Source organism: Bubalus kerabau, chromosome X (genome assembly GCF_029407905.1).
Source record: "Bubalus kerabau isolate K-KA32 ecotype Philippines breed swamp buffalo chromosome X, PCC_UOA_SB_1v2, whole genome shotgun sequence".
Classification (NCBI taxonomy): domain Eukaryota; kingdom Metazoa; phylum Chordata; class Mammalia; order Artiodactyla; family Bovidae; genus Bubalus; species Bubalus kerabau.
In genome coordinates this window covers 45,712,172-45,854,854 of record NC_073647.1, presented here as the reverse complement: position 1 = coordinate 45,854,854, position 142,683 = coordinate 45,712,172, and the positions used below count along the sequence as shown (strand labels likewise).

General features: G+C 49.6%; 3 protein-coding genes and 1 pseudogene across 6 annotated transcripts; 1 reads left to right on the top strand and 3 right to left on the bottom strand.

The window, feature by feature from the left end:
- The first annotated feature begins 26,962 nt into the window (after window positions 1-26,962).
- Window positions 26,963-36,355, top strand: LOC129639174 (protein EOLA1-like). Of its 4 annotated transcripts, none has more exons than XM_055564126.1 (3): window positions 26,963-27,439; window positions 30,946-31,226; window positions 31,930-36,355. In XM_055564126.1, exons 2-3 carry the CDS (start codon window positions 30,974-30,976, stop codon window positions 32,175-32,177), a joined length of 501 nt encoding a protein of 166 aa, XP_055420101.1. In that variant the 5' UTR covers window positions 26,963-27,439; window positions 30,946-30,973; the 3' UTR covers window positions 32,178-36,355. The 4 variants fall into 4 exon arrangements, with proteins under 4 accessions (XP_055420101.1, XP_055420100.1, XP_055420098.1 ...); XM_055564125.1 differs by having other exon boundaries at window positions 26,963-27,443; XM_055564123.1 differs by having other exon boundaries at window positions 26,963-27,471.
- Window positions 34,565-36,054, bottom strand: LOC129639973 (heat shock transcription factor, X-linked member 3-like; annotated as a pseudogene).
- Window positions 36,356-47,108: 10,753 nt separating the features above from the next.
- PNMA5 (PNMA family member 5) lies at window positions 47,109-48,498 on the bottom strand (the record flags this gene model as incomplete). The annotated part of the gene is given in 2 exon segments (XM_055565264.1): window positions 47,109-47,859; window positions 47,861-48,498. Coding segments are annotated over 2 exon segments (1,389 nt in total), but the record flags the coding sequence as incomplete, so codon positions are not given.
- A 10,644-nt stretch (window positions 48,499-59,142) lies between these two features.
- On the bottom strand, window positions 59,143-130,888 carry ZNF185 (zinc finger protein 185 with LIM domain). Its single transcript, XM_055564470.1, has 24 exons — window positions 130,815-130,888; window positions 125,419-125,482; window positions 106,039-106,117; window positions 105,774-105,897; window positions 105,492-105,557; window positions 103,713-103,751; window positions 103,533-103,610; window positions 102,934-103,023; window positions 102,014-102,100; window positions 101,235-101,318; window positions 100,954-100,995; window positions 94,363-94,449; window positions 91,102-91,206; window positions 89,307-89,405; window positions 86,864-86,959; window positions 85,986-86,075; window positions 79,628-79,822; window positions 74,326-74,520; window positions 71,823-71,933; window positions 70,753-70,833; window positions 68,640-68,711; window positions 67,522-67,624; window positions 62,665-62,763; window positions 59,143-61,735 (listed from the first exon to the last, which is right to left on the bottom strand). Exons 3-23 carry the CDS (start codon window positions 106,079-106,081, stop codon window positions 62,665-62,667), a joined length of 1,986 nt encoding a protein of 661 aa, XP_055420445.1. The 5' UTR covers window positions 106,082-106,117; window positions 125,419-125,482; window positions 130,815-130,888; the 3' UTR covers window positions 59,143-61,735.
- Window positions 130,889-142,683: the final 11,795 nt, after the last annotated feature.

Below are 142,683 nucleotides of genomic sequence, written 5' to 3'. Positions count from 1 at the left end.
GGAGGAGGGAGGAGGGTTCAGGATGGGGAACACATGTATACCTGTGGCGGATTCATTTTGATATTTGGCAAAACTAATACAGTTATGTAAAGTTTAAAAATAAAATAAAATTAAAAAAAAAATAAAATAAACATCTGAATGCAGAGTTCCAAAGAAAAGCAAGAAGAGATAAGAAAGCCGTCTTCAGCGATCAATGCAAAAGAAATAGAGGAAAACAACAGAATGGGAAAGACTAGGGATCTCTTCAAGAAAATCAGAGATACCAAAGGAACATTTCATGCAAAGATGAGCTCGATAAAGGACAGAAATGGTATGGACCTAACAGAAGCAGAAGATATTAAGAGGTGGCAAGAATACACAGAAGAACTGTACAAAAAAGATCTTCACGACCCAGATAATCACGATGGTGTGATCACTGACCTAGAGCCAGACATCCTGGAATGTGAAGTCAACTGGGCCTTAGAAAGCATCACCACGAACAAAGCTAGTGGAGGTGATGGAATTCCAGTTGAGCTATTCCAAACCCTGAAAGATAATGCTCTGAAAGTGCTGCACTCAATATGCCAGCACATTTGGAAAACTCAGCAGTGGCCACAGGACTGGAAAAGGTCAGTTTTCATTCCAATCCCAAAGAAAGGCAATGCCAAAGAATGCTCAAACTACCGCACAATTGCACTCATCTCACACGCTAGTAAAGTAATGCTCAAAATTCTCCAAGCCAGGCTTCAGCAATATGTGAACCGTGAACTTCCTGAAGTTCAAGCTGGTTTTAGAAAAGGCAGAGGAACCAGAGATCAAATTGCCGACATCCACTGGATCATAGAAAAAGCAAGAGAGTTCCAGAAAAACATCTATTTCTGCTTTATTGACTATGCCAAAGCCTTTGACTGTGTGGATCACAAGAAACTGTGGGAAATTCTGAAAGAGATGGGAATACCAGACCACCTGATCTGCCTCTTGAGAAATTTGTATGCAGGTCAGGAAGCAACAGTTAGAACTGGACATGGAACAACAGACTGGTTCCAAATAGGAAAAGGAGTTCGTCAAGGCTGTATATATTCACCCTGTTTATTTAACTTATATGCAGAGTACATCATGAGAAACGCTGGACTGGAAGAAACACAAACTGGAATCAAGATTGCCGGGAGAAATATCCATAACCTCAGATATGCAGATGACACCACCCTTATGGCGGAAAGTGAAGAGGAACTAAAAAGCCTCTTGATGAAAGTGAAAGTGGAGAGTGAAAAAGTTGGCTTAAAGCTCAACATTCAGAAAATGAAGATCATGGCATCCAGTCCCACCACTTCATGGGAAATAGATGGGGAAACAGTGGAAACAGTGTCAGACTTTATTTTGTGGGGCTCCAAAATCAGTGCAGATGGTGACTGCAGCCATAAAATTAAAAGAGGCTTACTCCTTGGAAGAAAAGTTATGACCAACCTAGATAGCATATTGAAAAGCAGAGACATTACTTTGCCAACAAATGTCTGTCTAGTCAAGGCTACGATTTTCCAGTGGTCATGTATGGATGTGAGAGTTGGACTGTGAAGAAAGCTGAGCACCGAAGAATTGATGCTTTTGAACTGTGGTGTTGGAGAAGACTCTTGAGAGTCCCTTGGACTGCAAGGAGATCCAAGCAGTCCATTTTGAAGGAGATCAGCCCTGGGATTTCTTTGGAAAGAATAATGCTAAAGCTGAAAGTCCAGTACTTTGGCCACATCATGCGAAGAGTTGACTCATTAGAAAAGACTCTGATGCTGGGAGGGGTTGGGGGCAGCAGGAGAAGGGGACGACAGAGGATGAGATGGCTGGATGGCATCACTGACTGGATGGACGTGAGTCTGAGAAACTCTGGGAGATGGTGATGGACAGAGACGCCTGGCGTGCTGCGATTCATGGGGTCACAAAGAGTCGGACATGACTGAGCAACTGAACTGAACTGATTCTAAGTAATTGAAGCTGCCTTGCTTGAAATCAATTATATTGTCAGCGGTGAAAAATAATTCATCCTTTCTTGTATCTGGACAATGTGGACAACTTTCTGGAACAGGCCTTATTACTTGAAAATCACACACCTTTGGATCACATTACATATCTCTGAGCTCAGACTAAGAATGATGCTGATTTTCCCTAACAAGCATATCAACATGTGATGTTCTTCCTCCTTTCTGTCTTAATTATAGTTCATTCTTAGGAATCAAAGTGCCAATATTTATAGAACACCAATCCTGTGCTTAGCACTATGTGAGCTACAAATGTGAATGGGAGCCTTCATTCCCTCCAGGAACACAGAAAGTAGTTGGGAGAGTTAAAATAGTCACATTTGAAATGAGAAAACTATTCAATAGTCACTAAACCCTACTGTGTTCTGTTGTTGAGATGGAAGATAAGTTGGGGTACATGCCCTCAGGAATCAGTCTACAGTGCAGGAGATGCGGCAGCCATGGGTTCAATCCTTGGGTAAGGAAGATCTCCTAGAGAAGGAAATGGCAGCCCACTCCAGTATTTTTGCCTGGGAAATTCCATGGACAGAGGAGCCTCATGGGCTACAGTCCATGGAGTCACAAAAGAGCTGGACACAATTTAGAAACTAAATAACAAAAACAATGTGCCCTCCATAACAGAGGCGTTTTCTTATTGCAGGGTAAGGGGAGAGCTTCTAAGACTTGTAGAACTTCAAAGGAAGAGGAAGCTAATGAAACTTGGCACAACTAAGGAAGACATTGTGGCTAAGGGATGTTTTGAAGGATGAGAAGAATTCATACAGGCAAGCATTTGGAAAAAAGAAGACCATGGAGGTAGAAATGACCAGCTTTGCATGATGCCCAGGGCCATGGGCAGTACACAAGCTGGACACCCATACCCACTGGCCCTGGAAATGGTCCTGACTTGCTCATGGTAAAGAGCATTGAGTAATGGAGAATGAGAGCATGCTGGGCTGTGTGGGACAGGCTAGATTGTGGAGGGCCTCGAAAGTGCAGTAGAGAAAAATGGAAGGTGCGTGGTAATCCATAGAGAGCACAGTATGTTTCTTAGTTGGGGACGGACATGGTGGAAGCATGTTTGGGGATAATTAGCAGAGAAACAGGAGGCAGAGTTGCCTGGAATATGTAGAATTAAGATTACGGAGGCAGACTTGGAGGTAACCACAGGGACCCCCAGTTGAGTTGATGACACCTGCCTCAGGTGTGAAGAAGCAAAGAAGAGATGAGCATCTGGAAGGAAAACCCTACCAGATAGGAATGGAAGATGAGACAGGATTCAGGCAGAGATTAAACTCGATGGTGGTAGACCCCTGGCTGACTCATAAATCCTTTAAGCCATCAATACTTCTTAGGATTAATGTGCTAATAGCAAAAGATTCACAAAAGATGTGGCAGAGAAATAGCTTCTGTGACAAAACCTTTCCTCTTGGGGCAAAGACAAGTGATCCTGTCAGGAAACCAGCTGCAGAGGCTACATGCACAGTCAGGTGAGGCATGGCTAATGCATTCAACCACAGACTTGTCCCAGGGCTCCTCATTCCAGAAATGTGGGCCTGGCTGTAAACAGATTCAGGGGGTTAAGGGAGCCTGGAAGGTTGAAAGTTACTCAATTTAGAACATCCTTAGCGTTGTTCTGAGTAGTCACTGAGAGGACCTCAACCTCTGACATGCTCAACAGCAGGCTGAAAGTAACGAGAAAGGGCTTAGGGTCAGCGGGCTTAGCAGAAGCTTTACTGCACACCCACGGCAGCTTGCATTGTTCCTCAGAAAGTTGTCTCTCTCATAGTCGCTTGGACTCCTATTCAGAAGTAACCCCCAACTGCACCCCCATGGACCATGAAAACTTCACAGCAGGTATTAGAGCAGCCCCATAAGGAAACATGCAGCTCAGGCACAAGACAACTTATTAAAACCACTTCACCCTGATGCAAACACACCTACCCATCATGGAGATGTGATGCAAGAGTGCAGGCTAAGCAAAACCAATAATGACATGGTGGGAGGAGAGGAGGGAGAAGGTGAGATGCATGGAGAGAGTAACAAAGAAATTTACAATACCACATGTAAAACAGATAGCCAATGGGAACTTGCTGTATGACTGAGGGACCTCAAACAGGGGCTTTGCGGCAGACTGAAGGATAATATGAGGAAGGAGATGGGAGGGAGGTCTGGGAGTGAGGGGACATGGGTGTACCTATGGCTGATTCTTGTTGATGTATGACAGAAAACCACAAAATTCTATAAAGCAATTATCCTTCATTTTTAAGTTTTTTCCAAAAAGCCAATAAGTACTGAAAAGATTGGGCTTTGGTGTTTATAGAAGAAAAAATGGAGCATAGTTGATTTGATGCCAAGGCATTTCCACAAGGTAGGACTTTAGAATACCCTTTTCTGCAGTGAGAGGCTCCAGGGTTCACCAGTCGATGAACCATTTACCACCTTACCACAGAAAGAATTGGATGCAGTGTTGTTGTTTAGTCACTAAGTCATGTCTGACTCTTTTGCAACCCCATCAACTGTAGCCCGCCAGGCTCCTCTATCCATGGAATTCTCCAGGCAAGAATACTGGAGTGGGTTGCTATTACATTTTCCAGGTGATCTTCCTGACCTAGGGACTGAACCCGAGTCTCCTGCATTGGCAGTCAGATTCTTTACCATTGAGCCATAGAGAAAGCCCCAATGCAGTATATCATCTTGTTAAATTAGAAACCACAGCAGCATCTTGAAATATGGACATTTCACATCCACACAGAGGTGGCTAGAAGGCAGGTGGGCCTAGTTTTGTTTCCCCCAGAATCACACCCTAAAATAAGAATTCTATAGCAAGTAGTTTCCTTGGGAGATGTGCTTTGCAGAGGAAGGATGGAGACCTTCCATAGAGATAGGAAGGGAGCCAAGAAAAGGTACATTTCAAGAAAGATTAAGGGAGCTTAATCCTGCTGGAGAACTCTGCAAGCCTCTGGAGAGTTATCTGAGTTATCATGTTTGAGGATGAGGGAGCTGGGTATTTATACTCCAGTTCATATGGGTCATGAAGCATCAATTCACTGACATTTTCAATCTGCCTGAAGCACTGACAAGGTAGGTTTCAGGCACGAGGAAAAAACCTCCACAGCACTGACGAGATGCTGGCAGTTTAATGTCTGGCTGGTGTGTGCCACAGTCATGAGGCAGAGGGGACATGGGCAGGATCTGCCACACAGGTCTTCCTCAGAAAATCTCCCAAATATTAGGCCATGAGACAGAGGTTTTAGGCAAACATGCTGTTTCTCCCAAAGTTTATTTTTCTCCCATTTCCTTCAAGCAGATCCCCATTTCCCTTTTTCTATAGTTACATCACTAGAAAGAGACAAAGGTCCAAAAGAAGCAGGTATTAGATTGCTAGGGCTGCCAGAACAATGTGTCACAGACTGGGTACCATGCACAAGAGAAATTCATTTTCTTTTTTAAAAGTAATTTCATTTTTTTTTTTTTACTGTTCTGGGTCTTTGTTGCTGCACAGACTTTTCTGTAGTTGTGGCGAGCAGCGGTTACTCTCTAGCTGTGGTGCACAAGCTTCTCATTGTGGTGGCTTCTCTTGCTGCAGAGTATGGGTTCTAGGGCACACAGCTTACAACAGTTTTGCCTCCCAGGTTCTACAGCACAGGCTCAACAGTTGTGGTGCAGGGGGTAGTTGCTTCGTGGCATGTAGGATCTTCTTAGATCAGGGATCGAACCTTTGTCTTCTGCATTAGCAGGCAAGTTCTGTACTACTGAGCTACCAGGAAAGCCCCAGAAATTCATTTTCTGACAGTTCTGAAGCTGGAAGTCCAAGATTAAGGTGTCAGCTGGTCAGGTTTATCCTGAAGCCTCTCTCCTTGGCTTGTAGATGGTGGTCTCCATCCTGAATCTTCAGATGACACCTTCCCTGTGCATACCTAACCCTGTGTGACTTTATGTCTCCAAACTTCCTTTTCTTATAAGAACCACAGTCAGAATGAATTAGGGCCTACTCATATGACCTCATAACAAACACCCTCTTCCAACAACACAAGAGAAGACTATACATGGACATCACCAGATGGTCAACACCGAAATCAGATTGATTATATTCTTTGCAGCCAAAGATGGAGAAGCTCTATACAGTCAGCAAAACAAGACCAGGAGCTGACTGTGGCTCAGACCATGAACTCCTTATTGCCAAATTCAGACTTAAATTGAAGACAGTAGGGAAAACCACTAGACCATTCAGGTATGACCTAAATCAAATCCCTTATGATTATACAGTGGAAGTGAGAAATAGATTTAAGGGCCTAGATCTGATAGATAGAGTGCCTGATGAACTATATGGAATGAGGTTCATGACACTGTACAGGAGACAGGGATCAAGACCATTCCCATAGAAAAGAAAGGCAAAAAAGCAAAATGGCTGTCTGGGGAGGCCTTACAAATAGCTGTGAAAAGAAGAGAAGTGAAAAGCAAAGGAGAAAAGGAAAGATATATAGAACAGTCTTATGGACTCTGTGAGAGAGGGAGAGGGTGGGAAGATTTGGGAGAATGGCATTGAAACATGTAAAATATCATGTATGAAACGAGTTGCCAGTCCAGGTTCGATGCATGATACTGGATGCTTGGGGCTGGTGCACTGGGACGACCCAGAGGGATGGAATGGGGAAGGAGGAGGGAGGAGGGTTCAGGATGGGGAACACATGTATACCTGTGGCGGATTCATTTTGATATTTGGCAAAACTAATACAGTTATGTAAAGTTTAAAAATAAAATAAAATTAAAAAAAAAATAAAATAAACATCTGAATGCAGAGTTCCAAAGAAAAGCAAGAAGAGATAAGAAAGCCGTCTTCAGCGATCAATGCAAAAGAAATAGAGGAAAACAACAGAATGGGAAAGACTAGGGATCTCTTCAAGAAAATCAGAGATACCAAAGGAACATTTCATGCAAAGATGAGCTCGATAAAGGACAGAAATGGTATGGACCTAACAGAAGCAGAAGATATTAAGAGGTGGCAAGAATACACAGAAGAACTGTACAAAAAAGATCTTCACGACCCAGATAATCACGATGGTGTGATCACTGACCTAGAGCCAGACATCCTGGAATGTGAAGTCAACTGGGCCTTAGAAAGCATCACCACGAACAAAGCTAGTGGAGGTGATGGAATTCCAGTTGAGCTATTCCAAACCCTGAAAGATAATGCTCTGAAAGTGCTGCACTCAATATGCCAGCACATTTGGAAAACTCAGCAGTGGCCACAGGACTGGAAAAGGTCAGTTTTCATTCCAATCCCAAAGAAAGGCAATGCCAAAGAATGCTCAAACTACCGCACAATTGCACTCATCTCACACGCTAGTAAAGTAATGCTCAAAATTCTCCAAGCCAGGCTTCAGCAATATGTGAACCGTGAACTTCCTGAAGTTCAAGCTGGTTTTAGAAAAGGCAGAGGAACCAGAGATCAAATTGCCGACATCCACTGGATCATAGAAAAAGCAAGAGAGTTCCAGAAAAACATCTATTTCTGCTTTATTGACTATGCCAAAGCCTTTGACTGTGTGGATCACAAGAAACTGTGGGAAATTCTGAAAGAGATGGGAATACCAGACCACCTGATCTGCCTCTTGAGAAATTTGTATGCAGGTCAGGAAGCAACAGTTAGAACTGGACATGGAACAACAGACTGGTTCCAAATAGGAAAAGGAGTTCGTCAAGGCTGTATATATTCACCCTGTTTATTTAACTTATATGCAGAGTACATCATGAGAAACGCTGGACTGGAAGAAACACAAACTGGAATCAAGATTGCCGGGAGAAATATCCATAACCTCAGATATGCAGATGACACCACCCTTATGGCGGAAAGTGAAGAGGAACTAAAAAGCCTCTTGATGAAAGTGAAAGTGGAGAGTGAAAAAGTTGGCTTAAAGCTCAACATTCAGAAAATGAAGATCATGGCATCCAGTCCCACCACTTCATGGGAAATAGATGGGGAAACAGTGGAAACAGTGTCAGACTTTATTTTGTGGGGCTCCAAAATCAGTGCAGATGGTGACTGCAGCCATAAAATTAAAAGAGGCTTACTCCTTGGAAGAAAAGTTATGACCAACCTAGATAGCATATTGAAAAGCAGAGACATTACTTTGCCAACAAATGTCTGTCTAGTCAAGGCTACGATTTTCCAGTGGTCATGTATGGATGTGAGAGTTGGACTGTGAAGAAAGCTGAGCACCGAAGAATTGATGCTTTTGAACTGTGGTGTTGGAGAAGACTCTTGAGAGTCCCTTGGACTGCAAGGAGATCCATCCAGTCCATTCTGAAGGAGATCAGCCCTGGGATTTCTTTGGAAGGGATGATGCTAAAGCTGAAACTCCAGTACTTTGTCCACCTCATGTGAAGAGTTGACTCATTGGAAAAGACTCTGATGCTGGGAGGGATTGGGGGCAGGAGGAGAAGGGGATGACAGAGGATGAGATGGCTGGATGGCATCACTGGCTCAATGGACGTGAGTCTGGGTGAACTCCGGGAGTTGGTGATGGACAGGGAGGCCTGGCGTGCTTGGATTCATGGGGTTGCAAAGAGTCGGACACGACTTAGTGACTGATCTGATCTGATCTGATCCTTGATTACCTTTTAAAGACCGTATCTTCAAGCAGAAGCACATTCTGAAATGCTGCGGTTAAGGCCTCAGCAGGTGAATTTGGAGAGGTGCAGAAAATTCAGCCTATGACAGAGAGTAATGAGTATATTCATCACTTAGATTTGTAAAATTTCTGTTAAGAAGGAAAGCAGTGTTTTAACCACACTCAAGCAAACCATTACAGGCAAAAAATGAATAGGTCGAACGTTAACCGCTGTTTTAATTTGGAAGAGACATTTCATGAGTTCCTTGGGATCTCAGTTCAGGATGTGAGGATCACCTGCAATAAGATCAGCCTTGACTTTCAGTGTATCTTAGTTCTATTGTATTAAATCCTGAAATGCAGAAATGGCAAGGACCTAACAGAAGCAGAAGAGATTAAGAAGAGTTGGCAAGAATACACAGGAGAACTATACAAAAAGGGTCTTCACGACCCAGATAATCACAATGGTGTGATCACTCACCTAAAGTCAGACATCGTGGAATTTGAAGTGAAGTGGGCCTTAGGAAGCATCACTACAAACAAAGCTAGTGGAGGTGACAGAATTCCAGCGGAGTTATTTCATTCTTAAAAGATGATGCTGTGAAAGTGCTGCACTCAATATGCCAGCAGATGTGAAAAACTCAGCAGTGGCTACAGGACTGGAAAAGGTCAGTTTTCATTCCAATCCCAAAGAAGGGCAATGCCAAAGAATGTTCAAACTACTGCACAATTGCACTCATCTCACATGCTAGCAAAGTAATGCTCAAAATTCTCAGAATCCTTCAAGCTAGGCTTCAACAGTATGTGAACTGAGAACTTCCATATGTTCAAGCTGGATTCAGAAAAGTCAGAGGAATCAGAGATCAAATGGCCAACACTTGCTGGATCATAGAAAAAGCAAGAGAATTCCAGACAAAAACATTTACTTCTGCTTCACAGACCATGTTATAAAGCCTTTGACTGTGTGGATCACAACAACTGTGGAAAATTCTTAAAGAGATGGGACTACCTGACCACCTTTCTTGCCTCCTGAGAAACCTGGATGCAGGTCAAGAAGCAACAGTTAGAATTCAACATGGAACAACAGACTGGTTCAAAATTGGGAAAGGAGTATATCAAGGCTGTATATTGTCACCCTGCTTATTTAACTTCTGTGGAGTGTACATCATGTGAAATGCTGGGCTGGATGAAGCAAGAGCTTAAATCAAGATTGCCAGGGGAAATATCAATAACCTCAGATATGCAGATGATACCACCCTTGTGGCAGAATTCGGGGCAAGACCAATCGAGGGAGGGAGCAAAATGAAAGGGAGAGGGCTGGTGCTTGAGGAACCCACAGGCCATGGGAAGCTCTAAGTCTTTGCACTGCAGGCCACAGGGACAGAGCAGAGGGCCCCAGCAGGGAGCCTGTGGGCATTAGGTCTCCAAGTGATTCACCAAAAGTGAGGTGCTGCTGTGGGGCCTCACCCCTGGGACTCAGGGGACTTGCTCAGGCCCAGCTGCAGGCAGTGGGGATGGGGAACCCAGGTTGGATGCTTTCCTGCCTCTCATGGTCTCTGCCAGGCACACACACACACACGTACACACAGAGAGACAAGTGCCACGTGCAGGCCTGGACCCGCCTCTGCCTCTCAGAGCACAAATGGAGACTGAGGCCCAGAGTGATGGTCAGGCACCTTGGGCCACAATCTCCCAGCCCAGGGACCCTCACTGTCCCTCTGAAGAAACCTCAGCACCACCACCCCCAACTCCTGCAGCAACTGGTTCAACAGAAAACAAAGGAGCACAACCCAGCTAAATTTCAGGGCAGCACGAGGGGCCATGCAGGCAGCACGGGGCAGGACATCATTTGCACGAGATCACTCCGTGGCTGAAATTTTCCCCATCCTGCAGCCAAACTTGGATCTGGGTGGGGCTCATCTACAGCCTCTGCTCCAGCAGCTCCCATCAGGCCACCTCCTCCCAGTTCCAGTGCCTGATGTGGACAGCTAGGGTACAGTGCCAGGTCCGCATATCACTGGCAGCCACAGCATCTCCAGGGTCTTGACACCATTTAAGACGAAACCCGTGTAAGGCTGTGGGAAGGACAGCCTAACTTCATCTCCCAGGGCTCCTTGGGCCTCATGTGGCTGCAGAAACACAGAACCACAAAGATCAGGAGCCTGACACAGAGGCCTCCAAGCTCACAGTCCTGTGCCAGAGCTCAGCACAAAATGCCTGAGCATCTTCCAAGCCTGCTGACACAGAATGATGGGTGGTCACAGAGGCCTGGCTCTTACCATCCGTCTCCATGCAGTCCACTGACAGGGCGGTGGTGACCCAGAGGACCCGTCCATCACATGGAGTTTGTGGGGAGGTCAGCAAGGAGGGCAGGACAGCAGGAGGCAGGAGGTGAGATGCAAGACAGAGGGCACTGAAACCCGGGGTGCACTGAGGAGGGAGAGTGGGTCCCCTGGCTTCACAGTGCAGTGGCCAGGTTCTGGTCCTCTCCAAGCACACACAGACACAGTCCTGGGCTTGGCTTCCCCCACCCCTGGCCCCCACTCCACCCCTCAACTCCCGGGCGCCTTCCCTGCCCATGCTCTGCAGATCCCCAGTCTTAGCCCTGAGCTGCTGAGGGCAGATCCATGCTAACCAATCTGGCCTCAGCCCCGGGGCTGCCCTAGACCTCACACGGCCCTGCCAGGTGTCTTCTCCACGCCGTTGGGAGCCCCCTTCCTCCCAGCCCTTCCCACACCATGGCGTCCACTGTCAGCAGATGCCCCGCCTCTGCCCAGAGCCTAGAGAAAGAACAAAGGAGAGCAGGAAACTCTAGGATGGGCATGCTCCTGTCTTCACCAGGGCCTGGGACAGCACCATGCTGGGATGCCAGAATTCAAACCTCAAATAACCCGCTAAGTTATTGTCACCTCATTCAATTGCCAAGGAGGTGCCGAGGCATAGAGAGATAGCCCATGACTGCAGGGAACCTGACCACAACCACCCCATCCTCACTTCTTTCCTTGTACCTAGAGGGGGGTCCCTGTTCACTGGAGGGGGTTGGAGGTGGAGGAGCAGAACCATGGGCCTGAACCTCAGCAGGGTCTCAGCACCTCGCAGGGAGCCTCTGTTTCCACGTGGCTGTGAGGACAGGGACACAGTCCCAGAGGTACCCAGCACAGAGCCTCTCGGGCCTTCCCTTCCCCGAGCACAGCAAAGCCATGGTTCTCACAGGCGCACAAGGCCCCACGTTATCTCACTCCTACCCTGGAGGCCTGCTCTCCTTGCCCGTGGATTCACCCCCAGTAGCCATGACGGCCATCCTTCCATCCTTGGAACATTCCAGTCTGTTCCTACCTCAGAGCCTTTGTAGGGTGTGAGGAGGCACATCACATCCCCTCAGATTCAGGTGCTGGAGACTCAATCCCAAGTAACTTGGGGTGACCTTACAGTCAATGGAAGGGTCTTCACAGAGCTGATGGAGGTCAAGTGAGCTCATTAGGATGGACCCTCCTCTAACAGGATGGCTGTCCCCATACAAAGGACACAGTTAGAGACAGATAGGGACACAGGAGAACTCAGGTGAAGAGGAAGGCAGAGCTCTCCAAGCCCAGGCATGCTCACCATGGCCAGCAACGCCCTGAAAGTGAGGGGGAAGAGATAGTACAGACTCTCCCCACAGCCCTCATGAGAGGCAACGTCAGCTGACACCTTGACCTCAGCTACCGGGCTCCTGAACCAACATGGTTCGTAGGTTGAGCCACCCAGCCTGTGGGGCCCTGACACGACTGCTGGAAAATGAAGACAGAGGGTCAGCCCTGTCCGGACATCTCTCTGCAGGGGCAAGGGGGTGTGGGGGGATGACTTCTCCATTCCCAGCACCTCGGCACTCTCCTCCATGTCTTCACATCTTCATGCATCTGTTTATACCTTACTTGGTGTCTGTTTACACCTCCCAGTGTCGGGGGTCCCACAAGTTACTGATGCTTCCCTCCTGATGGAAAGGAAAGGAAAGGAAAACTCATTCTGCCAATACAGCCACTCAACGTGACCAGAACTCACTGACTGAAGAACCATGCAGGAGGAGGCCTGGGGCACAGGGCACACACTCAAAGTGCTGACACACACCAGCAAACAGCGTTCTGCAAAGGCTCCCCTGTGTCCACTCCCCCAACCACAGGCAAGGGCACCGTTTTCTCACACACTGGCTGCCCCCAAACATCATCATCTGACTGAACTTCTGTTCACCTGCTGGGTGACAAAGGGTCACCCTCTTCACTGGGTGAACACAGCACTATGTTCACTTCAGTCTCTCACCTCTTGTCTTGATACCACGCAGAGGCACGGTAAATTTGAGTATTCCTGGAAGCTATTGCAATACAGGATGGCTAGGAATAACTTGAATGTATATAGAATTGGTTGGGAGCCCCTAAAATATGTTTCTCCAAATCCAAACTACCTTATCCTGATATAATCTCCCCTTAGCCAGATTCCCAATATGCCCATGGTCACTGTATAGCCACCCAATACAAAAGCAAGAGAGATGGAGGCACCAGAATGGACACAGAGATGCCCTGAGCCAACTGTGGCTAAACCACCTTTTGATGATTTTACAAACCAGACGACTGGCATATACCATAATGCTAGGGCCGCTTCCAGACTTGGGAATGCCAATAACTCTGAAGCTTAAACTTAAACTTCATTAGCTTTGCTGTTCATCTCTGTCTTATCCAGAGACTTACAGAAGGGAAACAAAACACTGAGAAAACCCTTGGGACTCAGATAACAAGGCAGAAGGCAGGAAGGTACCTAACCAGAAGCAAGGATAAGGCAATCAGGACAAATTCCAGATAACCAGAATGCAAAAGTAAGTGGGAGTGTGGGTCTTCTCTGGTGGTCTAGTGGTTGACTCCTCGCTTCCACTGCAGTGGACATGGGTTCAATTTCTGGCCAGGGAACTAAGTTTCCACATGTCTCACAGAAGCGCCAAAAGAAATAAGTAAAAATTGAAAAGACATCTACATTTACTGAGGGCTCAAAATAAATAAATAAATAAATAAAAAGTACCTGGGAGTGAGTGACTAGCATGTGACCTAAGGAATGGAAAGACAGCCTGAGCTGGGACAACACACAAGGACACAATGTATGCAGCTGTTTTTCCTCCATGGCTGAGGTGAGAAACCTGGCATGACGTTGGATCAACACTGAGTGGTAGGAAGAGGAAGCAGTTCAGGGGAGGCGGGTTTTTTGAACCAGCATCAGAGAAGAACCATGCCAGGCCAGCACAGCATCGAGTCAAGTAAGGCAAAAACCAAAGACAACCCTCTGAGTCTGTCAACACTGAATTCCCAGATGGTACAGTCATAGAAACTAATGTGTGCTGAGCTTGAAAGGACCTCCTATGTCCCATGTTCCAGGCCCCACCCTCTATGGGGACAGGGAGCAGGTCACAAGTGCTAGAGTCAGGACTGGCCCCTTGGGGGTGGACTCCTGTCTCGCTACCATCCACACCCCACCAACTCTGCAGTGTGCCACTCAGAGCCCGCCTCCCTCTTCTCACAGAGAGAGGCATCCTAGAACTTCAGATGTTTCTACAGAGAGTGGTCCTGTGTCCAATGAGATTACTGACATACTTGCCTTGCTTACCTGTCTCACACACACTGATGCCTGGGCAGGGCCCATCTCATCACCTGCCGAATTCAGAGTGGTACAGCAGAGTTGATGAGTGTTAAGTGACTCAAAGCCAACAGCCAGCACCTAGTAAGTGCCTGCTCTGCAGAGGCAGCTCTGGAGAAAATACCATGGTAAACTAGATGGGGTCTTTATCCTCAGAGGGCTTGTGGTGTAGTCCATGGACACACGTGCGCGCATGCACACACACACACATACACACACAGAAACCACCCAAGGTAAACTTTCACAAAAAGAATACTATAGAGAGGGTTCTGGAAGGTTGTGGGGAGGAAGGAATGGTCCTGAAGTCAGCCTCGGAGGCTTCAGGAGGACACAGGAAGTGAGCAGGGAGGGATCTTCTGTGAGCAGCAGTGTGGAGTGCTGGGCACCTGGAGAGTCAGGCTGTGGGAGTGGAGGCACAGCCATGACCATTGAGGAGGCAGGGGGAAGTGCTGCTGCGAGAAAGGGAGGAAGGCCTGCAGTGGGGGTCAGAGCCCCAAGAAGCATGGAGAGCAAAGGCTGATCCTGGGCCCAGAACTGTTTTCATTGACCTCATTTGACAGACAGGCAAGATGATGCCAGAGAGATGCAGGCACTCAAACACCAAGTTGTGGGAGTCAGGAGTCGGTTCCGGGAAACCTGTGTTTTAGGATTTATGGTTATGCTACTAGGGTGGCCTGGGTGGCAGGGGCTGGAGAGGGATTAGAAATCTGCCTGTGTCATGCCACCAAGGGCTCTGGGTTTAAGAGAGCTCAAGAAGCACTGGGCAAGCAGGATATTCTTCCAGAAACTTCTTAAGGATTCTATCTGAGACTCCTCTACTCCTAACTGAAGATTTTATGCCAGGGGTAACTAAGTGGGAGAGGGGTGGCTGGGAAAAGAGACTCTCATGCTTCGTTGAAGGTGTACAAGGAAGGTTCAGGCACAGGCCCTCCACATGTACCTGCGGTGACCCAAACGCTCTGGGGATGTGATTGGAAGGCAAAGCACTCTGGATTGGTACCACAGACATACACTGAGCTCCATGGCCCCCACACCACCATCCCTGGCATCCCTCCTCAGAGATTTCAGATTCTAGGAGCTGAGCCTTTCTTAAGGCCCCTTGTGTGGTCTGCCTGTCTGGGGCTTGTCAAAAAGTTCCCCATATTCTCCACCCTTGTAGACCCAATGCCAGGCACCAAAGAGGTGCTCACACACCAGACAATGAGGGGATTAATGAAGGAAAGAAGGTGACCGGTGGCCACTGACAGAGCTATTGATGGACCAGTCACCATACTGTCAGTGTCTGGAGGAGGGGGCGGTTGGGCATACTCCGTCTGGGCTTCCCAGGTGCCTGATGCTAAAGAAGCCCATTGACATGTCCTGGGAACACACATCCCCTAGGCTGTTCTCTTCACTGACTGACCACCAAAAGAACACCTCTGTGTTTAGATCCAGCCTCCCTGGTGTTCAGTCTCACCTTGCTTCCTCAGATGGTGCACATGCCACCACCCCCATGGGAAAGTGGTCATCCTTCTTAATGAAGGGCTCGGGCAATGCCACCGAGCACACACTGTTCTCCTGCCATATTCCACAAAGGATACCTGACATTTCAACACACTGGCTACTCTAGCAACTGGGCTTTTGTCTCCTTGCTAAAGTGAGTTCTCCACCTTAGCCATGAAGTTACTGAATTGAAACAAAGATTGACAAGCTAAGCGTGATGGCCTGTCAAAGCAGCCTGTCTTCTGGACACACACCAGAGGAGTCCCAACAGAGTGCAGAAGACAGAACACTCTACCAACTCTGAACCTGGAGCACTCAACTAAGCAATGGACAGAAAGAATGAAGGCCACTTACATGAAGGTGTCTTTCTAGATGCCACATCATTAAGATTATCAAGAAAGCAGATGCCAGACACACCAACAGCTGTCCACAATTCTGAACCTTCACTTAGACATACAGTGTGGAGACAGGCCTCAGCCAGAGTCTGAAAGCAAGTCACTTGTTTCTGTCAGAAATTCCCTTAGAAGTGTCCATTAGCTTACCTTGTGGCTCAGATGGTAAAGAATCTGCCTGCAATGCAGAAGACCCAGGTTCTATCCCTGGGTCGGGAAGATCCCCTGGAGAAAGGAATGGCTACCCACTCCAGTATTCTTGCCTGGGAAATTCCATGGACAGAGAAGCCTGGCAGATTGCACTCCATGGGGTTGCAGAGAGTGGACACGACTCATCAACTAACACTTTTGCTATGATTCAGACTACAACCAAACCAAAGTGCAACTCTTCTTAACAAAGTGCAACAGCTTCTTAACCCAAATTGTGTTCTTCAGAAAATATTTTACAGATATTTCAGACACTCACAGATCAGATCAGATCAGATCAGTCGCTCAGCCATGTCCAACTCTTTGAGACCCCATGAATCGCAGCACGCCAGGCCTCCCTGTCCATCACCAACTCCCGGAGTTCACCCAGACTCACGTCCATCGAGTCAGAGATGCCATCCAGCCATCTCATCCTCTGTCGTCCCCTTCTCCTCCTGTCCCCAATCCCTCCCAGCATCAGAGTCTTTTCCAATGAGTCAACTCTTCACATGAGGTGGACAAAGTACTGGAGTTTCAGCTTTAGCATCATCCCTTCCAAAGAAATCCCAGGGCTGATCTCCTTCAGAATGGACTGGTTGGATCTCCTTGCAGTCCAAGGGACTCTCAAGAGTCTTCTCCAACACCACAGTTCAAAAGCATCAATTCTTCGGTGCTCAGCCTTCTTCACAGTCCAACTCTCACATCCATACATGACTACTGGAAAAACCATAGCCTTGACTAGACGGACCTTTGTTGGCAAAGTAATGTCTCTGTTTTTGAATATGCTGTCTAGGTTGGTCATAACTTTCCTTCCAAGGAGTAAGCGTCTTTCAATTTCATGGCTGCAGTCACCATCTGCAGTGATTTTGGAGCCCAGAAAAATAAAGTCTGACACTGTTTCCACTGTTTCCCCATCTATTTCCCATGAAGTGGTGGGACCGGATGCCATGATCTTCGTTTTCTGAATGTTGAGCTTTAAGCCAACTTTTTCACTCTCCTCTTTCACTTTCATCAAGAGGCTTTTGAGTTTCTCTTCACTTTCTGCCATAAGGGTGGTGTCATCTGCATATCTGAGGTTATGGATATTTCTCCCAGCAATCCTGATTCCAGTTTGTGTTTCTTCCAGTCCAGCGTTTCTCATGATGTACTCTGCATATAAGTTAAATAAACAGGGTGACAATATACAGACACTCACAGTTGAGAAACAAATACTTTCTGTCTCTTTCATATCCCAGGTCAATTTTCACATCTGTATAGTTGAGGATTTTGCCCTTAACAGAAACATTCCTGCAACAGATTTTTTTTTTTATGACACAATCAGAGTAACAGTAAGAACTCCGAATCAAAGGATGTGAAAGGTCAAAGGCAATCTGTGATCAGACCCTTGCTTTTCAAAATGCTATCCCCGGACCAGACACTTAGGCATCAATTGGGATCTGATCAGAAGCACAGAATCTCAGGTCCACCTCAGAACATGTGAATCAGAAGCCACATTTGACAAGATCAGTGAGGGATCTGAATGCACACTGAAATCTGAGATCTAGGTCACTGGTTTTCAAACTGTGTTCTGTGGAACACTTTGGGGGGGCCTCTATGAGGAGTGGGCCAGGAAGAGATTAGGAAGAAGGGGGATGGGGAGCAGGCCTCACTTTGGCTGAGCAGCCTGCCTGTGATCTGTTTGGGAGACTGAACCCCACCCCACCCCCTGGTCAGCTATCCCATAGACACAAAGGTTAGAGAATCACTGTTCTGGACCAATCATCTCATTTTCTACATGCACAACTGAGATCTTCCAAATAGCATAAGGGAATTTTACCAAGATCACATTATAGTCCTTTGAACACTGTTAGAAAATTCTGTAATTTACAAAGCCTGGGAATCAAGAAAAGTCTTCATAGGCAGTGTTGCTGGAATAACCTCCCAACTGCAGAGGTAGAAGCAAAGACAGACCCTGAGCCCCAGTGGTAGACATCATGACATCCAAGGTTGTGCCCTGGAAAAGCCCTGTGACATGAGTGGCATTTTGTGCTACCTGGTTTTCAAGAGAGGAGAGACACACCCAGAGATAGCAAGTGTCAAGGCTATGCAATAAAAGAAGAACTGACATCCAAACCCAGGTCCCTGGATCCCAAAGCCCAGGCTCTGGATCATGTCATTCGCATCATGAGCACAAACAGGCAGCCCCTCTGTGTGCCCTATGCATTGGCCCAGCCTATGAGCTACATGGACACACATCCACTCACAAAAGGAGCAATCCACCCTCACAGACCTGTGAGATACAAATAATTGGCTTCTGTGCCAGTGCCTGAGCTCCTCCTATAAGCTCAAGGCATGGAACTTGCAAATTCGGTTGCTATATCTTTATGGTAATGACACTTAAGAATTCATTTTAATATCCACTGCAATGTATTTGACATCTCCATGCCTTGGGAAAGTTAGAAAGATTAAGAAGGCAGAAATGGTCAGAGGAGGAACAGGAAAAGATATACTTTACAATATATTGACACATTAGGTTTGGCACCTCATTTTTATATTCATACCCTCCAAGCACTGCCTGGAGCTTTCTGCCATGGAAACTCTTATTACTAACGACCTTTAATTAAAACTGGAGCTGCAAAAAAAAAAAAAGAAAGAAAGAAAGAAAAGACAGTCCAATCAAAAAATGGTCAGAACACCTGAATAGACATTTCTTCAAAGAAGACACAGATGGCCAAAAGGTACATGAAAGATGCTCAACATTCTTAATTATTAGACAAATACAAATCAAAACTCCAATGAAGTATCACCTTACACTGGAAAGAATGGCCACCATCAAAAAATCTATGAAGAATAAATTCTGGAGATGATGCAGAGAAAAGGGAACCCTTGTACACTGTTGATGGAAAAGTAAATTGATACACTCAATATGAAGAACAGTATGGAGGGTCCTAAAACAACTACAAACAACTACCATATGATCCAGCAATCCCACTCCTGAATATATACCTGGAAAAGACAAAAACTCTAGTTTGAAAATATACATGCATCCCAATGTTCATTGCAGCACTATTTACAATAGCCAATATATGGAAGCAATGTAAATGTCCCTCAACAGATAAATGGATAAAGAAGATGTGGTATACACACACACACAAACACAAACACACACACAAGAATACTACTCAGCCACGAAATATAATGAAGTAATACCATTTGTGGAACATGGGTGAACCAAGAGATTATCATACTAAATGGAGTATGTCAGAAAGAGAAAGACAGATATTCTATGACATCACTTATTGATGGAATCTAAAAAGATGATACAAATGAAATTAGTTGCAAGGCAGTAACAGACTCATCAGAGAAGGCAATGGCACCCCACTCCAGTACTCTCGCCTGGAAAATACCATGGGTGGAGGAGCCTGGTAGGCTGCAGTCCATGGGGTCGCTAAGAGTCGGACATGACTGAGCGACTTCACTTTCACTTTTCACTTTCATGCATTGGAGAAGGAAATGGCAACCCACTCCAGTGCTCTTGCTTGGAGAATCCCAGGGATGGGGGAGCCTTGTGCTCTGCCATCTATGGGGTTGCACAGAGTCAGACACGACTGAAGCGACTTAGCAGTAGCAGCAGCAGCAGCAACAGACTCATAAAATAAACTTTTGGTTACCAGAGGGAAAAAGAAGGGGAAGGGATAAATTAGGAGTTTGGGATTAATAGATACACACTACTGTGTATAAAATAGTACTACTGTCATGCTGGAGAAGACTCTTGAGAGTCCCATGGACAGCAAGGAGACAAAGCCAGTCAATTCTACAGAAATCAAGCCTGAATATTCATTGGAAGGACTGATGCTAAAGCTGAAGCTCCAATATTTTGACCACCTGATGTGAAGAGCCAACTTACTGGAAAAGACCCTGATGCTGGGAAAGACTGAAGACAGAAGAGGGTGCTAGAGAATGAGAGGATTGGATGGCATCACCAACACAATGGACGTGAGTTTGAGCAAACTCTGGGGGAGAGTGAAAGGGAAACCTGGTGTGCTGCAGTCCATGGGGTCACAAAGTTGGACACGACTGAGCAACTGAACAACAATGTATAAAATGCATAAATAAGGTCCTACTGTATAGAACAGGGAACTATACTCAATATCTGCAATAATCTATAATGGAAAAGAACCCAGAAGTGTTATGTATATCAGAAACGGACACAACATTGTTAATCCACTATGTGAAAGTGAAGTCACTCAGTCATGTCCAATTCTTTGCGACCCCGTGAACTATGCAGTATACAGTTCATGGAATTCTCCAGGCCAGAATACTGGAGTGGGTAGCCCTTCCCTTCTCCAAGGGATCTTCCCCACCAAGGAAGTGAACTGGGGTCTCCTGCATTGCAGGCAGATTCTTAACTGAGCTATGATGAAAGCCCTAACTATACATCAATTAAAAAAAAAAAAAGTAAAGTTGGAAAGTGGGCCAGCAGATAGCACAACGAGCAAGCAGCACATTACTGTCAAGCCCTATTGTCATTTCAGACACAAAGCTGGCCCCTTTCCTAAAGCCTCCTCCAAGTGCCATTTGGGAACACTAGTTGGGTAATACAACAAACCAAGGCCAGCCTCCCATCTCATCTTGTCTTCACTGCCTGCACTACTTCTTCAAAGGCAGTAAGCGAGGGGCCCACATAGCTAAACTCCCCCCACCCCCGACGGTTGAAGCTGCCACAGCTCAGGACATTAGGGAGTTGGTCTGGGCAAACCTGCACCACGTCTTCCTTCTCTGAACAATGCATCAGCAGCAGCCACTCTGCTCAGCCTGGGGGACACTGTGTGTCACAGGGGTCAAATCAACCTTTTGCTGGGGGCCAGGAATATCTGGGCCCAACACCCTCACCTCTGTGTGTGTTCATTTGCTAAGTCGTGTCCGACTCTGTGTCCCCATGGACCGCAGCATGCTAGGCTTCCCTGTCCTTCACCATCTCCCAGAGTTTGCTCAAATTCACATTCATTGAGTTGGTGATGATATCTAACCATCTCATCCTGTATTCGAGCAATAACTCTCAGAACACAAAGACCTAATGTCATCTCTCTCAATCTCTTTCTGAAGTCAGGAACAAGATTTGGAAACCTCCACACAAGCCAGGAGGTCAGCCTGCAGAAGACGGTGCCTGTGTCCAGTTCAGAGAGGACAGGTAGCAGCTGCCAGAGCCACTCATCCTGGAAAGAGCCATGCTGGTCATTGCCTGACTCACCTGTATGTCCCTCTTGTCTACCTGCTGCCTGATCCTGTCTATGGGAGGCACACAAAGTTTTGTCCAATCACTGACTAACCAAATGACTGAATCAATGGATTCTTCTCAGGGAGAGAAGCGATGGCTTGCCTTTTAAACTACAAGTGAGGGCACTGATCAACTGTACGCAGGGTACAGGCCAGATGCCTTACAGTCGCCTCTGAGTTGGACCCAGTCCAGCATCCCAGCCCCTTTCCCATGACCTTGATCCAGCTACAGACCTGAGCTCAGTTCCCTCCATGGGTCTGACCCTTCTGGGGGCCCTTCCACCATTTCCCAGCCAAGGAGACCCTCTTCATTACAAGGCCCAGTCCAGATGGCCCTCCCAACTAAAAAGCCCTCCCTGGTCCCTTGCTGTGAGTCAGTGGTTGGATGGGAACACTTCACGCTCCCCAACCTCTGCCTCATTGCAGGTTCTGTTCTTTACAGGTCTGTCTAGAAGATGCACTCTAGCCTCCCCACCCCCAGCCCTGAGTGATGTAGGGGTGAGTGGACACCTGATTTCTTGCACAGTGGAGGAGTTTCTTGCAGAATGGGTATCCTTGGATTTGAATGCACTTTGCCTTGTGAGGTCAGGCACCCAGACCTGCCCTCTCCCATCAGGCTGTGCTAGCAGATGTCTGGGTGGCCAGCGCACTGGAAGCAGTTCTCCTCCCCAACCCAGCAGTTGTCTGATGCAAAAGACACCAAGAGCCCCTCCCACCAAGCTGTGTGCAGGACAGAGTATGCTGCCACCCAAGCAGAGTCATTTGGCGTCCTGTGTGTACAAACAGCCACCACTCAGGCACCAATTCCTGGTGTCAATTCTCCCATTTTGTCAACAGCAATCACGAGGCCTCAGGCACTGTGAGGGCCTGACAACTGGGGCCCACTGTGGACACCTCCAATGCCTGTCTGTGCTCTGCATCTCCCAATGGGCTGGCAGGAACTGTCAGATCAGCATCACATGTGAAGGGATGCCCTGCCCGACCCTGCCTGCCCCCTGTCCCCTTGGTGGCCCTGGAGATGTCTGAGGAGAGGTGGCGACATGGGGCCTTGGTACAGGGTTCACATCCCCTGCCCCACTGGTTATGAGGACCCATCCTAGGAGTAGTCTGTGCGCACTCAGCCCTGAGGTCAAGGCCACAGCCCAGCTCCTAGAACTTTTGCTGGGCTGGCAGGGGGAGAGGAATTCCCTGGCAAGTGAGAAGATCCAGGCATGTGGAACATGGGAGGAATAGAGTGAAGTAACTTCTTTGCTTTGCTCTCTACAGGCAGATGACCAGCTCAGGGTAAAGAACAGTGAGAGCCAAGGGGGGTGGCAGGGTCTCCCCAGTAGCTGACAAAGCTTTAGGCAGTGGACAAACATCAGCCCAGGATTCAACAGGAGTAGCTGAACCTCCAAGAGACTGAACGTTCCGCCAAGGCAGGCCTGAACCGCTGGCATTGGAGGTCCTCTTGGGAAAACCTGCATCCCTGACACGAGGGCCAGGGAGACCAGGAGGCAGGGTGCAGAAGACTGGGACATCCCAGATTTCTGAACTTCTGAGCCTGCAGCAGCAGCCCACCTCCTACACTCCATTAAGAGCTGGTGTCCCCCCCACCCCCAAGGGAACAAACAGGACCAGAGTCCTCCCCCACATGTGCCCTCCGTCCCAGGAAGCACAGGAGCTGGCCACTCCAATCTGCAGTAGGACCCAGAGTACTACCAGCATGAGAACCAAGGAACCATGAGAAGAGCTAGTCACCTACTGCCTGGCCACCAAGCAGAGCGAAGTCACTGTGCAACACAGACCAGGCTCAACGGGCCTCGTGGTGGAGGAGACGGACGACACCCTCCACCCCCCGTCACCACTATCCAGGGGCTGCAGCAGAGGTCATGCAGTCACTCTGAGCAGCCAGGACCCAGGGACCATGACAAGGTCTGCCACCACCCAGGAGGCCGGACCCACAGAGCAGGGCAGGTGGTCAGTAAAATATGGCCTCCCGGAGGCTCAAGAGGTGAGCAACTGGCCAAGGTACAGTCCAAAACTACACTGAGGCCAAGGGCAGCTGCCCCAGTAAACAGGTCAAGATCCCTCGTCCAGGTTCAGGCCCTGAGCCAGTTCTCAGGTCGCACTGAGGAACAGGGACGGGGTGGGCCCCTGGTGTATGGATGCTGCTGCACCATAGCAAACAGACACAGGGATGACCCCAGCCCCTTCCAAAGGGACATTGGGCTCTGTGTCGGTGACCCCATGTGGGGTGGTGGAACCACCAAAGGGGTGGAGGTTGCCAGACAGGGTCAACTTGACACTGACGTGACAGACACAGTGAACTCTGACTCTGCGACCACTTTGGAAGGACCCACTGTGCTGGGGTTTCTGGGCACAGGGGCTCAAGGGGTAAGGGACACAGGGCCAGTCCCGAGGATTTGTCAGTCAGTCTTGAGCTGGGAGAGCCTGGAATGTAGTATCCCCAGAGCCAGGTGCAGGGCTTAGTGAGACGTCTGTCGAGGACTCCTTCAGAACCTGGGGGAACATGTGATGTAAGGAAAAGATGGTAAGGCTGAACAGAACTCCATTGAGTGAACTCCATTAAGTAAAATAGAAACGCACAGAAAATGGGCGGGGGGGTGGGGTGGGTGGGATACATGCCCCACTCATGAACTGGAAAACCTTCTCACTTCTGGTGGCACCTCACAGGCGTTCTCTGCTCCTAACTCCTCACACCCTCTCTGTGCTTGGCCAAGTTGCCACGGTGGGCATATAAGTACTCAAAGGGTAGCCAGACGGGGCTCCCACCCAGAGCACAAGAGTCCACTCATGGAAGTCCTCTCACCATGGATATGGGATGGCAATGCACACTCCAGTCTTCCCTTCCTACTCCTTGATCTCACAAACTAAACAGCTGGATCCATTCAGTGCGCTGCAGCCTGCTGTCTGGAAGCCTCTTCCAGTGCTGGGCAGTCCAGAATTCGGGTTGTGGCCAACCTGCCCAGACAGAAGACAATGAAGAGCACATAGACCCCAGAACTCAGGAATGATGGACACGCATAAACCAGCATCTCCCACCCCTGTGTCAAACGTGATATAAAGGCCTGTGATGTGAATGTGAGTGGGGCAGTGCCAGAGGCTCACAGAAGGTCCCCCTGGGCAGTGCCCCAGCCCTTTGGCATACAGCACCCTGAGTAGCGGCAGCAGAGTGGCCACCCATGTCCACAGGTCCCATGTGTGCCATGTCCTCTCAAAGAACTGCAGCGGAACTGAGATGAAATCAGAAACACATCCAGTTCTCAGGTTGGCCCCTCCATCTGGGTGGTATAGAGAGGGGTGTGGACAACAGGACCTGCCCTGGGAACAGAGAGGAAATAGGTCTGGCTGACCTCCCAGAGCTACATGGCTGCCCCTGGGCTTGTCCCACGTGCAGGAGTCCAAGGCCCAGGACTAAAGCCAGGCAGGGACCAAGGGACCGACATGAACGTGAAGGAGCCCTCTCTCACGGGCAGAGTGCTGGATGCCAGGACAGCATCTCCTTGGGGACTGCTCGGCCCAGGTATGAGGGGGTGGATGGCGGCCCCCAGCGGGAGGGCCTGACAGACACGCACTGACCTGTGGGGCACTTACGGCTCCACGAGACCAGGTGAATACTGAGTTCGTTGCTAGCCTGAAAACAGAAGAGAACGAACCTACAATACAAACACCAGGGCGGGATGAGTGCCCAGACCCCGAAAAAAGTGCCCACAACTTGGCACAGAAAGGACACATGGCTCAGCAGAGAGATGAGCAACAGGCATTTCAGAGAAGAAAACACATCGGCCAAGGAGGACATGAGGAAAACCGAGAATCTGGGTCAAGCCTGTCCCAGGTCAGGGTCAGTGTTGCCTGTAAACGCACAGCAGGAGGAAAGTGGAACCCTCACCAAGCCTCAGAGACCCAGGTGGGGTGGGAGGCAGCACTCCCCATGGCCCAGTCCTCACATGTGGGCATGTGAGGAGAGCTGGGGCCAGCAGCAGGGAAGGGACAGGTGTGGAGAAACGCCACAGAGCAGGACCTCACAGCTGCCCCCATCAGCAGCCACACTTCATAGGTGTCCAATTCACTAGGCAAGGTCTAGTTCAAAACCAGGATTCGGGAGGATCAGCAGGATCCCACCCACCATTCACAGGACCCTCCCTCACGATCTGAAAGCACTACCAGGAGGTTCTGGGGTTTCTGGAGGCAGCTGGTAACCACTCTCAGGGCGAGGAGCAGGGCACCAGCATGAGGGAGGTGGATGTGGTGATCGCTCGGGTACCCGCAGTGCTGAGGCCTCAAATCCAGGAGGCAGCCTCTGCCCCTCAACTCGTGGCTGGCAGGCTTCTGCGAGGAGAGAGCAGGCTGCACACTGGAAGAGAAAGCACTGCTCCAACTCAACATTCCCATGGCAGCAGTTGTGTGGGTGCCCGGCTAATGGGAACCAGGTAGACACCGACCATACCTTCCTGGGACTTGGCGACGCTCAGGAGTCCAGACTCATGCCCAGCAGCCACAGCCTGGGAAGAAGAGGGGGGCAAAGGTGGGCAGCAGGAAGATGCAGGGCGCCCCAAAACTCCCAGACGAGAGCGGCTGACACTCGGGCAGACAGAGAAAGGAATGTTACAGTCATGCCTGGAAGGAGGACAATAGGTTGTCAGGACAAGAGGAGCCAGTAGTCAGTCCAGGGGCAGAACTGCATGAGAAAGTGTGGAGTCCCGGATGAGCTCTGCACAGAGTGCTGGGTGAGGAGGAAGAAGACCTCAGACCACCGGAAGCCCCCCAGGGCACCATGGACGGGTTGAGGCTTAAACAGGAAAGGGCTCAGCTGCACTTTCAACCCGGGACTGACAAGGATAGATGTGTGTGCTATGTGACACTGAACCGATAGTGTGTGCAACTCCAGCTGGAGGAGGAGAGACAGCAGGGGTCCAGGAGAGTGCGGGGGAGGGGATAGGGGGTGGGGGTTAGGCTGACAGAACTGTCCCCAGGCCATGAAGCCTGAACTCAGCTAGTAGCAGCGGGGACAGGAAGAGGATCCTTTACTCTGATCAGGGAGGCTGGGGCACAGCAGGGAGAGCAGCGGTCAGGAGCAGAGTCAGGGGGCTGCCCTGGGTGGGCTGAGCCCTCAGACAAGAGGAAGAGGACAGGAAACAGTTTTGAAAGTGAAGCTTCTTTTCTATGGGACATCTCAGGTCCCAGGGGCAGCAGGAAACTGAGGATTTTCCTTCGCATCTGCAAAAAGACAGACTGTTGCTCAGCACTGGGCCAGCAGCCCCAGGGTCGCTTGGAAGGGAGCCAGCCTGGGCTTTCAGCCCAGAGTTGGGGAATTCCGCCCAGAGGCTGCGCCTCTTCCCGCTTCCCTGGCCCCTGGGGTCCACCCTGAAGCTCGGATGCAGTCGCTGAGGACACTGGGTCGCGGTCACTTTGACTCTCGCCGAATCTCGCGGACTGGACGCCTATGGTACGGACTCAAAAGGGCACAGTCTGGGCTCCGCCATGGAGCTGGACAAGCCCAACCTCCGTGGGTTCCCCAGGCCCACAGCTCCATTCCTGTACGCCCTGCTCGGCTCGCCCGGTGGCTCCACCCCGCTCCGCTCCGCCTCGCCCCGCCCCGCCTCGTTCTCCAGAAGCGCCTCCTTCTCCAGAAGCGCCTCCTCACCCAGGTGAGGAGGAGCTTCAGCCCCAGACTCCCCTGCCTGCTCCTCCCATCTCCTCTCCTCTTTTCCGCCCGACCGCTCACTTCCTGCTCCTCCCTCCGGTCCCGCTCCAGGCCGCAAGTCTCGAGGCTCCTCTCGGCCTGACCTTCCAGGCACCTCAGAGCGTGGCGGCTCCTATTCTGTCTCCTAGCAGACAGGGCCAGCGAGGGAAAGCGCCTTTGTTCGTACGTGCGTGTCTATGTAACTGCGTGCTTACGTGAGTACGGAAGCCATACACACCGGAAATCAGGGGCTTCAGTGTTTGTGGGCGCGACGGGACTAAGGCCAACTGGCGCCGTCCCCCGACAGCGGTCCCGGTGGCGGACTACTGTCCTGCCTGGTGGCCACTGCCCGGCCATCCCAAAAAAGCGCCCGCGACTCGCTCTACTTGCAGGAAGGTGGGACCTGCCTCGTGTGCAGACGGTACCTCCGGGCGGGGGTTTCCAGGCTCTGGGACCAGGAGCCCCTGCCAGGGGGCCGAGCCGGACCTTCCGGTCCCCTCCACGGCCACAGTCCCCGCCTGCTTTCCTTCCACGTACGTGTCCTGGCGATGCCCCGGGACACATGCGAAGATGCCAGCAGACCTGCCCTCCAGCCTCCTGCTCCTCCCCCCGGACTGTGACCTCACACGAGCCCCCCCACCCCGCCCCATCTGAGCTCCCCACACCAGGCCCTGACCTGAAGAGCTCAGCTGCTTGTACGCGTTCCCCTCCTGGTGGGGCCAAACCAGAAGTCCATGTAGGGCGGCCGACTGACTGTGCCGGCCTCCGGATCCTTCCAGAGTGGCAGTGTTAGGGGAGGAATCATTTTCTCTTCGTAGTTGCCCCAGTCTCCTGAGCTGTAAATCACCATCACCATGGATTTCTGTGCTGACCCTTGAGGCACTGTGGGGTCCCTGTCCCAGTCACATGACAGGCCAGCTGCTGTGATGAGCAGAACCTACCCTGAGGGAACCTGCATGTGTGTTTCTCATCAGTTGGGCCCTCCTGGATCCCTGTGGTCTGAGGCCCCTGCCAAGGAGAAGAACATAGTGGCTTGTTGTCCAACATTGCTATCTTCTCACTGGTGATTTTCTCCCTGTTCCCCTGGTCCTTGCGCAGGTGAAGACACACAGACAAGCAGGCGGAAGAGTGTTTTCACCTCTGGCCACCAAGCAGGCACCCTTTGCTTCGAGTGGTGGGAAAGCTTGAGCCCCTTCTTGCTCAGGGATTCCACCCACACAGATGAGATTCAGAGGTGCCCAGGAGGAAGGGGTTGGGTTGGCTGAGACACTGAGTGGCGGAAACTGGGCAAGCCTGGGATCCAATCACATACCCCAGTAGAAGACATAGCAATGGCCATGCCCCAGGGGCCAGCCAGGCTCCCTGATAACCAAGCCAGACCCAGTGAAGAGGGTGACCCTTTGTCACCCAGCACGTCGACAGAAGTTCAGCGGGATGATGATACTCAGGGCTAGCCAGTGGATGAGGACATGGCACCCTTGCCTGTGGTTGGTGAAGTGGACACAGGGGAGCCTTTGTGAAAGACCATTTGCTAGTGTGTGTCAGCACCTCAGGTGTGTGCCCTGTTCCCTGGGCCACCTCCTGCATGACTCTTCAGTCAGTGTGTGGTCATGTTGAGTGGCTGTATTGGCAGAATGAGTTTTCCCTACCCTTCCATCAGGAGGGAAGCATCAGTAACTTGTGGGACCCCAAACACTGGGAGGTGTAAACAGACACCATATAAGGGTGAAAACAAACGCATGAAAATAGATGTGCAGACGTGGAGGAGTGTGCCCAAGGTGCTGGGAGTGGAGAAGCCATCCCCCTTGCCCCTGCGGAGAGATGTCCAGACAGAGCTGACCCTCTGGCTTAATTTGCTGGCAGTTATGTTAGGGTCACACAGGCCGGCTGGCTCAAATACGAACCGTGTTGGTTCAGGAGGCCAGCAGCCGAGGTCGAGGTGTCAGCGGAGGTTGGCTGTTGTGAGGGCTGTAGAAAGAGTCTGTCCCATCCACCCCCTCACTTCTGGGCATTGCTGGCCATGGTGGGTGTGTCTGGCCTTGAAGATCTCCGCCTTCCTCTTCACCCCAGTTCTCCTGTGTGCCTGTCTTGTCTCTAAATGTGTCCTTTGTATGGGGACAGCCGTCCTGTTAGAGGAGGGTCCATCCTAATGAGCTCACTTGACCTCCATCAGCTCTGTGAAGACCTTTCCTTTGTCTGTAAGGTCATGCCAAGGTACTTGGGATTGAGACTCCAGCACCTGAATTTGAGGGGACACAATGTGACACCTCACACCCTACAAAGGCTCTGAGGTAGGAACTGACTGGAGTGTTCCAAGGATGGAAGGATGGCCTTCATGGTTACCTGGGGTGAATCCAGGGGCAAGGAGAGCAGGCCATCAGGCTACGAACCAGATCACATGGTTCCTCATGGGCCTGGGAGAATTGTGGCTCTCCTATGCTAGGGGAAGGAAAGGCCCAGAATACTCTGGGCTGGGTGCCTCTAGGACCTTGTCCCCATCCTCATACTACTACTACTACCACTACTACTAAGTCGCTTCAGTCGTGTCCGACTCTGTGCAACCCCACAGATGGCAGCCCACCAGGCTCCACCGTCCCTGGGATTCTCCAGGCAAGAACACTGGAGTGGGTTGCCATTGCCTTCTCCAATGCATGAAAATGAAAAGTGAAAGGGAAGTCGCTCATAGCCATGTTTAAATGGAAGCTCCCTCGGAGGTGCTGAGACTACTGAGGTTCAGGCCCATGGCTCTGATCCTCCACCTCCACTCCCCTACAGTGAACAGGGACCCCCCTCCAGGTATAAGGAAAGAAGTGAGGTTGGAGGTACGTGTAGTCCGGTCCCCTGCAGTCATGGGCTGTGACTCTGTGCCTCGGCTCCTCCTCAGGTGTCGAACAAGGTGACAGTAACATAGCAGGTAATTTGGGGTTTGAATTCTGTGATCCCTACATGATGCCATCCCAGGCCCTGGCGAGGACAGGAAGCATGCCATTCCCAGTAGTTTCTGCTCTCCGTTCTTTCTCTAGGCTCTGGGCAAGGGCTGGGGCATCTGATGACAGTGGAGGCAGTGATGTGGGAAGGACTGGGAGGAATGTGGCTGCCAAAGGTGTGGGGAAGATACCTGGCAGGGCTTTCTGAGGTCCAGGGCGCCCTAGGGCCGAGGCCAGATTGGTTAGCATGGATCTGCCCTCAGCAGCCCTGGGCTAAGATGGAGATCTCCAGAGCATGGGCAGGGATGGGGCCGGGAGCTAAGGGGTGGGGTGGTGGCTGGGGGTAGGGGAAGCTAAGCCCAGGACAGTGCCTGTCCGTGCTTTGAGAAGACTAGACCCCAGCCACTGGGCTGAGAAACCAGGGGGCTTGCCCTCCCTCCTCGGTGCTCCCAGGGTTTCTAGTCCCTCTGTCTTGGAACTCACCACGTGCCTTTCACCATGTACCTCTCTTCCACTGCCCTGCCCTCCTTCCTGACCTCCCCGCAAACTCCATGTGATAGACGGGTCCTCTGGGTCACCACCCCCCTATCTGTGGACCATGTGGAGACGGATGGAAAGAGCCAGCCCTCTCTAACCCCCCAGATTCTGTGTCAGCAGGCTTGGAGGATGCTCGGGCACATGGGGCTGAGGTCCAGCCCAGGGCTGTGAGATTGCAGGCCACTGTGTCAGGCTCCTGACCTTGGTGGTTCTGTGTTTCCACAGCCACGTGAGGCCCTAGGAGCCCTGGGAGATGAAGTTCGGCTGTCTGTCCTTCAGACAGCCTTATGCAGGTTTCATCTTAAACGGTGTCAAGACCCTGGAGACGCGGTGGCGGCCCGTGCTACGTGGCCACCAGCACTGTACCCTGGCAGTCCACATCGCTCACCGGGACTGGGAAGATGCAGCCTGGCGGGAGCTGCTGGAGCAGAGGCTGGGGATGAGCCCCACCCAGATCCAGGCCTTGCTGCGGGATGGGGACAAGTTCGGCCGCGGAGTGATTGCGGGCAAGTGACACCCTGCCCCACGCTGTCTGCATGGCCCCAATGCTGCCCTACATTGTTTTCTGTTGAACCAGTTGGTAAGAGGGGAGGGGGGAGCTGAGGTTTCTTCAGAGGAGCAGCAAGGGTCCCTTGGCTGGGAGACGATGGCCCAAGGTCCCTGACCACCAGTCTGGGCCTCAATGCCCATTTGTGCTGTGAGGCAGAGGTGGGTCCAGGTCTGCGTGTGGCACTTGTCTGTGTGTGTGTGTGTCCCCACATGTGTGTCCCCAGCAGAGACCATGAGAGGCAGGAAAGCACCCAGCCTGGGTTCCCCACTGCCACTGCCTGCAGCCAGGCCTGAGCAAGTCCCCTGACTCCCCAGGGGTGAGGCCCCACAGCAATAACTCTCTGGTGGTGAATCGCTTCGGGACCTGATATCCACAGGTTCCTTGTCAGGGTCCTCCTGCTGTGTCCCTGTGGCCTGCAGTGGGCAGACTGAGAGCTGCCTGTGGCCTGGTGGGTTTGTGGAGCACCAGACCTCTCCCTTTCATTTCACTCCTTCCCTCACTTGCCCTTGCCCCAAATTCCCTTTGCCAAGGTGAGCCCATCTGAAATGCTCAGCCAGAGGATTCAGTTCACTGGTTCCCTGCCGTGATACGTTTTAGTCTCTAGCAGGCGAGACTTTGAATGACCTTGTTCTCATTCTGTGTCCTGTCTTTGCACACAGGTCTCGTGGACATTGGGGATACTTTGCTGTGCCCAGAAAACCTAGATCCCGAAGAGGTGGAGGAGCTGGAGAATCAAGCCCTGTTGCCTGACCTGCGACAGAAGTACCTGACTGTGCTCACCAACCCCCGCTGGCTGCTGCAGCCCATCCCTGGAAGAGGTGGGAAGGACATCTTCCTGGTGGACATCCCCCAGCACCTGATCCCCTTTGGGCAGGAGGCCTGTCCAAGCTGGGCTTTCAAAAGGTGACCAAGAGACCAGCACATGGTGACACTGTTCCGTCACCATTGCACCCTGGACGTGCCCGTCTGGTTCAGTCTGAATTGGCCCCACCCTGGGGTGTTCTGCCAACTTGGTGTGGGTCGGGGTGCCGGGACACCCCTCGTGCAGTGCTGCTCTGGACTCAGCGAGAGTCTGCAGGAATTTGACCTTTATGATAAGATGGCATTGCCACTCGTTTTGGCCCTGCTGTGTCTGGGTGGTTGAAAGAAACGTGTTGTTGGGAAAACGCTTAGTGTTTTTCCTCTCTGTTCTGGTTCAAACTCCCCGATGTTGGAACAGTGACCAGGGGCTGATAAGGGAAGGCTGGGGACTGGGCTGTGCGTCGGCAGGTAGAGAGGCATCCAGCACGTGGAGAGGCCCACAGGCCCAGAAACAGGCCCCTGGATAGGGAGCTAGAGATGCTCAGCTGCTGATCAGAAACTTGTGGAATCGTTGGGGGACCCTTGAGGAGCCCCTTCTGCTTCAGCGTGCAAGACTCAGGGAAGGTGACTCCCCCAAGGTCAGGAGCCTGGCTGGGCCATCTGCTGAGTGGCAGGCAAGGCCGAGGGACCAGCCCGTCCTGAGCTCGGCTTGGGGGTCAGACCCTTGGCCGAGCGTGTGAAATGATGCTGCTTCAGTTGAAAAGGAACCATGGGGACCGGACTGAAGCCTGCCTGGGGCGTGGGCTTCCAATCTCATCTGGCTCACCCTGTGCCATGTGTGAATAGCATGGACAGACAGAAAGAACACAGACTCGCAGTTGTCATTCAATTCTTTATTTACTCCCATGGAGTTTTGCTCTACTTTATTACAGCCAGAAATCTATTTGATTACAAGAGAGTACTTTTGAGTGTCCCTAAGAAAGGCAATGCCCAAGAATGCTCAAAAGTGAAAGTGAAGTCACTCAGTCGTGTCCGACTCTTTGTGACCCCATGGGCTGTGGCCTACCGGGCTTCTCTGTCCATGGGATTTTCCAGGCAATAGACCTGGAGTGGATTGCCATTTCCTTCTCCAGGGGATCTTCCCAACCCAGGGATCGAACTCGGGTCTCCCGCGTTGTAGACAGGCGCTTTACCATCTGAGCAAACTACTGCACAATTGCACTCATCTCACATGGTAGTAAAGTAATGCTCAAAATTCTCCAAGCCAGGCTTCAGCAATACGTGAACCATGAACTTCCAGATGTTCAAGCTGCTTTTAGAAAAGGCAGAGGAACCAGAGATCAAATTGCCAACATCTGCTGGATCATCAAAAAAGCAAGAGAGCTCCAGAAAAATATCTATTTCTGCTTTATTGACTATGCCAAAGCCTTTGACTGTGTGGATCACAAGAAACTGTGGAAAATTCTGAAAGAGATGGGAATACCAGACCACCTGACTGCCTCTTGAGAAACCTATATGCAGGTCAGGAAGCAACAGTTAGAACTGGACATGGAACAACAGACTGGTCCCAAATAGGAAAAGGAGTACATCAAGGCTGTATATTGTCATCCTGCTTATTTAACTTATATGCAGAGCACAGCATGAGAAATGCTTGGCTGGAAGAAGAACAAGCTGGAATCAAGATTGCTGGGAGAAATATCCATAACCTCAGATATGCAGATGACACCACCCTTATGGCAGAAAGTGAAGAGGAACTAAAAAGCCTCTTGATGATAATGAAAGAGGAGAGTGAAAAAGTTGGCTTAAAGCTCAACATTCAGAAAACTAAGATCATGGCATCTGGTCCCATCACTTCATGGGAAATAGATGGGGAAACAGTGTCAGACTTTATATTTTGGGGCTCCAAAATCACTGCAGATGGTGGTTGCAGCCATGAAATTAAAAGACACTTACTGCTTGGAAGGAAAATTATGACCAACCTAGATAGCATATTAAAAAGCAGAGATATTACTTTGCCAACAAAGGTCCATCTAGTCAAGGCTATGGTTTTTCCAGTGGTCATGTATGGATGTGAGAGACTGTGAAGAAAGCTGAGCACTGAAGAATTGATGTTTTTGAACTGTGGTATTGGAGAAGACTCTTGAGAGTCCCTTAGACTTCAAGGAGATCCAACCAGTCCATCCTAAAGGAGACCAGTCCTGGGTGTTCATTGGAAGGACTGATGCTGAGGCTGAAACTCCAATACTTTGGCCACCTCATGTGACGAGTTGACTCCCTGGAAAAGACCCTGATGCTCGGAGGGATTGGAGGCAGGAGGAGAAGGGGACAACAGAAGATGAGATGGCTGGATGGCATCACCGACTCGATGCACATGAGTTTGGGTGAACTCCGGGAGTTGGTGATGGACAGGGAGGCCTGACGTGCTGTGACTCATGGGATCACAAAGAGTCGGACACGACTGAGCAACTTCACTGAACTAAGGGACCTAGCAGTTCAGAGATTGGGCTTGTCCTTGAAGTGCACACAGAGGACACACTTGTAATCTGAGGACTCTCCCTGCTCCTCCTCTGCCTCAGGGTCTTCATTTGGGACCATAACTGAAAGGGCCACCATCAGGATGTAGTAGCAGATCTTGTGCAAAGCCATCACCATATCATAATCTGGGTACTCTGGGGGGCTCTCGGGCAGTTCCCCTGTTCAATCACTTCCAGAAGTAGCTGGGGGCACAGACGTGGCATTGCTGGATGTGCCCTCTCCACTGGGACCACCCTGCTCGCTGCGGAGATGGTTTCTCCAAGCCCGCCTGGCTACACTGCCCATAGACCAAAGGCCAGAGAACACAAATGAGCACCAGCTGGGCATTCTGCAAGCAGGTGGCATTCCCTTCTGGACTTTCTTGCCCGCGTCTTGGGTGCACTGGTTGTGGTGGAGTCGAGGAGACTGGTTGCCACCGCTCGCTTCTTTGTCTTTGTGGTCGCTGTTGCACTGGCAGTAGGCTGAGCAGTTGTTCTGGGGTTGCCTTTCCTCCATATGTTCTGCAGGAGGAGAGGTTTGTCTCTCTGAAAATTGCAGTTGGGAGAGATCTGAAAGAAATGAATCACTTTAACCATCGGGTGGGAGAAGAGCCCTTCCTTGCTGCCCTCCTCCCCACCACCATCCCAGCCTTGCCTAACTGTGGAGACAAGGTCTCTTCATTCCTGGCAGGTTATGAGGCCCTAGCATGTCACTCCGTAGAGCTCCCCCCTGGCCGTCTTCACTTGAGGTGTTACTGGCCCTGCCTGACATCAAGTGGCCCCTTAAGGTTTGGGGTTACCCCTGTCTAAGAGGGGTGGGTCATGTTTGGGTCCTGTCTAAGAGGGGTGGTGGAACACAACACATCCTGCTTTCTCCTCTTTCCTTAACCAGCCTCTCACGAGAAAAATTTTTCCTGGGAAATGAAACCCATCCAGCACTCAGCTCGTCTAGCCTAGTCTTCTCGGAAGGGCTTTCTACGTTACCATCATCATCTTCTTCCCTGCAGAGCAGCCTGAAGAGTGGATTTTCCTGAACTCATACAGGTTCAGTTCACTGATGAAACTCTTGATGCTGTCTGTCTTGAAGATCTGCTCCATGCCTCTGCGCTGGAGGATCTCCATCCGGAAGAGATCTACTTCAATGACCACCATGTTTTCCTCGTCGTTCCAGCACGCAGAAGTGAAGGCCGCATCCTCCACGATCCTCCAGAGCTTCCTGGGGAAGGACAGCCCGAGGATGGCATTGTTCTCTTCCTCCTTGGTCGTTTTTGGGTTCAGGCCCTGTGGGGGAAGATTGTCTTGGAGGCGTCGATCTTGGCTCTCAGGTTGCTCACCCTGCTTCTCCAAAACCTCCCCTCAATCCACGTTTCAATCTGGGGAGGAATCACGGGAGTCCCCTGCTGCGGGTTCCCCATCAGTTGATGGGGCCAGCTGGGCTGCCTGTGCCTCATGGGAACTCTGACTAGCCATGGAGCCAGTCTAGCTCAGGAGAATTCTGTACCCAAGCAGTGAATGCTCAGGGCAGAAGAGCCTCAGACCAGGGTCAGGGTGCCCAATAAATACTGTCTGGAGATTCTAGAATCTGGATCGTGGGACAGGCAGCCAATTAAGTGATCTGCTTCCTTAAACGATAACAGTATTTATTTTTGAGGATGAAAGTGAGGTTCAGGAAGGGGGTCAAATATGGACTTTTGCTTTTTACTCAATTGTATCATTTAATATTATAAATAGTAGATAAATGTTTGTCCAAGTAAATAAAAGGATAAATATATGTGACTTACCATTCAAGAGGGCAAACAAGACACAATACCTGTAGAATGATCCTATTTAAATAAACCATATTGTATATGCATATATTTATATGTATGAGTGTTAAAGGAATAGGCAGAGTTCTGAAAGGATGTTCACTGAGAGGTTGACAGTGTTCTTCTTTGTGAAGGGAAGGGGACAGAGGTGAGAGTGTGACACTATTTCTTCTCTATTCTTCCCATTTGTTTGAACTGTTGAAAATACAGTTAGGGAACATGGTAGCTGTTTTTATGTGTCAACTTGGCTAGGCTATACTGCCCAGTTGGCTTGGTTAAACATGTCTCTAAATGTTGCTGTGAAGTTGTTTTTACATGTGATCAACATTTAAATCAGTGGACTATAAATAGATTATTCTCCATAATCTAAGTTGGCTGCATCCATACAGTTGAAGGCTTTAAGAGAAAAAGACAGGTCCCTCAAAGAGGAAGAAATTCTGTCTCCAAACTGCCTTTGGATTCAAGTTGTAAAAGTAACTCTTCCCTGTATCTTCAGCCTACCTGCTTGCACTGAACAATTCAGAGATACAGATATAGATATAGATACAGATACGGATATAGATATGTGTGTCTGTGTGTTTCAAACACATTCATTGGAGCTGAAAAGGCCTGACTGGGAATTCCAGCTTCCTCACTTCTGTGTTCTCAACCAATTAAACTTTATAGATTTCTATTTACTTATTGGTATATACAAGCAAAATGATGGAAATAATTATTTGCATTACTCTGAAAAGTGACATAGTGTTTGCCTGGTTCATTGAGCATTATCACAACTCAGCAAATGCCATTTATTGTGATGAAAAATGTTTCTTCAGTTTTCAGGGTAGTTTTTGGCAGACAAATGCTCCTACAGAGAACAACAGGAAAACCCCATTAAAACATCATGTATTCCCACCACAAAAAAAAAAAAAGATAATTATGTGATGTGACAGATGTGTTAGCTAACCTTAAGGCAGTAACACATTGCAACATATAAATGTGTAAAGTCAATACATTGTATACCTCAAACTTACATGATGTTATATGTCAATTATATCTGAATTTAAAGGAATTTTTAAAAAAGAATAATATAGGATAATGGCATGAAGGGGGACTAGGATTAACTATAAATGAGGAGGGTACCTAAAGCTCACATGCATGGTGGATTTGTTACCAAGTCCAAGCTCATGGGGCTTCAGGTGGTGCTAGTGGAAAAGAACCTGCCTGCCCATGCAGGAGATGTAAGAGACTGTGTCGAGAAGATCCCCTGGAAAGGGGCATGGAAACCCACTCCAGTATTCTTGCCTGGAGAATCCCATGGACAGAGAAGTCTGGTGGGCTACAGGCCATAGCATTGTAAACAGAAGCACGTGACTGAAGCTACGTAGCATGCACACATGCACAACAAGGTCATACTGCTAAGCACATGACAGGCCAAATAAATAGACAAAGTGTTAGAGCAAGGAATAGTGACTTTATTCAGAAAGTCAGCAGATCAAGAAAATGGTTCATTTGTATCCAAAAGAACAATTTTACCTGAGTTAGAATTGGGGCTTCTTTTATAGTAAAAGGGGAGAGTGTGGCTGGTTGTTGCAGACTTCTTGGTGCCAGGAAGACCATGGAGGAAATGTGATAATCCCTTGTTCTTGTAGGTGTCCAGGTAGGTCAGGTCATGAAATTCCTGTAAACCTTCAATAAGACAAATGCTATTTTCTGTTCTGCAACTTTTTATCTCTGTATGAATGAAAAGTGTTATGGCTTTAAAGGTTAAGCCTGGGAGTCAGAGACTTGAGAAAAAGTCTATTATGTATTTTAGGTGATAGGCAATGTTCTTTTACTGATTGAAGAGATGAAGGTGCAGAGCCAGCATGACTAAGCACAGGTGACAGAGCACAAAGATTAGAGCTAAAGGAAGAGATCCAATACGGAGTCAGGCTTGTTCTTCTCAGATACAGATTTATGGGATTTTTCTACTGTTCCTTGGACTGTTAATGTACATGATACATTTTTTTCCTTTGTATATATGAAATATTTTACAACAATAACATTAATAAATAGCAAACAATTATTTAAAGTATGACAGAAAATAGTTTAAAGCCATTGGAGAACTACTGAAGTGATCAGGACTTAAGGAGCCAACACGCTGGAGAAAGGAGAACCAGGAAAAGATAAACTGACATTTTGCAACTTCTTTTCCTATGGAGACATTTCCCAATTCTAGGGCACAGTGAAGGAGGCTGAGAATCCAGGCTTCATCCAGGTAGATGGCTATATCTGAGGACCAAAAAAAACCAGTGCAGCTTTCAGTGGTCTCACAGGCCCAGAGAGACAAAATTAGAGACTTAAGGAGCCAAGGTTGCAATGAGAAAGAAGAGATGGAGGACTGAGTCTGTCACATTGTAGTCAGAAGCTAATGAACTAAGCAGAAAGCCTTTCTAAGACAGATAATAGTATTTGTTTCATGGTAAGAAAAAGAAATAAAAGGTATTCATTATTAGAAAAGAAGTCAAACTGCTATTACCTGTAGACAACAGTTTCTATATATAAAAATCTCATGAAGTGAAAGTCACACAGTCGTGTACAAATCCCCATGGACTATAGAGTCCATGGAATTCTCCAGGCCAGAATACTGGAGTGGGTAGCCTTTCCCTTTTCCAGGGGATCTTCCTGACCCGGGAATCAAACCTTGGTCTCCTGCATTGCATGTGGATTCTTTACCAACTGAGCTATCAGGGAAGCCCCCAAATCCCATAGAATCTACCAAGAAAAAACTAGAAGTAATAAGTGACTTTAGCAAGGTTGCAGGGTACATGTGTTAGTCGCTTAGTCATGTCCGACGCTGTGACCCCATGGACTGTAGCCTCCCAGGCTCCTCTGTCCATGGGTTTTTCCAGGCAAGAATACTGGAGTGGATTTCCATTTCCTTCTCCAGGAGGTCTTCCTGACCCAGGGATTGAACCTGGGTCTCCTGCATTTCAGGCAGATTCTTTACCATCTGAGCTATAGAGAAGTCCAGGACTTCAAAGGGATATGAGAAAGCTTTGGGAGGATGGAAATATTTATTATATTGATTGTCATGATGGTTACATGGGTGTATACAGATATCAACATTTATCAAACTGTACACTTTAAGAATGTGCATTTCAATTATACCTGAGTAAGTTCTTTTAAATAAAAAGATTAAGTGAAGAAGGAGATGGCTGACAGAGACAGAAAAAATAAATGCCTGAAGGCTCTGAAGAGGTTGGAAAATGACCACAGTGAGGAGTCTGTAATCAGAGAGTGGGACACTTGAATCACTGATGATCGAGGTGGGAGAGGGCAGTTATAGGAGATGACAATGCCTGGGAAGTGACCAGGGGAAGTGGATGGCTGAGGTAGAGGTCATTTTTCTGCCTATTGCATACTCTGTTCTTTTTGCCTGAGCACAACTTCCCTCACTCTTTGCCTGGCCAAGTCTTACTCATCCTTCATGTATCAGCATTCCTGTCCCTTCACCAACAGCACCTCAACTGGCATTCCTGTCCCCATCTAAGTTAGGTTCTTCTCTAATGAAATCTTGTAGTACTTGCTTTTCTTAAGAAAAGCACTTAGCACAATGGTTACATATGTATTTCTGCAATTCCTTCAGCAGTTCTAAGCTCCACGATGGCAGGAACCATGAGTAGTTCAATGTCCCTTGTATCTCTAGCATCTGTGGTGATGCACTGCTGTTGTTGTTCAGTCACTCAGTCGTGTTTGATTCTTTGCAACCCCATGGACTGCAGCATGCCGGGCTTCCCTGTCCTTCACTATCTCTTGGAGTTTGCTCTAACTCATGTCCATTGAGTCCATGATGCTATCCAACCATCTCATCCTCTGTCTCCCCCTTTTCCTCCTGCCCTCAGTCTCTCCCAGCATCAGGGTCTTTTCTAACGAGTTGGCTCTTTGCATCAGGTGACCAAAGGATTGGCGCTTCAGCCTCAGCATCAGCCCTTCCAATGAATATTCAGAGTCGATTTCCTTTAGAATTGACTGGTTGGATCTCCTTGCTCTCCAGGGGACCCTCAAGAGTCTTCTCCAACACCACAGTTCAAAAGCATCAATTCTTTGGTGCTCAGCCTTCTTTATGGTCCAACTCTCACATCCATACATGACTACTGGAAAAACCATAGCTTTGCCTAGCTGACCTTTGTCAGCAAAGTAATGTCTCTGCTTTTTAATAAGCTGCATCTCTGACATTTGGGGCAATGCATGGTGAAACATACATCTTTCACATTTTCCAACTCCAGCTTGACTTCCTGAAGGACCTGAACTGACACATTTCATTTGAGGGTAGAGTGTATCTCTCCTTCTCCTCTTTCATTGCAAAGGCAGGAGAAAAGCCAAAACACTTGGTGTCCCATAGTCAAGCATATGTCTCTACCAGGGCCCAGAAGCACACCAGAAGCTATTTCTAGAAAGACATATAATCTCTGATGCTGATGGCATGGCCTTCCTCCAGAACCCCAGGGACGTAGGTGGCAATTCTCTTACAGGGGCTGGCCTTGAACTTGACACTTCATCTCTGCCCATTACTGATACATCTGACACCATGAGGACTGTCATAAAAGATGGTCCACACAACTGCTTCCACTGCAGCCTGGACCTGCTGCAGGTTCCTCTCCTGCACCCCAGCTCTGAGCCTTCTGCATCATCATATGGACTGTAGCAATAACCCTGCTGTCTTCTTTGTGGTGGAGGATTCAAGATGCAATTATTTGTCTTGCACTTTGGAGGGGACATCCTGTCATGCCTCTGATTCAGTTCAGTTCAGTTCAGTCGCTCAGTCCTGTCCGACTCGTTGTAACCCCATGAATCACAGCATGCCAGGCCTCCCTGTCCATCACCAACTCCCAGAGTTTACCCAGACTCATGTCCATAGAGTCAGTGATGCCATCCAGCCATCTCATCCTCTGTCATCCCCTTCTCCTCCTGCCCCCAATCCCTCCCAGCATCAGAGTCTTTTCCAATGAGTCAACTCTTCACATGAGGTGGACAAAGTACTGGAGTTTCAGCTTTAGCATCATTCCTTCCAAAGAAATCCCAGGGCTGATCTTCAGGATGGACTGGTTGGACCTCCTTGCAGTCCAAGGGACTCTCAAGAGTCTTCTCCAACACCACAGTTCAAAAGCATCAATTCTTCAGCGCTCAGCCTTCTTCACAGTCCGACTCTCACATCCATACATGACCACAGGAAAAACCATAGCCTTGACTAGACGAACCTTTGTTGGCAAAGTAATGTCTCTGCTTTTGAATATGCTATCTAGGTTGGTCATAACTTTCCTTGCAAGGCCTCTGATTACTGAACTCCTAAAAACTTCACTGAATTGTCAGCTCCCTGGATTTTCATAGGGTTTACTTCCCACGCTCTTGAGCACGTGTCTTACAGACCCCTCTTACTCATCTTCTTCAATCGATATTATGTCAGTTTAACTGATCTGAGTGATGTTCTATGGGCTGTCTAGGTGATCCACATCTCTTTGTACTATGTTATGAGATTGCGTATGATGTAGGGCAGGAGAGTTAACATAGCAGTGGAGTAAACTTTTTTTTTTAATTTTATTTTATTTTTAAATTTTACATAATTGTATTAGTTTTGCCAAATATCAAAATGAATCCGCCACAGGTATACATGTGTTCCCCATCCTGAACCCTCCTCCCTCCTCCCTCCCCATACCATCCCTCTGGGTTGTCCCAGTGCACCAGCCCCAAGCATCCAGTATCGTGCATCGAACCTGGACTGGCAACTCATTTCATACATGATATTTTACATGTTTCAATGCCATTCTCCCAAATCTTCCCACCCTCTCCCTCTCCCACAGAGTCCATAAGACTGTTCTATACATCAGTGTCTCTTTTGCTGTCTCGTACACAGGGTTATTGTTACCATCAATAGAGATGTCTGTCCATATGATTGTGAACTACTTCTCATCCTCTTTCTCTGATTGGTTGGAATAGAAAGGAATGTACTCATCAAATCAATGGCCAAATAACATGGACCTAAGGGCTTATTAATCTGCTTGAGCAATTATACCACATCCAGCACACAGCATCCACAACTGGAATTACTACTTGGTGAAGCCTGGAGTATACAGTCATTTTACAGAATTCATCCAGTTTCTGCAATCAACAGACTAGCAATGCAAATGTAGATATGATGGGGACCACCACCCCTAAATCTTTAAAAGTGGTTCTAATCTCTGTCATGTCTTCAGTGATATTGTTTGTAATTGACTCTCTTGGTTGTATGTGTGTGCTGGGGCCGGGGGGGACGGGGTGTGAGTGGTGTGCAGTTCCATAGACTTGCACATAACTTCCACCAATGTAAAGACAATGAAAGACCACCTAAAATTTGGTTTGGATGTGGAGACCAATGAAACCCTCCCCCCCACACACACCCCACCCACATCAAGAAGTCAAGAAATGGTTCATTACTTTCAGAATCAAGGGTTCTGAAGAGAGCAGGACAAGCCTCTCAACCAGTTGTGAACTGACTTTTGAAATCAAGGAACAGAGAGTGGCCTGGGATTTTACCATGGAGGACAGGTGGGGCCAAAGTGAGAGTTCTCACATGTGGTTACCAGCATACATGGTTCTGATCTCCCTGTGGTGCTAAAGGAAGGAGCACCCAGGCTTTCTTCCCAGTTTACCCAGATATCACACATAAGGGGGAGAGGAAGGGCTAGCTGAAAAATGAAAGGCCAAATTCTACCAATGATAAGGGATAGGAGTGTTACTCTTCCCTGCACTGCTGGGGCTCTGGGAAATGGAGGCCCTTAGGGCTGGAAATATGGAAATATAAACCTCAAAATGGCCTGTGCTGTGCCTGGCCTTAATTCAGGGAGAGCTTTTGCTAGAAGAAATAAAAATCAATAAGGCATAAAAGCAGAACCTGACTGTAGAAAGGAAGACAACAGGAGACATAACCATGTTAGATGTCTAAATAGAAGAGTTGGTGCACTTGCATAAGCATCTGGGAGGCAGGAGGTTAGATAACAAATAGGACAGTTGAAGAGGCATCTCTCACTCATGGCTGAACCGACTGCCTGAGCACCATGCCCACCAGGCTCACCAAGGCCTTAGCAGTAGTAACTACCCACAAACTGGAAGCAGTATATATTGTGATGACAGTAACAGAGGTCGCAGACTTAAGCATAGTTCTACAACTCGGTAACCAGGGTAATCCTCTCAGTTCTCTTCTACTCACTTTCTACCACTGAAAAAGGAAAGGCGCCAGCCACTGCTCTGCAGATTGAACCACCCAACCGGTCCATCTCCCTCTTCCACCTCTTGATAATGACGTCCCCTCCCCACGGAGACCCAGCGCCACGAGTTGGCAGGTCCACTCAGGGTCCCTCAGGGCTGAAGGGTCGACTGCCTTCCCCGCGTGTCCATGGGTCCTGGCCGCGGCCAGCTCTGAAGACCAGCGTCTGGCGTCCAGAGACCACCAGGGCAACTAGCCAAACAGCCCCTTTGGATCTTTGTGGGCACCCTTCCTCTCTCCCGTCTCTGCCTGCACTGTGGTGATAGTGCACTCGGGTTCAGAGGGCCTGCATCAGCTCTAGGCAGGTGGGACCACCCAGAGCTTCCAGGCCATCGAGGGATGGGCAGCGAGAGCCCAGGGCGCCGGGATGGCCATCTCCAAGATGGGCGGCCAGGCAGAACTGTGATCCTCGCTCTCCATCTGGCGGCCGTCGTGGGAACCGCCGCCGAGGCTTCTCCGCCCAAGGCAGCCAGCCATTCGAAGGCGTGGATGGTCGCATTTCCCGATAAGCACCGCGATGCAAGGTCGCGGCTGCAGGAAATGGCGCGTGCAGGCGCACAGGCGCCGGACATAAACGCGCAACCTCATGGGGCACAGACACGCAGGCGCACGCAGGATGGCCTCACGCTCGAGAAAATGTCTCCCGAATCAGTAGTGCCTACCAGCCTGGCGACTGCACTGCTCACCGAGGGCTCTGGGGGAGCCACAGACCCCGAGTCAGCTTCTGGGCAGGAAGGGGCCATCGCTGGGCCCCTGTCTGCAGCCTCCTACTCACAGCCCTGCACCCTGCCTCCTGCCTGCTCCCAAAACACAGGACTAGTGCAGGGGAGTGGAACAGGGAGAGGGGTGCCCATGCCTCTCAGCATGCCACCCTGCCCTGGACTCAAGGTGGAGGACAGCGCTGCCAGCCTTTCCCGGCCTCTGAGGAAAGGGGGCTGTGGAACTCCTGCTGGCCCACCCTCCTTTCCTCGGACATCACACCACTACCCCCCGACCCCCGTTCCTGGGTGCCCAAAGCAGGGCTGGCCACCATTGGCCAGCAGGAGTAGGCCTATCTCAGGAAGGTGGGCAAACACCCGTGCCCTGGAATCCTGCACCACACTCCTGACAGTGGCCTTTGATCTCACACCAGGACCTTTCTGTGGCTGGCTGGTCCTTGGGATGGCACATGTGACCTCTCTGAACCATCTGGGTGCCTGGAGCCCCCACGGAGCTGCCAGGGATCCTAAAGCCTGGCGTCCTACCTGCTGACCCTGCCCTCCCCCCACATCTAACCCACTTATTCCTGGAGGCTCCCGGAGGTTCCTGAGGACTCAACCAGCCACAGTCCCTGCCCACAAATCCCTGTCGCCAAGCTCCGTCCGGCCCAGGGGGCCACACAGACCATCTCGGACCCTGCCGGGACCACACTGCAGTGCTGACTCGAGGTACCAGGCCACTGTACCCCCATCTCAGGCAGCGCCTCCCCTCCACTGTCCAGAGCAGAGACAAGACAGCTGAAACTTTCAGGAAACTTTATTGAAGAGCAGCACTGACTGAAACCATTGAAGACAGGGAATGACAACACAGAGAACTACTAACGGCCACAGATCATGGTCCTGGCCCCTCTTATCCTCCCAGGGTCCCTAACAAGGTGTCTGTACTGCTCTCACGCAGCGGTCCTCCCTCCCCCCACACTCTCCCTTCCTGAGGGCCTCGCAGGCAGTGTCTTGCCAGGAAGGTGGGCGCTGGCAATGCCCAATCCCCTGAGGGCAGCTCCTCCCGCTTGGGCCCACATGCTCTATGGTGGGCACAAGTCAGTCACACAGCAGGGCACACTGCACCAAGCCGAGGACACAGAATCCCGAGGAAGCACAGGGTGGCCCAGCAGAGCACAGGTCCTGGGGGCCTCCCAAAGCCCCACTGCGGCACCGATGCAGATCTTCCTTCCAGAAGTCCTGGGGTGGATGCTGGCCAAGCCCTCGTCCATCCCCTACTACCCACCAGTTCCTGAGAGTGGGCTAGGGTGTCTCTGCACCACAGTTGGGGGAACTGCTCGGAGAAGAACACACGCACATCTCCAGGAGAGCAAGCAGAACTGGGCCTGAGTATGCACTGGGAAAGCACACGCTGAGCTGAGGACTCGGGACCACAGCGGGTAGGGCCTTGGCTGGTGCTGAAGCTCAGGGCACGTGGCAGGGCCCAGGGGTGGCTGACTGGGTAGGTGGGGACAACCAGCGCAGGTTCATGGGCACCGCAGGGCTCTGTGGGGGGTGGGAGGGGGAAGTGGGCGACGGCTTGGGGGTGTGTGTTGTTGGGGAGGGGAGAGGGGACTGGGGCAGGGAGGGGTTCCTTGAGACCTGGGTCACTAGGGGGCCTACAGGGAAACATCTGGACTTCCCAGGACAGGGAGCAGCCTGCCCCAGGGGATGCTGAATAGGGGTCCCCTCTGGTGGGGTGCGAGGGAGGCCCAGGCACCATGACATGGTCCTTAACGTCTCTCAGGCCAGTGTGGGCAGCAGCTATTTGCAGGCACCCCTCACCTAGGCAGGTACTGCCCACTCAGGGCTGTTCCCAGTTGCAGGCTTTGGGGCTGACCTTGGCATTGGCAGCTGGTGAGTGGTACTTCTCCAGGCCAGTCCCAGGTCTCCAGTGACCAAGCATAAACCTAAGCAGAACAAAAGAACCCTCCCTCCTGCTAATGAATTCTCCTCCTCCTCTTCCTCCATCCCCCTCCTCTTCCTGCACCCCCCTCCTCCTCTTCCTCCTCTTTCCCCTTTTCCTCCTCCTTCTCCTTTTCCTCCTTTGGAACAAAAGTTTACATGCACACCCACTCACACCAAAGCCAGCTGTGGGGTACTGGCCCACCAGGTACCCAGGGCCCTATCATCTCCTCACAGTCTTTGCTGTTCTTGTCCCTACAGTCCTTCCAGGCTGCAGGGGCCAGGGTAGGGGAAGACTGCTTGTAGGATGGTGCTGGGTGCCATGGGCCTCTGGGTCCTCTGCCCTCAATTGTGGAAAGGCTCCAGGGTTCTGCCTTCTGGGGGACACCCTAGGGCAGATGTTCCTGAAGACAGGCTGGATCCTGTGGTCTCCCAGCCAGAGCATCTCCCGTCTGCCCCACAGCTCTTCCTTGCCAGTGCTGGCACATTGTGGCAGAGATGGCCTCCAGAGAGGCTCCTCTAGGTCCCACGTGGCCTGGGGGACCATCAGCATCGTTAGCTCAGAGCCCACTGGGTGGGCGTTTGCAGGTGGCCAAAAGCCAGGGCCAATGCCAGAGACCCTGACTACACCTTCAGCCTCTGCTATGTTGGGGTCTCTGTCTGAGGTGCGGGCACCCCTTTTGCTGCATGTTATGGCCCCATACTTGGACCTCCCAAACCTCCCTGAATTGATTTTGGCTTGGTTGGTGGAGCACCTTCCAGCTGGTAGAGGCTGAGGGGGCTGGGCCTGGCTTCCCTGCCCCTCTGCCCCATTCAAGGCTCCCACTGTTTGTGTGGACTGCCTCTTCCCCCGTTACACTTTTTCTGTTGCCTGCTAGCAGAGGGTGTGCCTGGATATGTTGAGTCTATGCTTCCTAAGCCTTGGGGTGGTTCAACGGCTCCAGCCCCTCTCTCGCTCCCCGACTCTTCTGCTGCCAGCTGAGGCCTGGGCTTTGCCGGAGGCTGGTTCTCGGCCCTAGGAAATAATGCCTGGCTGTGGCCTTCCTCCCCAGTGTCACAGCTGGAAGACAGCCACCTGCACTTCAGAAATGGGACGATCCCTTCCCGGATGGTCTGAGTGCTGCTCTCAGCAAATGACCCTGCCTGCACCATGACCTGAGGGATCAGGACATTGTCTTCTGATGCCCTGCAGACCCTTTCTGCTTGACTCTGGTTCTCCTCAGTCACTGCCATGGTGGCCTCATACTCCTCTTCATCTCGAATGAGCTTCATTAACTGCAGGAAAGTGGGCGCACACTCTCACTGATCCAGTAGCTTGAGCTTGCCCCGGAGGGCAGTGGTCATGGAGGCTCGGGCTAGGATGTGTTTCAGGTGAATCGTGTCTGTGCTTCTCACTGACAGGGGGCTGTGCTGCCCGGCTTTCTGAATCAGGGGCTCTAACCATACCAAAAAACCAGAGATGTTCTCTCCAGACTTCTGGAAGGTCTCAACTAACTGTGAGGTTCTATGGTCCTCTTTATCCCCAAAGATCTGCTTCAGGGCCTCCAGGCACTCCTCCACTGTCAGAGTCACTGCTGGCCCTCAGCACCCACATGATGGACTGGGCAGGGCCACATAAGCTCTCCAGCAAACCCTGCCTCTTTATCTCAGACACCTGCCATAGCTGCATCATCTTAGTCACCTGCTCTAGCCAGGTTTCAAAGCTCTCTTCACCTGGGCCTGGGAGAGTGTTTCCTGAAAACATCTTGAGTTTTTGGCACCACAGGCTTTCTTTCAGAAGCTGCAAGACTGGTTGCCTGACTTGAGCCAAGCCCTCCAGCTCTGCACCCTCAGAATGAGTGCTGTACCCCAGGGTTTTGGCCACATCTACCATTCTTCAGTCCTCATCTTTTAGGAAGTACTTCAGTCTGTTGATAAATTCCTCATCAGGGCTATGGGGTTTCACCACTTCCCAGGTACCTCCCTTTCCTAGGATCCAGCTGGGCACTGTAGCATAGTTGATGGTGTCAGTCAATTCAAGGAAAACTGCCTTAGCATGGTCTTCCCTTCTGAACATTGTGCTCCGCACCCTGTAGGTGCAGAGGGACTCTAAGCCCCTCCTCAGGGTCTCTTTAATTTCTGCCTCACTACACTCCATGGGGATCCCCATGATTAGCAAGTCCTTCCTAGGGTCCAGGTCCATTCCTCTGCACCAATCCTCCAACAGTCACAGCCATTGCTCCCAGTTTCTATGGACTGGTCTAATACTAAGGGCAGTAATCAGCTCACAAAGTGTGACAAGGAGTCAAGGAATTTTGGGTCAATGCCAAGTATGAAGGCAGAATCGTCTCTGTTTTCCACAGCTTATAAATGCAAATGGAGTGAGAACATCATTAATGCCCACCCTCCCAACCCCCACCAAACCCCCTCCACTACCCCCCTCTCTTTTCTGGTCACAGGGATTCAGCCCCTGTTTCCCAGGGCTTCCCCAATCATTTGATGGAGGGGTTTCTTTAGGCCCAGCTTCCAGCTCATCCTGTCCCTGCTGACCTCCGCTTGTTGTGGGCTCCTCCTCAAAGTCCCAGGACTCTGCTGTGTGTCCTGGAGGTGCCTGTGGTGAAAAGGCCAGAGATAGAGGTAGGAGGCGGGGCCTGACAAAGCCTGTGTGTGTGTGTGTGTGTGTGTGTGTGTGTGTGTGTGCCCACGCCCATGGCCTGGCTCAGGGCTGTGCAATCCCAGGGCACCTGGTACCCACTTCTCTGAGGCAAAGGTTAGAGGACAAAGAGGTACAGTTCCCTTCTTTCTCAGAAAATGCCTGACAGATGAGAAAGATGACTGGAGCTCTGCACAAGGCAATGAACTGATGGGTGAAGAGACTGTGTGACAAGCTGTCATATTGCCATGGATACTGAGGACAGCATGGGCTGTAGGTTTGCATCACTGAGGGGTGTCATGTGGTAGGTAAGGTTAAGGAGCAACAGGTGATGTCATTGGCCTCTAACCAAAGAAGTATCATTTGTTGTGGGGGAGGGAAGATGGGGGGTGGGCAGCAAGGATCAAGAGCTGAAAACAGGAACCTATGGTTTCTAGATGTTTGGAAGCTAGAATCAGAGGCAGAAAAGGGACCCAAAAAGGGTCTCCAGTGCCACACTGCAGGAACAGACAACTCTGACCCTAGGTGTGACCCTACCCTGCAGACCCTGTAAACCTTGGCAGGCAACCCCACCCCTCCTGCTTTTTGCCAGGGTTACAGAGGCCTCTTCTGCCTCACAGCTGTTCACCACGCTGGTTAGGGATCCAGTGGCAGTGCAGATGCTAGAATTCTACCCACGGGCAGCACCAGACCTGCCCTCCAGCACTGTGCACAGGCAGTTCCTGGTGTTGGGGTGGTGGACACCGCTTCACTGGATCTGTTCCAGGCAAGGCCGAGGTTCTGCCTCACAAGACCCTGCTCAGGCTATGTCAATTCTGAGTCTACAGAAGTGCTCACAAGCACTCTGGTACAGGGGTACAAGAAACTGCTCAACTGGTATTCAGCGCTAGTGCAGTTAAGATTATCACTGCAGTGTATGTGCTTAGTCGTGTCCAACTCTTGTGACCCCATGGACCATAGCCCATCAGGCTCCTCTGCCTATGGGAGTTTTCAAGCAAGGATACTGGAGTGGGTTGCTATTTCCTCCTCCAGGGAGTCTTCCCAACCAAGGGATTGAACCCACGTCTGCTTGCATCTCTGGTAGATTCTTTACTGGCTAAGCCATTGGGAAGCCCTCAATTATTATTACTCCTCCCTCAATTCCAGCCCTCTTTTAAACCTTAATCTGCCTGAAATGCAGGAGACCTGGGTTTGATCCCTGGGTTGGGAAGATCCTCTGGAGAAGAGAACGGATACCCACTCCAGTATTCTGGCCTGGAGAATTCCATGGACTGTATAGTCCATGGGGTCGCAAAGAGTCGGACACAACTGAGCAACTTGCAGTCCCTCTGCTGCTGCTACTGCTGCTAAGTCACTTCAGTTATGTCCGACTCTGTGCAACCCCATAGACGGCAGCCCACCAGGCTCCCCTGTCCCTGGGATTCTCCAGGCGAACACTGGAGTGGGTTGCCATTTCCTTTCAAATACACAAGTGAAAAGTGAAAGTGAAGTCACTCAGTCGTGTCTGACTCTTAGCAACCCCATGGACTACAGCCTACCAGGTTCCTCCATCCATGGGACTCTCCAGACAAGAGTACTACAGCCCCTCACTAGCTCTTAAACCTTGCCCCCACTGTCAAGTCCCACCTCCACCAAAGTGCAACTGGCCTTAAGGCCCACCCCTGATGCCAAGCCTCCCTGCACATTTGACCCAGGTAGCCACCAAGCCCCACCCTGTCCAAGTCCCACCTCCAATGAAGCCCTACCCCCAACTGAGCCCAGCCCCTGATGCCAATCCCCACCCCGATGGAAGTTCAATCTCTGCCCCCACAAAGCCCCACCCCTTCTCGTGACCCAACCCCCATTCAAGTCCCATCCCTAAGGAAGCCTTGCCACTACGTAAGCCTGATCCCTGCCCCCACTCAAGCCATGTCCCCACCTCTTCCCAAGCACAATGCCTGTCCTAAGCTCCGACCTCACTCAAATCCAACTACTGTCCCAAAGCCTCTGCCTTCATTTCCCTGTGGTCCCCACCCTCACCTAGGCCCACCTTCCTAAATCCCTCCACCCCTTTACACACTCTCTACCTCAAACACCCCTCATTCCAGAGCCAGAATACGTCTGATCAGTGGAAGTTGGTAGAGGCCAGGAGAGAAAGCGCTGAAGACACTTCCCCTCCAGGGTAAGGCCCAGAGCTACCAGTCCTGACCGCAATGGCTGTAAGCAGGGTTAGGCGTGCAAGAGGTTCCTCTGCAATTCCGAAACCGGTCACAATGTCTGGAAATGGCACGGTACTGGTGCATGCCAGGCCCGATCGCATAGTACTGGTGCATGCCAGGCCTGACAAACAGCATGGTCCTGGTGCATCAGGCCTGATACAGTGGGATCCCACTTCCAGGGGATCTTGATAAAAATGCAAGTTCTGATTCAGGAGGACTGGAGTGGGACTGAGATTCTGTGTTTCTCCTTTCTAGAAAGCTGGGTGGTTACTGAGCAAGATACTTGCAGAATCCCCTTTAAGTGCAGGTATTTCCTATGTCTGAGAAGGGGAACATAGACCTAAATATGCCTGACTTCACTAGGAAGTACTATTGAAAAGCCTGTTAAATCAATCTCCTTCCCATGCCAAGAAAAAGTGGTTACCTGCTGGTGTCAGAAAGTCACAGACCCCCAAGTGGGGCATTTTACCTGAGGGATCTCATAACACAAGTCCACTGTGGCTCTGTGAAGCCCCCACTCAGCCACATGGCATTACAGGTATGATAGGTGTCACAAAAGGTGATACCATGGGAAGAGGTGTTCTGATTGCCATCCTAGAAAACAGTGGAGGTTAAGAAACATGTCTGAAAACATATTACATTATATTGGTTTCAAGTTTATAACATAATGGTATTTGTATATGTTGCAAAATTATCACTATGATAAGTCTAGTTAACATTTATCAATACACATAGTTTTTTTTTTCTTTCAATGAGAATTTTTAAAAATCTACCCTCTCAGCAACTTTCAAAAATACACAGTACATTACAGTTTTATTGACTATAGTCTCCATGTTGTACATTACATCCCTAGGACTTATTTATCTTACATTTATGTTTATGTGTGTGTATGTGTATATAATATGTCCTACCCTGATGGTATTACCGAATTAGATTATGAAAGCCCTTCAAGGAGCTCCATTATGATTGGTTTAGAGATAAAGTGCTTTTTATGAATTGAACACTCTTAAAGTTCTCAGAAATTAATGAAAGTGAATTTACTCTCATACAACTTTATTTTAGCAGTAATTATGTTTTATATATATTATGTCAGCCTTAAAGATAGTTTACAAGATCTTTTGCTAACGTAAAACTTGACACTTAAACTAAAATAACTATACAAGATGTGCAAGATATGTTTTTGTTAAGGAAAAAGAATAATTTTTTCCTAAAGTAAAATGACTGGTTGTTCCAGAATGAAAAAGATGAAAGGGCAGGACAAAACCTGAATGGATATGGTTCTCAGAAAAGGGATTTTCTTTCTTGTGGCCAAAGCTGGCTAAAGATCAACAGATTTGTATATAATATTTTAAAAACTGAGCTATGATATCAAATAGTACACTGATGCAAAACTAGAATTTGATTTTCTCTGTTAAACTGGAAACATTTCCTTAGATTATTGGTAGTAAAATTACTAAAGTTGTAAAATGTTTTTCTTTACTTTTTGAGTCATCTGCCTAGAAAGCAAAGATTCTTTCTTATCAGAATAATTTTCTTTCCTTTATGTTGACTTTATCATGGCCTTCAATCAAGCCTTGTCAATTTTGAAAGCACTAAGGTTCTTTATAATTGCATTTCATTCAATATGTACTTTCAAAATATTTTGTCACTTTGGTTAAATAGACAAGTAGTGTTTGTTATGGACCTATGATCTTATTTAACCCAGTGTTCAAATTTCCTGACACCTCTTTTATTTTACTTTCCCCACACTCAAATCCTAAGTGATATATTCTTCTGTATTTTCCCCTACCATGCCAGGAGGCTTCTGGGATCTGATTTCCCTGGCTACAGATTGAACCGGGACACTTGGCAGTGAAAGCGCCGAGTCCTAACCACTGGACCACCAAGGAATTCCCCTGAGTGATATAGTCTTTATTCTGAAACCCTATTTGATTTTTCCCATAGAGATCCTGGAAAATCACAAAGGATCTTTCACCTTGTAAAAATTTTATTTGATATATTGAGTTTCATGGGAGGCTTTGTCAAATCACAAGAGATGCCTAACCTTCCTTAGGTTACATTTGTGTGGACAAAATGTTATTGAAATAATGTTTCAAAAGCAGTATGAATTTCCTGGAGGTTTGTCAATGCCCTTACTGTTTATGATATGTCCTGGTGCTGCTTTGCCTGATATTAAACTGTTTAAATTCTTGCAAAGATGGGCACGATAAAGGAACAGAAACAGCAAGGACCTAATAGAAGCAGAAGATATTAAGAAGAGGTGGCAAGAATACACAGAACTATACAAAAAAGTTCTTAATGACCGGCATAAGTCATAAGTCATGACCCACGATGGTGTGATCACTCACCAGGAGCCTGACATCCTGGAGTGTGAAGTAAGGTGGGCCTTAGGAAACATTACTACATAGAAAACTAGTGGAAGTGATGGAATTCCAGATGAGCTGTTTAAAATCCTAAAGGATTATGCTGTTAAAGTGCTACACTCAATTTGCCAGCAAATTTGGAAAATTCAGCAGTGGCCACACACTGGAAAAGGTCAGTTTTCATTCCAATCCCAAAGAAAGGTAATGCCAACAAATGTTAAACTTCCATGCAATTGTGCTTATTTCACTAGCAAGATAATGCTCAAAATCCTTCACACTAGGCTTCAGCAGTACATGAACCAAGAATTTTCAGATGTACAAGCTGGATTTAGAAAAGGCAGAGGAATCAGAGATCAAATTGCCAATATCCATTGGATCATAGAGAAAGCATGAAAAAAAAAACACATCTACTTCTGCTTCATTAAGTACACTAAAGCCTTTGACTGTATGCTGCTGCTGCTAAGTCACTTCAGTCGTGTCCGACTCTATGCGACCCCCATAGACGGCAGCCCACCAGGCTCCTCCATCCATGGGATTTTCCAGGCAAGAGTACTGGAGTGGGGTGTATGGATCACAACAAATTGTGGAAAGTTCTTCAGGTGATGGGAATGGCAAACCACCTTACCTGCCTCCTGAGAAACCTGTATGCAGGTCAAGAAGCAATAGTTAGAACTGGACATGGAATAACGGACTGGTTCCAAATTAGAAAAGAAATATGTCATGGCTGTATACTGTCACCCTGATTATTTAACTTATATGCAGAATACATCATGCAAAATGCCAGGATGGATGAATCACAAGTTGGAATCAAGATTACCAGGAGAAATATCAATAACCTTAGGTATGCAGATGACACCACTCAAATAGCAGAAAGTGAATAGAACTTAAAGGGCCTCTTGTTGAAGGTGAAAGAGGAGAGTGAAAAAGCTGGCTTAAAATTCAGCATTCAAAAAGCTAAGATCATGGCATCCAGTACCATCACTTCATGGCAAATAGAAGGGGAAAAATAGAAACCATGATTTTATTTTCTTGGGCTCCAAAATCATTGTGGATGGTGAGTGCAGCCATGAAATTAAAAGACGTTTGTTCTTTGGAAGGAAAGCTATGATAAACCTAGACAGCATATTAAAAAGCAGAGATATTGTTTTGCTGACAAAGGTCCATATAGTCAAATCTATGGTTTTTCTGATCTTCCCTGTAGCTCAAACAGTAAAGAATCTGCCGGCAACACAGGAAACCTGGGCTCAATTCCTGGATTGGAAAGATCCTCTGGAGAAGGGAATGACAATCCACTCCAGTATTCTTGCCTGGAGAATCCCATAGACAGAGGATCCTGGCAGGCTACAGCCTGTGGGATCACAAAGAGTCGGACGCAACTGAGTGACTAACACTGTTACTACTATGGGTTTTCCTGTAGTCATGTACGGATGTGAGAGCTGGACCATAAAGAAGGCTGAGCAGCAAATAATTGATTCTTTCAAACTGTGGTGCTGGAAGATAAAACCAGTCAATCCTAAAGGAAATCAACCCTGAATATTCATTGGAAGGACCGATGCTGAAGCTTCAATACTTTGGCCACCTGATGCAAAGGGCCAACTGATTGGAAAGGACCGTTATGCTGGGAAAGATTGAGGGCAGTAGAAGAAGGGGGAAACAGAGGATGAGATGGTTGGATGGCATCACCAACTCAATAGACATGAGTTTGAGCAAACTCTGGGAGATAGTGAAGGACAGGGCAGTCTGGCATGCTGCAGTTCATGGGGTTACAAAGAGTCAGACACAACTTAGGATTGAACAACAACAAACAGTGCAGTGTTATCAATCATAATTCTAGTTATCTTTTTAAATGTTGCAAGCCACAGAAACAACCAAATTTCCTTGTCAGTTGCATTATTTTTGTGTTGAACTCTCATCAGATCTTTAACTATGGCATTTTAAATCTTTTTTCTTGCACTTATGCTTCCCCAAAAGTGCTTGCAATCACCTACAGGCCATAATGCTTTATCTTCAAGAAAAAGGGACTGTCTCAGACCCTCAGGTAAAGGACTTTGCCAAATGTTCTGAGGCACAAGTTTCTGATGACATTACTTAAATAACTTTGAAATCCTATTACTGCGGTGAGCCAGAGTTTCCAGAACTCTAGGGTATAAGCTGATAGATTCATGAGACTGCTAACCAGAGACTGAGCAGAACAAGAATTAATTACATAGGACTTAACGAACTGATTAAGGAAGATTATGGGTTTTGTTTGGAACATTGCTGTTGCTTTCATGCTCTATATTCTGGATAAAAGAAATGCTTTCTAATTTATCTTAAGCTATCTGTAACTCTTAACAATATAGTAGGCACCCAGAGGAGCAGGTCAGCAGACAGGAGGAGTTCCTGGGCAGTGGGGGATGGGATGAGGAGGGAACACAGGGAGCACTCATGAGTGAAGCTGTGTTCAGAGGATGTTCAGAGAAAAAAGAATCCTGCAGATGTCATTAGATAATGGGCCTGGCACACAAGGTGCTTCTTGGGCTACAGCACTGTGCAGAAGGTGTTCAGTGTGTACAGTGAGGAAGGCCTGGCGTGGGGATTTTTCATGGGACAGATGGGATGGGGCAGAAGCCACTTACAGGCAGGGTATATGGTGCAGAGGAAGGCTGAGTGGAGATAGCATTAACAGGGTAGCCCATCAGAAAAGCAGTGCCACTCTTTCCTAAGCAGGAATTGTTGAGAACAGGAAATCAGTGGCTTTCACAACCAGTAGAAGGTTGGAGCAGTGAAGGGGAGGGAGGCTGCTGCTGATACACTAGGAAAAAGCCCCCAGTGATTTCAGCTGCAGGCAGGACTGTCATGGATGATTCTCAGGAGGTTTCCCAGAAGTCACTGGGAAAGAAACCAGGTATAACCTCTTTCTGAGACTCCTTAGTGCCCAGTGCTGCTGCTGGAGAATAAGGGCTTCTTCTCTCAAAGTACTCTAGTAGCTGGATAATCAAACCTGGAGGTGCTTTGATGAGGGATTATAGAACATGTAGTTCCTAGGACTATCCCATATATTGAGTAGAAAATGTACAAAGGGGCAGAGATGTGGCCTAGCTGCTAACAGCCAATCCAGCACAGTCCAACTCTTTGACCACTCATCATCCATAATACTCTTCTCTCCATGATTTTCTTCCAAATGATAACAGTAGCAATATCATGCTTCTGCTTAGCATGATGCAACCATTCCTCATACAGGTGAATGCACTTCTGTCTTCTCCAGGAAGGCGGGATGGCAAAAGTCCCATTAGATACACTCTCATTCTCTGGGGGAATGTCTGTTCCTTCTCTAGTTCTGCCATAATTACACTTTGATATACTGTACTCTATAGGCTAAATTATATTTAAGTATCACCCACACAATTCAAACACAGCATTTGGAAATGGGAGAAATAAAAAATAATGGGCATGAGATTCAACAATATAATAACAAAGCAAGACAAAGTATGTGTAGCTTCTATAGTTGTTATTTGGGCAACTGGCCATGAGGTCATACTCAGTATTTATAACTTCCTTCTTCCACTGGCACTTCAGTTCCCTATGACCTCATCTAGATGATTGTGGTTGTTTATGTGGTGGTAAAATACAAATCTTTATTCCTAACCAATCTGATCCCTTACTGGTCCTGCCTGCATGAGTCATTATAGTCATCCATTATATTATATTATTGGATATGGGAACACTACGAGAAACTTTCATATTTTTCTCCTAGGTTCCAAATATTGTCCTTCTTGCCTCCATGGTGTAGTAGTAACTCCATTCCCCCTCAATAATCAGGAGCAGTCAGCCAGGGGGTAAAATAACACCTGTCTTTTTGATTCAGTGCCAAGAGGGGCCCCAAATGACCGGGTGGCAATCTCAACTTTGAATTCAATATAACCACTGTTGGGTCCCCGGTGGAAGATTTCCTCCACTGGGAAATTCATGGGGAAAAGATATTGTGCAGGACAAGAGGAATGTGTTGTGTGGAAATTCACAGGTGGAATACCTTTATAAGTAGAGTCCCCCAGAGGACCCCATGTGGGATGTATCGGTTGGGGGCCCTCATAGGTGTGGATCTGTAAAGGGGAAGGAGGAATAGCAAAGGCTGAGTATGGGGATCAAGTGGCTTGCTAGGAACCTGCTCTGCTAAGTCATTTTTCAAAATAACACTACCCTATTTGGGCGGAGTTGGGGTGATTGTGTCACTTACTATCACCAATAGAGTCCTAGAAATATCTGGTTAGGAGCTATTGTTATAGTTCTTTTCCTTTGAATTGGTAAAGCATCTTCTTCATTTCCCAGTGGTACTCATGTAGCAAAGATGGTGGCTGAGGTTGTGGTGAGAATGTAGCTACAAGGATACTAGTTCAGTATCTACTGAATACTGGATCCCAATGTCCCTACTCAGTAGTGGAGGGATTTCTCTGTCATGTCTTCTATCTTTGAGCTGACTTCCTGATCAACCCTTTTTGGCCCCAGGTGGGATCAAGATATAGATGGCATGTAAATTATATTTTCGGGTACAAAACTTGGAAGCATGGACCACCTGATATGCAGAATAGCTGTTCAACAGGATTCTGACAGCCTTGGCCACTGGCCCTAATGAACAAGATGAAAAGTCTTTCCTGTTGGTACACATCTGGAGGAATGGGTTGGGATGTGTGGTTGAGGGGGCACCTTTGAGGAGGGTGTTTGAGAGATATCTATTCAGAATTACTGCCAGAGTTGATGGGAACAGAGGTGTTTAAATGGGAAGAGTTGACAGAGGAAGAATCCAATAAGCATATTTACGTTTTTTAGGGGCTAGCATACAAGAGAGGGACTATAGATATCAGTGGATGATAGTTAAAGGAAACAGGTTATAACTCAACTGAGGAATGCATTTCCAGAGACAGAATGGGCTTGTGAGGGACTGTGCTCCTGGTGATTGCAAGTACTCAATAAGGATGAAGCAGCCACCTATCAGCCATGAAAGGATGGGCCCAAAAGAATAAAACATTACTCATTAAGATCTGACAGGTCTAAAAAAAAAAAAAAATCTGACAGGTCTATTGAATAGGAAGGAACTCCAAAAGGGAGGGGGGATATATGTATATGTATAGCTGATTCACTTTGCTGTACAGCACAAACTAACACAACACTGTAAAGCAACTGCTGCTGCTGCTACTAAGTTGCTTCAGTCGTGTCTGACTCTGTGTGACCCCATAGACGGCAGGCCACCAGGCTTCCCTGTCCCTGGGATTCTCCAGGCAAGAACACTGGAGTGGGTTGCCATTTCCTTCTCCAATGCATGAAAGTGAAAAGTTAAAGTGAAGTCGCTCAGTCATGTCCGACTCCTAGCGGCCCCATGGACTGCAGCCTACCAGGCTCCTCTGTCCATGGGATTTCCCCAGCAAGAGTTACTGGAGTGGGGTGCCATCGCCTTCTCCTACACTCCAATAAAATTAATTTTTTTAAAAAGAGATCTGACAGGTCTAGAATTGCACACCTCCAGTGCATGTATAGTTTCTAGAAATGCTGGGTTGTTTTTTTTTTTTTTTTTTGCTCTTTATATTTGATACTTCTTAAAAGGATTTATTTGATTTTGTAAAGAGAATGGCTTCAAGTAATAGGAGAAAATTAATCACACAGCCAAATGCACCACGTTATTACACTTAAAAAAGGAAACCTTAACATTTACACATGAAGTATCTCACCATTTATTATGTTTGTGTACATTACCGTGAGTCAAGCAAGTATGATTAAAAATTCTAGGCAACTAAAAACAAGGCAAGTGTAATGCAACCACTTTTTTCCATAAGTCTGCAGAATTCTGAGCCATTTCAACCATGAAAGAGACTTTTTCAGATTGAAATCAGTATCTTGCACATTGGTTCTAAAACTCCCTTAAAGGCAGAGTGTATCTTGAAGGTGGGGAAGCCAGCCTATCTTGGACCTCTTTCCCTTTCACTAATTCATTCAGCACCTATGTGTCAATCCCTACCATGTGCCAAGTCCCTGGCTGAGAGCTAGTCTTGAGGAAAACCAGCTCATATTTTGTGTCAGTACATGGCATGCTGTGCCAATGTTCCCCTCCAGAGCAAATCTGATGCACATCAAGGCAAATAAATTGAATGTTCTTCTCTGATCATTTTGCAAGAACAAGTCCACCATCCAATGTGCACAGGGCTCATAAACTGGACAGAGATAGAGAGACATTTTCTAATTAAATCATGAGAAGGGGTGGTCCCAAAATGGTGGAAGAATAGGACAGGGAGACCACTTTCTCCCCCACAGGCTCATCAAAAAAAAAAAAAAAAAAGATTATTTGAATGTGGAGAAACATCCACAAAACAACTTCTGAACACCAGTGGAGGACACCAGACACTCAGAAAAGAAGCCCAATCTCTTTGAAATAAAGAGAAAAGGCCATTTAAAAAGGCCAATCATTAAAAATGATTTAATCAGAAAAACTGTCAGTTTGTCCTTTTGCAGAACTTACACAGTGAAAGTGAAAGTCGCTCAGTCTCATTCTACTCTTTGTGACCCCATGGACTACACAGTCCATGAAATTCTCTAGGCCAGAATACTGGAGTGGGTAGCCTTTCCCTTGTCCAGGGGATCTTCCTAACCCAGGGATCAAACTCAGGGCCTCCTGCATTGCAGGCAGATTCTTTACCAGCTGAGCCATAGGGAAAGCCCAAGAATATTGGAGTGTGTGACCTATCCCTTCTCCAGTGGATCTTCCTGACCCAGGAATCAAACTGGGTTCTCCTGCATTGCAGGCATATTTTTTACCAACTGAGCCACCAGGGAAGCCCAATTTACACAGTAATCCTGGTCCCAAAGGTGGAGGAGCCCAGTTGCATGGGCCTACATCTGTCCAGCAGGCCAACAGGAGTCCCTGTTCCAAGTTCCTGGGGTCTTGGTAGTTGCTGTTAGCTTGGGACAGAGTCTGGACTGGAAAATGGGATGTCACTGAGGGCCCTGTGCTCAGATCAGTGAGCCCACTGGAGCTTCCCCTGGGTCGACAAGCTCTTCTTTGGGAAGATCTGTGAGTCAAATCTCTTCCCAGCTAAGATTATTGCAGTTCAGAAGTGTTTTCATGGAAAAGGTGGGTGAGGGGGGCCAGTTTGGCTCTTCTTGTATTTTACCCAGGATGCCCAGAGGAGGAGTACAATTTCCCACCTGCCTCTCTTTGTAAAAGTGTGCCTCAGGGAAGGTCTGAGGGGGGCATGTTCCCCGGGAGAACTAGGTAACCTCCACACAGGCTCAGGACTATGGCTACAGTTACTGGAGAGACACAGCAATGGTTCTGACCACTTATCTTAGCCTCAGTATCCTCATTTGCAAACTGGGGAGAAGAATACCCTCTTCACAAGATTAGAACGGGGATTAATGCCATCACTCTGTTATAATGCCTGCTATGTAGTAAGGCCTCAAGAACGCTAGCTGATTTCCCCCCTTCATAATCTTGCTGGAGTCTATACACTCTAAGACCTACTTTAGGGAATCTTTGTGTAAAGTTTAGGGGTTGGAAACTGAGGTCAAATGTATCAATCAGCTATCAAAATTCAGACACAGATGTCCATTTGGTCAGTAGGCTCTTCAGAATTACATCATAGAGAATTTAAACCTAATGTGTAAACTTTCTAATACATGCCCACATACCTACGGGGAAGAACTCAGCTATACTGAAAGGTAGGTAGGAGGAGGTAACTAAAATCTGCTATGTAACTCAATTCGAAGCAACGAACTAGTTGTAAAAGGATATGGAAAGTTCAAAAAATATATATGGCAAATAGACAAGCTAAACATTAGCCTATGTCGATCCCTAGCATTCAGTGTGTGCAATTTACCCACCAGGGATCGTCGACATTCTTTAACCTGGCCCCTAAGAAGCTTCAGGGGGGTCTCCTTCTGCTTTCAAGTCCCAAAGGCACACTTAGGCCACCTAAACTCATCAGGAAGCTGACTGGTCTTAGGGAAGTCAAAACGGAATTATGGTTCAACACTCTTTGCTTGAACCTGAAGTAAGATCATGAATGGGTAGTACTTTTTCAGCTATAAAAAAGGTACACACAAAGGGATTATCATAAGATCATCAAGATATGCTACTGGATGTAAGCAAGTTCAACTTAAGAAAGGCAAAAACATGAACAAATCAAAAGCATGAGGAAGGAAGTGAGGGAAGAAGAGCCAGCAACTTGGGGCAACTGGGGTTAGTCAAACTTGTCCAGGAGTCATCACTTTCTTCTCAGCCTGCAGGAAGTAAAAGAAAATAGAAGTATCCATGAGATTGGAAACACACACCCAATCCAATGAGCAGTCAGAGGATCTTGGGGAGGGCGACTGCTCCAGGCATGGGAAGTAATAGTCCAGATCAATGTGTCTTCTGGAGAAAAGGCAGAACAGGCTCATAGGTAGTAGAGGGCCTGGTTGATACCCATTCCCATTGCCTTCAAGAGAGATACTCTGTCCTGTGCTTCTAGTTGAATAGGTGCTAAGGAGGAGGGGCTGCCAGGATCACCAGTCCCCATGAAGCTCAGACACTGTGGTCAATTCCACTGGTTTTCAGCAGGCAAACCTGTGTTCAAGCAGAGTTGACAATGTGGACCAGAAGCTTCCCAAGCACCAGGACAGCACCATCACTTCCTACACATGCTCACTTATCCTGGCCTTTACCTGCCGCTGGTCCCCAGCTAAATATCTTGTTTTACTGAATATCTTGGCTGTTGAGTCCTGATCTGTTGCTATCTGAGCAATGGTGGAGGCAGCCCAGGGGACTGTATCAGAGAAGCTGAATCTGAAGTCCTGGGTTGAGGTCTTGGTTGTACCATCTACAAGCTAAGTGCTTCTCCATGTCCTTTTCCTTTAGGTCTTTACTTCCTTGTCCCCAGATGGGCCAATGACCTAGCAGGGAAGCTAGGGGGCTTAGGTGAGGTGCTGCATGGAAGGTGCTCCTTGAGAGGAAGAGACAGTGGCTTCTGCAGCTTGGAAATGTCCATGGGAAAGGTCTTCATCTGTACCACCTCAGACTTCAAAGTGTCACAGGGCATAGGGACACAAGGACTCAGGCACCCTGAACATAAAGGCTAGGAGAAATAGCAGTGCCTCAGGTCAAGACTCAGGGAGACACTAGGGCACATTTCTTCCCCCTAGTAAATTTCCTGCTGCTTGGCAACACCCACCTAGAACAGCTTCTCATAGCATTTCTCACAGTGGATGGTATCACGGTGAATGAAGATCTGATCCAGAAGCTCACCCATTGGTTTACTGCAAATCCCACACTGAAAGAGAAAACAAGCTAGAGGTCAACATACAAGTGCAACAATCTAAATGAGTGGAGTGGGAAGGCACCAAGCTGATGTCACATCCTGGACTTTGAAGCAGACAATTTAAAAATGGCATAAACAGAGACAAATCCCAAACAAAAACAAAAGCAACAGTAAAACAAAAACAAAAACTAACAGGCAGAATGATCACACGGTTGTTAGGAGCCCAGGTTTCAGAATTGGGCCTGAGTTTGAGCCCTAAATTGACTGCTCCTTAGCTGGCTGAGCTTGGGTGAGCTACTGAGGCTCTCTTTCCTCATCTATTGGAGAGCTTCAATTGTGATGTTGAAAGTGAAAGGAAGGTGATATGAAGGCGCAATGAGAGGGAAGGTGATTTCAGCAGTCCAGCCCCTCTGGCCTGCCTCTCCAGCCAACTTCTAAAGGATGAAATGGCTATCCATCTGCTGCAGCCCCTCCTGTTCTGAGAGGTTAGAGCAGAGGGGCCTGCAGACAGTCTCAAATAAGAGGAGACCAAGAATGACCCCATATGTCTGGGGCTCCAGCTATCTCCAGGCACACCCTGGACAAGCCTTCTGCTTCCAGCTGAATGTAGTGGAGATCCGCTGCTAGGATCCCTAAGTCCCTCTGCTCATTCTCACCCAGCACCTCTCTGACGTCTTTCTTCTTCTACCTTTCAGTTCCTGTCTCCTGGCCACTTTTTCACTGTAAATTAATGAGCCCTCTTTCATTTTAGTTACTGTAGGCCAGAGCTTGAACCTCAACTTAGCCAACTAGTGGTGGTGATGCATTTAGAGGATAACCTCTGCAAACAGAAAAAAAAAAAAAATCAACAACCCTGGCTTGCAACGTGCCTCACGCTGTGGAGAACAAGGAGCCTAAAAGGCTGTTATGATGCTGTGGACATTAAGTGCCCTCTCTTTATTCCTAAACATAGCAATACAAACTAGTGTTTTAAAATGTTATGCCAGTCTAACAGAGGTAAGATAAACCTCTGATAAAGGACAGTGACAGATGAATTTATACAGATGAACCTGAGCAGTGGAATGGCATTTCCTGGGAGGCCGTAGAGTACAGCTCGGACAACATTCACTCTGATTTTGGAGCCAGGATTTTGACCCTCAGTTCTGAGCAGCTCTGTGATCTTGTGAAAGTGATATCCTTTCCACCTCTGTGCTCATGGTCCCCAGGGGTGGGTCTCAGGCACCCTGCCCACATTCTAAGAATTTTCCAAGAATACCAGGTCTCACTGTTTTACCACAGTTCTAAGTTTCCCTGCCCTGTGTGCGACCCAGTCAGGCAAGTTTAAAATTCCTGCTACTGTGGGCCTCCTCCTCCCATGCCTTTCAGCCTCCTGCTGGCCTCTTCATTCGTATTCCCTCTGCATGCATGATGGATACCTGTTCAGCCACCTGGAAAATACCCCTGGACATGTCTTCATCTCTGACTCCAGACCCACCTCCCTCACAAAACCTTCCATTTTGATATTTGGCAAATCTAATACAGTTATGTAAAGTTTAAAAATAAAATAAAATTAAAAAAAAAAAAAAAAACCTTCCCTGGATGCCCACCCACTCCAACTGTACCTTTCCTCTAACACTGGGCTCTGTGGCACCAAATGTGCCAAGAGTTGCTTAAGTAATTCTGCTCTGTTTAACAGGGGTGCTCTGTGATTAAGGTATATAAATAAAAGTTGAAAAAATACTTTGGGATTTTTTATTTAACATTGTTTCCCTCTGTTAGTCAAGTTCTAATTATATAATATGGTATTATTAACTACATACACTGTGCCGTGTAGATCTCTAGAACTAACCCATCTTGCGAACCTGACAGTCTATCCTTTGACCATCACCTCCCTGTTTCACCTCCTCCCCAAGCTCCTAGCAACCACTGTTCTACTCTCTTCTAAGGATTTTGCTATTTTAGATTCCTCGTATAAGTGGTACTGAAAAGTGTTTGCCCTTCTCTGTCTGGCTTACTTTGCTTAGCACAATGTCCTACAGTTTCATCCATGTTGCTGCAAATGACAGGATTTCCTTCTGTCTGTAAAGGCTGGATCATATCCCATCTTAATGTATATACCACATTTTCTTATCCATCAGTCACTGCATATTTAGATTGCTTCCATGTTTTGACTATTGTCGAAAATGCTGCAGTGAACAGACAGTTCAGAGACTGCTTTGAGATCCTGATTTCAATTCCTTTGTGTATATACATAGACGTGGGATTGCTGGATCATAGCATAGCCCTATTTCTAATATTATGCTTGACTTGGTGTTAGGATAATGTTGGCTTCATAAAATGAGTTTGGAAGTGTTCTTTCTTCTATTTTTGGAAGAGTTTTAAAGGATTGGTATTATTTTTTCTTTAAATATTTGTTAGAATTGCCTGTGAAGACCTGGCCCTGAGTTTTTCTTTCTTGAGAGGTGCTTGGTTACTGATTTAATCAATTTATTATTGGTCTCTCCAAGCTTTCAATTTCTTCTTGGTTCCATCTTAGTATGTTTCTAGGAATGCATCCATTTCTTCCCAGTTATCCAATTTATTGGTATTTAATTGTTGATAACTGTTTCTAATAACTTTTCACTTAAGTCCAGGAATCATGAAAACAGACTGGTCTTTGCCAAACCACATGTCACAGTCTCTGTCTGCACCTCTACTCTTGAGTCAACTCTGCATCTGCACAGACAGAAGGGCTTCCAACACCTAGCATTTTGTTCCTTTCCTCCAATGTTCTGGACCCCTTTCTACCTCAGCCGCTGCTCTGGCCAGACTCTCTGTGGACGAGCAGCCTCAGCATTGTCTGGACTTCTTAGACAAACCAATTCTCAGGTTCCACCCAGACGTACTGAGTTAGAAACCTTGCTGGGGCCCAGCACTCTGTCTTAAGAAGCCCTTCAGGGGATAGTGAAGTGTGAGTCACATGCTCCAGTGTGAGAACTGCTGCTCTAGAACTCATCACAACCAATAAGTCATTCGCCTTGACTTCCATGTCCTCCAACTCACTCGGATAGTCTCTGCCATCGGCTTACTGTTATTGTTCCCTTGAGCACAGACTAAACCATGCCAACTCACCTGGCATAGCCTCTGCCCCAGTAAATGCTAGTGTCCCTGTTTCACCTCTGTGGCTGATCGTGGCTAGGGAACACCACACTACATGCTAACTGGTCTCCAAAGGAATGCACAAGTCCTCCCCTCAAGCAGGCTCTGCAGGGCCCATCCAACCTCCTTGTCTCTGAGACAATTTTCAAATCCTCCCCTTTCTTCTCAAGTGTCCAGCACTCCTCCCCACCCCTCAAAGGTGATCCTTTCATCATCCACTGAGAAAAACAGAGGCAACTAGTGAAGAAGTTCCTCATTCTTCCACCCACCAACCTGGGAACCTCTCCATAATAATGACCCACAGATTCAGCCTTTTCTGTCCCTGCCATGTGTTAACTGGTGCCCATCTTTCTCTCCTCCAGATGTACATCAGGATCACCATCAGCATCCATGTCTCCTGCATCATCAGTGTTTGCTTGCTACTCTTACCACTCCCACCAGCATAAACCCATGCCTGGCACCTCTGCCCCACTGCCCACTTGCACTGCTCTCTTATAAAGCCAACCCATCAGGAGAGTGTTTCAGAGTGACTCTGTCCATTCCCACATGAGCCCACTCCAATCAGACATCTATCCCCATCACTCCACCAAAACTGTTCCAACTGACATCAATGACCACCATGCTGCAAAGTTCAAGGGCAGTCCTCAGGCTTCATCCCATTCAATCTCTCAGCAACCACTGACACTGTGACCACTGGACTTTCTGTAGAAACTGTGTCACTTGGGGCATTATATTCTGTGTGACTTCTCATCCTCCTCTGCAGACCCCTTCCTCTTCCCAACCTCTAAACGCTAAAAAGACACAAGGGCTCAGTGTCAGACCCCATCCCCACCTACACACACCCTAGATGATTTCATCAGCCCTGGCCTTTCCCTGGAACACAAACACACATATCCATATGACCACAGGTGCTCCCTATATAGCTCTTCCTGAAATTTCACTCATCTACACCTCCCCTTTGCTCAAACCTGCTCCCCTCCAGTATTTCCCTTCTCAGTAAAAGCCACCACTATCCTTTCAGGTAACAGCTGGGCCCCAAACTTTGGAGTGTCCTTTGACTCCTCTCATTTTTTCACACTCCACAAACTGCCAGCTCTATTTTCAAACAGTATCCCCAATCCAGCCACCATCTTGACATCTGCCATGCCAACCCCCTAATCAAGTGGCTGTTTTGTTTTCTCTAGCTTCAGTCAGACGTTGTGTTTCTACCACCCAAACCCTCTAGTAGGTTCCAGCTTCATTTAGAATGAAATCTAAAGTCTCTCTGTGTCCTCCAACACCTACATAATCCAGTTCTTCGGCATCTTTGTGACTTTATCTCCTACCACTAATCTCTTACTCAGGCTATTCAGGCCATGTGAGCTAAAATACTCCATGCTTCTGCCCCTAAGGCCTTTGCACTTGCTGGTCCTCTGTTGGGAATAGTCTTTCCCCATAAGACTGATTTTGTTTCCCTCACAGTATTAAGTACATAGAATTGCCAACACTCATTAACTCCTTTAGACTTGAGAGCTCACTCAGCTCCCACTTCTGCAAAGCCCCCGAGATGGAGCATGAGCATTCAGAAATCAAGCCTTCTCCATACTCTCTGAACCAAAAAGGAATCCCCAGCTCTGGATGATGTTCTCGGCAACACCACCCCCTCTTCCTTACCTTAAAGCAATAGTCATGGCAGCAGATGCCGAGGTGTTCTAAGGTGATCTTTGGACAGTCTCGGATCTCCCGGTTGCAGTAAGTACAGATTCCTCCACATGTTCTGGAAAATGAAAAAGAAGAATCCACGGTCAGGCTGGTATGCAAACTACTGATGTGATGCAGCCAGACTCTGTGCTTTGATGCAGGCAGCCTGACATCTTTACCTGTGGTGTGCAGCTGGCCATGTATAGCCTTGGGCCACACTGGACCTCAGCCCATTGTAGACCCTCACAGTTTCCAGAAACCAGTCACATATCTTCACCCTACTCTCTATCATACACGTGGACACTGCAATGTGATTCTTATTCCAGGCAGCTTGCTTCTCCCTGTCCCCCTACCAAACATATCTGCATGGTGGGCTGCTCCCCTCTAGAACGGGAAGACCCATGTCTTCTCCTACAGGAGACATGTCCTTGTATGCCCTACCCGGCTCCCTGTCTTGATGGCCCTTCTGTTCATGCCTGGGACCACTGGGTCCTGCCTGGAATATCATAGGGACAGCAAGGACCCAAGGACTATCATGATGTCGGTGTGGCTGTGGAGCCTGCTGGGACCTCATACTGGAGTCCTAGATACCGACTTGTAGATTGAGTATCTCCCCAGTTCCAGGATTTCTGCCTTTGTTCCTGGAGTCACCCCTGCTTTTCCCCCTCAGACAGAACTTGCTGAACGTCCCAGCCTGCCCTGCTGCTGGCCCAGGGCTCAGTTTCTTGACACCGTTGCTAAAGACTCCTGCCCTCGTCACAGCTCTGTTCCTCGCTCGTATTTTACCACCACCAGTTCCAGCTCACAGTTAGAAGGCAGAGCAGTCAGGGCCCTGGGGTTCATCCTAGCTCTGTCACTGATTCACTGTGTTTGCCTTCTGGTCTTAGCTGGATTCAAAGGCTTTGGTTGCCACAAGTGTGACATCTAGATGAGGGACGCATGCCCTATGCTGTGGTGTGACACATCATATCTGGAAATGGATCAGAAGTAGCAAAGCAGTAGACAAAAGCAAATGGACTTAATGGCTACATCTCCCTCAGCTGCTTCTCGTCTGTAGACCTGTGTGCTCTTTGGTAACACAGCAGACTTACCTCTCAGAGTATGGAGTACCATCATATGGGAGTTTCTCCTCCATGTTGCATGAGTCCTCATTGCTGCCAATGCTGCAGGGAGTGTTATGGGAGAGAGGAGGGCAAAAAATGGGAGGCAGATCACTACTGCAGTCATTAGTGGAGAATGCTTTTCTGATTAACCCTGTGGCCACAAGCTGAGACGTGACTGCCTGACTTGCAATCGTCTGTTATGCTAAATGGTAGGGGAAGCTTTAAACTTGGTGCCACCAAGGCATAATTCTTGCAGAGAAGATCCCTTGCCTTGGGGGCAAAGAAGACCTGCCATGATGAGGAAGATGACAAGTGTGTGGCTAGGATTCTGGAGGCTGTGCATACCAGAACTGTCACTTTCACTGACCAGGGGGAAAGGACCATGGCTTTTCTCCCCACATATATACCTGGGTTATAATGTGACAGTCACCAAAAGCCCACTCACAGCAGAAATCAGACACTAAGAATAGGAACAAAAAAGGAAGGAAACATTCCAACATAATACCTGTGCTTAACTTACAGAGTGTGATTCAGGGTGGCTTTTTTTTTTCCTTTTATGTCTTTATTTTTCAATAATATGACTTCTTACATAAAAACTAATGATTAAAAACTATTTCCGAGGAAGGAAAACTAGCTACAAGCTCTAGGACATGCTTTGGTGAAGCTTCCATTCTCATAGGAGCTGTGTGATGACCTCCTGAGGTAAGTGACCTGGCTAAGGTCATGCTTGCAGTAAAAGGAGTGAACTAGAATTTCATCCCAGCTTTTGATTTCTTTTGAGCACTAAGCTTATTTATAAACCTTCTGGAATGTAAAGCAAAAGGGGAAAACACATTGAACTACACAATTCTAAGTGTCCAATTAAACAAAGTACTGGTGAGACTGGAAGAAGAAATACCAGATGGACAGTGTTCACAGAGGCAAAGATAGCTCTCTTGAGGGTGCTGGAGGGTTATAACAGTAAACAGATATAGCTCTCTTGAGGGTGCTGGAGGGTTATAACAGTAAACAGTATTTCTCATATCTAAACCTCCCTGAAAAGTCTATAGAGACAGAAAATAGACAAGGGCTGTGGCTGGTGGTGTGTGTGTCGGGCGGGAGGAGGGGGAGAGTTGCTAATGTGTCTGCAGTTCCCTTTTTGGGTGATAAAAATTTCTGTAATTGGATAGCTGTGATGATCTCACAACATTGTGGATGTACCAAAAATGACTGGGCTGTACACTTTAAAGAGTGAATTTTATGATATACGAATTATATTTCAAAAAAGCTACTGGGGAAAAATCATTCTAAGGAGTTACAAATGAAGAAACTGTGACTCATAAAAGTTGACCATCTTGCCCAAAATGACCTAACAAATGAGGGTTGAGTGTGTACTTGAACTTGATCCCTATGCCCATGCTCATCATTCCACAGAAGCAGTGAAAGCTGGCCTGGAATCTCCAGAGGCCGAATCCTGAAATAAAGCCAGGATGTTCCTTTCTGTTACTAAAATCCTAACCCCAGAAGTGAGGGGATGTGTCATTTTCAAAAATTCCCAGGAGGACACTGTCTCAGTGTGGGTTAGTTTTTAGATGAGGTGGCACAGAGGTAGACTTCAATACAACATCAGGAAGCAAGCAAAGAGAAGATGAGTGAAAAGTTATGCATGTATCTGTGTGAACACACACAGTCAAATGTGTGTTCAAATGAAGCAAACGGGCATGCTGGACGGAGCATGGGATCTGAAGAGAGGAGCTCTGAGTTCTGGAAGGATGGAATTAACTAGACGGTTCTTAAGGGCCTCAACAGCTCTATCAAGAGTGATACTCTCAGGATTTCACAAAAAGAAAGCTTGTAGTCTACTGAGAAAGATAGGTAGAAATGGATGAAGCTGCAAGTGGAACATAGGATGAAGTAATGATAAAAGGGGAGCACAAGACATCAAGTTAGGTAGAACAGCTGGAAAGGTAAATCATGTCCATGGGCAATTAAATCATCCACCTATACGATAAATGAAGGTACTCGGGCCATGTACTTAATGAGGTACTGGGGATGCAGGAATGAGAACAACACAGGGCCTGGCAGGAGAAGGCCATGATATGAAAGATCTGGGACTTCTTACCTGCCATAGAATGAAGACAGTGGCTTCCTGGAAGATACCTCACCAGCATTCACATACTCCTTCACAAAGAGAATCCCTTTGCTGTAGAAAAAGCATAACAGAACAGAAATAGGTATACCGGAAGATTCCAGGGGACTGGGCCTGATCTAAAGTAGGGGTCCAGGGCAGGGAGAACCCCCATTTAGTGGACTTGGGCTGAAATCAAAGCTCATGGGTATAGCCGGCTGTGTGCAGATTTGAGAGTGCTAGAAAGAGGCTCCCTACAGCCAGTGGTGGTACACTACCCTCCTGAGACTTCAGTCCAGTGGATTTTCTATCCTCCTCTCTCACCACATTTTGTTTCCCTTTTGTCTGGGACTGAGGTTGCCTATAAGCCTCAATCCTAGATTTTCAAATCTCTACCTGCAATCTAATCTCCCCCTTCTCTCCCTTCTCACCTATGGAGTTCCAGAGGTCGAGAAGTTGCCTCACCCCGGACAAGCCACTGGCATCATTGGAAACAAGGTCTATTTCATGATAGACTCATAATGACCCCAAATTTGGCCCCATTTCCATGCTCTGCACTCCAGCCTGCTGGCTTGATGGCAGTAGAGGCTCCTCTGATCTCTCCTACACACACACACACCCCTACCTCACTCAGCCTCCTTGCTATGACTCCCTTCCTGAACTCTAACATGGCATGGGGGCCAGGAGCAGAGGTGAGGCAGTAGGTATGTGCCTCTTCTCACAACAGATAACATGAGAGAAAGAGACGACATAGGCCTGGCCTCAGAGGTATTTCTTTGGCCTTTTCAAGCATGTTCCCCAAGAAATACTAGCAAGGTCAAAAGGATAGCAGAGCCCTAGAAAGTGACACATCAGCTTCTCACTGGGAGACTCCATTCAGGCCTCCACATAGGAGTTTATACTAGGGGAACCTGGGCTACACTCTGTGGCCCCTTGAACAGCAGGCTGCTGGGAATTGCAGTAGGCACTAGAACTAATGTCAAGGAAGTAGCATGAGACAAAAGCTGAGTCCTTTAGCTCCAGGGAATAGCCCAGAGAACATCTCCCAGATGGTCTCTTCTTACCTGGTTGAGTTGGGCTCCAGTTCACTTGGGGAGGCTGGCATGTGAATAGGATGCTGCTCAGGAGGGGCAGGGCTGGGAACAGAGACCATACAGCTCGAGGGGTTTCTCATCCTGAAACAAGTGGAGGGAGGGGCAAGTACGTCAACAATGAGAACCGATGTGTTGCAGAGTCACACAGGGTTATCAGGGGTTAATGCCAAAACTGCCATGTCAAGGAGTTTAAAAGAATGCCAAGGTTTTTTAAACAAACTTTGAAGATCACTGAGCTTCTGTTCTTTGAGGCTCCTGAAATCAATGGGTAGAAGCACTCATTTTGTAAGTCAGAGGCAAGACCCCAGCCTTCAAGCATGTGCCCATAACTACTCCTACAGCCAAGGGCCTTGGCCTGTGATTCACTTGGTTATAGCATAGCTATAGGGCTAGCACAGACTTGACAAACAGCCCCTTCCTGGAATGAGCTCCCTGCCCCCTTCCTCCAGTGAAGTCTCTGGAGAATACAAAGCTGAGGAAGAGAGGGACAAATTAATTTAGGCATCACCAAGGAAGAGATGTGGATGGACCTTATTCTGGAAGTCACCTGCCGTAAGAAGAGGAAGAAAACTTATGGGTATAATGGTTTTTCTGAATCTCAACCCCTTGGTGTAACACACAACCCTTGGCCTGGAATTGGACCTCCTAGCCAGCTCACAAGGTGTTTTTCTGGCCAGGCCATTACTTGCTTTTATTCTGCCTGTTCCTGGATCAGCAGTCCCATACCAAAAGCTGCTGCAGCTGCCTGCCTATTACAGTTCAGGGAATTCTTTTAGGTTCCATCCCTGAGCCTTCCCCATTTGTGCCATCACCTCATGTCAACTCCCTGTCTAACACTCTCAGCCCAGCTTTATGGGAACACACTGCCCTGGGTTAATTCTGGCTTCTCTCCAACATGGTGCCACTCTGATCATGTCTGAGTTTGTGGCTTCATCCACCTGCCCTAGCCTCTGGGATACCACCCCTTTGCCAGAGAATCCAGTGCACAGGACTTCAACTAGTTTAAGAGTGGGGATTTTAAGGAACAATCATGATCTAGCACCTGCCCAGATCCCAAGCCCCATTTTTAGGGACTATGTCATGTGCACCTGACCTCTCTGGTACATTTGCACACAACACAACCTTCTCCTCTGGGAAGCCCTTCCAGGGTACCTGCCTTCTCACCCCAGGCTGGACGAGGTTCCCTGCCTCAATGTGCCCAGTCACCCTGTGCTGGTCCTATATCACTCTAGGACACAGGAATGCACCGTGGAGACTGGAGGAGGTGGACTAGCTGGGAGGGGAAGCCCCGTGGGAACCTGGAAAGACAGGTGGGGGGATAAGGTACAAAATCAGACAGTGGAAAGAAGACTGAGTACAAGAGGAAGGAAACAGCATCCATTTCTGACTGAGCAGCTAGCAAGTGTCTGGCATCCACTTATCCACACCCAACACAATATTTCAGGTGACAAAAGAGCTGCAGCAGCAAGGAGACCTGAAGGATAAGACGAGCCAGTTTATCAAAAATGGAGAGGCTGCAGATATGACATGGTGATTAGCAACACAGGCCCTGGGCTGACTGTGTTTTAATCCCTATTAGGCCACTGCCTGGTTGGACGACTACTGGCCAGCTATTCAACCTACTTCTGCCTCAGTTTCTTATCTATAGAACAGATAATAATAGCACTTCTCCCATATGGTTGGTGTGAGAATTAAGTGAGTACACATAAAGCATCAGAAGGATGCCTGCACATTCTCAGCTCGAAGCAAATGCTAATGGCTATTACTGTGGTGTTACTGCTGTAGTAGTCGGTCATCGGTTCACTGTGTGTTTCATGAGTGGAGATAGAGGGCTGGCCATTTTGTTTGCTACCTACAGCTGGCTCACATGGAGTATATAGGCTCTTCTGTCCATGGAACACCCCAGGCAAGAGTACTGGAGTGGGTTGCCATTCCCTTCTCCAGGGGATCTTCCCGACCCAGGGATTGCACCTAAGTCGCCTACACTGCAAGCAGACTTTTTACCGTCTGAGCTACCAGGGAAGTTCATTTGTATATCATTTCCCAAACTTGTGGCCACTCTGGGGAAAGATCTCTGGGGAGCTAAGGAACATGGTTATGCTGCCATGCAAGGCCATCCTGATGGCTGTGGCAGTGGAAGAATTTATTCACATTGTAACACACTTTCCTCAGAAATCTTCCACCCCCATGAGTGGCAAAGGCACTCTGTATCCCTCTGTCAACCCAGGTCTTCATGCTCCAAACGGCTGTCAGGCTTGGTGTAACAGATTTGATGCTGTGGCTTCAAACTCAAGCCCACAGAGACCTACCCCTGGTATGCTCATTGCTGGTCAGCTTCACAAGGACTCCTAGCCAATCACACCTGCAGAAGGTAACGGGCATGACTAGTGTTAGGATTTGCTTTGGGGTGTGTCCCCTGACAAAACTCCAGTTCAGGCAGGCTAGCAGGAGCCCGGCACAGAGTAGCCCTTACCTGTTGGCTGGGCTGTCCACTTCCAGGCGCTGCTCAGGATTTCCAGGGCTGCTCTGCTCTGAGGTGCTGGGGTCTGTGCACTGCTGGGTGGGTACAGCTGGGTCTCCTTGATCATCTTGCAGGGCTCCAGGCCTCCCCTGCCACGCCTCTCCCACCTTGGTAACCACATTCTTCTCCTCAAAAACAACCAAGGTGCTGAGGAAGAATGAGTCCTTGGTCATCCACTGCACACCCATATACCCTCCTGTGACCATAGCAGGCTCCTCTCCTGGGGGTGGGGTGGGGTTGGGGGGCACATAAGAGCCTGGCATGGCCCCCACCTCAGGGAGCATTCATGTTCTCCTCAGGAGGATCCCAGCACCACTGCTCCCCTCCCATCGCAAACACAGTCCCCAAGAACACCTGATGACTTCAGGTCAGTTCAGTCGCTCATTTGTGTCCGACTCTTTGTGACCCCATGGACTGGAGCACACCTGGCTTCCCTGTCCATCACCAACTCCTGGAGCTTACTCAAACTCATGTCCATGAAGTCAGTGATGCCATTCAACCATCTCAACCTCTGTCATCCCCTTCTCCTCCTGCCTTCAATCTTTCCAAGCATCAGGGTCTTTTCCAATGAGTCAGTTTATCTCATCAGGTGGCCAAAGTACTGGAGTTTCAGCTTCAGCATCAGTCCTTCCAATGAACATTCAGGGCTGATTTCCTTTAGGATGGACTGGTTTGATCTCCTTGCAGTCCAAGGGACTCTCAAGAGTCTTCTCCAGCACCACAGTTCAAAGCATCAACTCTTTAGTGCTCAACTTTCTGTATAGTCCAACTCTCATATCCATACATGACTACTGGAAATGACTACTGATAACCTCAATGATGTTTTAAAAAACAAAGACCTCTCAGCTGGAAACAGCACCATTTCTGTCCCCTTCGTCCTGTTACCATTGCTCCTTTCTCCAAATTTCCCCAGTCCCAGTTCACCTGTTCTGCTTAAATAGTCCCAAGCCATCCTGTCTTCTCCCCAGGCTGAGGTGCTCAGAATGCCTGTACACTAAAATCCAGCAGGGCACCAGCTCTCTGGCAAGAGGCCTCCCCCTCAGCTGCTTTGGCTGGCTGTGTGTGTTAGTAGCTCAGTCATATCTGACTCTCTGCGACACCATGAACTGTAGCCCGCCAGGCTTCTGTCTATGGAATTCTCCAGGCAAGAATACTGGAGTGGATTGCCATTCCTTTCTCCAGAGGATCTTCCTGACCCATGGATGGAACTGTGGTCTCCTGCATCACAGGCAGATTCTTTACTGTTTGAGCTACAGGGACGTCCTGCTTTGGCTGGCTGGGGGGCGGGGGGGCGGGGGTAGGAGGGCAAAGGAGTGGTAAGAGAATCACTGGGGCTCGCTACATTCTCAAACAGACTGATGACCCTGCAATGCGGGGGGAAGGGCCATGAAAACCAAAAGGCTTCTGAGCATGCCCAACAGGTGAGGCTCAACCCATTGGTGATCCTTGCTTGCCATCTGCTGGCTAACATGGGAAAAGCCCAGAATAAGCCCTGCCAAAGCTGAGCACGCCTAGGACAGCCATTTTATTTATTTATAGTCGTATTTCACGACGGACATCGCGGTCAGAGCTCTCAGCTGCAGAAAATGGCGGCTGTTGCAGGCGCACACCTGCCAAACTCCACTGAGAATGAGCCCACGGCACATGCACAGGCTCAGGCACAGACGTACCGTTGTTGCCCGTTTGTTGATCGCAGTTAGGATCTCCTTGTCTTTTTTATTGCCAAGCCGTCACAGTTATTTCTAACGAAGTAATAGCATTTTTATTTTCCCCACACACATGAAAATTATGGGGTGAGGGTCTGTTTGCAGGTCACAAATTGCTCTCAGGATGTAACTCTGACTGCCCTTCCCATCCCTAGTCTGACCAAGTAGCTGCCACTACACTTCCCATCACTAAGTCTGCGGATGGAAGTGGGATAAAAGCAGAAGCATGGGCTAATAACTTAGACGGCCCATTTAAGGCAAACAAAAAAGTCTTTCTTAACTTCAAATGTCCCATCCCACTCCGACTCCACGGCTTCTCTCCCCCCTGCAACAGCCAAGCTTCTTGAAAGAGCTGGGTGCACTAGCTCTTCTCACTTCTTCATTCCCATCTCCCTGTCAACTCTCCACAGAACCTACTATTGCTTCCCAATATCCCAAACTATCTATGATTAAGGACTTCTCTTCCCCTAAGTGTCTAGGACAAATATATTGCCTTCTAGGTCCTGCCTTCACTGTGGGGAGCTCTCCATGGTCACAAAGCATAAAAACAACATGCTGAAAAACCTAATTGGAAATGTTCTAGATATTTTGTCCAGGTAGATAACTTTTAAGGTACCCCAACTGACTAGTTTCTCCTTGGTCCCTCACCCAAAATTTAGTCTACAGTCTCCATAAGATTATATATTAGGGCAAAAAAATTTAAAGCCTCCTGTACAAATATTAGCAGGAAGCTTTAGCCTTCATGTTGAGCAGGTGACCTCAACTTGTCCCATCTGCCAGAAACAGAATTCTGATAAAAATAGAAAGTGTGGCAAAAAGGAGAACCAGCTCTTATACAAACCAATGAGTCTTTACTTTGTGTTTATACCTGACACATGGTTGAAATTTTAGAATTAAAGCCATAAGATCTCCATTTGAGTCTATCTGAACATTTATGTACACGTGTATGTTATATATGTGTAATATCTTTTTACTTTTGAATAGAATTACCAAGTAAACTTACAAGATCACTTATCCTTTATTCCAGTTGACTTAGGAATAAATACTTATATAAATTAAATATTTCTAAAACTCAATAAAATTTTTCTAGTACTTGGAATGTACAGAAGAAAAAGTATTATTTTATAAGAATTTTTTATAAACTAACATGAATTTTTAAAAAATTCAAATTCAAAGAATTTAGGTAAATCCTTGGCAAACAAAGCTAATCTAATATTGTTAATTTAATAAAAACAGCTGTCTTGTGAGTTGTATATTTGTATTTTATACTGTACAATATACAATATATTTTATATTATATAAATTACATGAGAAGCATCAATCCAATAATAATAAATAACAATAATAATGCAGAGCATTTCCTAAATGTAATGGGTAAAATGTTAATTACATAAATATTTCAGAAATCATATAAAATTCTTAGAGATTTATCAGTGCCCTCACTGTCCATGATATGCTTTTATTTCTCAGAGTCCCAGTGCTGCTGTGAATTGCCCGATGTTAGAAAACAACAGCACAATGTTATCAGTCATAATTTAAATTATTTTTAAAATGTTAATTTGGTTGCAATTTTACTTTTTAAAATTTAAATTCAGGTATTCTAAGCCAGTGGGTTTCTACTGCAAATTTTTATCACTTACCTATAGCATTTTTTTAATATACATATGTTCAAGACCTTTTCCTTCAATGGCAATTTGATTTCACTCATCTCCAAAATCTCATGATTTTAAATATGTTCTTACTACCATGTCTGTTCCTTCACTGGCTTGAAGCTTTCCCTTTTAAAAGGGCCATTGCAACTACTGCTGCTAAACTTTTGTTGGAACAAGTACTCCCTCATGAGGAATTCTGATTCTTTCAAGTAACTGAGGAATAAATTTCACCAGTTAAGTCATCCAAGAAATCCAAGGTCTTCCTTTATACCTCAAGTTACACTGTCTTTGTTAATACTCAGGCATCGGGAAAGACAGAGCTATAAAATTATTCAGTTCAGTTCAGTTGCTCAGTACTGTCCGACTCTTTGTGACCCCATGGATTGCAGCACACCAGGCTTCCCTGTCTATCACCAACTCCCAGAGCTTGCTCAAACTCATGTTCATCGAGTCAGTGATGCCATCCAACCATCTCATCCTCTCCCATCCCCTTCTCCTCCTGCCTTCAATCCTTCCCAGCATCGGGGTCTTTTCCAATGAGTCAGTTTGTCTCATCATGTGGCCCAAGTATTGGAGCCTCAATTCACCATCAGTCCTTCCAATGAATATTCAGGACTGATTTCCTTTAGGATGGACCGGTTTGATCTCCTTGCTATCCAAAGGACTCTCTAGAGGCTTCTTCAGCACTCAGCCTTCTTTATGGTCCAGCTCTCACATCCATATATGACTATTGGAAAAATCATAACCATGACTAGATGGGCCTTTATCAGCAAAGCAATGTCTCTGCTTTTTAAGACACCGTCTATGTTTATCGAAGCTTTTCTTCCAAGGAGCAAGTGTCTTTTAATTTCATGGCTGCAGTCACCATCCATAGTGATTTTGGAGCTCAAGAAAATAAAGTCTGCCACTATTTTCATTTTTTACTGATCTATTTGCCATGAAGTCATGGGATTGGATGCCGTGATCTTAGTTTTTTCAATGTTGAGCTTTAATTTTTTATTTTATCTGTCTCTGAAATAGGAGCCACAGCTACTGTTCCCTGTTTCCTGGGTTGGTGAAACACTCCTGTGTTCCCTTCTAGCAGTTCGCTCTTGCTTGGATCTGCAGAAGTGATAAGTGCTTTCATTTGCTCTCCATGAAGTTTCCAAGCAATACAAACCTGTAGTGTTTCAACCATCTGTCAGCACATCCATAAGCTTTATAGGACATGAATGTAATGTTCAGCCAGGCAGATGCCATCAGGAAAGCCTTGACTTGAACACCTCACACCCACACCACAAGGTCATCTCTAGTGACAATTACACTTGCCCTGTCACTCATGCATACCACACACCAACACATCACCAATCATAATCCCACCCCCACCTTTACTGCCAGTATCAGGGCACCTCTCTAATATGCTTGCACTCTCCTGTTTTCTCCCTGTCACTGTGACCTTCTCTCTCTGCTCCACCTTGATGTACTCTTTCATAGTCACCCCTTCCCCTCATCCTTTCTAATTCTCTGACAGAGCCTTTTTACACGCATATATCGTCCTCATCTTACCTGGGACCACCCTCGCCCTGACCTGTGGTGCTCCTATACTCTGGGAGACCTCCTTCCTCCTCCACACATAAGAAATTAGCCAGGGTTTCTTACCTCTGGGAACAGATGACTGCTCCCATCACAGGCTCCATCTCAGTTCCTTCTGCCAAAGGAAGCCACTTGACACTGCTCCATGCCTGGGACTCACCATTCTAACTGCATTCACCAGGCAGGAGCCTGAGTATCTAGGTGTGCAATGTGCCAGGCACTGGCATGGACGTGGGGCAAAAGTGGGTCCTACCTTGGTCATGGCCCATGACAAAACTCCAGTTCAGGCAGGCTAGCAGGAGCCTGGCACAGAGTAGCTCTTACCTGTTGGCCGGGCTGTCCACTTCCAGGCGCTGCTCAGGATTTCCGGGGCTGCTCTGCTCTGAGGTGCTGGGATCTGTGCACTGCTGGGTGGGTACAGCTGGGTCTCCTTGATCATCTTGCAGGACTCGGGGCCTCCCCTGCCATGCCTCTCCCACCTTGGTAACCACATTCTTCTCCTCAAAAACAACCAAGGCGCTGAGGAAGAATGAGTCCTTGATCATCCACTGCACATCCATATCCCCTCTTGTGACCACAGCAGGCTCCTCTCCCAGAGAGGGTGGGGAAGGAGCCTGGCATGGCCCCCACTTCAGGGAGTGCTCATGTCCTCCTCAGGAGGACCCCAGCACCGCTGCTCCCCTCCAACTGACAAAGGCTGTCCCTGTATAAGATGAAGCCTGAGCCCAGATGCTTTTGCCACCCTCTGAATCCAGCAAGGAGGTAGTGGCCTCCCAGCTGTCCTCAGTATCAAGTTCTTTGGGAGATCTTCCATCCTTCCTGGCCTGACATCACCGTATACTTGCACTTCCCTCCCATCACCATCCCCATCCTGGCATGCTTCCAAGGGCCTTGTACTCATCATTGGTGCCTCCTCCACATCCTGTGTGATAGTGCTGGTGCCTGATGGCCTCAGGCACCAAAGATGTCATACGCCCACTAGGCCAGTGGCCAAGACTGAGTCAGGTTACTGAGAACATGAGCCTAGCCTTCCAGAAAATTACTATCTAGTTCACCATCACCTTGATCCTGGTCCATCCTGAACTCAACCCTGCCAATCAGCAGCCTCCCTCCAATTGCTGATGGCTATATTGGGAGGCTATATTAGGGCAAGAAGATCATACCACCAACTACCTCCAGCCTTGGGGCTCTTTATTCATGGAAGTTAATTGCATAGTAGGCAGACTCACTGCCTTCAAGCTGGAATAACAAGAGGAACAGAACTCATAACTTTTGGAAAGTATGCTCTTCTCCAATAGTGCCACTCCCTTAGTCAGCAGAATACCCTGACACACTCATCCCATTATGACTTATAGGCTTGAGTCAATGACAAACCAAAAAGGCCTAAAGAGCATGTTTCCTGACTCTGGAAGCCCTGAGCTAGCTTTCAGTTCAGTTTAGTTCAGTCTCTCAGTCGTGTCTGACTGTTTGTGACCCATGGACTGCAGCACACCAGGCTTCCCTGTCTATCACCAACTCCCAGAGCTTGCTCAAACTCATGTCCATCAAGTTGATGATGCCATCCAACCGTTTCATCCTCTGCCATCCCCTTCTCCTCCTGCCTTCAATCTTTCCAAGCATCAGGGTCTTTTCAAATGAGTCAGTTCTTCACATAAGGTGGCCAAAGTATTGGAGCCTCAGCTTCAGCATCAGTCCTTCCAGTGAATATTCAGGACTGATTTCCTTCAGGATTGACTGGTTTGATCTCCTTGCAGTCCAAGGGACTCTCAAGAGTCTTCTCCAATACCACAGTTCAAAAGCATGAATTCTTCAGCACTCAGCTTTCTTTAGAGTCCAACTCACATCCATACACGACTACTGGAAAAACCATAGCTTTGACTAGAAGGACCTTTGTCAGCAAAGTAATGTCTCTGCTTTTTAATATGCTGTCTAGGTTGGTCTTAGCTTTTCTTCCAAGGAGCAAGCATATTTTCATTTCATGGCTGCAGTCACCATCTGCAGTGATTTTGGAGGCCAAAAAACAGTGTCTCACTGTTTCCATTGTTTCCCCATCTATTTGCCATGAAGTGATGGGACCGGATACCATGATCTTAGTTTTTTGAATGTTGAGTTTTAAGCCAGCTTTTTCACTCTCCTCTTTCATTTTCATCAAGAGGCTCTTTAGTCCTCAGTATTCTTGCCTTGAGAACCCCATGAGCTAACTTTACTTAATCAGAGTCCTGTACCAACCCATAGCTCCAGTAGAATTATGATGATAGAAGTTATCCTCACCAAGTTTGTGAATAAAGCCAAGATTCTCAGCAAAGAGCAATTTGAATGTCCACCGTGGCACAGGGACAAGTAGATGAAGGGACAAGTAGATGAATAAAGCTGCTTTGCCCTAGGCCTCAGAGCAGAGTCACTACAATTATAGAAGGTATAACCCACCTGACCCATGAAAAATAAATTTTAGTAAAACAGTCACAAGAAGTCTTGCTGAGCAATAAAACAACCCAGAAGTCCACCTGGCCCCTAATAAATTGCCTAGAAGTCAAGTGTTTAGAGATAGTAAAGGTATTATAATACTTCTGGCTGTAACTAGATCAAAAATCTGGAAGCCTAGTCCAGCTACAGCCAACCGTGGACACAGTCATATTCTTTACATGGAAAACAACAGCTCCTTCCACTCTTGGTACCTCCATTAGACTCTTCCAATGATTGACAGCAGTTGTCCACAGTGAATACACGTGCTTAAAGTTCACATGTTCCTAATGCAGAGAGAACATAAATCTGAAAAGCCCAGACTTGCAACACAGAGGAAAACAGCATATGCTTTAGATGTAAAGTCTAATGACAAAAATTTACTGGGGAAAGGGTGAGCGACTCTGTGTCTTATTAAATGAAATCAGGCCAATAAACCTGGAAAAGAGGAGCAGAGGCCAGCATTCCCCATGTCCTTAAATAGTTCTGGTGGAAAGAGGTATTCCTCTGGGGCTGGTTATTTAGCTTTAACTTTTAATAAAACGAGACTCCAACATGTATGTAGTACTTTGTGCCAGGAAATGACCTGCACACAAAACCATTTAACCCTCACAACAGCCCTGCGTGGTATGATGTATTTTTGCCACTATTCTACAGGTAAGGAAACTGAAGCACAGAGATGAGTAAGATACCCAAAGCCACACAGCAAGTAAGGGACAGAGCTTACATTAGAGCCCAGGCACAGGAGTACATGCTCACTACACTATACCACCTCTTCCTGTACCTGTCATATACCGTGATGAACAAAAAACAAAGTCAGATTAGCGCAGTTCTTCAACTTTGGGACAAAGGCACTGCTGTGCAGATTGGACCACCCAACCTGTTCACCTCCCTCCTTGACCTCTTGATAATTACGTCCTCTCCCCACGGAGCCCCAGCACCCTGAGCTGGCAGGTCGACCCAGGGTCCCTCGGGGTTGGAGGGTCGAGCCGCCCTCCCCTCGTGTCCATGGGTACCGGCCGCGGCCAGCTCTGAAGACCAGCGTCTGGCGTCCAGAGACCTCCAGGGCAGTTCGCCAAACAGTCCCTTTGGATCTTTGCGGGCACCCAGCTCCCTTCCTCTCTTCTGCCTCCGCCTGCACTGTGGTGATGGTGCACTCGGGTTCAGGGGGCCTGGGTCAACTCCATGCGGGCGGGACCGCCCAGATCCTCCAGGCCATCGGGGGATGGGCAGTGAGCCCAAAGCGCCAAGACAGGCGGCCAGGCAGAATTGTGATCCTCGCGCGCCATCTGGCGGCGTTTGCGAGAACCGCCGCCAAGGTTTCTCTCGCCCAGGGTAGCCATTTCGAAGCGTGGACTGTCGCATTTCCTGATATGCACCGCGACGCGAGCATATGGCCGCAGGACATGGCGGCGCGCGCAGGCGCAGAGGAGCTGGACGTATACGCTCACCTACCCCCCCCCCGACCCCCGCGGGGCACGCACGCGCAGGCGCACACAGGAAGGCCTCTCGCTGGCCTAGAGCCAAAGGTGTGCAGGTGTGCGCATGTGCAGGCGTATACGTTCTGCACCCACTGCTCAGATACCTGCAGCGAAGGCGGGGAGTGTGTGCGCCGTTTTTTCTTTCCAGACCGTATCTTCTGACTTTCCGTAGAGATCAGCTTTAGGGCAGCGTTTGTCAACCTCACCATTATTGAAATTTTGGACTGGATAACTGTGATGGGAGCTGTCCTGTGCACTGTCGGCCATTGGGCAGCATTCCTGGTCTCCACCTACTACTTGCCAGTAACACCCTTTCCCATTTGTGGCAATCAACAGTGTCTCCAAACATCGCTAAGTGACTCGGGGGTTGGAGGTGGGGGAGATGCCCCATGTTCAGAACCACTATCCTAGAACAATAAAGTCTAAATTTCTGCATGCTTTCTGGATACTTAAAAAAACAAAAACTTCCCAGGTGGTTATCAAGTGCAGCTAGATTTGTGAAACACTGATCAATTTTGATTTTGCAAACTTTTAAGCAGAGTAAAGTAGTTGCAAACCTGGGCTCTAGAGTTAGTCACTCAGTCATGTCTGACCCCATGGACTATAGCTGGCCAGGCTCTTCTGTCCACGAATTTCTCCAGGCAAGAATACTGGAATGGGTTGCCATTCCCTCCTCCAGGGTATCTTCCAGACCCAAGAATTGAACCTGGGTCTCCTGCACTGCAGGCAGATTCTTTACACTGAGCCACAAGGGAAGCCCAGAGTTAGCCCTATCTGAGCTCTATCCCTAGCTCTGCTCTTCACAGGAGTCGTCTGTTTCCTCCACTGTCAAATTGCATAGCAAGAAGCAAGATCCTTCCCTAGGTTTGAGGAATATTACATAAGATAATGGATAATTCAAGCTGATGTCTAAATCCCACCCCAGACATGTGCCACTATGGCCCAGGAGAGCTCACCAATATGCTACAAAATAACCACACTTTTCCAGCTCTAGCACATGTGCCTTAGGCAGACAGTCCATACAAAGCCCACAGGGGCTTTTTCAATTCCCCCACATGTGCCCTTGATGTGCAGGTGTGTCCTCAAGTAACCTTAGGCATCCAGGAGTCCATTGAGGGCTCATAAATATTCTATACATACATACATACATCTATACATACATACATATATCTATCTATGCATACATACATGATTATAACAGACTGAATTATGGGAAAGAATGTGTGATAGAGCCTGTTGTTATGCAACTTCCAACTGTCAATCAAAACTGTCAGTCCATGCTGGCCTAGGTGAATATGTAAAAGCCCTCTGTCTTGAAAAACCCCTGTACTTCATCATTCTGTTGCCAGTGCCTCTCTTGGGTTGGCCCATGTCTCAGTTGAGGTGTACTTTCTGTTTTTTCCTTAATAAACTTTCTTTTGCCATGGGTAAGACCTCAGATTCTTCTTTGGTTCCTTACCAAGAACCAAGGCCCACAGGAGGGTCCTCTTTAACCCTCCTCAAATCTGGTAACAGGTGTCAGTTTTTGTTTTCACTCTGTTAACTTTCAGTGCAATTCAAAACATAAAAAAGTCACATAATAGGGCCTCATACCTTAGAGATCTGTTGCCAACCCAACCCCCAGCATTGTGGTTTATATAGGGGTGACAAATGTTAAAAAAAAAAAAAGTAGCTGTAATGAGGTGTGACATTGCAGGAATTCACTCACTTTTTAAACATCTAAATCAGACAACGTCCCTCTCTGGCTTAAAAATTGAAATAAGATTCAGTCTCCCTCTCATGGCTTACCAGGGCCCAGTTCCATCTGTGATTCCCCTCACCAGGTTGGCTCCAGCTACTTGATGCTTTGGAACCTGCTAAGTGTGTTCCCACAGCAGAGTTTTTTAGTTTATGTTTCCCCATCTCCAGTTCTTTTCTCCTTGCTCTTCCTAGAGTTGTTGGTTCCTTCTCCTCCTTAGAGGAGCTCTCCTGAGTCATTGCCCCACTCCACTCATCTAAGTAGTACCCTCCTCGCCACCATTACTCTCTTATCTTAGCAACCTGGTTATTTCTTTCAGAGCACTGTTCTTCCCAGGAGTCACAGAGATGTGACTTCTAGTCCTTTGTTCTTCATTATAATTAGGTGCAAAGCTCACGACTGTGGGGAAGACTGTATGAGAAACTAAGTACAGGTCTGTGCACACAGGAGTTTCCCCAAAGTGAAGTGGCTGTTGTGATTATTAATGATATCTGGTACTAAAGGCCAGTCATCCCATGCCTACTGTGACAAGCCTGTTCCACACTCAGCTACATGCAGTGCCAAGTAAATATCAGGTTGTTTGGAGTCTTATGTATATACTGTTCCCTTTGCTTGGAGGATTCCTATTCACCTTTCAAAATTCAGCTCAAAATCACCTGTTGCACAAGGCTGTGTTTGGCCCCACTTACCCTATTCCAGTATGGGCTGGGTTTTGTCTGTGTGTTCCAACCTCCAGGACAGGGCAGGTGCTGTCCAAGTGAGTGCTGACCGAAAGAGTGGGTGACTTCCTGATAATGGAGGACTTCCTGGCTAGATGCAACAAGGTGTACTGGGAGGCTCTGTGGCCTCGGAGGCACAGGCCAGAGGTTTGTAGCTGGAGCTTCAGCCCTCACCACATCCCTTTGGCTAGTAGGCATCACTGATCTCACCTTCCCAGCCAAGGGCTAATGCACACCTGAGCTGTGTCTCTCCACCACAGAAGCAGTGTTGGCTGATGCCTTACCCCTTTGGATTTGTCTCCATATTCTCCAGGTCTGCCAGGCTGTTGCTCTTCCTGTTGGCCAGGACAGCAGAGGCCGAAATGGCATCAGAGCTGAGGGAGGAAGCACACAGGCCTGCTGAAGCCTCAGACCAAAGAAGACTGGGGGCCCGGGTCTTCCCTATCCTGGCTGCATTCTCCTGGGAAAGGGGGACCTACATGTGCCAATAAAGGATGCTGTGAGTTAGAGCATCCTGTGAGCCCTGGCTGTGGCCTTAACACCCCAGTTCAAGACTAAGCACTGGTCATGACCAGCTTGGAATCCCTAGGAAAGTGTCCTGCTAGTTTTGGGTTCCAGCATCTTTGCATGACTTACATTTCCTGGGGCTCTGTGGAAATCCAGAAAGACCTTTACTTACTAAATGCTCCACAGATCCATAGCAAAATGGCTTCTCTCCACTGGTGGATTGGTAGATCAAATAGGGCAGAGAAGAGTGCAGCCTGGGAATGTACAACCTCTTCCCATTGCACCTTTGCACCTCCCCAGCCACCTCCAAAGGCTCCTTGGGACTGAGCCCTCTACTGGTTGTCCCTGGGATTCTTCCCCTTGAGTACTCCAGAGCAGGGTCTCTTTCTAAGCTCCACCTTCCAATGTGTTCTTCTCTGCCACCTCAGCTTGAGTCCCTGTGGCTATGTGCTAAGTTGTCTGGGTCACCTGACTTATCACCTGTACCTCCTCTCCCACTGCCCCCGGTGGGTGGGCTATGTCAGGGCCCCTTCTAGGCTTCCTGTCCTGTGGTGATTGCCTGATGTGAAGATGTCATAGAGCTGAGAAGTGCGAGGGGGAACCTGAGGTGTCAGAGGCAAAGAGGTTGATCATTGGGCAGTTGGCTCACCCTTACCTGGTGGTTGCTGGTGCAGGCTTGAGAGGTTGTGAGTTGGCACTGGGCACCTCCTGATCATCCAGGAGAGGGGTGAAGCCAGCAGGTGAGCACAGCCTGTGGAAGGAGGCCAAGCCTGGTCTTGGTTCAGGACTTTGTGTCTTTATGTCTACTTCCCCCAAGAGAGTGGCTTCTGAAATTGGGTGATAACTGTGTCTGCCTCATACGTTTTCTGAGAACAGCGTGTGCACTAGTATGCTAAGTCGCCCAGTCATGTCTGACTCTTTGCGACCCCATGAGCTGCAGCACACCAAGCCTCCCTCAGTTCAGTTCAGGTCACTCACTCAGTCTTGTCTGACCCTCTGTGACCCCATGGACTGCAGCACACCAGGCTTCCCTGTCCATCACCAACTCCTGGAGCTTGCTCAAACTCATGTCCATCAAGTAGGTAATGCCATCCAACCATCTCATCCTCTGTCATCCCGTTCTCCTGCCTTCACTCTTTTCCAGCATCACCCTGTCCCTCACCATCTACTGAAGTTTGCCCAATTTCATGTCCATTGCTTTGGTGATGCCATCCAGCCATCTCATCTTCTGATGCCCTCTTCTCCTTCTGCCCTCAATGTTTCTCCTTCTGCCCTCGATCTTTCCCAGCATCAGGCTCTTTTCTAATGAGTTGGCTGTTCACATCAGGTGACCAAAATACTGGAGCTTCAGCTTCAGCATCAGTCTGGGCCCTAACACGTGCTAAAATGCTCCCGTGATTATTACTGGGCCCTGTGGCTATCTGCAGAAGCTGCAACCGTTTGCAGTCTGTCTGTGCCCGTCAATTTGATAACAGATTCAGTGGGTGCTGTCTTATGCAGCCTTCCCAGGTGTAGGCTGAGTTCTCTGTCTCTGCATGAATCACAGCACTCCGCAAAGTTAGGGCTCATGGAGCACCTGGTCACCTGTACTAGCCTGCACACTCCACCCAAACCCACCATAATCACTGAATTAATTTATTAAGTAAACTCAGGAAAATGAACGGAAAAGGAGAGTGCTTTTTTGTTCATGACAAACAACTTTTTCTCTGGAAAGATCATAAAAGCAAGTCTCTTAACAGTCATTGTCAAAATAACTATAAAAGAGACAGTGTAAAACACTGCATTAAAAGTCCTAAAAATCTAGAAGATTCTTCAAATAATTCTGCAATATGAGCTTCAGCTTCATTTTAAGGAAACTGAAAACAGAAATCAAAGACTTCAATTTGTCACGGGGCATGCGCAAGAAGGATGATCTGGATAAATATACGAAGATGAAGTAATCAAGAACCAAGTCCAGTAATGTTGGACCAGAGAATGGAGTCAACCTGCAGGACCGTGCTGGCCAGCACTGTGACACTGGCTGCAGGTATGGGGCTCTTGCACAGCCCTCCCCACTAGGGGAAGCTCAGAGAACCAAGGCCCTGGCCCCATGTGCTTTCCTGGCACCAGAGGCACCAGCCTGCCATCCTCTTCCCAGGTGGGCTTGTGCAAGTGGGGGTCAGGGTTCAGGCATCAGTTGCAAACTAGTAACCATAGGGAGGGCAACAGCTCCTGGTGGGCTCAGACAAGTAGGGGCAACTGAGGGGGCCAGTTGGGAAAGCAGAGGAGTCCCTCCTTGGACAGACTGCTGTAGGGCAGGGGTGCTGGATGGCAAGTGCTTTAGTGGCTCTCTGCAGGCATCACTTTCGCCATTCCTCTCTGGCCATCTTCTCTGAACCATGAGGGCTGTAGTACAGCTTGGAGCTGAACTATCTCTGCCAACATCTTCACACCTGGACTTTTCCCCCCAGGAAGAGTTATGCTTGGTTTGAAACCACTTGGGGACAGGTGCGACCTTGCCACTCCACAAATCACCTGAGAAAATGGGCCCTGACTCCATCCAAGTCCAAGAAGTCAGAGCCCAGGTGGATACACTCATCTCCCACTTTTTCTCTCTGGGCCACTGCTCTTCCATTCACTGAACCTGAGAGTAGAGCTGGCCAGAGAAGAAAGGTGGGGGTATGGAGGAGGCTTTGGGGCTTCTGGAAGGGAAGGGAAAAAGCAGAGATGAAGGACTTCCTTCTAGCTTGCCCTTAGAGCTCAGCCAAGAAGCAAGAAGGCAGTGATTCACCCATCATTCTCTCCTTGCCACAGATCAACCTAGCTCCCCATGTCTACCTTGTGCCTACTTGGGAGGAACTTGAGAGCCAATGGAAGAGAGTAGGAGAAGAAGCAAGATTCAAGGAGAGGTAAATCTCGAGAGTGGAAAGTCCAGGGACAAAGGATGTGGTGGCGGTGGGAATGCTGGAGATGGGAGAAGCAGTGGGCAGGACTATGGAAAATGAGCAGTGCCCCGCCCTCAGCAACCCAAGCAGCTGTGGACACTTGACCCTGGACTATCACCAGGAACATGAAAGAATCAGCAACTTGGGGCCACTGGCCTCCCCAGGGTAGCTCACCCTCCTCTCCCAGAGCTGACGTCTGCTCCAACCAAGTCTTCATCTGGGGAGCCCATGGCTTCCGATCCCATGTTGCCATCACTTGACTGTGCAATTGATCTGGATGGGAAAATAAACATTTGCTGATTTACTGGGTTTTGATTTAATGTAAATTTGATTTAATGTAATTTAATGATTTAATGTAAATTTGATTTGATGTAATTTAATTCAGTTCAGTTCAGTTCAGTCACTCAGTCATGTCCGACTCATGGTGACCCCATGAACCACAGCATTCCAGGCCTCCCTGTCCATCACCAACTCCCGGAGTCCACCCAAACCCATGTCCATTGAATCGGTGATGCCATGCAACCATCTCATCCTCTGTCATCCCCTTCTCCTCCTGCCCTCAATCTTTCCCAGCATCAGGGTGTTTTCCAATGAGTCAGCTCTTCGCATCAGGTGGACAAAGTATTGGACTTTCAGTTTCAACATCAGTACTTCCCATGAACACCCAGGACTGATCTCCTTTAGGATGGACTGGTTGGATCTCCTTACAGTTCAAGGGACTCTCAAGTGTCTTCTCCAACACCACAGTTCAAAAGCATCAATTCTTTGGTGGTCAGCTTTCTTTATAGTCCAAATCTCACATCCATGCATGACCACTGGAAAAATGGGCTTTAATTTTACTTAAATTAACATAAATTAATTTAATTTAATGTGCTTCCCTTGTGGCTCAGCTGGTCAAGAATCTACCTGCAATGCAGGAGACCTGGGTTCAATCCCTGGGTTGGGAAGATTCCCTGGAGAAGGGAAAGGATACCCACTCCAGTATTCTGGCCTGGAGAATTCCATGGACTACATAGTCCATGGGGTTGCAAAGAGTCAGACACGATTGAGCGACCTTCACTTTCAGGCATCCTGAGAGCAGTCCTCAAGGCCCAGAAGCCCAGGCCTTCAGTTGCCACGCTGTATTGTTTCAACGGAAGCCAGGATGATACCAGCACTATTTTAGCTTTCATCCCAAACCTGATGGGCTGGGAACAAGAGTGGAGCCAAGAAACAGAGCAAGGGGGCACAATGGGAGGTGGGCAGGGGGATGACCAACAGAACAAAGGGCAAAACGGTTGGAGCCACTAATAAACCACAGAGCCCAGGGCTGAGGTTCCACAATAAGAAGACGATGGCAGGTGGACAAGCCTATAGGCTCTTCTCCATTACTAGCTACAAGCTTCTCACTGAGGACATGCCCAACTCTCAGTCCCTGCCCACTACACCCAGGCTCCCCTGGTCGGGCTTCAGGGAGAGGTGAGTTGGATGGTTACATGATGCTGGGCAAAACCAGCCCCTCTGGACTCATCATTCCATGCTATCATTCTGCCTCCCATCCCTGCACCCCTTCCACATCTCCCTTTGTCCACAGGCCATCCTGGAAGTCCCTGTGAGATGCTCTGCAAGGGCCCACACATCCTTTGATCACTGACTTCCCTAAACCTTCAGCTCAGTGGCCTTGCTTGCCATGGCTGTCCACAGGGTTGCTTTCCATAGAGTAAAGGCACAATGAGGTTGGACTGAGGGCTGGGATTGTGGTGGCCTGGCCTACAGTTTTGTCCAAGTGGCTCCCTGAGGGATCTTGGTGGAGGCCTACCCTTCTCCAGGCCTTATGCATTCCTTCATTCATTCTTTCAACAGATATTCATTGTGGACCTGCACCCCAGACACTGGGGACACAGTGAGGAATGGAACAGCCCTGGTCCCAGCTCCATCCACTGACCTTGGAGGGGGGGCCACATGGGCTCTGGTCCCTGCACTGAATTACCTTTCAGAGTCTGCATCAGGGCTCCTGAATGCTCCTTCATTAGTCAAGTTTCTCTTGGGCTCTCTGGGGTGAGGGACCTCTTTGTCTTTGGAACCTGAGGAAGACCTATAGTGGAAAGAAACAGAAGTTAAGCACCCACACTTAAGTGGGGGCAGCTACCTCATCCCCAAATTCTAACTTTCTCCAAAGAGCTTAAATCCTGATGTTGCAGGATTGGCTAATTATCAAAATCTACTAACAACTAATATTGATTGGCAGTCAAACCCCATTCTCATGACTCTGCGTGCATTACTCACATCAACCCCACAACATGGTCACTGTTCTTATCCATGCCCACTTTCCAGATGAGCAAACTGAGGCACAGAGGACTTGGAGTGACTCGCCCCAAGTTCCACAAATAACAAGAAGAAGAGCTGAGATTTGAACCCAAGCAGTCTGGCTTCTTCAGAGTTTTGGACTATAATCTTCTATGGGGTAAAATTGATCCTACCCTCTTCTTGATTCAAACTTCCTGTATTCTCTCTGAGGTCATCAGGGAGTCTTATGGTGCCAACCCCAACAGAAACCCTCCCGTCATTGTGACCATTCAGGACCACTGACCCAGTGGGTAACTTCCACCTTTTCTCCCCCATCCATCCATCATGACTCTGTGTCACTGCTTCCTACTTGCCTTGCCACACCTTCCTTATCTCTTCCACCTATTTCTCCTCTTCTGCCCCTTAAATGTTGGTGTTTCTGGCATTCCTCAACATGTGCATGCTTTGCCACTGACCTTGGTCACCTCCTCTGCTCCCATGGTGTCAACTGTCATTCTGAAGCCAATGACATCTGCCTTTTCCCACTTCTCCATATACCCACTACTTCCTGGACTGGCCCTCAGGAAGCTCACCCTCAACATAGCCGGAACTGACCACCCTCCCCGGCTGCCTCCAGGGGAATGATCAGGCAGCCACCACCTCCACAATATGGTCTGTGCTCAATTTGCCGGATCCTCTCTCCTCGAGCCCCTTGACATTGTACCCCATGTAAACATCAAACTTGAACCCCATTATTTCCACTCTCATCCCTCTGCATAGAACATGGAAATCTCTTGAGCCCTGACCTCTCTCCCAGAGCTCAACCACAAACTCTGAAAGGCCTCCTGGTAAGGTCATCATAAATAGTAATTTGTAAAGTACTAAGTATAGCATCCCACACTGCCCTCTACCCCTAGCCCCACTACTGTAGTGAGTTATGGAGCAATAAGTGTGGGGTGAGAGTCAGGCAGGCTAGGTGGGAATTGTGGATCTGCCTGCTCTCGATCATGGGACTTGGCAGTTACTGAACCATTCAGGGTCTCAGTTTTCTCATCTGTAAAATGGACACAGTGATTGCATCTACATCCTACATGGGGACATGGGCTTGGCTGTTTAGGGCAGGGCAGGGCTTAGTGAATTCAGTTAAGAGTTTTCCCTCTTTCTTCCTTTTCTCCAACTTGATTTTCTGTTGGAAAGTGGGAGGGGGCATTCCAGGGGATCTCAATGGGCTGTTATAGCTTTGTCACTTTCAGACAAAATGCCAGAGGCCTTACGGGGCACACAGTGCAGACCTTCCTCAGAGACAGCCTGGCTTCCTCCTGTGTCTCTCAGGGTCACTTTGCCCTTGTTTCTCAGGTACTGGTCACCTTAAGGAAACCAGTGAAGCAGCTTCCAGTGTTGCCATATTACAGACATTGTCACACTGGGTAATTCTCAATTATTCCAGCAATAAATGCTACTGCGGTCCTGTTCTGGGACAGGCTCTGGGCTCTCCAGGAACTTGGGGTTCTTGGGGCAGAGCCATCTGTGTGTGGACAATCGTGACTCTGTGTAGAAGACTCTCTGTGTGAGCTCAGCATGGAAAGCCCTTCACAGAAAGACACACAGGTGAAGGAGGTGCAGCAGATGGGAGACATCCTGGCTGAGACTGAACAATGCAAATGGGAAGGGCATCCCCGGCAGAGCCTACAACCTGCACAGCCAGGTGGGGCTGGGGAAGGCTGGAAGGCAAGGTCCAGGGAGGAGGGTATATAAGGGGAGCCACGAGGGGGTGGATGGGCCCCATCAGGCAAGGTAGAGTTCAGGCTGCAGAGCCTAAAAGGAAGGGGGTGTTGCATGGATTTTCCCCAGGCCTGGCAGAGGACTACTGCTGCCCTTTAGAAATGGCACCCAGGTAGAAATATGAAGATTCTTGGATGGGATGAGTGATAGAGGAGGCCTGGCCCCAGGGAAGGGAGTAGGGACAGAAATATCTCTAAAACAGAATGGACAGGACTCAGTGCCTGACTGGGCCTGGGGTGTAGAAAGGGGGGAACAAAGAAGAGAGTCAAGGGACCCACAGATCCATCAGGAGTCATTTTGGATGTCAGTTCCTCCAGGAAGCCTTCCTTAAGCACCCCCACCACCATGCAGGTGAGAGACCCTTGCTTGGAGCTCCCACTGCCCCAAGGATTAGCCTGGGGGTCCAGTCTGGCCTCCCTCCCCAGACTTTGGCCTCATGAGATGGGGTCCCAATCTGTCTGCTTCATTGCAGCCTCCCAGGTGCTGGCATGGAAGCAGGTGAGTAGCTAAATAAGCAGGAGTCAAAGTGCCGCAGAGAAGCGCAGAAGTCTCCCTCCCTCCACGGGTCTCCCCTCCCTGCTCAGATTTCCAACTGCTCCCACCTCAGCTTTGCTGGACACATCCCCCCATCCCCCAAGCCCTGCCTGCATGTTACCTGACTGTCTGCCCCCTATCTCCAAGTAAGCCTGAGTCCACTGTGCTCCCTGCTGGTTGTGCACCTCCCTGAACTGCCCCCACTCCTGAACTGTTGAGGCTGATCCAGTGACCCCAGCCCCAGTCACACACAACCGCCTTAGTGGCCTGGGGGAGGGGGCAGCGCGGGGCTCCACAAAGCCCAGATGCCCAGCCAGTACAGCTGGCTGCTCCCATCCTCAGGGCCCAGCAGGGTGAGCCATCACTTCCAGGGGCTCCTGGCACATGGCTAGGTCGGCATCTCTGGCCTGACCTCACATATGTCTGTGTCTGCCTCCCCCCAACCAGGCAGACAGTCAGTGACTCTAGACAGGGTGTCCCCAGGGCTGCATCTGTTCTCCCATGGAACCAAGTGCTTGCTCCCAGGAGTTCTGGAGGGAAATGGGATGGGGCAAAGAATCCAGGTTGCTTATTTCTCCCACCAACCAGCCTGCAGACCTCATCACTTGCAGCCTGGCCCTGCTGCTCCCATCTCTAGAATCATGTGTACCTCATTCCTTCCAGGTGTGGGGCCACCAGGTGGAGTCCTGCCCCGGGTGTTGTGATCTGCAGGCGGACAGTCTCCTCACCTCTTGCACTGCAGCCAAAAGAGAGAGGTAGAGAGTTGATGGTAAGAAAGGCCTCCCCTTCTCCATCTGTGCTGGGGGTCCCAGGGTGTCCTCTCTCAGGAGCGTCCTGGCTAGTGCAGTGGGACACCCAGACCTTGGCCCTCCCTTTGTTTCTCTTGTCTCCTCCTTGGACTTGAGTCTTCTTGGTGCCGCAGCTGAGCTTGGGCCACTGACCTCCACGTCCCAGAGGAAGGGGACCAAAGGACCTCTTAGCAGTCTTGTATTCTTGATCCCAGCCTCCTTCAGACACAGTGAGGGGCCTTCTGGGTACAGAGGTGAGCCCTGTCAGTGGCTGCACTGCAGCATCCAAAGTGGCAATTTGTGAGTTCATGGGCTGATGGGAACACATGGTGAGCAAGATGCTCAGGAAACCTACACACCAAATCTGGAGTGACAGCCAGTGAAAGGGGAGACTCAGGGCTTGAAGGTCAGAGAGCAGGTGCACATGAGCTGGAGCCCAGGCAGGATCAGACATTCTCAGCCCTCAGAAGGTCCCTTTGAGCGTTCCCTTGCTCAGAGCCTGGTTGAGAGTGACTGCACACAGCCCTCCAATTCCACTGGATTTTGTGTCCCCACTGCAGGGCCTGACACCCAAGAGGATCTGGCTGTGCTGATGGTTAGGGCTGGAGAGAATCTAGAACCTTCTGGCTTTGTGGGGTTCCTCTTCACTCCAATCAAGACACCTATCAGGTCCACATTACAGCCACTCACTCCTTCCTTTGGTTTTTCCTGGCCACTGGAGTACAGGTAGGGGTGAGTCCCAGGCCTGCCCTGGTGAAGCCCCCGGCCCAGCAGGGAACAGGATGAGGGCCAAGTGGCATGGGCACTGACACAAGTCACCTGTAGGGCCATGCCCAAATCAAGCCCCAAAGGCACCTGGAAAGTTCCATGGAGGAGTAGCTCAGCCCAAACTCACTGGAGAGAGACAGAGGGAGGAGGGAGGAGGTAGAGGCCGGCGGGGCTCTTAAAGACAGAGACCAGATCGACTGTGGCAAAGAAAGTCCACAAGATGTGCTTGAGGCAGAGGTGGGGCCTTGACATGATCAGGCACGTCAGAAAGGACACTCGGGGATCCCAGGAGGAGGAGGGGTGCGTGGGGGGCAGGATGGAGACAGGGAGCCTCTGGAGGGAAGGTCAGTGAGCTGCTCATCTCTGTACATTCTGGACACTGAGATGACGAGAGGAAATGGAAGGGCTGCGGTGGACAGGGCTTCTCTACACACGAAAGCCCAGAGGGGGCCTGGTGCACATGGGTAGCTCTGATCTCAGTCCATCTCCATTCGTGATGACCATGAAGACAGCCTGTTGCTCCTTTGTGCCACGGAGCAGGGACACGTTCCACTGTCCCTGGGGATGTCACAGGCAAGTAAAGCATACCTTCTCCCTGGCATTTCTAATTCTGTCAGACAGGAAACAGGAACCAAGCGCTGTCCCAGCTGGCGCCTCTTCCTCAACGCTTGCCTCCTGAGCGATTTTGACTTAAAGGCTCAGCCCCCATGGGTCCTGCTATGGGTGGCATTGTGTCCATCCTAAAAGATGTGCTAAAGCCCCTGGTATCTGTGAATGTGACCTTATTTGGAAATAGTGTCGTTGCAGAGGTAAATATTTACGATGAGATTGTATTGGAGTAGAGAGGGTGCCTTATAGAAAGGGGACAAATACACAGAGGGAAGACAGCCATGTGATGGCAGAAGCAAATGTCGGAGTGATGCATCTACACGCTAAGAGGTGCCAAGGACTGAAGCTGAGAGAAAGGCCTGGAACAGACTCTACTCCAGAGCCTTCAGAGGAGCAACTTGCCCTGCTGACACCTTCCTTGATTTAGGACTTCTGGCCTCTAGAACTCTGAAAGCACGCATTTCTGTTGTTTAATCCACCCAGTTTCTGGAACCCTTTCACGGAAGCCCCAGCAAATTCACACAGGGGCCTTCCAGCCTCTCCTCCTCTGCAGCCAGCAGCCTCGCCCCTCTCCAGACCCTCAACCACCCACAGCTTTAGTTCAATCTGAAGGGGTCGGCCAGGTTGAGAGCTGCTGGAGGCCAGAAGCTCTTATCCAGTGAGGCTGAAGCTGCAGGTGGGAATGCAAGTGGCCTGTGCCAAAGGACTCATCCAGCTAAAAGAGGGGGAGAAGTCAGGGAGGAAGGACAGAGGAACTCCTTCTCTGCTGCCCATGGTGGCATTTCCCTCTGACACCAGTAGAGGGCAATATTGGCCTTTTCATTTGATGATGGACTTCCTGGTGGCTCAGACAGTAAAGTGTCTGCCTGCAATGCAGGAGAGCCGGTTCGATCCCTGAGTCAGGAAGATCCCCTGGAGACAGAAATGGCAACCCACTCCCATACTCTTGCCTGGAGAATTCCATGGAAAGAGGACTCTGGCGGGCAACAGTCCATGGGGTTGCAAAGAGTCAGACACGACTGAGCGACTTCACTTTCTTTCACTTTCTTTCTTTCTGCAGCTCAAGAAGCACCCAACCGTACCAGCACCAAGGCACTGCACAAAGGACTTCACATGCATTATCCCATTTAGTCTTTTGGACAGCCTCTGGAGGTAGGTATCACTGCTCCCTATTGCTCCCTATTTTACATATGAGGACCCTGAAGCACAGAGGGACTTAATCAAGGCTACACAGCCCATAGAGGGCAATGCAAGGGTTTTGCCTTGTACCAGAAGCTGTGCTCTTACTGACAGCTCCTTAGTTCCTCTGCCAGGCAGCATGCTGGGGCCCAGCCTCACCTGATCAGGTGAAGCAGAGAGGCAAGAAAGCTTGAGCAGTGCTGTGATGGGGGCAGCAGCCAGGCCTGGGGCTCTCACACAGGCTAGTGTCTCTGAGAGGGGGTATCCGAGAAAGTGCACTTTGGAAGGTGAGCAGGAGTTATCTTTCACATCAAGAATGGGGAAATGAGATGAACCCAAGAAACTAGGCCACATGGTGCATGGAGGCAGGGCCACTGCCACAGGTGGGCTGTTGAGGTGGAGAGGGAAAAGGACAGAGGAGATGATGGAGATGGGAGCTCAGATTTGGACACTTGGTACTGAGAGGCCTTTGGAGCACCCAGGCAGGTCAGGGGTCCAGAGAGGGATGGGTCATCCTGCTGTGGCACTCTTTCTGTTCCCCTGTAGGGTTTGGTGCCTAAGACAGGGGCACCCTCCTAGTTGGCCACAAACCAGCTATTTTGGTTCAATCCCTGTTCCCCAGTGGTCTGGGCTCCTTCAGGGATACAACCAGGCCTGGAATTCTGGATAACTAGCAGGCAGGAGCCAGGCGTGGGGGGCTGATGGTGACCCCCTGAGTCACTGCAGGGCCTCATGGGGGTAGCATCAGACAGGAAGGCTGCCTGGGACCAGCCAGCAGTTCATAGGGAAGCTACCTTGTGGTTTGCAAACACTAATGGAAGAGCCTTCCTGACCAACCACTATCGCATACTTATGGTGGGGGACTTGGTTATGGCAGCCCGACCAAGACAGACAGCCACTTTGCTGTGACAGCCAGGTGGTGGGTAGTAAACATCCAAAGGAGTTTTCTGGAATAAATGTTAAAATGCCTGTCAATTGATAGCACAACCTAGTTCTCCTTCTCTGTGCTTTAAGAAAGCATGTGAAACCAACGTTAATTGCTTTTTTTTTTTTTTTTTTTTTTCAAAACAGAAACTAAGGAGATCCCTGGGTTGGGGATCCTGGAGAAGAGAATGGTTATCCACTCCAGTATTCTGGCCTGGAGAATTCCATGGACTGTATAGTCCATGGGGTCACAAGAGTCAGACACGACTGAGAGATTGTCTCTTTCACTTTTCAGAAATGTGCTTTGTTTTTGGTAAATTGTGTCCCCTCCAAAATTTATATATTTACATCCTAATCCCCAGTACCTCAGAATGTGAGCTTATTTGGAATAAGGATGTTTCAGATATAATTAAGATGAAGTCACACTGGAGTAGGGTGGCTCCTAGTCTAATATGACTAATGTCCTTATAAAAAGAGGAGGTCAGGACACAGACACACTGAGGAAGACCTTGTGAAGAAATTCAGGGAGAAGACAGCCATTTATACACCAAATAGAGAGATCTTAGTAGAAATCAACCCTACTGACATCTTGATTACAAACTTCCAGCCTCCAGAACTGGGAGACAATACATTTGGCTATTTGTGTCAACCAGTTTGTGACCCTTTGTTCCAGCAATGCTGGCATACTAAGCCCCTGTATTCCATTAGTCACCGTGTCCCATCAATGCTACCTCGTGAAGAGCTCTTAAATTTTCCTGTTGCTCTGGCTGTGACCTGCAGCTGGCCTTGAACTCCTGCAGTTTTCTCTCTCCTCCACCAGTCTGGGCTGTAGCAGGTTATCATATCTCTCTCCTGGCACAGAAGAGGTGGCCCCAAGGACCAAGGTCACATACAAATGGTTGAGGGGCTTGAGTCAAGGAGGGGTGTGTGGACATGCAGTGGCATTACAAGACCCGTAACAGCCCCAGGGGCAGTGGCGTTCTCACAGGACTTAGCATGATTCAGCTCAGAGTACAAAGAGGTATTGATTGCCTTTTGCCTGCAGACAAAAGAGAGCACCATTATCTGCCCAACACTCTAGGGCTCAGAAATCAGGGCAAATCAGAGCCCTGCCTGGAGTGAGATCACCCGCACTCAGACTGTCCCTGCCCTGTCACCCCAATGCCAGAGCCTCCCATCTCATGGGCTCATGGGCCAGACCCAGTTCCTGGCACCCACCTGGGCTCAGCATGAGCTCCACCCAAATGGCCCGTGACACCTTGGTTCTGCCCCTGTCTGCACTGGCAAAGAAGGAGGGGGAGGACAGCATTGGCAGGGTGAACTTGACCAACTTACAGGAGAGCCTTAGACAAGTACCCTGGCTGCAGACCACCTCACATCCCACAGTTGGCCACTACAGTGCTCAGTGGTGCAAGGGTTAAGTTGACACAGATAAGCACCAGACAGACGAGACTGAAGCACTCTCTCCCAGAAGACCAGGCTGTTTTGCTCCTTTAAACCTCAGGACATCGAGCCAGACAGGCCCTTACTGATTTCGGTGTCCCATCCTGTCACTGGGCACATGGGGACACTGACCCTGAGGCCCTGTAGGGAGGTGACCTGGCAGTCACCAGCCATGGGCAGAGGTGAGCAATTGATTACCTGCTTGAGCCAGCAAGGAATCTCGACAGAGCAGGTGGGTCCTGGCTTTTCTCAGAAGACCCATCCTCAACCACCCTTTGGGAAAGAGAGAAACAGATGCACTTGGGGCCTGAATGACATGCTTTCTTTCAGTCATGTTGGTGGCTGAGTGACTGCAGTTTGGGATAAGGACAGGACACGGGGTTGAATAGCGTCCTGCCAAAATTCATGTCTGCCTGGAGCCTGGCAACGTGATCTTATTTGGAAGTAGTCTTTGCAATCAATTTGTCATCAAGTTACAGTGAGGTCATACTGGGGTAGAGTGAGCCCTAAATGCAACAACTGTTGTCCTTGTAAAAGGGAAACTTGGACACAGACACACAGAGAAAAGAAGGTGTTCTGACAGTGGAGGCAGAGGTAGGAGTGATGTGTCTAAAAGGCAAGGACTGCCAGCGACACCAGAAGCTGGGAGAAAGGCCTGGGACAGTTCTATGAGGTTCCTGAGGCTGCCATGACAAAGCACTCCCGACTCTTGGTGGGAACTTGTCTCTAAGATCATGCTGGCTGTATTCTGGTCAGCATTTTTGGTCTTCCCACCTCTGAGTCTCTGCACAGCTGGGACCTCTGCCTGGAACACTTGGCATGCCAAGTTCCCCTTGTTTTTCAGTCCTCAGCTTGTCATATATATCTTCCCTCTCTATCCAACAGACTAGCCCTAAATTCAGCTTTCCAGAAGTTTTTCTTCCCTGTCCTCCCCAAGTACTCTCCTCTCCCAGAAGATGTCCTGTCCCCTCACTCAGCAGCAGCATCCTGATGTCCTGATCGTGGCCCACTGGCTCTTGTTCAGCCTTTAGGACCCATCTCCAATGTCATGGTCACTCCCAAGGGCCTGGTCAGGCAGGGGTTCTCAATTACCCCTCCTGCCAAGGCATTGTCCAGCCAACCCATGGTAGGATGGGAAGGAGTGCAAAGGAACAACTGCTTTCTTCCCTGGTACCTACTCTTGCTGCAAAACCCCAGAGGCCAGTGTGCAAAACCCCAGTGCAAAACCCCATTGTTTCCAAGAAACACTACAGCTCCATCTTGGGTCAGGGACCTGGTCCTATTGGCCACTGGCAAATGGAAGTTTCTTGTCACCAGCCGTGTTCTCTGAGCCAGACTCCTGCTTATGCAGCATTGCTTGCCAGGGTCTTCTGTGCCACCATGGCCAACCATGGGCTTCCAAACAGAAGCCACCAACTCTGCACAACTCCCTCTGCACAGGGACAGCAACTGCATCCCCCTCTGCACCCACTCTCTGCACACTCCACCCCTATGAGTGCAAGAGCTTCCCTCCCTTTGCCCACACTTACCTCTTGGCAATGAACGGGGCCAGTGTCTCCTGGGCAGGGCTGCTGAAGGAGGCAGAAAGGTGACATGTTCGCAGAAGCCACAGACATGTGACATCAACCCCAGCACCCTACCTGCCCTGATGGCAGCAGCCAGACCTCTCAGGTTTCCAGAAAGTACTCGTGGGGTCCCTGTAAACCCACTGTCACAGGCAGAGGAAGAGCAGAACCCTGAGGGGAAAGGACCTGGCCCAGAGTATGGAGCAGGTGGGTAGCCCTGCTGGGTCCCCTGCTGAGCTGCTCACCCAGCGTTCTTCTTGGCCGCTGACAGGACATAGGAGTGCTCCCGGGGAGCTGTCTTCCTCACCACACTGCTGGCAGCCTCGGACCTGGGGTGGCACAGAGAGGGGGCAGCTAATGGATGAGGCAGGGCAGCTACTCAGGAAGCAGAAGAAAGCTTTAGTGACCTGCCTGAGAGCCCACACTTAGCCGGCTGCACAGTGGGAAATCAATGTCTGGCACCCTGGCCCTGGAGCTCTTAGCTCTTCCCTCTGCTACTGTTGACTCTGCCCTTAGCATTGCCCATCTGTTGGGCCTTCAGCATGGGGGCCTTCGGTGCATTTCCAATGTCAAGGACAGGCCAGCAGATGTTGGCACTGGGGGGCAACAGGCTGAGGTTGGGGCCTAGCTGTGCCCAAGCACCCAGCCCTCACTTTGGGACAAGGGGCATGGGCCCCTCTAGAGCCTGGCCCTGTCCCCAGCCATATGCAGGTGGCTTGTCCCTGGGCACCAGGCACTGCCTACTTCAGTCCAATTTGCTCAGGACCCTTTTGAACAAACTGATAGAGAAATTGCTCGTTACCTCGGTTCTGCCCTCATAGAAAGTTCCTTAGAGGGGGCTCCCGGGCAGGCCCAGCACTGAGTGGGTGGTTCAGGGACTCCAGGAATGCTCCCTGTTGCTGGGGGCCACCCTCCGCCAACTGACAAGACAGATGCTCCTTATGTCATGCACGATCCCTGTCTCCCCAGGCGGTGGAGACTTGGGCCCTGCCCTGTCCGTGGGACACCCATCAGGCACCGTTACCTCCGTTTCTGCTCGTCAGAAGAGAAGGGCACCTCCTCCTCTTCAGCAGCTCTTGATGCTGAGCTGCGCCTGATGTTGTAGGGGGCCCTGGTGTGGGGGATTGAAGATGCTGCCAGTCATGGCCCCTCCTCCCTCGACCACCCTCACACCATTCTCTGTCACGCCCTCTGCAGCTTGGCCTCCTAACTTATAAGAACAACAACATGTGTTAGCCTGGCTGCCCCTGGACTCTGTTCAAGCCACTCCTTCCTCTTGGAAAGCTAAGCTTGCTATCCCTCCCTGTTCCCACCCTTACTGTCCCCCAAGACCCAGTTCAAGCCTCATCTCCTTCTGCAGAGAGATTCCCTAGTTGCTCCATGTCAATGGATGATGACAGGGGACAAGCAAGATGTTGGGCCCCTGGGAATGCAGGCACAATCCACATCTGTCCAGACCCCGCCCTGCTGGGTCCACAGGAGGGGGCCTTGTGTGGGGCCACATTGGGAGCTCCAAGGGGGACCCCAAAGATTGACATACAAGAAGCAACCCACATTTAGTTACGAAGTGCCCATAGCTGACAGGCTGCCAGGGCCAGCAGCACGCTTGGACTCATCAGGTGCTAGGCCAGCCCGGCTCAGTCCAGGAAATAGTCAGGGCCATGACCCAAGACACTTTCTCTAGACCCACCAGCTCCTTCCGCAAGCTTCCTACAGCCCCTGCTTTGCCTGAGATCAGAAGTATAAGGTGTACAATGTCCAGCCTTCTGGGGCTCGCCACCCTCTGGTGGGGTCCAGGCCCCAATGGCAACTGGCAAGGAGGTCAGAGTGGCAGGACAGCAGTCTGCATTGTGCTCAGAGGCAAGCAGGCAGCTGCCCTCAGTGGCCCCCATGTTTGGGCCCTGGGAAAAGGGAACCAAGTTAGGTCTGCGATTGCCTACTCACAGCTTCTTGTAATCCTCCGTGGTCATCTTGTAGCCAGAGGAGGAGGGGCGGGGAGGGCCAGTGGGAGCTGCTTTCCCCAGACTGGCCATGCTAGAGAGACAAGGAGTTTTCAGGTGTGTGCCTGCAGGCCCCCTCTTGCTTCCACATTTGCCTACATGGCCCAGCAGGCACATGGCAGGTGGACAAGTGGGTGCTGGTGCCCTTTCTTCTTTGCTCTAAGCCCTGCCAGATACCCAGGACATGTGCACCACCCTGAGCAGGGCCACCCTCTTGCCAGAGACAGGCCCAGCCCCCTTGGTCCTGCTTTTCTGACACCAGGTTCAGCCTGGTGTCAGCCTGTTGAGAAGACGGCGGCCCAAAGCACACAACTCAGCACAGCTGATCAGCAAGTCTGGGCTCTGCACAGCCTCTTCCCTGTGACTCTGTCCTGGTGACCCTGTGCCATGACTGGCACAAGGACAAGGGCACTGGTTGTGTGGTCCAGGGCCCTTCCTTACACAGGAAGAGACCTGACACCTGACACCTACCACCCACTCAGTGACAGGCAGTGGACTCCCATACCTCCCACTGGACAACTGGCCAGCACCCTGTGGACACACCTTTTTGGAGCTCCATTGGCCTTGGGGAAGTGCTGGTGAGGCTGAGACGAGCTGTCCACAGGCCTGGTGAACACTCCGCTGAAAGAGAGTCCGGGAGAAGCAGCCTGGTGAGCCCCCTGGGAGAAGCCAGGGCCGTATGGGTAGGCATGGGGAAGTGGGCGGGCTCCTGCAGTCACCTACCGGATGATATAGCCTGTGGGAGCCCTCGTGCTCAGGGGCCTGCTGAGGGAAAAGAAGGTAGGATGTGAACTGAAGTCTCATAGGTGGGCCCAGGCTGCCTGATGACAGTAAAGGGGGTGGGCTGGTGGGTGTCCCAGTGTGGTCAGAACAAGGGCAGCAAGAGGCCCCGGTTGCTTCTCAAGGCAGCCAGCCATATCTGCATCCCTAGCCAGGGTGCCTGTCCTGATCTGCCTGTCTCCCTCATGCTTCCCAGGAAAGGCTAATTTTTCTGGGCCCTGGCTCACAGCGGTGCCCAGGAAGGTATGTTCCATGGCTGGGCATGAACACAGAGGTATCCCATCCAAAGTCAGGTTTCTCCCTGTTCTGCCGGGCCCCAGTGCTCCCCTGAGCAGGTGTTCTTCTGAGATGGATGACGACACTCCCTACCTCTACCCTCAGAGCTGACCCAGCTCAGGCTGGAGGCTCTATGGTCAGAGCCTGGGGGCTGAAGCCATGTCAGGTAGAAACCCTAACCTGATCTGATGCCCCACTCTGCCCAGTACTCTCCAGGAAGACTCATGAGGGCCCAAGGGGTGGAGCCCAGGCAGGAGCCAGAGAAGGCCAGCTATTCTTTACCTCTCATTCTGCTCCAGCCTCCCTCCTCCAGCTGGTGGGATGCCTTCACTCCCTGCCTGGGGGGCAGGGAGTACTCAGAGGAGTCCGGTGAGGGATGTGGGCAGGGAAGATTAGGCTGGAGTAGCGTGGGATGGTCTTAAGACCACCCCTTTAAAGGGACCCACATGGGCAGGTGGCAGGGGCACTGCCCTCCATCCCCACAACTCACTTGGGCTGGGAGCAAAGCAAAAAATGTCCCTTATCCCATGTGTTTTCCAAACATACTTCCAAACCAAAGCCCAGGCTGAGAACTGCACCCCCAAAGTAAACATACCCCACAATGAGTAGATTATCTTTGAACTATACTCAGGACCTTGCCAACTGCCACCTGCTATCACAATCAGCAAGTCTATCTTTTAAGCTCATCTCTCTACTTGGGTCAGGCCCCTTTACCCTGCTAGGATGTCAGTTCCCTGAGGAAAGGGTTGTGTCCTCTGTGCCCAGTACAGGACCTGGTAGGTGACAGGTGCTGAGTCACTGAGAGATTCTGGGCAAGGCCACCGTGACCAGAGGCAGCCCATTGGGCTAGCACTGAACTTGGACCCCACCCTTCCAGCTGTGGCCACTGTCCTCAACTGCCAACTGCTGGCTCTTTGGAACAAGGATCAAGACTGAATTTAGTGCCCCCACCCCCCGCCAACCTCAACCTAATTCCCTATCCCCTAATGCTAAACCCCTACTTCTTAGGAGTAGTTCCCCCTGATCTGGGCAGGATGTGCTGACACTTTAGAACCACCCTGGACACCTCTATGCAAAAGTCCTTGAAATAGAGAGGAGAGCCAGCTGTCAAAACATGTCATCTTGAACTTGGAGTCTGCCCTGGCACTCTGATTACCTATGCAACAGAGTCATGTGTGACTCTTTAAGGCCCCAGAGGATCTCAGAGACATTGTCTGCACCCCTTTGGGGGTGTTCAGTGACAATTTTGGTCTCAGTTCACAGCTGAAGTCACGGAGGTGTAGCTGGAGAGGCAGCTGGCCCCAGGGGACCTGCATCCAGTCATCCCTGTGCTCCTTTTCCCAGGAAGTGGAAAAGCCGTCCTTCCAGTGGAGTTCAAAGGCCTCCCTGCCCCCCGAGGACTGCAGTGCGGGCCCACCCACCTGCCATCTGGGCAGCACCTCTCACCTGGCCTTCGGGACCTCCCCAGCTGATGAAAGCGAGGTGGCATGAGTCCAGCCAGAGGGCAGCTCACTGAGCAAAGAGGGAACACAAAAGGGGACCGCCACATGTACCTCAGGAACTTGGCCCACCATTCCCATTGCACCTTCTCCTTCCCCAGCCCGCGTCCACATTGCACACTCTGGCACTGGGCCTTTCCCACCCTGGGACTGGTTTAATGTAACCCATGGAGTGACATCCAACACCCAGAGCCTGTCGCTGCCGGCCCTCCCAGCCTCCCAGACTTACAGGGTGCGGCCCTCCGATTCATCCTGTTTGGTGATCCAGCTCTTGTCCCCCTTCAGCGTGGTGCGAACCTTCATCTGCTTGAGGACAGTATTGCGCTCCTCCTCGCCTGCTGGGAGAGGCTTCCCTGGCGGTGGCAAGGCCAGGCAGCCTCAGCAGGCGCGCTCCACCTCAGGGCCCCAAGGCCTGCTTGCAGCCCTCCCCATACACTGCTCTCACTCTGCTACTTTGTGTCCAAGTCCAGGCCCAGGGGGCACCCAGACCTCACCTTTGCTGCTTCCTCCAAGAGCTGAGATGCTCATGGCGTTCATTGTGAACGTCCCTTCTCAGTAGATTCAACAGGGTTCCTGGGGGCAAAGGCAAGCACACGGTTTGTTACTTCTTGTATTTATAATGGCTCATCACCATAAGGTCCTTGGCACACTGAGACCTTCCAGACTGTCCTCTGGGCATGGGGAAGCCAGAGCTGGTGAAGTCTGGCCAAAGGGCCCCTCTGGGCAGCACATCCTACATCTGCCCAGGGCCACTCACCTTGAGGAACGCATGGCCTGTCTGTTGGGGAGATGGCTGAGACAGGCAGGCCACCAACTCTCTTAGAGAACTCTGATGGCCAGACTCCTGCCTGGTGAGTGTTGGCAGCAGTGGTCAACACGAGTGGATCCAGAAGGAGGAATGGGGAAGGATAGAGGCTGGGGGACAGTCTCTTTGGGGTTGGGCTGTCTCTCTCACTCCTTAGTGGCCATCTGACAGACCTTGAATGGGTCATCTAACCTCTCCCTCTGACTTGCCTCATTGTCCTCATTTATAAAATGGGAATTAAAAAAAAAAAAGTCCACCCTTCAGGACTGCTGTGAGGACAGAAGACACCAATATTCTTGCAACTGCCCAGCACAACCTAGCACAGTGATCATAGTGACTCTCGCCTGTCCTTAGTCAGCATGGCCTGGAGGTGTCAGCCCTGTGTAGCTCAAGGGTAGGCTCTGTGTCCAATGGGCAAGCCCTTGGGCACCAGGTGAGGTGTCCTGTGCTCTGATTTCTCTTCCTAACTTTGTCTTCTAGCCTCATTGTTGCCTCTCTGCCCCTGAGGCAAGTGCTGCCCTTCCATGGCCTATGAGGGCCTCCCAGGTCCAGGAGGGGCTGGAGAAGGGAAGCCAGCTCTCCAGGATGGAACTGACCGAAGATGGCTTGAGTCAAAGCACTGACCCACCACAGCCTGTCCCTTGGGCCTCAGGAGAGGGGCAGGAGGCTTCGGTGAGTGGTCATGACAGTAAGCAGGGCTCCTGGCTCTGCCCACACAGTCCTAGGCACAAGGGTCTCCCTTTTAGAGGCCCGCCATCCCCTGGGCCCCTGCAGGGCCAGGGCCTGAGCAGTTGGGCCATGCTGCTAGCTGGCAAGTCCAGGACATGTTTTCATGGAGGTCAGGGGCACATTAAAATGGGCAGGGCAGGGCAGGGCAGGGCGCCAAGAGCAAACCAAATTTGCCATGTCAGCAAGGGCTGGATTTCCCATAAACTGTACTGACAGAGCAGCCAAGGAAGCCTGAGCCCGCCGCATGCCAGGAACGGCACCTCATCACTGCGAGTGGGAGCCCTGCATGCCTAGCCCTGCACTAAGGTTGCCACGTCACAGCTCACTCCAGAGGAGATCCTAGGACCACAATGCCCACTGGCCCATCCCAGCAGCCACTGGAGCAGCCCATTGAGCCGCCTGAGATCTTGGTCTCAGGCTGGTGACTGACTGACAGGCCTTGTGGGGGGTGGGCCCTTACCTCTTCTGGGCCTCAGCTCAGGACCTCCCACTACTTGATTGGAAACTCACCAGTTTCCCCTTGACAAGCCTCTTGGTCACGCTGCTTAGAAGTTTTCTGTCAAATCAGAACCAAATAAGCCACTTACTTCCCAAATCAGGGCAGGTGCAGGCCCCAATGATACAGGCAGAGGGGCCATCAGGGACTCCCAGGCCAAAGTGGCAGGGGCACTCACAAGAGCCCATGACAAGGGAGTGGAGCTAGGTGGGTCCTGCTCCAGACTCCATCTTCACAGTTTCTTGTCCTACCTCATCAGGCAAAGACCAGGATGGATGTTTCGTCTCAGAAGATCAAAAGTCTTTTTTGATGGGACTATAAATTTGAGTCAGGAAGAAAAATCTTTTCATGGGACTGAAGATGGCAGCTCTTTACGACACAGAGACTTTTAGGTGATGAGTCCCAGCCAGATGGATGCACACCTGAGGTCTGAATCCGTGTCCCTGTTAGTTAGCTTCTCCCTCCACTTTACCACTCCCCTCACACCTACAGTTCACAGGCCACAGTCACTACCAGCTGCCATCTGTGCTTTCTTCTGGCAGCACTCACTGCCCCCTGATTCTTCTTGGCCCACATCAGCCCTCGCTTCTCACTCAGCTTCTGCTGGCTCCCTACCATCTCTAAGACTGGGGGAAAACTCCCCTGACCCAGTCACTCTTCTCACTTCAATGTCAACACTGTGCTCCAAGTGGACCATATGCCTCGGCATCCCTGGGAACTGACCCTGCCAGGTCAGTCCCCTCCTGCCACCCCCTGCCCCCTGCCCCCATTTATGCCACTGGACTAGAGGTTGGCGGGGGCCATGCTCCTGACTTACACAATATCACCACCAGTCTTCTGACCCAGTTCTCCTCTCAGACCTACTATCCCCTCCCTTAGTCTGACCCATCTCAGAACTCAACCCATACTGCAGACAGGGGCAGCTTTGCAGGATTGGGCGTGGACCACTCAAGAGGGCTCTTTCCTGGAAGGCTCTCAAACAGGGTTGGCCAGCGGATCAGTCAGGGCATCATTTTGGAGGACAAGTCTCATTGTGTACTGAGAGCCTCAGAGAGGGCAAGGCCATTGATTCAGCCATTCCCTTCATAGCAATCTCTCTTAAGGAGACAAGCACATAAGTAGAACTCAGTATACAAGAGGGTGTCATCTCAGTGTTGAACATGATGGTGAAAATTTGGTGATAATATAAATTCCCAATAGTTGTCTTTAAACATATGATCTACCGTTCAAGCAAATAGTAGGCAGCCATTACAAATGATATTGATATATGCTATATTTAACAAACTTTCATGTATATTGGTTTCTATATATTATTAGGTGAAAGGCAGCTTTTAAAACAGTATCTGTAGGATGTGTTCATTTCCTTAAACTATATTTATATAAAAATGTTTTAAAACAGTATCTGTAGGATGTGTTCATTTCCTTAAACTATATTTATATAAAAATGCACAGGAAAAGAGACATCTAAAGAATGTATACAAAACCATTTTACTCCTCTGTATATGATCATCTTCCACACCCCATCCTGCAAAGCTGTCCCTGTCTGCATTGTGGGTTGAGTTCTCAGATAGGTCAGACATGCACATGGCAGGAGACACACTCCTAGAAGCTCAAAACCACAAGGACAGAGTAGGACAGAAGGAGCACACTTTGCAGACACAGGCTCTGACACCGGGGCAACCCGCATGCAGTAAGTATGCCATCCTCCTGCTTCACTATGAGCAAACTCAGCTGGGGGAGGTTGGGCAAGTGGCTCCAGGCCACACCTCCAACACTTTCAGAGGGTGGTGGACCCAGCTAGAACCTAAGCACCCAGCTGTGGCTGCACAGTAGCCCTGCTGACCCCAGGTACGACATCACACAGCCTGGGGTCCAGGTGGCCAGGCACCAGTATGGTTCTGGCTACACAGAGGAGACCTAGAACTTGGATCAGCCATGCACATAGTGTCTGCCCGGCCTTTCAGCCTCATGACTGACTCCAAGCCCCAGACCCCAGCATCCTCTCCAAAGTGGGCAGCCAACGCCCTGCAGCCCCAGCCTCTACCCTTTCCATGTCCAACACACCAAGGTCTCTCATGGCCAGGGATTGCACTTGAATTCAAGAAGACATGGGAATAAACTGTTCTAACTGCCGACCCATGCACCTCCCCACTTACCCCATGCAGAAGGTAGAGAACAAGACAAGATGGATGCCACATCACTCAAAGCCTCTACCTCCAGCCACCTTCAAAAGGCAGAATTCCCGCCTGATCAGGCCTTCAAGTCTTCTTCCTTTTCTGGGCACATGGGCTTCTTCCAAACTCTTCTAGGCTCTCCTGGCCCATGAGTCCCACTCTCTGAGCCTCATCTGTGAAGTGGTGCTGAGCCACCAAACCTGTGGCAGGACACCCCCAAGCCAGACGATGTGCCCCTCCCTGTAATTTGGTGCCAGCTCTATCCCATGCCATGGCTTGGTATCTGGATGCTAATGGGTGTCCTCACTGTGCACCTTTTCAGGAAGACAGCTCTGAATCTACCTTGATAGGGAGATGGCTTCTCATTTCTTAGGAAGTGTCACATCACCCTGCCCAAGTGCCTATCTTGGGCCACCAAAGGAATGGGTGGCTTCCCTACCACCTTCCATCCTCTCTCTCGGTTCCACTAGGCAGGACCCTTTCCCTTGCTAAATCCAACCAAGGCCCGACATCCGGACTTGTCCCAGGGCAGCTCCGGACTAAGTGCAAGTCCTCCTGAGCAAGTCAGGCCACCCTCCGTGCCCTTTACTCCCTTCTTCCTCCCTCTTCCATTTGCCTGCACTTGTCTCTTGGGGCAGGCCAGGGCAGTGTCCCTGGCATGGCTGGCTGAGAGAGTTGGGACAGGCTCTCTCTGACGCGGGTAGCTGCCCCGCACCTTCCTCCCAGCTGCTGCAGCCTCGCAAGGCCGCCTGGCAACCTCCCAGGAAAAGAGCTTCTGGCCTTGACTGGATAGAGAAAAGTGAAGAGCCAATGAGGGAGGTATGTGGAGCCTGTGATCCCAGGCACAGTGAGCCCAGAAGCATCTGAGGCCATCAGCGAGTGGGGTCAGAGCTGAGGCAGAGGAGCTGGTGAAGGCAGACTAGTGGCAGGGAGGGACCTTGGAGAGCTGGCAGACAAGGACACCAGTGCTTGGCTGATGTATGAGGAGACAGAGATGGAGAGAGAAACAGCAGGAGGAAGGGTCACCCCATCACCCCACAGGCACACGCTCTGCCTCCAACATGAGAAAACTAACTGGGAGAAAGTTTTCTGGAATCACCAACCTGCCTGACTCCCCATGTCATGTCTACCCAACTCTCCCAAGCAGGCTTCTGTGTCTCCGCCCTTGACAAAAGGCCTTGAGCTTCAGCCCAGGCGGCGCCTCTCGCAGGAGTCCTCATGTCCCCCTGGGGTCCCTCTGTGCTGTTGCTGCCCACACACTCTTCCTCGGTGCTCTCTGGCCCATCTAGGATGGGTTGCCTTCTTCCAGACAATGGGAAGAACACCATGGTGGGGGCAAGGCGGCGGGGCTCACGTGAAGGTCGACAGCAGGCTGAGTGACTGTCCTTCTCCCACCCTGGGCGGCAGGTGCTGGGTACCAGGCAGGGACCTCCCAGGTGAACTGGGAGGGAAGAGGAACAAAACACCTTCAGCCTTGCCTTCCAGGAGCTGCAGCCAGAGGGCACAGGAGTTGGGGTTTCTCTGCATGTGTATGTGCTGGACTCTGGCCACCATGAGCAAGCATGAGTGGGTGCATGACTGGCAGGGGAGTGAGGGGCAGGCCTTCCTCCCAGAGAGGAGTTGGGACACTCTGCAGCCAGGGAGCTGACAGGAGGTCCAGCTGTGTTTCCGCATGTGTATGGACCTTTTGCAGGGCCCCATCTCTGGCTGGCAAGGATCAGACACAATGCAGTCTCTTGGCACCAGAGTCCTTGGCTCAGCTCCAGGCAGACACATTAGGCATGGCTCAGAAATCAAGAGTGAGGAAGCAGTGGGACAGGGCAATAGGGCATAGCTGACCGTGACCCATGCAGCCAAGCCCAGTGAATGAAAACAGATGTGACAGGGACATCTGGAAGAAGTCACTGAGGCCTTGGGCCACCCAGTGCAGGGGATGGTTGCTGGGCCAACTTGAGGCAGTGTTTTAGTAAAGCTCTGTCTGTGAGCATTTTTATGGGGCTCTGGCTCCCCCACCATTGGATAAAGGTGTCGTGACTAAACCATGGAGAAACAAAACCTGCAAGGAGGACCCCAGCTGTCACACCTGTTTCCTCTGGCCCTCTTATGACAAACTGCTTGAGGATCCAGTCAGCTCCCCTGACCAGAGTCCTTCCATGCCTACCTCCTGGCTGAATTCAACCTGGAGGCCGCCACCCTCAGTGAGAAGGGGAGATAGGGAGGCAGGGAGGACACCTGTGCATGATCCTTGAGGCTGTGCAACAGCTCAACACACCAGAAGATTGGCCCTGCCGATGGGGGATCTGGGCCCAGGGGTAGGGCTGGTACCCATGTACTCCATGAATAAGAGCCTCCAGGGGTCCCAGCATTGGGGAACAGGCTCAAAGAAAAGTCCCTGTGCCTTATAGCCACCTCCCATAAGAGATAGCTGGGTCCTCTTTGGCTGTGTTTAAAGCAAATGCCTCTGAGCTTTAAGATGAGGATTCACCCTTGTGTGTGAATGCCTGTGAGAGACCCCTCTCAAGGTCCTTCAGGGTAATGATGTGTCCCAGGGGACAGGTGACAACAAGGTAGTCAAAGCCCACCTGCTGGAGAGCCCTGCCTCTAGCCAAGGGGCTTCCTTAGCGAGCTTCCCTCTGCAGGCGGCCCAGCAGCCCTGAGCCTGAAGGGAGGGGCAGCAGAAACAGAAGCTGACAGGACACTGACTTCACAGCAGAGGCACACCTGCTCTCTTCCAACTCACCTGCAGAGGAAGGAGCAAGAGACAGAGAGTCCAAGTCCCATGGTGTCAGAAAAAGTCACTGGACCCATCTCTTACCCTGTCTGGCTGAGGATGAAGCCCAGGTCTCAAAGCACTCCCAGACCCCTGCGCCTGTCCATGAGGGGGCGGCACCAGCTTCAGTGAAGCTCATAACCAGGGCCATAGCCTCCCATTCTTCCTTGGCAGCATCCCTGGAGGTCAAAGGCCCAGCACCCTAGCGAGGACCTGCACCCAGACAAACAATGCTGAGGCCCCAGGCAGGATGTGGAAGGGAGCAGGAAGGGGGCTGGGGATCCCTGTTTGGTTATCCTCATCCGGTCCTTTTCTCAATCACAAGCTTGGCCGAGTATCGAAGTTTGGACCCCAGTCAACTTAAGCTGCCACTGGGTCAGCTGACCTGATTCTCCAAGCCAAAAGGGGTGGAACGATCAAACATCCCATTTGTGAGACAGTCTCCCGAGACCAGCTCTCAGGAACGAGGACATCCTGATTCCCAGTCCCGGGAGCTGGCGAGAGGACAGTCAGCAGAGAGGTTGTTTTCCTCCAGGGGTTCCTGGGATCCAGAGATTCTCAGCAGCAGTTCAGGGGGAAGGGGCCCCTCAGAGGCCTTCCAGATTGATGGCTGAGCAGCTGGGTCATGTCCAAGCCCCTCAGTCGGCTAAGCAGCACACAGCTCCCAGGAGCCCTGGCCAGCCTCTTTGCCATGTGCGAGCAGCAGAGCGGAGTGCCTTGCCGGCCCATGATGCTCCTATCCTAGGCCTCATGCCTGGAAGCCAAGGAGTGGCAGGAAGGAAGCACACCACGTGGAAAAGAGCTGGAGAAGACTTGGGTTGCAGAGGGGGAAAATGTAATATGGAAAAAAAAATGCATGGACTGGGGGGAATATTTGTAAATGTGCTTTACAGGTAAATGACTTCTGCATGAAAGTCTGGAATTTTACCTCCCCTCATTCCACCCCTCAACACACCAGAATATAGACTTCTTGGCGTCAGCACCAGAAGGGCCCGGGGAGGCAGATGTCTGAGGCTGGCCAGCTCCCTCCAGGAGGTGGGGAGTTCAAGCCCCAGTAGGACACAGCCACCTGGCTACTCGTCACTTTTGTGCCCCTTTTCTAGCTCTCAGGGGCTTCCCTGGTGGCTCAGATGGTAAAACGTCTGCCTGCAATGCGGGAGACCTAGGTTCAATTCCTGGGTCAGGAAGATCCCCTGGAGAAGGAAATGGCAATCCACTCCAGCACTCGTGCCTGGAAAATCCCATGGACAGAGGAGCCTGATAGGCTATGGTTCATGGGGTCGCAAAGAGTCGGACATGACTGAGCGACTTCACTTTCACTTTCACTTTCTAGCTCTCAGCAGGCTGGATATAAGCAACTGCTTTGGGCAACTGGGCTATTGAAGAGGTGGCTTGGCATCAAGGACCAGCAAGGGCTTCTGGGCAGGACCCTCTGAGATGTCTCTGTGGAGGCCAGGGGGCTGGGCAGAACCAACATGCTGGGGACCCTTTGCCGGAGCCACTGACAAGAGCTATCCCCAGTGTGGCCACCTCCCCTGCTGAGCCTCCCAGCACACACTCCAGGTGTCTCTGCAGCCTGGAACCAAGGTGGTCTTCAGTTCATTCCAGTGGGGCCCAAGGACAGTCAAGGGAGTTGAAAGGGACACAGGGGTCATCAGAGCCCACTTCCACCCCACCAAACTCTTTCCACCCCATGCACCCTTACTCCTGCCACCCATTCAGCCTCTGCTAGAGCAGGTCCAGTGACAGGAAAGTCCTCTCCAGTTGCCCCTGGTCATGGAGATCATGAGTGAGGCTGTCATCTGCCTTCCCAGCCCCCTCCTTCCTCACTCTTGTCCACTGCAGATCCCGACTTCCCAAATTTTCATTTACGGCCACATTTTCATTTACCCCATAAGGCTTTTCAGAAAGTTGAAGCCTGACCCGGTGCCGGGCAGACACACAGGGGCCTAGAACAGCACTGCGTTTCCCTAGAAGGTGCCTTTGGCTCGGACCTTTCTGAAAAAAATGAAAGAATGAGTAGGAGCTCGCTGGGCAGAAGTAATGAGGCAAGTCCTGGTTTTGCATTTTGTTTTAGTTCAGTCTTAAACCAGGCCCTGCCTGATGTGAGCATTTGTACCCGGGATACCCGTTCTGATGGTAGGAATCCTCAGGCCTGCTCAGTGGGAAACTGACCGAGTCATCAGAAAGTCGTGTGCTGAGCCAACAATCCTGGGGACCAGATCAAGGGGCCACACAGAGCACCCGCGGTGCACCCACGATGCAGCCAGGGACTGCCAGGGACAACAAGCAGCAGCGGTGGGGGGCCTACACACCATTGCTCCCAGAGGCCAGGCCTCCTCTCAGACCCAGGCTGTGGCCACAGAGCCACAGAGCCACCTTGACTGCCACCACCTCTTGCAGTGGGTTGTGAGCACCCTCCCCACAGGAAAAGTGGCCTCTAGGTCCCTCTGGAATCTAGGTCTCCCAGGACGTGTGCTTAAGTTGCAGGTTCCGGCTCCCCTAATTCCTTATAGAGTTTGAGAATGACACCCCCTGGGCCACTGGTCCTTTCATTGTCCAGCCGGTCCCACCTCCTGGCCCTGCTGTGGCCCCTGGAAGGTGACAGTCACACAACTGCTCCCACATCAGAGTCCCCCTTCCTGAAGAAAATGACCAGAAATGTTCACAATGGGGGATCCAGATAGGGGGTGGTCTTGGTACCATTCTTACCACTTTTCTGTGAGCTTTTGATTACTCCAAGATAAAAGTTAAAAACTCGAGTGAAAATCGTCAAAGAAAGCAAATCAGATGCTAGTTAGTAGGCATCCAGAAATGACCAAGAATTAAGTGTACTGTGGCAAATCACTTAACTGTGGGTGCACACAATATGTGCATCGTTGGCACACACTAGCAGGGATTTTAAAATGGTTTCTCCTCGGGTGGAGAAGCCATATCCCTTCCAACCTGGCCTCAACCTCTCTCCTGGTGACCATGGCCCCTGGAGGAGGATATGGTGACCCTGGCTCCACTGACAGCTCTGAAAGCACAGCGCTCCTGGCTTCAGCCTCCCTTCTGGACAGGTGACACGGGGCCTCCAGAGCTTTCATGATGTGCTCAGGTTTGCACAACTAGACTGTGTCTAAGCTGGGGTCTTAACCCTGTCTGGTCTCCCAGCCGCTTTCCTACCACTCGACTGTAAAGGTGCCTGCGTGTCCCATCACACACCCTGTGACCACCAGTCAACCTCTTTTGAGGGTCACTTTCAGGCACGCAGGTCTCTGGGTGGCTGCCCTTGTCCTGGCATAGGTCAGCTCTCTGCAAGTGCAGCAGGAAGGAATGAAGAATCCCTGATGGATCCCAAACTTCAGGACCCAAAGACCTGGGGCGCCATATGGGTTGCTGCTCAGGACTCTGGAACCATGGAAAGCAGCTCTCCTCTCCCTCAACCACACTCCTGTCTGATGCCAGGGGCAGGGGCTGGCAGTTGGGGCAGCCTCATTCAGCAAGCAGAAAGCAAGCGGGTATTACGCATGAGCTGGCACCTTATGAGCTGTGGCCTGAAGCAAGATCCAGTCCAAAGGGATCAGTCAGCCATGGAGGCTGAGTGGAGAAGGGAGACAGCAGGCTTCCAGCTTCCAGAGTGCATTGGGCCAGATTTGAAATTTTTCTTGGCATCAACTGAGGGCAGTTCGGGGACCAGGTGCCGATGCCTACCATGGGCAGGTCCCAGGCCCACTGCTGGGGGCCCAGACTCTCTGTCCCACTGAATCCTAGGCCACAGGGGTGCTAAGCAGAAGCACAAAGCAGGCTGGAGGCCGAGGTGAAGCACTGGCTGCTCCTGGGATCAGTGCCCTCAGGTTGGGGCAGTCAGTCTGGAATTTGGCTCAAGTTGAGAAGGAAGGGAGGTGGACAATTTCAAAGAATGCGTGGGCCTTGACTGGGCAGTTCCTGAGCTCCTTCTGCTGCTTCCAAGTCCTCCTCCTCCAGGAAGTATTTTCTGATCCTCCCAGCCAGGCCTGCTCCCCTATCCCAGGCTCCCACAGCCCCTTGTGGTAATGCTACTCAGGGCAGCAGCCCTCAGTGTGGTCGTGGTCCACCTCTGTCACTGAGTTGTATGTGTCCAGAGGGTACAAACGAACAGATCTGAGCACTTGCTATGTGCCTGGCCCTGTGCTTGGCGCCTCACATCAGCTCCCCACAGTTGAATACAGAGGCCCCAGCAAGGTCCTGGCTTCTGAAGGCACAAGGGCTAGGTCTGGGAACTGATGGACAGTGAGGGTAGGGTAGGTGAGATGGTTCTGCTCCTTCCTATCCTGGGGTGGTCCAGGGGTGATGAGGTGAACAGCACAAGTGCCAGGGCCAACCTGCAGGCTGGCTCCTGGTCTATGCATCTATGTCCTGGCCCCTTCCTTTGAAGTCTCTGAGCTGCCCCTGATTTTTCAGATATGGCAGTGGAGACCCTGGGAAGGTAGGGCACTATCCCACCCCCACCTTCCACTGCAGCTCTAAGTGAGCTGGTAATGACGAGTGGGAATGCAGAGCTCCTCCCAACTGTCCAGGCCTGTTGGCCCATGGGGCCCTGTTTTCTGTTCCCAGCCAGGTACCACGATCAGAAGTCCACAAGGCCATGAGGCCCAGGTGGGACTGGGTCCAGGTGCCAGGGGTCTGGACCACCTCTGGGTGGGTTGTGAGGGGCTCTCTCTCAGGGTTTGCTGAGTGGTCCTGAGATGTGGCTATGTGGCCTTCCACAGCGTTAAGACCAAGTGCAAATGGCTCAGCGTGAGCACAATTCCTATTGCAAAGCCCTGGCACACTCACCACTGACTTCATGTGAGCCCCCAGCAGCCCTGGGTGGGAGGCAACCAGGATCTTACCCTCTTGGACACCCCCTGCTCAGAAGTAGCAGCGTAGGCAGAGGAGTTGAGCTTTTAGTCTCTTTCCAAGGCAGAGGTATCACTGTGCCTTTCCAAAGAGGACAAGGCTTTTGGCTCCCCTGCCCCCGAAACAATCCAGCCACAGAGCCTGCTCATGGCAGATTCTGTTGATAACACCCAGCGGCGCTTCATTCGGCGCCTTAGGTCTGAGCAGCTACCTTCCCAGTGGCCCTTCAGGAGACTGCCTGGTGCCCAGCACACACTCATCACAAGTAACCGGTGAGCCTCCTGGTCTGGGCATCAGGGTGAGCCAGACTCTGGGTCTTGGTTTTCTCATCTACAAAATGGACACAGGGAGAACTAGCTGATCTCAGATTCCCTTATTCCCCCGGCCTGCAATCAACTCGCAGAGCACCCTGGCCCCAGGCCATTTACTAACAATCACACCCTCTCTAGCAGAAAGACGTTGGGCCAGGCCAGCCTTAGGTGCCTCTCTTCTTAGTCTCTTCACTCACAGCGAAATTAGAAAACTAAGTATCGTCCCTCAGCCGGCAGAATCCCTTAGAGAGAGTGAAGATTATAGATGGGGAAACTGAGGCCCCAAGTCGTCGCTGTCACCCGGCTGGGCTCTGCCCGAGTTTCCCTCCACCACGGACTCTGCCGGCCGCGTCGATGGCGGACGGCGACTCGACAGCCCTACCTGGCACAGGTGCCTGGCTCGCGGGACGGGCGTAGGGTCCAGCGGGCTCGGGGCGCGGGCTCCCTCCGGTGGGCAGCGCCGGCCTGGCCGGGCTGGGGAGAGAACGTGGGGCGCGGGGCGCGGTGGGGAGCGAGCGGGCCGGCGAGGAGGCGCGGACTGGGCTCCGCCCTCAGGAGAACAAACAGGTTTTCTCCTGCGCCCAGAGCCTCGCCCCTCGCCCCTCCTCTCGGCCGGCCCCCTTCCTCTGCCCTCTCCTGGGGTAGGTAGATGCGCCTGGCACATTCCGAACATTCCCCCGCCAGGGTCCTCGGCCCGCAGGCAGCTTCTCGCCCCCGCCCCCCGGGGCCGCTGGAGAAATCAAGGCCGGGGCTCCCCGCACCGAGCCCAGAGCGAGCTCCCGAAGGCTCGGCCGCGGTGGAAAAATTCCAGGCAAATTCCTCCGCGCTCGCGGCCCCCGAGTTGGGAGGCCGCCGCCACGTGATGGGGCCGGGCTGCCCAGTTGCGCCCCAGCCCGCTCCCGGCCCGATCTGGCCCCGGATCGGGGCGATGACTTGCGCAGATGCTGCGCGTTCATTCTGTGGAGAGCTACTGTTCCTAGATCCATTTTACAGATGGAGATACCAGACAGGGGTGGGGAGGGGGACTGGGGGCTGTCGGCTCAGATCATGCAGGAAGTCCCGGAGGCTGGAAAGGAGAGGAAAGGCAGAGAGCCTACTACCCGGCGGCGCCTGAGTTCTCACGCTGGGAAACCCTCCTGGGAAACTTGGGGTTCCAAAGGCACTGCAGCGAACACCCTGTCCGCCTAGCCAGGGCATCCCCGCAAACTCCGTGGGGGGACACAGCCAGATCCAGAGGTCCAGTGCGGTTTCATGAGTGTCATTCATTCATTCCTGCTTTTTGCGTACTTGTGTCATTGTTATGCTTGCTGAGTACTGGTGACAGTGAAGGCACTGGGCTAGGGGCTAGGATGGACTGAGTATCAGAAGAAGCCCCTACCCTTACCTGTGGGGCTTCTCTCTCCAAGAGACCACACAGAATTGGCAAGGAGATGGTCTATGAGGATGAGAGCATCCAAACCATGGAGCAATGGGTTCTCCTTCAACAAACAGTGCTGAATCTAGGTCCCAAGGGTCCTCCAATCCATCTGCTTCTCTCCACGCCCAATGCCGCCACCCTAGTCCAAGCCTCTTCATTGTTTTCCCTGCCTCTGGTCTTGCCTTCCTCCCCATCCAGTCTCCACACAGAAGTCAGTCGAGGACTTTGCACATGGCTCCAAAGCTGCCTGTAGCTCTTTGATGGCTTCCCATTGCTCTCAAGATAAAAGGCAACCTCTTTAAGGGGCTCAAGGATTTGGCTGCAGACCCAGCCACTCTCTTCCCTTGGTTCCAGCCACACTCACCTCCTTCCGCTTTCTGAATACATCCTGTCTCCTTGACGCTTTTACTCCTGGTGCTCAGACTCCCTAGAATGCCTTTTGTCCCCTTGTCTGCTTAGTGAGCTCTTAGTCATTGTTCAAAACTTTCCTCAAGTGTTTGTAAATTCTCTCCTGACTGCACAGGTCACCCAGGCAAGTAGATCACTTCCTTGTCCATGCTTCCCCAGTTCCCTCTGACTGCATCAATCAAGCATAGTGGCTGTCACCTTTTATTGTTCTAGATGGTGAGCTTGGGGAGGGCAGGGCCACCCTGTCTGAGTCATCACTGGGACATGGAAACCAACATGGGGGGTTGGGGAGGACTGGGAGGTGATCAACACTCAGGAAGCTGTCCTTGCTCTTCTCGGGCTTTATCAGGTAGAGAGGAAGTGGCCCTATATCTGAGCAAATATATGTGTGGGGTGTGGGAGAAGGGATTATATCTAAAGTATAAAGTCACTTCAGCTCATCTGCATCTCTTGCCAACAAATGTTTCTCTGCTTCCAGTCTGGGGACCAGCATCTAATACCTCCCTGCCCCTGATCTCATGTTGCTGGTCACCATGGATTTGACTTGGCATCCTAGCTCCTAAAGATGATACTCACTATATGCCCTTGGATATGTCTCACCCCCTCTCTGGGTCCCCTTACCCTTCCAGAGCCCCTTACTTAAAGAGGTAGAAGGTAGAGGTCAGAGGGATGCAGTAGATATAAGGATGAGAAAGAGGGTGGCCCCCGCTCTTGAAGGCCACCAGCAGGAAATGGAAAGCTCACTCCAGAGAGCACAAGCGAGAGTGGTGTCCAAAGCCAACAATGGCCAGTGAGCAAGGGCTGCCTGGGGCTGGGTTGCCCCAGGGCCTCACAGCTCTTCCTACATACCAGGTGATTCAGCCCCCACTGGGTCAGTCCCACCATGACAGCACCAGCCAGAGGGATTGGCCTTTCCTTAACTCCTCCCTCCTTGCCAGGCTGCCAGGCCCTGCAGCTGATCTTGCCTGCAAACGAGTTTGACTCGAAAGGTAACTGCCTTGCCCTACCTTGCCCTGCCCTGCCCACCTGCTCACTGCCCCAATGGAGCCCCCCCCCACCCCCACCAGGGCCACCCCCAGCCATCTCAGCCAGGCTCTGAGGCCCTTGCCAACTTCATCAGCCTCCTCTTTGACTCCTTGCTCTCGGTCATGTGGACCCAGACACACTGAGTGCTCTTGTCCCACCAGGGCCCTGCACAAGATGTCTCCTTGCTGGTGAACTGCCGTCCATTCTTAGCCAGAACACTGGGTCCTTTGTGAACTTCCCCTTGGATTAGAGCTGGAGGGCCAAGACTCTGGTGGCTCCTGGTTGCCCCCAGACTGGGCTCTACCCCTGCCTGGCTTGAGCTTGGCCCTGTCCCTTTCTACTCTCAGCTCCTCTTGTGCCTTGACCACCATCTCTAGTTCCAAGGCTGACCAGCCCTCCAGGCTCTGGCAGAGTCCTCCTGGAGTCCCCCAGCTCAAGTAGTCTCCCCACAGCAAGACCTTGCTCTGAGGGTAAAAGTGCTGCCTCTAACACTGATGGGCTGGAGGGTGCAGCCAGTCTGGGCTGCCTGGAAGAGGCAGCAGTGGGCAAGTGGTGACCCCCTATGCTGAGGGGAGCCAGGAACCAGGAGCAGGCAATGGAGGCGAGTTCTTTGGGAAGCAAGCAGATGACAGGGGGACAGGCGGCAGTCTGGAAGGAAGTAGCCAGCAGGGCTCATCGGCTCCAGGAGCCCATTCAGGTCTCCAGGGCTGGGAACAGAACCCAGGCAAGCCAGTCTAGCCCAAGATTTCCCAGGTAAGGGAGGGGGACGACGGGTAGGGCCTGACAGTTTTCAGGCTAAAGTTGAACCTGAAAACAACCAAAACCAGCCCAGGCAGAGTGTCCTCACACTGGAAGGTACTGGAGACCCATGCCAGATCCAAACCCTGCCATGGTGCAGATGGGGAAACAGGTCCAGAGAGGGATGGACCATAGCCCACAGGGGCCACACAGCCATTCTGTGACAGAAACAGGACTAAAACTGGGGCTCTGGTTGCTGTGGATGGAACCCCCATCCAGTTGGGGTTCTCAGGTTCACATGTGAGTAGGGCTGGGCTCCTGTTTGCACCCTAATCCCCCCCTGCCCTCCCTCTTTCTAGGGCCTGCCTTGACACCTCATCCTCCTAAGCTCTTCAACCAGTTTCCACTTGTTGGGTGACTCCACTGGTTCCAAGCAGGGTGGGTCCCCTCATGACAGGGGTCCCCAGGCGTGGTTGTAGCCACAGTGGCCCTATGGAGCCCCAAACCTTCAGGCCCGGCCTCTGAGTCTATAACCAGCTCTCCATGTGGCTGGGAGAAAGACCCCGCCTTCTGGATATTGCCTGTGAGGCCCCTGCACTGCCCTTGACCTGCACTGCAGGCTTAGGGACTGGGCCCCTCCAGTGTGTGACATACACACTTATTCTTAATCATCAAATGCCCCCTTTAGGACCTCCTTTCCCCACCACACTGCCACCTGCACCCAGATCTGGTGGGGAAGGCAGACCAGTTCTGGTTCACGGTGCAGAATCCACGCCCAAGCAGTTCCTGCCCTGTAGACAGTGCCCCCACCTCTGGGAGCAGAGAGGTTGTACAGGCAGGCCTCCTCGGCCGCGTGCACATCTCCCACCCCTGCAGGCTGAACTCCCCCACTACCTTTTGAAACTAGTACTTTGAAGAAGCCCAGGAAACACTCGGCAATCCGTCTTGGCCCCTGTGACCTGATGCCCAGAATACAGACTGCCTTTTGTCTCTGGCTGTGAAGCAGCCCCGGGCCAGGCCTCCAGAGCACGAGTGCACAAGCTGAGCCAAGGCCTTGCTGGCAGATAATCCCCACATGCCCTGAAGAATGGCTTTTTGCTGCTTTAAAAATCATCCACAGATCGGAAAAATAATGTTCTAATTGGAAAACCTTCCCGCCATGGTTTTCCGGAGTTTTAGTACAGTTGGCCGGCAAGGAGGCTCCTGGGAGGAGGAGGAAGGGAAGTCATGAGGAGGAGACAGTGGGCAGGCTGCCCAGCGCCCCCTCATCCCCAGAGCTCAGCCGCTGTCAGCAAGGGGCCATGCCTGGGAGATCTGGGGGCTGTCTGGTCCTCCAGGGCCGGGGCCCAAGCCCTGCTCCCCCCCAGAGACCCCACTGCTGCTCCAGAAGCAGGCCAGGTCCCTGGACTATCTGGCAGGCCTGGTGCCCACTGCGCGTGGTGATCACAGGCCAAGAAGAGGAAAGGTGTGAAAGCTACCACCTGATCAAGAAACAGGAAGGTTCCCTCCACCTGGGTGGGGCCCTGGGCTGGGAGACCTAGCGGGGCATGCAGGATGTACAGGAAAAGTGACTCCTGAACAGCTGGATCCATCCAGCAAGGGAGGATGCTCTCGCTCAGGGGCCCTGCTAAGCCTGGCTTGGCTAAACCGCTAGTGGGAGGAGCTGAGGCCACAGCAACCTGAAGGTTTGTCGAGCTCCAAGAGTTGCTGATTTGTTCCTTCACTACGGGCTGTGCCCACCTGGGAAGGGGAAATGCAGGAGAGCCAAGTTACTATGACTCACCTTAATTTTTCCAGAAACCTCCCTGGGTGCCTAGCTGCCTTGATTTCCTCAACGGGAGCAGCCTTAGAGAGATTGAGGGTGGAGAGGGATAGTTCAGCAGCCTCCTCATCCATCTGGTCAGACCACCCTCTCCTTGTGGAGGAAAGGGAATCACAGCAGCCTGAACTTGGAGACTATGAACTTGCCACATTGCTTTAGGCTCCCTGGCATTGTACCCTCCTTCATGCCCCTTTCTTCCCCCCTTGTGACCTTTAGGACTGCTGCTCCCACACCAGCACACCTCTAGAGCTCCACTGGCTACTTATGTGACCCCATGGACTGCAGCCTACCAGGCTCCTCCATCCATGGGGTTTTCCAGGCAAGAGTACTGGAATGGGGTGCCATTGCCTTCTCCATACTTATGATTATTTCAATTTAAATGTATTGCAGTGAGATAAAATTGAAGCTTTAGTTCCTCAGTCACAAGAATCATTTTTAGCCCCATGTGGCCATGGGCTCCTGTAACAGACAGCACAGATAGACAAGAATTCATCCCTGCTGCAAGTTCTGTCGTACATCAGCAGTCTAGCTGCATCACTTCTCCTTAAAAGGAAGCTCTCAACTTCCCTCTTAACTGAGCCTGAGGTCCCTCCACAAAGTGAGATCCCCCCACAACCTCAGCCAAGGGAGGCATTCCCTTCTCCCACATGCCACTTACTTGGAGAAGACTAGTCTGTCTTTGGATGAACACCTCTCCTCCTTTGAGGCTCAGGCGAATATTCAGGCAAGTGTTTGCACAGGACACATTGTTCTTTTCCACCCATATCTCACTGCATGTGAGAAGGTGACTGGGAGAATTGGAAGGGTGTGCAATGGTGTGGAGCAGTGAGTGTGGGACTTCAGCATCCCTGCCAGTGGACCATCCATCCTTCTCAGGCCTTGCAGTTCTTCAACCCCAACATCACTGAAGAACCTGTCAGTGATGCCCCACAGGGGCAACCTACATCTTGTTATCACCTCTGAAGCCTGTATTGCAAGGCTTCCACTTTCAGACCCCTGTCTCCTCTCTTTCCAGTGGGCTTGTTCACATTAGTTCTACTTCCTGATGAGACATATAGTCAGTTCTCTTTCCAGCTCATGGGGATCTCCTGTCTGTTGGTCTGTGTTCTTCCCATCTGTTAGCTCTTTGCTCCCTTCCTGGCCCTCTCTGTCCAGCATAGAGTCAATGGCCCATCAGTTTAACACCTCTTTTGTTAACATCTGAATTTCCCTTGCTCCACAGACCCTCTGTCACCTTCACTTGACACTCAGATCTGGACAAATTTAAACATCTGCTTTCTTCCTGTCCACCCCAAGGTGATGATGGTGCTGGCAAAGGTCATATAACTGCAGAATGGTGCCAATATCCATTTCTGGATCGTAATCCTTCTCACCTCTACGAGGACTTCCATCTTTGTAATTGTCCCTTTCTTTTCTGCATCATAAGAAGGTCCAGTTTATTTGGAGCATATCCATCAATGTTAAAAAAAAAAAAGAAGAAGAAGGAAAGTCGTCTCACTTGACCCTGCTCTCAGCTCCACTTAGTGTCTCTTTTCTCTGCTCCTCTACTGAGCAAAACTCCATGAAAGAGTTGTCTACACGGGCTGTCTCTGCTTCTCATTCCCTCATAAACCCAACCCCATCAGGATTTCAACCCTACTGCTTCCTTAAAATCATTCTTGTCAAGGTTACCAGTGATTCTCCATGTTGCCAAACCCAGTGCTCACATCTCTGCTTTCACTTAACCTCTTAACCACAGTTGATCACTCCTTCATGCCAGAAAAACATTCATCCTTTGGTTTCCCTGACTCTCCACTTCCCCAAGTGTATTGAAGGTTAGGAGCACAAACTCTGGAACTGGACTGTGTGGGTACAAATCCTGGCTGTGCCAATTAATAGCTGTGTGACCTTGGGCAAGTCACTTGCCACCTCTAGGTTTTCACCTGTATGAAGGAGGTGAGAATACCAGCATCTACCTCTTGGGGTCGTTGTGAAGGTTACATTGGTAACAGAGAGTGCTGAGAATAGAGCTTGTTACATTGAGAGACACTCAGTGAAACCACCACATGGGTGCTGATGGGGTTTGAGACACGCTACCAGCAAACATGACATGTTGAATATTTTAAGATGAGGGAGTTTGAGAAAATGGCAGAAACTAGAAGGTCTCTCTGACCTTCCCTACACTCCCACCTTTCTCCTGGAAGCAGGTCATAAGACTCTCAGGTGAGAGGTGCCCTCCTGATACCTGGACAAAAGGAGCATCCTTATCTCTAAGACAGGGATAAGGCCAAGAAGAATCCAAACAAAGAGGCTTTGCTAAGTTCCCCTGAACTTACTGCACTTTGCTCAAAACTCTTCACCCTATCTTGGCTTTGCATGACTTTCCGTTCTTCATCAAACCTAGAAAAAAAAACACCCAGAATTAACCACTTCTTCAGGTCTTCATTTTTTTATGAAAGCTCTCAACCTTATATTAAATAAATGGGTACTCTTTCTCTTGTCAGTCTAATTTTCAGATCTAGCCAGGGATTCCTACAGTGTCCAAGGGTTGACTGAAACTAAACACATCAAATAAAACTCCACACCCCTCAAACTTCTCTTCTCTTAGGTCTTCCCCATCAGTGGCACCTCCCAGCTGTGCATGCCCAAAGGCCCAGGCACCTGGCCCTCATCTCCTACATCCAATCAATCAGCAAGTCCTGATTATGGCTCTACTTCCAAAATATACCCAGAGCCTGATCACTTCTTCCTGCTTCCATTGCCACCAGCCTCCTAGTCCAAGCCCTTGATCCCCCCGCCCCCATCACGGTCTTCTGGCTTCCACTCTTGTCCCATTACATCTATTGTCCCCCTGTATTGTCAGTCTGGTGACTTCACTCACCCAGCTGTCCAAGCTGGAAATCAGGGTACCCTCTGAGATTTCTCTTTCCCTGTCACCCTCCAGGTCTGATGCCTGTTGTGGTTCCAACCTCTTCTCCCAACTTCCAAGCTCCAGGTTCCCATCACACTGGACTTCTTACTGATCCTCACAGAAACCTTGTTCTCTGTCTCCAAGCCTTGGTGTTGACTGAGGTCCCCCTGCCCTGGTTAACTCCTACTCTGCACACACCTCTAGCAGGAAGTTGTCCCTAACCATGAAGACCAGTCAAGTGTCTCTTTCTGGGCTGCCTTTCAGTCCCAGCACTCATTACCCTACAGAATCACTGTCTTCTGTCTCCTCCTTTCCTCTTGGATGTAGGAAACATGTCTCATGCTTGCCTGCTCACTCAAGCACTGGTAGGGTTCCTGAGTGGTCACAAACGAAATATTTGCCAAATGAATGAAAGAAGGAATAAAAGTTCATGTCAAATGTGGTATGTTATCAAGCAATACACTGACTTTTCAAATCAGGGATTAAAACTGTATCACTCAGTAGATGACATTGGAACTACTAGTCCTGTGGAAAAACAAGCTGGATTTCCTACCTCAAAATCCGCACTGAAGTAAACTCCAGATGGCTCAGAAATTTCATGTAAAAAAAAAATGAAACCATAAAAGTACTAGAAGGAATCCTGGGATGGGGACAGCCTTTCTAAGTATGTCATGAAAACCAGGAACCATAAAAGAAAAGAGAGAAATTAAAAACTTCTGCATGCCAAAACCCATCATAACTGTCATTAGACAAATGACAAACAAGGAAGACTTATTTGAACTTCATGTGACAGCAAAAGACTTAGTCTTTCAAAAATAAAAACGGGCTCCTTTCAAAGCCAGCAATAGGAAACATAGGCCAGCAAAGAAGGGAATAGACAATTCACAAAACAAGGTTTGCGGGAGCCCCATTAACATGTGAAGGAAATGCAAATACAGTCTCAGAGAAGTTAAAGTTACATTGGATCTGCAAAACCCAGGGTTATCTGAGGTGTGGTAAAATGGTCACCCTTAGCCTCAAGGGTCCTAGAGGTGGGAGGATGAATTGTAACTTTTGTAGAAATATGTAACAATAACTATGAGGACTCTCTTTGACCTAGCAATACCAACATTTAAAAATTCTTTCTGAGAATTCCCTGGCAGTCCAGTGGTTAGGACTCTGTGCTTCCACTGCAGGGGACATGGGTTCGATCCCTGGTCAGGGAACTAAGACCCTGCAAACCACGTGGTGTGGCCAAAACAAACCAAAAATTGAATCACCATGCTGTATGCCTCAAACTAACATGACATTGTAAATCAACTCTGCTTCAATAAGCTTACTTTTCAAAAATTAAAAACATATTTTTATCATCTGATATCAATAAAGTGGTATATATGTATATTATATAAAATGTGATGGATATAAACATCTGCCAACCAGCCAGCACCATTATCTATGACTTTTGTCCTGATACTCAGGATGACCTGTCCTGGCTTGGGCCCTTGACCCCATATCCTATCACCTACTCTGGCCTGCTAATGTTTTTTCTACCTTTTTCTTGGGTCATCAATTATTTCCACTTGGTTGGATCATTTTGATCAAAATGCAAGCTACTCTTCATTTATTTCCCTCCTCCATTTCTCAGTAGCAACCATGAAGAGAAGAACCTACACTTTCTATTACTCCTCTTCTTCCCTTCTATTTCATGGACAGCACTTAACAGAAATGGCTCTTTTTAAAACCAGTGCTCTCCATCTTGCTATGTCCAGTGGTCAGCTTTCATTCTAATTTTACTGGATATGTTAGCATCATTGGATACAGGAGTCACTCCTTCTGGAAACGCTTTACTCTTGATTGACCCTTTCTCATTGTCTCCACTCTTTCCAACCTCCTCACTTTGGAAGTTACCAGGACTCAGTCCTTGAAACTCTTCTCAATGATATTCTTTATTATGGTGATTTCTATTCATCTTGCCATCTTGTGTCTTTAAACACCATTGGAAGGCTGATAACTCCCAAACTTACATCTCCAACTCAGGACTTTCCCCTTAATTTCAGATTCCTATATCCCAAGGCCTATTCAATGCACATTGATTAGGCATTGTATTTGGTGACCCAAAGCAAACTCCTTATCAGCCCTTCCAAACCTGTTCCTCCCACAGCTGTCCCCACCAAAGCTGGGGCTACCAAGATCTGGCCACTTCTCCTCATCTCTACTATTTGGTGAGCTTCTGATTGTTGTGCCATTAAGAACAAGGCTGCTGTGGAATTCTTGTACACATCTCCTGACCACATGGACAAGAGATTCTTGAGGTGAGTGGTTCTCAAACTTCCGTGGGCTTCAGAATCCCCTGGAGGGCTTGTTAAAATGAAGAGAGCTGGACGTCACCCCCAGAGATCCCAGTTTGATTAGGAATGTATTGGCATTTCTAACAAGATCCCAGGTGACGCTCATGTTATATAAGTGAAAGTGTTAGTCGCTCAGTCATGTCTGACTCTTTGCAACCCCATGGACTGTAGCCTGCCAGGCTCCTCTGTCCATGGAATTCTCCAGGCAAGAATACTGGAGTGGGTAGCCATTCCCTTCTCCAGGGGATCTTTCCCACCCAGGGATTGAACTAGGGTCTCCCACATTGCAGGTGGACTCTTTACCATCTGAGCCACCAGAGAAGCCCAATGCTCATGCTATGCTATGCTAAGTGCTAAGTCACTTCAGTCGTGTCCGACTCTGTGCAATCCCATAGACAGCAGCGCACCAGGCTCCCCCGTCCCTGGGATTCTCTAGGCAAGAACACTGGAGTGGGTTGCCATTTCCTTCTCCAATGCATGAAACTGAAAAGTGAAAGTGAAGTCACTCAGTCATGTCCGACCCTCAGCGACCCCATGGACTGCAGCCTTCCAGGCTCCTCCATCCATGGGATTTTCCAGGCAAGAGTACTGGAGTGGGGTGCCATTGCCTTCTCCAAATGCTCATGCTACTGGTGGGGAAATCACACTTGGATATTCAGAGCTCTAGGGTGTATTATACCCAAGAGTAGAAATGCTGGGTCCTAGGATATGGGCATGTTTGACCTCACAATAGAACAGCGATTTTCCTTTGGGTCAGCAGTGGGCAAGAGTACCCAGTGCTCCACATTCTGGCCAAGACTTGACATGGTCAGAGGCCTTACAGTTGTCAATGCAATGGATACAGAGGTGTTACCATTGCCAATACAATGGTTTTGAGTTACTGGCATTTATCTTCAGGTGGCAATTACGTGCAGTTGGGAGAGAGAACATGAGTACAAGTACACTCATTGCAATGTTATTTTTGATATTAAAAAGCTGGTAACAATGTAGGTTTCCATCATATGTACATTCAAAGTTTATAACAGGATAATATGAAGCTGACTGAGATGATGATTATAGGTCTATAGATATGAACATGGAAAATGTCTATATTGTTGAACAAGAGAGAGAAAGCAGTTTCCATGAGATACATGAGAGCGTGTATAGTGTGAGTTCATTTCTATAAAAGTGTCTGAATGCATTGAGAAACACCTTGGAAACACTTGGTATGTCTAGGAGATGGATTTTGAGTTACCTTGACTTTCTTTTTTTCTGTGTGTATTTTCTGCAATGCTTTGTTTAAAAAAGTGATTTTCAACAACTACATCATTATATTTCTGTTTGTATATGCTATAAAGTATCTAGAAGGTTTCACATGAAAGATCAGAACGGTTGCCTCTAGGCAGTGGGTTTGTGTGGGCTGAGTGGGAATGTACTTTAAGTTTTCTTTTTATTCCATTCTGTACTCTTTGAATTTTTATGGCAGTGCATTACTTTCATAATTAAAAAAAAAACACTAATAAAAACAAAAAAGAAAAGAGATCTATTCTTACCACACAAGCAAACCCTGCCAGCCCCTGCCTCTACCAGCCCAGCCCAGCCCACCTAGCCATGCTGAGGTCCCAGTGACTTCACAAAGAGCCCACTCAAGTTGTGCCAGGCTGCCTCTGGCCTGAGAGCTTTCAAGCTGTGGGGCCAGGGCCAGTTGGTGGGCTGCCCAGGAGAGAGTTCCTCCTTCTGGGTGCTGCCTTAAGGCCAGCCATGTATCACTTCCAGAAAGTGTATTTCTGGGGACTCCCCCACCGTCTGTGTTGGAAGGACAGAACAGCCCCTCAGAGGGTCCACAGAGAAACCATTAACACAGCCAAGGAAGTGAGTGACTGTAGAGGCATGGGGACAAGCTCCAATAGTGAACAGCCTGTGTCTCTAATGAAGTGCTTTTCAGTCTATAAAGGTCAGACCGAGGAAGAAATAAAGTCTACAAGATGAGAACGGCGTAGAAATATTGAACATGGGAGCATCTACAACACACGTGGATGGCAGAATCAGGGGTCACCTGGAATGAAGAATGAATTAATTTGATCTAAAACAAAAAAGATCCTCTGGAGAAAGGAATGGCTACCGACTCCAGTATTCTTGCCTGGGAAATCCCATGGACAGAGGAGCCTGGCGGGCTACAGTTCATGGTGTTGCAAAGAGTTGGACACGACTGAGCGATTAATACTTTCAAAACAAAAAAAGACTTCACACAGCAGGGACTGGATGAACAATGGATGCTTTCTCCTCACGGTAGCTCCTCTGAGCTGTTGGCCACTGCCTTGGCAACACACGTGGCTCAGGTTCTTCCTGGACCACATCACGTGGCAGTCACATGGTTTGCCTCTGCCCCCCACCCCCTATGGCCCATGAGCTCTAGAAAGGAGAAACTGGGTCCCATTCATAACCCTCCTCTTCACGACAGGCATGGGCCACTACTAAGTGCTCAGTAAGTGTTGGGTCAACAGAATGGGATTACCTCCAGTATAGCAACAGAATGCAGATGCCACTTTGCAAACGCTCATTTTCAAAATTCAAAGCAGAGTCACAGCTGAATGTGTCCCGGCATCATGTTCCCACCATCAGGGAGTGGCTTGGCAGAGGCAGCACTTTCTTGGACATATACTATCTCTGTAATAGAACAGCCTTACAGCACACAAACCGTGTGGGAGTTCACCGTGCCCCTCCCCTCCCCTCCCCCACCTGGAATGGCCTTAGCAGTCCTTGCATGATGACTGCTTTTGGACATTCTTAACACTTGTGTGAAAGAAAGAAAGTGAAGTCGCTCAGTCGCGTCCAACTCTTTGCGACCCTATGGACTGTAGCCCACCAGGCTCCTATGTCCATGGGGATTCCCCAGGCAAGAATATTGGAGTGGGTTGCCATTTCCTTCTCCAGGGGATCTTCCCGACTCAGGGATTGAACCCAACAAGTGTGTGAGAATAGTACTTGTTCACAAGTAGAAGCCCAGTAAATACTTGGTGTGTTTAGAAAACAGGTTAGATTGTGCTTTTAAAGGATGGGAGAGGGCAGGAAGGTTCAAGAGGGAGGGGATATATATATATATAATTATTACTGATTTGTGTTGTTGTGTAGCAGAAACCAACACAACATTGTAAAACAATTTTTCTCCAATTAAAAGTAAATAAATCAAAAAATATATAGTATATAAATCAAAAAAATAAAAAGTTACATCTTAAAAGTCTCTGTATGAGTTCATCCCAGAAGGTGCTCCCTGAGCCTCTTCCCCCGCCCTCTCCCTGTGATACAGGACGAGCTTCAGGGGAGGACAAAGCTGCCTAAGAGGCTTAACAAGTCACTGGGTCCTGAGGAGAGAACTAGAGCTGCAGGGAGGAAGATCCACTGGGATGGGGTGGGAGCCAGTGGGGAGGGGGCAGAGCATTGCCAGGGTGGGGGGCAGGAGAGTGGAAGTGAAAGAGATGGTCCTGGGAAGATGACTGGAGGGAAGCCTGACCTCAAGGAAGGAGGAGGCAGAGGCGGCAGGTGATATCACGTCTCCCTGGGGTGGTGGAGAGCTCCTTTGGGTCACAGGTCTGGGCCCCTGGAGGCATGCACAAGGGACATGGGCTGCTCTGTGGGTGTTTGGAAAAAAAGCGACAGAGGGAGAAAGGGAAAGGAGTAGGAAATCTCCTGTCAATAAAATGGCACCATCATCAAGGTTCTTTGAAGTTTGTTCCCTAGAGGTAAAAGTTGGACTCACGGTTTTTCCAAGATGAATGTCTTTATTCTTCTATGATATTCCCCTAGGGGAATAGGTGGGGGAGGAAGACGGGGGAGCCTGTGTTCCAGAATAATAGAAGGAACAGATAAGAATCTCAAATGCCAGGAATCAACCATAATGTGGGGATGCAGTGGAGAGGGGGCTGGGAGGGGGGCTCCTGGTCTAGGAACTGGGGGAGGAGAGGCAGAGATCAGGGAAATGGCATGGGCAGGCTGCCCTCCCTATGAAATCAAGACTCCACATAAAGCTAAGTAAACGTGGAGTCACGTTTGTCCATCTTCTATTAGCTCATCTTGTGGCCACTTTGATGTAGGTTTGTTGCAGCAGCCAAAACATTCCTATGTGGCTGGGATAGACTTCATCTGATTTTCCCCTGGCCTCACTCCCAGCTTCATCAAGGGAGGCCCCTACCAGCCCTGTCCTCCCAGTGTTCAGAGGAGTTGAACTGTTGGGTTCATCCACAAAGAGAGGGGCAGGTGTTTACTGACATAAGAAGAAGAAATGGGCTGAGCCCAGAGGGAGCTTGGGTTGGGAATGAGAGAGACACAGAGAGGGTGCCCACTTGCTTCAGTTACTTGCACACATTGTTTATTCATGAATTAGAGAAGCCTCATGAAACAACTGAGGAAGGAAGTGGGGGTAGGAATCACTCTTCAGGAGTGCCCTTCTGAGGGTCAGGGAATGAAACTTGTTTGGGAGGTAGTGAGACTGAGGGCCTGTGCGGAAGCCAAGCGGAGGAAACAAACTGACATGGGATAGTACAGGGCTGGGGCTCAGAGGGACTGTGCAGGGTGGAGTCCAAGCATGTGGGGGCAGAGGTAGCTCACAATGGCCACTGGAGGCCACAGAGAACATTGCATCCTCTGGCAGCATAGGAAGGGTTGGGTGTAGACTAACGGAGACCAGTGAGGAGCCCTGCTCAGCTTAACCAAAAGGGAGGTCCCGTAAGGAAAGAGCCTATGAAGAACGGGTCAGAGATCAGGCATCAGCAGTCACATTTGTCAAGGCTCATCTAGTGGCCAGGAGCAGAATAAGCAAGATAGCCAGAGCAGAGGGGAACAGGATGCCCGCGGCTCTCTCCTGCTTGCTCCCAGGGCTGTCTGCACATGACTGATTTGTTCCCACTAAGAGCTTGAGCTCTTCTACCCCCGGCAGACAATGAAATGTGAGGCATTAAGGGCCCTCACAGTCTAGGGGCATCCGCCAGCTGTGGGAGCCAGGTACCCTCCACTGTCATGTACAAAAGGTACATACAGGCCTTGTCATTGTCACCAGCCACTGCTACAGCCCCTCCCCACCCCTACTCCTCTCCCCTCTTGGGGAAAGAAATAGCAGGGGCTGGCCTGCCCATCCATGACAGGGGACTGACAGTGGACATGCTCCCAAAGAACTCTTAAAAGAGCTCACAACACCTCCCCACTCCATGAAAGAGCCAGTGTCCCTTAATTTTCCTGAAGACAATACAGTGGCAGGAGGGTCTAAGAGCAGCCATAGTCTCAGGGAGGCTGCACTGGGTGGGAGGCAGGGAGGGGAGAGTCAAATCCAGTTTGAGATTGACATATAAATAACCAGAAAGGAGACACTTTTGAAACCTGCCCTCTGAGGACAATACTATGATTATCCCCATTTTACAGATGAGGAGACTGAGGTCCAAGTTTGCACAGCTAGTGAGTGTGGGAGCTGGGATTTGAGCCTGGGTTGTCTCCAGGGCCTGGACTCCTAACTTGCACATCTACCACCTCACTGGGTTCAGACTGGGGAAAAGAAATTCCCTTGGGGGTCTTACCTCCCTTCTTTCTGTCAGTTTCTAAGGAGGCTTTCTTCCTTTGGCCAAAATTATCTGAACCATGAAGCTCGTAAATATATGAAGCTAATGCAACCTGCTACTTTTGCCAGAGTTTAAACATCCGTGCAAAATGCCACATTTGAAAGAAAGCATGTGTTTGACTCTTAGCAGGATATTTCTAGAAAGATCAGGGAGTGACTTGAATTTGGGCACCAGCCTCCAGCCAAGTTCTCCATGGGTGTCTGTGTTTGGTGAGGGGGCAGCTCCTTGTGGGTCTGAGCAGGGCAGAGCTTCTGCCCTGGCCCCCAGGTTGCCTGAAAAATGCCCACCCTCATTCCCCACTGACTGCTGCCAGCACACATTAGGTGTTTCGCCTGAAGGTCAGAGGAGCTGTGACCCTTTCTGCCCCCTTTAGGCTATGGCCCAGGACACTTAGGTCATTTGGCCAAGGCCACACAGGTGACGAGTGGCTGACTCTGGACAGCAATCTGAGGCAGCTAGAACCCTTCAGGAAAGTGTCTGCTGGATCCAACGACGTTGCCCCAGGAGATACAGCTGCCTGGCTCTGGAAGCCATCAAAGGCACAGTACACACATGTGGACGCAGCTTTGATATTTGACAGATTCTACTTCTCCTCTCAGTGAAAGTCGCTCAGTCGTGTCCGACTCTTTGCGACCACAAGGACTATAGAGTCCATGGGATTCTCCAGGCCAAAACACTGGAGTGGATAGCCTTTCACTTCTCCAGGGGATCTTCCCAATCCAGGGATTGAACCCAGGTCTCCTGCATTGCAGGTGGATTCTTTTTTTTTTTTTTTTTAATTTTATTTTATTTTTAAACTGTACATAACTGTATTAGTTTTGCCAAATATCAAAATGAATCCGCCACAGGTATACATGTGTTCCCCATCTTGAACCCTCCTCCCTCCTCCCTCCCCATTCCATCCCCCTGGGTCGTCCCAGTGCACCAGCCCCAAGCATTGCAGGTGGATTCTTTACCAGCTGAGCCACAAGGGAAGCCCAAGGGCACTGGAGCGGGTAGCCTATCCCTTCTCCAGCGGATCTTCCCCACCCAGGAATGGAACCAGGGTCTCCTGCATTGCAGGCGGATTTTTTACTAACTGAGCTATGAGGGCTCAAAGTTTGTCTTGAGAGGAGCCTATCTTGAGCTGCAGGGAACCATATGCAGAGCTCCTAATTTTTAGCTTAGAGATGAGATCTGACAATTCACATTTTTAACAAATAACTCCAGAGACTCGGGTGTGCTCCAAAGATTGAGAACAGCAGCTCCCAAGGCAGGTGTGCAGGTGGCCTGGGGAAATCTCAGGAAGTGATCCAGGCCAGCTCATCAGGCTTAGGTCCTGGGGCATGAAGGTCACTGAACGATGTGCATTGATTTCGAATTCATTTCATTAGAAAGTTTGACTGTTGGTGTGCTGTTTACTCCTCAAATTGAATTTCATCATTTACAGACATATGAGTTGTCCCTGTAAGATGCCAGCATGCTTGGTCAGGATATAGGATTCTTTGACTATGGTCACTTGGCTAATATTTTGCTGAATGTGTATGGGTGTGTCTGTGTGTTTATTGTAAGCAGAATTAGTTTATTTTCCTTTTCCATTCTATTATTAGGGAGTCGTCCTTCTTTTCCTAGTGTCTGGAAAATATTGTTTTTGTCAGACTGGAATCATTTCTTTGGATGGTTGATAGAGTTCACTACTGAAATCATCTTTGCCTGCAAGTTTTGTGTTGGGGAGGGGCGAGTGTATCAGACAGGGTTCAACCAGAATCAGTAGGAGATGTATAAAGAGATGTAGTGTCAGAAATTGAGGGCTGGCTAGGAAGCCTAGAATCTGTAGCACAGGCTGTGAGGAAGGACAGGCTAGAACTTTCTGGCAGGAGCTGAAGCTCTGCTCTTAGGGCTTTTCAATGGATTGAATCAGGCCCACCTAGATTATCCAGGATAATCTCCTTTAAAGTCTATTGATTATGGGCTTTAATCACATTTATAAAATACATTCACAGCAACAACTAGAAGGGTGACTGAGTAACAGGGTACTATAGCCTAGTCAAGTTGGCACATAAAATCAGCCATCATGGGGTAGGGGAACTTTTAAATGCTCATCCCATTGTTAAACAGTTATAAGACTATTTGGACTTTTCTAAGTTGCATTATTTCTATGAATTGTATTTTATTTCAAAGTTTCTGTTTTTGCTCATAACTTATTATCATTTAAAGTTCATAGCATTTATAATTAGTCTCTATTCCATTCCTGTACCTTCTTTCTTGATTAGTCTCACCGAAGTTTTGCTACTTTTCAAACAATAAAATATTGGTTTTGTTCACCCTCTGTATTGATTGTTTTTCTTTTTCATTAATTTCTGTATCTTCATTCATTCATTTTTTGGGGGGGCAGTTATTTTCCTCTTCTTTTTCTAATTTCTTGAGAGGGATACTTAGCTCATTAATGTTAGCCTTTTCTTTTATAACCACACACATTTGTGGCTAATATTTTCCCCTAAGCACAACCTTGACTGTATCCCACAAATTTTGATATGTAGTATTTTCCCTATCAAAACATTCAATATATTTTGAACTTTGTATTATGATATTTTGACCTATAGTTATATAGAAGCATGTTGCTTCATTTCCAAACAGGATGTGGGTGAAAATGTCAAGATAGGAATTTGGGAGTAACATTATTCAACTCATAGCCCTCGATAGTGGTTGGGATATACTTTTATATCCTCTTTCCCTGGCCCCTACTCCCAGCTTCGATAAGGGTCAGAGAAATATACATATTCAACTTTAGTAGACAAGGTCAAATAGTCTTCTAAAGTTCTTGTACCCATTAAGCCTCCCTCCAGCCATGCATGAGAGTTCTAGTTGCCCTCACATCCTTGACAACATTTGGCATTCTGTTTTATAAAAATTCTAGATCAGTTCAGTTCAGTCACTCAGTCATGTCGAACTCTTTGCAACCCCATGGACTGCAGCACACCAGACTGGATCTTCAGCTTCAGCATCAGTCCTTCCAATGAATATTCAGGGCTGATTTCCTTTAGGATTGATTGGTTGGATCTCCTAGATCTCATAGTTTTAATTTGTGTTTCCTGAGAACTAATGAGACTGACCACCACACAAAACAACGGTGTGTCCTGATGAACAGAAGTTCATCATTTGCATGTAGTTTTATCTTTAAAATTTTACAGAGTGTGAATGCACTATTTGGTGAGAGGATCTTTACAGAAATAATTAAGGAAAAATGAGGTAGTTACAGGGGGTCCTAGTCCAATATGTCTTCTTAAAAGAAGAGATGAGTACCAGACACACACAGAAGGAAGATCATGTGAGGACACAAGGAGAAGAGTGAGAGAAGCCAGACACGTAAGAGCACATACTGTGTGGTTTCATTTACGTCAAACATAAAAATGGGAAAACCTAATGTCTGCTACTAGATAGCAAGAGAGGGGTTCCCCTCAGGGAGGTAGTGACTAGGAGGGGACCTGGCAGACAGGCTTCTGGGGTGCTGGCCAGATTCTGTTTCTTGACCTGGGTGCTTTTGCACAGATAATGTTCTCTATGTGAGCTGACATCAAGCTGCACATTTACGTATGATCTGCACATTCATTTTAGGGTCTATTTTACTTCTATACAAAGTAAGAAAAACACAAGGGCACCAAACTTGGAGTTTTGGGTTTTCTTATTTTTTTTTTTTAATAATCTGAAGGATTGGAAGATAAGTAAGCAGGAATGGCCTTCCTTTCTTTGTTATTGGACAGCATCAGCTTTTTATTTTTTTTCCACTGATGGTGTCACAGGGCACCCGTTGGGATACACACATGAGGGATTGGCAAGAGCAGACCCATCTGGTGCACAGAGCCCCTGGTTGTTGGGTGGGGAACGAAAGGGAGTCTGCATGGAGTCAAGGAGACCTGGTTAATCCATGGCAGAGTCCAAATTAGGACTCCAACCCTATCCTGGACTCCATGTATCATAGTATGCCCACCGTCTAGTCCTTGGGGCCCCCAGTGCAGTGGGGACAGTGCCAGCCCTACCACTCCTTGTGTCCAGTGGGCCTTGGTCTGAGTTTCTCCCCACTGTGACTTGGGATAGGCTCCTGACTCGCAGCCTCACAAGCAGCTACTTGCCCAGCTCAAGTACTGCTTGCCGCTGAGGTTGTGAATATAAAGGTCAGGGGAATTCTCTTTAGGCTCTAGAAGTCAGGAGGTGCATAGGCCCTGAGGGTCACAGAGGCCCACAGGGCCATCCTGTGGGATACTTGAAGGTACATGTGAGTGTCTGCAGAATGTAAGACAATTTCAGGGCTGTGTGGTTCTCTCTCTCTCTCCCTCACAGACACACACACAAACACACACACACACGCTTAATCACAGAAACCATTAAGGTCATCTGTGCTTGATTGGCTAAGCGTGCTCACGGCTGGCCATTTTCTGAAGCCCATGGAGCTGAGTGGGGAATGGGGCCTCCCAGACTGCTGCTCTGGGGATGGTTGTGAAAGGCACAACATGTTACCACAAGATGAAGCTCACAGCTCAGCAGTCACCAGACTTCGCTTGTGGCTAGATCTGGGCACACAATGGAGATGATGTCACTAGAGCTTCACGTTATTTCATCCAATTAACCAAGAGTTAATTAGTATGTCCGGAGTGCTTTGAAGCTGAAGAGCGCTGTTTTTTCACGACTGGGGTGGAAGCAGTGAGCTGAGAGGCAGCACCAGGAGCATGGACACTGGAATGGGAAGATGGGCCAGGTTTCTGCCCCTGACTGGCTGTGAGGCTACTAGGATACAGGTGTCAAAGTGTTTGTATGAGTGTTCTGAAGCTGCCACAATAAAGTGCCACCATGGTGGGAGTAAGAGGGGAGCTTAAAACAACAGACATTTATCTTCTCAAAGTTCTGGAGGCCGGAAATCTGACATTAAGGTATGTGCTGGGCCATGCTCCTTCAGAAACCTCTTGGAGAGAATCCTTCCCACGTCTTCCAGCTTCTGGTGGCCCCAGGCTTTCCTTGGCTTGTGGCTGCATCCCTCCCACCCTCTGCCTCCATATCCACATGGCAGTCTGTGTCTCTCCTCTCCTCATTAGGGTCTCATCTTATTGCATTCCTCTCCTCATTAGGGTCTCATCTTATTGCATTAGGGTCCCCCTGAATGCCCTCATCTCAACCTGCTCTACCGAGACCCCATTGCCATGTCAGGTCATGTTCAGAGGTACTGGAGGTTACGGAGGAACACAGTGGCCCTTGAGTGCTCCATTCTTGTGACTTTCCCTCCCTTGCTACTTCCCTCAGCACAGGCTTCTACAAGGAACTAGACAGAAGACTCTAGGAGGAGATTATCATTATAATAGGTATTCTTTCATGAATAGGCTTTTCTTCTTAGACCAATCTCAGCCATCCCTGAGTGTTGGCCCCTTATCTGAGCAATGAAGGGGCTGACCTAGGTGCCCTCACTCAGTTACAGACCCTGGAGGAGAAAACTTGGCCAACTGGATGCTGGAGTTTGGCTCTGGCCCCAGAAGACTGCTACACAGAGCCTGGCTCTTCCCAGGCAGTCCTAGGCCAACTAGGATTCATGGAACATGGTCCTGGAGAAGTCCCTCAGCCCTGGATCATGCCTGTTTTCTCATTACTGTGTTGCTCAGTTTTCATGCCAGTGGCCTCCTACAGCAGAGGCCTCCTCTGGCTGATACCCCAGGAAGTTTCTGCCTCCCCTTCAGTTCCATTTAGCTCAGATCTATGGAGCACTCACACTGAGGTGGGGAGAGGTAGGCTCCATGGGGCTGGCACGGCAGGGGTCACAGGGAGCTTCTGAGCAGGCCCTGACTTGGAGGACTCTTTAGTCTAGGGGGACACAGAGAGAAGAGCCAGGAATCTTGGGCTAGAGCCATTGGTGGAGGAAGCAGGCACAGGGCGAGCTTCAATTGGCCAGGCTGCTGGCCCAGAAGAGACTTGTAGGAGTTTGCCAGCAAAGGGGACAGGAGGCATTCCAGGGAGAGTCCCTCTAATGATACCTGGCTGTAGATGTGAGAAGTTCTCTTGGGACCCCACACTGAAAACAGCCACTCAACATCCAGCGGTCTGAGCCAGAACTGGATTTGGAAAAGGGAGTAATCTGACAGTTGTGTTAACAGGACAGGGACCTCTGGAGCCCTTGAGCTGCAGTGGCACAGGGTGCCATCTCCCATCTCAGAGCCATAGGACCTTGGGGCTCGTCCCTGCCTCTCTTGCAGGGCCAAGTCTCTACAGGCTTGGTCTCGATACCACTGGGGCTCATATTGGGAGCCCCTTCAGTTCACTGTGGCTAGATGGCCTTTGGCTGCATGGCCTTAGCTCAGCCTCTGAGCTTCTCTCTCCTGAATACTAATCCCAGCCCCAAAAAGGGCACAGAGAACATGTCCAAATCCCAGCCCCTCCCCTACTGGGACATGAGGCACAGCCCTAGGATCAGAGGCCTAGTCCTGGGCCTGGAGGCAGTGCTGAACAAAGACTTGTTCACCTGGGACATTGGATTCTCAGGCCTTTCTGAACCCACCCTACAGATCCACCCACATTTCCCAGCACCTTCTAAGCCCATGCCATCATACTAGTGACCTCTGTACAGGTTTGACAACTATCACTTGGTGCCAAACCAGCCCAGTGAATGATCTGAATAGTATTTGGCAGACAGGGCTCCAGGGATCTAGCACTTTACTCAAAGCCCTTGGCCCATCAGAGGCAGGTTAGAGCATTAGGTAGGCAGCCCTTTGGCACTTTACCCAGGGCCTCGCCTCTCCAAGCTCTGCGGGAGCTGCCCCACCCTGGATTCATGGCTGCTGAGCCTGCCAGGACTTGTCTGCCCTTTGGCCCCCTCTTCCAGATGGAGGCCTGCCACATACCAGGGCCTGCCTCAGTGGCCTGCTCAGCACCCTCTGTGTGCATCTACCCACAGGGCTTCAACTCCCCCTGGCCATTGCTTAAGTGAGTTGTCTCACTGTCTTGTCCTTGCATTCAGATAGAACCTCATGCTTGACTGGTTTTGGCAAACCTTAGAGGACCAGGACATTCCTGCCCCAGTGACCATCAGGCCACAGTAATCCTTTTCAGAATCCCATGTACCTCATTAGCTACTGTGATAGGTTGATTGATGGCTCCCAAAGATGTCTACACGTTGGGGAGAAAGAGATTGGCAATGGAAGCAGAGACCTCCACTTTGAAGATGGAGGAACCAGCTATAAGTCAAGGCTTACAGGCAGCCACTGGAAGCTGAAACAGGCAAGAGAATAGATTTTCCCCCTAGAGCCTCCAAAAGCAACCATCCTGTTGGCACTTTGACTTTTCTTCAGTGTAACTTATGTGGAACTTCTGACTTATAGTCCCTAAGAGAATAAGTTTGCATTGTTTCAAGCCACAATATGTAAATGAATGAACGTAGCTGTGTACCAAGAAAACTGTATTGACCAAAGCAGACAACAAGCAAGACTTGACCCTGACTTCACAGTTTGCAGACCTCTGCTCTTGAGGAAAGGAGCATTTGAGTTGTTACTTTGTCTGTGGGACTCTGAGTAAGGGCTGTCTTGGTCAATTGTGTATCCCTTTGGACTTAGCAGGGAGTCTGTTAATAGTTTCTGAATTGATGGTCCCCAACCCCTGCCACCCCACCCCCACCCCATGGAGAAGAAAGCCAATGGCTTTTGCATCTCCTAGTACCTGCTAGACAAGGTATCTTGCAAGAGTTGGGAGATATGCTGCAGTATAAGACAAAAGGAGGGACATTCTTCTCTCCTTTTCTCCCCTACCTAGGTCCCGCCAGAAAGTTCTCTGGGCTGAAGGAGCTAATGTGAAAAAAACTCCTGGGGCTGAGTGAGAGTCAGGCCCAACAAAGGGAAGTCTAATTTGGAGTCTTCTGAGACCATCAACTAGGCAATGCTTGTGAAAAGAGGTGGATGCTGGTGATGGAAGGTTGTAGTGTTTCCATTCCTAAACATCTATTTGTGTTCATTGGGCCCTTCACTTTGGAAAGCCTGAGATGAGAACCTCTGTCCCTTGATCTACAGCGTAACGTTGGGTGCACTGGCCTGGGGAACTAGGAGCAGTGCTCAGTGCATTTGCCTGAGGCTCCCCCAGGTGGTCAATGTGGCTATTACCGCCTTTCTCCTCTCAATGCCCATGAGTCTAGTGACAATTACTGATCACGTTCTCAGCTATGCTTCCCTCATAGCTCAGTTGGTAAAGAATCTGCCTGCAGTCAGAAGACCCCGGTTTGATTCCTGGGTCGGGAAGATTCCCTGGAGAAGGGATAGGCTACCCACTCCAGTATTCTGGCCTGGAGTATTGCATGGACTATACAAAGAGTTGGACTCGACTGAGTGACTTTCACTTTTCTCAGGAGTAAGCACCACCCAGGACTTCAGGGACAGAGAAATGCATCAAAAGCCCCTGGCCCCTGGCTCAGAAGAGAATGGGAAGCTAAGCCCATGAGTACTGTATGACTGAGGAAGGGCTTAGATGGCATGTAGGGCAGGCTCTGTGGGAAGCCAGAAGAGAGACATCTTCATGGGGGAGAAAACAATGTTGGAGGTGAGGGTTGAAAGCAGAGGCTGCAGGCCCAGTTGTGCAGGGGAGAGTGGTGCTCAGGAGCACAAGGAGCTGCAAGCTTAACTTGCTGGATTGGTGGAGGGATGGAAGGTGAGGGAGGTCACAGAGAGAGGCATTTCAGTTCAGTAGAAGGGAGAGCTTCTAACACCAAGCTGTCTCACCCAGCAAGCAGAGAGGAGGCCGAGAGCTCCTGTCAGTGGGTAGAAATGCACACCATAGTTT

What these genes read in the sequence shown, in the direction of transcription:
- LOC129639174 (XM_055564126.1), top strand. Translation starts at nt 30,974, where the DNA reads ATGAAGTTCGGCTGTCTGTCCTTCAGACAGCCTTATGCAGGTTTCATC. An exon ending in CGGCCGCGGAGTGATTGCGG is followed by an intron (nt 31,227 to 31,929) that starts GCAAGTGACACC and finishes CTTTGCACACAG; the next exon opens with GTCTCGTGGACATTGGGGAT.
- ZNF185 (XM_055564470.1), bottom strand. Translation starts at nt 106,081, where the DNA reads ATGAACGCCATGAGCATCTCAGCTCTTGGAGGAAGCAGCAAAG. An exon ending in ACGGAGGATTACAAGAAGCT is followed by an intron (nt 102,101 to 102,933) that starts GTGAGTAGGCAA and finishes CCCCCACACCAG; the next exon opens with GGCCCCCTACAACATCAGGC. An exon ending in CCTGCACCAGCAACCACCAG is followed by an intron (nt 86,076 to 86,863) that starts GTAAGGGTGAGC and finishes TTCCTCCCTCAG; the next exon opens with CTCTGATGCCATTTCGGCCT.